The 116,503-nt window shown below is 37.3% G+C and overlaps 1 protein-coding gene, 1 non-coding gene and 1 pseudogene across 2 annotated transcripts; 1 reads left to right on the forward strand and 2 right to left on the reverse strand.

Moving 5' to 3' along the window:
• Positions 1–9,332: 9,332 nt before the first annotated feature.
• TRNAM-CAU (transfer RNA methionine (anticodon CAU)) lies at positions 9,333–9,418 on the forward strand. The gene is given in 2 exon segments: positions 9,333–9,370; positions 9,383–9,418. It is a non-coding gene; the product is annotated as a tRNA-Met (tRNA).
• Positions 9,419–11,484: 2,066 nt separating this feature from the next.
• On the reverse strand, positions 11,485–13,950 carry LOC149840821 (endochitinase EP3 pseudogene; annotated as a pseudogene).
• A 28,191-nt stretch (positions 13,951–42,141) lies between these two features.
• On the reverse strand, positions 42,142–95,550 carry LOC149840822 (BTB/POZ domain-containing protein At5g48800-like). The gene is made up of 4 exons (XM_090004560.1): positions 95,373–95,550; positions 45,235–45,301; positions 43,236–44,411; positions 42,142–42,831 (listed from the first exon to the last, which is right to left on the reverse strand). Exons 1-4 carry the CDS (start codon positions 95,444–95,446, stop codon positions 42,295–42,297), a joined length of 1,854 nt encoding a protein of 617 aa, XP_089860686.1. The 5' UTR covers positions 95,447–95,550; the 3' UTR covers positions 42,142–42,294.
• Between the last annotated feature and the right edge of the window lie 20,953 nt (positions 95,551–116,503).

Below are 116,503 nucleotides of genomic sequence, written 5' to 3' on the forward strand. Positions count from 1 at the left end.
GCCCCAAACACCACGGACAGGCCTGTCGGTGGGATCAAATGGCAACTTACCCCAATTCAGACGGCACCTTCCTTTTTTTTGGTAGAATTACATTGATCAGATGCACAAATTTTTTTTTCATAGGCAAGCTGGGGTTAGGCAGACCCCACCAGTTACATACCATACCATTTGGTTTTGAACTTGCAACGTCCCAACACATGGTGATGTGCACTAACAGCTCCTACCAAACAAGTTGAGCCCCGGTTGGTGTCAGATGCACAATTCTTGTGTAGTAACAAATGGGAAGATTTCAGGATCCAAATATGGACTGGCTGCCTAGTGTTTGGATTCAGATCTACATGCATGATTGAGCCTCTGTCAGACCTATTTGCATTAACTCAAACCCACTTGGGCTGCATCATGCTAGGAGTGTGAATCGATTAGATTACATCATATATCTAATCCTCATCCAGACACATTATATTTGCATATGGTTAGATTAGAACCTAAATGTGTTTTCATTTGGATTCGGACTCTTTTTGGATTCATACCTTGATTTGGGTCAGCATTATCTATTCAACTGAAGTTATGTGGACACTTCACTTAGCATGTGTATCACTCTTAGACACAGACACAACACGATACGTTTCATGGACACGAGATGACACTTCATGGACATAGTCAAACAAGTTTTACAGTCAATATTGCGTCATTAACTTTATCTATTTTTTTATGATCTTATTTTACTAAGTGTATCCCCATGTCCTAATTTTTGAAAATTATCTTATCGTAGCATCGTGTCCCACTCTCGCATTGGAATTCATGTGACATAGCTATACTATATGTATTTGGATTTGGATGAAACCAGTTTTTTTTTATACTTTACGTGTAAAAGTGCACATTTTGAACCTATTTTTACTGGATCTGATTACTCCATCAAAAATTCAAATTTGGTTAAATTTGCTCATCTGATCTATTTTGGATTTAGAACCACACTTACTATTCAAAATTTAGATAGAAGCTTGGTTCAACCGTGATCTCACTATATTCAATTTATTATACATGTGTGAAATAAGCGGGTAAGCTGGAGTCGGGTCGAGTCTGGATGTAGTGAATTGCAACCAGATTGGATATGAATCCTAAAGGTGTGTTTGACATGTTGGACAAACGTTGCCCCGGAGGACCCACCCCTTTCAAAATAAACAGGGAGGGACAAAGCAGTCCATATGATTCAAACACGGGACAACACCTGCATGGGGACTACTTTTGTCTCTGTGCGGGTTTGTCTCACGAATCAAACACAAACTTATTGGATATAGAATTCAACACTGGCAGATACACTTGAGAGATATTTATTTTACTGCCAAGGTAAGAATTAGAAGTAACTGATTCAACTTTTGAAACAAACATGGAGGATTCATATGCAATGCAACATGATGCACCAACCAGGTGAACAATTAGAGATACCCATGAAGGTAGCACCACAAGAAAGGGAAGATAGAGGAAGAACAGGGAACAACGATAGATTGAGCCAAGAGTTGCAACTGGCGGATTTGTTATTATATCTGCTCAAGAATCTGCAGTTGACCACAACCTGACTGATATAAAAGACTCTCGCTAGAGATTTTTAGCTTGCTGCATGCCACTGCTACTTTGAAGATGCTCATCCATGGGTTTGATGCTCTCTCCACTCGAAGGTACTATAAAGGCTCCCTTCTTTTTTTTCACAACTAGTCCAGTACTCTCCATATGGCCATATCCTTTGCAACAGTAGCATTGAACTAAACTCAAGTCAATTCTACCTCCAACTCTGCCATCCACCCTATCACCCGGCTGCTCAGGACTACCATAATGGAATCACCAGATGGACAGGCTCTAACTGACCTCATCTTGGTTTCCTCAGTGATAAGCACAGTAACTGCCTAGGTAACAGAGTGCAAAAAGGCTTGTAAAGCATGACACTATCATGCTCAAGGCAAAGTGTCATAAGGACTCAATCAACATGTATGTCTCTTTATATTGCTTAAATATATCCATGCAGGCTTTGCAGTCATCACACCTCACATTTATTACATTTTTCCAACTTCTTGTAACATTGGCATCCCAAATTTGTTGCACCTCTTAATAGAATTTCTAAGCATATTTACTTGCCTATTGCTCTTGCATGAGTTGATAATGTTTTGTACTTGTTTGAGATATTACCAAGCTTCTTTAGCATCCTGAAATTTGAAAAGATTCAGATTCTTTGTTCGAACTGACCCTAAGACCCATGCCTTCACTCCTGCATTGTTTATTGTTAACTCTATCAATTTGTCATATTCGGCTTCGGTGGCTTTTCCTTTTCTTTTCTTTTTTATCCATCTAAATAGCTACTAACAATCACTACAGTCATAAAGTTGACTAATACCTATAATTCATCCCATCAAGCTTCATGGGGATAAGCTTACTAGATTCCTCCATATAATCAAACGCCCAAACTACAAAGAAAAACCTAACAAACACAAGATAGCAATGAATACTGCCTATCTCACAATCTCTCTAGACATCGATATACCAAAGACTTTAAAATTCACGCCTGTGCAATAGAACCTCAAAAACGTATGTATGTGCAGCTATACTAAGATGCGCATAGTCCAATATGAGTCACACAACAAAATAGAGACCACAGTAGGCTGGAAAATCAAGAAAGCAATCGACCCTCACGAATATAGGTGATGTCCCATATACACCTTCAAAAAATTCAACAAAACACCAAAATATCGCCAAAACAAGTCAAAATATCATTTTTAGGATTGTCCTCAGATAAAAAAAACTAATTCCATCAATTTGGTGCTATCAAAAAACACTTATTTGGTCACAGTAAGTAGAAAACAAAATCTGATCCCAAAATACTTCTTTCAAAAATTTAAAGGAAAATGCACAATAAATCAGTATCTTCACCGATCACTAGGGTGTCAACCGGGGAAAACAACAGCTTCTTTCTTGCTGAAATATGGCTCTGATGCTTTATTAGAGCAAAGGGAGGAGAGAGATATAAGAGAAGATGAAAGAGCCTAAACAAACTCCAAAGAGACGCTTCATTGAACTCAAGCTTTATAGACAATATTATAACAACATAGAAAGGTCGACTACCCTTCTATCTCACTAAAGAGACAAAACCAGTTGGCTATGCACTAACATTGAGAAAATACAAAGATGCTATAAAGCTTAACAATATGTTGTTAGATTGTGCACTTCCTTCTAGCTTTTTTGTAGTAGTTGTTTAGGGCCCTTTGACCTAAACTTGCTCTGTTTCTCCTCCAAATCTAATATATTTGCTGTCAGAGAGACACAAAATTTAGCATGTGTCCCCCCTCACATGATCTAACATGGGACCTGCCATGTCTCCATCATAGCAGAGTCAATGTCATGCCATCGGCCTTTAGTCATATCCATATTTGGTTATATTTTCAGTTAAATTTTCAAAGACTACATTGTTCATCCTTGCCCCATGTTGTCTGTACGGGCCGATACTAATCGTATTGGCAGAAAATCTATACTATATTAACCTGAATCGGTTACTTTTTAATAAATGTAAAAAATGCTTAAATTAATTTTTAATATTATTTTAATAGTTTTAACATGCATGTGTCATGTTCTGATTTGCACCAATTATTTTTTAGCCGATTCAGAACGATTCACTTGGGAATCGATATCGGCCGATTCACCTGAATCGTTAACCATAATGTGAAAACATTGCCCTTGCCTCCATAAAAAAATAAAGTGCTTTGATTTTGGAAGATTTTTAAAACACACCTAATGTATTAGTAATAATTAAAAATACACCTGAAAATGTGCTAGCTGCTTGATCGTTTCATGCTTAACAAAAATGCAGAACAACCAAGATGCCCCATATATAAACCCTCCTTATCCACGTGTTTTTCCCTTTCCCATCGCACCCTCTCTCTCTCTATGCCTCCTCCCTCTTCGCGCTCTCTCCCTCTCATTCCTCATCTGCGTTAGACATAGCTAAGTCGACGAATGTACAATCCTACAAGTATACATACACTTATAAATTGGAGATCGAGCAACTAGTGAGGGAGATGGTCAATGATGGGATCATTCAGGACAACAATACTTTGTATTCTTTTTTTATATTGTTGGTGAAGAAGGATAGATCTTGGCGATTCTACATCGATTATTGAGCCCTTAACCAGATTACGATTAAGGACAAGTACTTGATTCCGATGATCAAAGAGCTGCTAGATGAACTTCATGGGGCGCACTATTTTTTGAAGTTGGGTCTCAGTTCTAACTATCACCAGATTTGTATGACCCTGAATGATGTTTAGAAGAGGATGTTCTAGACTCATGATGACCACTATAAGTTTTTGGTGATGCTTTTTAGTCTCACTAACGCTCCAGCTACGTTTTAGGGCTCCATGATTGACATTTTTTGGTCCTACCGCCGATGGTTCATATTAGTCTTCTTCAATGACATCCTAATCTACGATCATTCTTAGAAGAACCATTTGCATTATTTGTGGTATATCTTAGAGACCTTCGCTAAACATTAGTTGTATACTGAGCAATCCAAGTGCAACTTTGGTTAAACGAGTGTCCACTACTTGGGACACATAATTTCAGGCCAGAAAGTGAAGGTAGACCATGAGAAAAATGAGGCAATAAAAAGTTGGTTGGTGACCCAGTCTCCCAAGAGACTGCAAGGTTTTCTCGGCCTTACCTAGTACTACCGCAAGTTCGTTTAGGGGTGTGCTCAATTCAACCACCCCTTAAATACTCTATTGAAGAAGGGTGCCTCCAGTTGGAGCGAGGAGGCTGCCACTACTTTTGAATCCTTGAAGGATGCCATGACCTAAACACTCGTGTTGGCTATACTGAATTTCTTGAAGACCTTCGTAGTGGAGATTGGCGCATTTAGAGTGAGTATATGGGTTGTTCTCATGCAAGAAGACCATCCCTTAGCCTATTTAAGCAAGGTGATTGCAGAGGATTTTGATGTATGAGAAAGAATTTGTGGTCATCATCTTGACTATGAACAAATGATGCTCATACTTGATTGACAGACACTTTATTGTATGCACAGACCATAAGAGTCTAAAGTACATGCTAGAGTAGAGAGTAAGTACTTTTACCCAACAAAAGTAGATCTCGAACCTTCTCGACTATGACTTTAAGATTCAGTACCCTAAGCGTGCCAGTAATCAAGTGGTAGATGCACTCTCATGACGAGGACACGAAGATGAGTTGTCATGTTTCAGCATGACTACAATGACATTTTCATTCTTTGATGATCTCGAACAAGAACATGAGGTTCATGACTTCCTCTCGCCTATTCGTACGCAAATTTAGAGAGGAGAAGCTTTTTGATTTGCAATATGAGGCAATCTGGTGATGCACCATGAACGAATAGTGGTCCCTCTTAAGTCTGATCTTACATCCCTTCTTATAGAATAGTACCACGTGACTCTGAAAGTAGGACGTGAAGAAGTCTAGTAGACTTACTAATGGTTGAGTAGAGAGTTCATGTGGAAGGGGATGAAGAAGCAAGTTCGACATGTAGTTGGGCGATGTCACTACAAGAAAAATCTTAATTAGCGACGACAATTTACGACGGATTTTTTCTGTCGCAAATTAGCGACGGATTAGCGAGAGAAAACTATTTGTCGCTAACATTCAAAATATATACAGAATTAGCAATGGAAATATCTCCCTCGCTAAATACATCGCTAATTAAAGATGGATTAGCGACAACATTTTTCTGTCGCCAAAACACTACAAAAAAATTCTAATTAGCGAGGGAATTTTTCTGTCCCTAATCTATCACTAATTAGCGATGGATTAGGGACGAGAAAATTCCCTCGCTAATTCCGTCGCTAATTTTCGATTTAAACCGTCTCACCTGAGGCGCGAAATTTTCTCTTCCCCCGTTCGAAAGTTTTTCTCCCTCCATTTTTCCATCCCCCCGTTTGAACTCTGAATTGCGGTCTACTTATCAGAAAGGAAGCATATGTGCATTTCGAGATTTTTTTTGGAACTCTAGCCGTGAAGTTTCTGACGGGAAAAAAAAGGAAGAGAGAAGAAATCAATGGCATCCCAAAACTGCTCAAGCCTTGACACGTGGGCCTTTCGGCCTTCGCTGACCATCGATTCCTGGTTCTCGGAGAAATTCATAAGCTGTGAGACCGACGCCCTCACTCGGGCACTCCAGCTTGAAATCTGCAACTCTGACTCCCTCGCCTCCCTTCCCAAGTCGAACGCCCTCACCACCACGAGTGCCACCAGCTCCGAGACGGACGGCCCCCTCCTCCCTCCCGCCCGCTGGACCATCGTTGCCCCTCTGCCCACTAGACGGATCTCCAATAGGAAGTCCCGAGCGTCGAAGAAGACGCCGACGACGTTCATCAACGCCGACCCCACCAATTTCCGCTAGATGGTCCTCTGGCCATCGACACAGAGCTTGTCGGTCTCCTTTCTGCAGTTGCCCGGGTCCCTTCTCCCGCCGTGTCTGGCTTACTGCGGAAGAGCGTCCCGACGCCGAAATGCGTCGATTCTGTGAAAAAAAAATTGCTCCATGCCGGAGAACGCGCCGACAGAGAGCACTTTTTTTAATTTTTTTTTTAATTTAACGACGGATATTATCCATCACTAATTTAAAATAGCGAAGGACTCGTGATGGATCATGTCCGTCGTTAATCCATTGTAAATTAACGACGAAAATAGCGACAAATAAGTTATGTCACTACTTAGCATCGAAAAATTCACGATGAAAGTTATCCGGTGCTAATCCGTCGCTAAACAGTTTAGCGATGGATTAGCATCGAATTAGCGACGAATTTAGGTCATCGCTAATTCGCAGGTTTCTTGTAGTGTGTGATGTATTCTAGAGAACCAAGTACGAGGTTGCCTCTCATGCGGGGTTGTTGCACCCCCTATATCTGCCAAGCCGTGTATGAGAGGATATCTCGATAGACTCTTTTTCATCCGAGGGGAGTCCGCTATTATGATGGTGGTAGACTTTTTGTCCAAATATGAACACTTCATGACAGGACACCCCTACACTGCCAAGTCCATCCAGAGTTTGTTCAGAAAGTGTTTCGCTTACATGGGATGTCTCGTACCATTGTCAATGATCAAGGCCCCGTACCATTGTCAATGATCGAGATCTCATGTTTATTAGCACTTTTTTGATGAAGTTCATTCGTCTGTTAGAGACAAAGCTAGCCATGAGTACTACCTCTTATCCCTAGACAAATGATTAGATAGAGGTGTTGAACATGTGTTTGGAGGATTACATTTAAGCATTCCTTGATGATCGACCCAAGGCATTGGTGAGCCTTCTACTATGAGCAAAGTGGTCGTACAACATGGCCTACCACTCGGTTATTCAGGAAATCATGTTTCAGGTAGTGTATGGTAGGTCGCCTCCAACCAGTATGTTGGTGGAGCAATGCAAGCGGATGCAATGGAAGCTTTGTTATTGCGTAGAGGTCAACTACTGCAATTGTTATGCCATAATATGGTTGTCGCCCAGGATAGGATGAAGCAGACATATGATCGAAAGAATCGCTCACGACAATTTCAGGTAAGCGACCTTGTGCTTCTTAGATTACCACCTCATCGACAAGGCACTATTGATCATGTACATCAGCACAAGCTGGCACCTTGCTTCTATGGATCTTTTCCTATTTTGGAGAAGGTTGTACCAGTGACTTATCACGTAGACCTTCCTGCGGGAGCTCAGTTACACCATATGTTTCATGTTTCGCACCTTAAGCTCTATAAAGGATAACTTCCAGATATATAGGCTCTCGGCCCTGCCGGATCCGGGAGATGACTCGTAGCCACAGCCATCCTGAGTATTGGAAAAAAGAAGATGGAGAAATGATGGTCTCTTAGTCACTGAAGTGTTTGTTTAATGGGTCAGAAGTGGAGTTGATGAGACGATATGGGAAGTTTTCAACCTTAAGGACAGGGTGAGTTTGAGAGAGACGAATTGTTAAAAATTGCCGCCCAAACCCGTTAAGCGATGATCCGGAATCCAAATCAGCCCAAGAGTGGGACACCCTTTTTTATTGGACTAATTTGCCCCTATGATGAATTATATATACATGTTTTGTTTCTTAATTTATTTTAACGAAGATTATTGAGTTTTTGTTTTCTTTCCAAAAACCATGAGGGAACGTGTTTCTCCCTCTCCCATCTTTTCTTCGTCTTCTTTGCAAGCCGTCAGCCAAGGAGGGAACATCTTTTCTCCCTCCTTTCTTTCATCGGTCTCTCTCACATCCCTACTAATTGGCAAGGGAGAGACGTATCTCCTCGCCGCTCCCTCTCCCTACACCTGTCTCGTTGCCCAAAACTCGCAGAGACTCATCCTATCAAGGGTCGACCTCTAACACATGATTTGTGCGTACATACGGTTTGAATGGGGATTGTCTATCAATAAAATTAAGGGAAAAAAAAAAACATATATTCATAATGGGGAAAACAAGGCAAAATAGTTTATACTTATGCTAATACGGTGACTAGGGGTGTCAACGGGCCTGGTTTACCTAGACTCGACCCGAACCAAACCCAATAGGGTCCAGGTATGGTGATAAATAGGAAGATCCGATTAAGACTCGGGTCCGAACCTGAAGGTCCGATTAATACATGGACCCGGGTATAGTTTGTGAAATTTTTTACCAGACCCAGACCCGACCCGAGTTTTGATTAAGACCCATAAATTTTCAATGTAAAAATGATAAAAAAATATGGTTTTGTCGGGTATGGTCCGGGTTCGGTTAATGTAGTTCTTATCGGGTTTGGGTATGATCTTTCTTATAGTGGACCCAATTAAAATGGAGTCTGGACCTGATTAAAACTTGCTCTGAACCCGATATCATACCTGAAAATCTGGTCCAAGTCTAGTTCCACCTGGTCTGAACCAAACCCGACCCGTCACACCCATAATGATGACTGAGGTGGATCCATGATGACATCCATTTAAAGTGGAATGATATTTTCCCCTTGGTTTGGGAATATTTTGATAAAAATAAATAACAAAACAAAATAAAATAACTTATTAGCAAATCTTGGTTTTAAAAAAATGATGGAATTTGAGAGTTTTTTAAAATATATCATTTTTTATCTAAAAATTAATAATATCACGATGTATTCAACATTTAATGTGGTCATGGAAATATTGCACTTTTCAGAAAAATAGGATGCGATATTTGGCACCATGGGTGGAACTCAAGTGTCAAGTTTCAGTCCCAATCTGCTAAATTTACAAAAACTGTTTGGAAATGCGCGAAAAGGGTAAGCACAAGTAGTTGATATTTAAACATAAACTAGGTTTGATATCACAACATGGGGTGGTGGCGCAGTTGGTTAGCGCGTAGGTCTCATAGCTATACGAGTGATCCTGAGGTCGAGAGTTCGAGCCTCTCTCACCCCAATTCCCTTTTTTTACTTTTTCTTCAAAGGTTTGAGCCTACTCGCCCCCACTTCGATCATTTTGATTTTGAGCCGACCACGCTGACGGAACGAGTTGGACCAATCAAGGCCTTTGATCATGCCGAAAAACTTCACTCTTTTTTAAGCCCATTATCGTGCGAGCCGAACCAAACTGGGCCTCCTATATTCCGAGATTTTTATGCTAGGCTTGATCTACGTCTGATATTGACAAAAAAAAAGAAGAAAACCAAAACAAAAACTTGTGCTAAACTACTATTAATTTTGGGCTAGTAAACAAGCCTAACAAAACAAACATAGGGCTTTTAAGTTGGGCTCATACTTATGGCAAGGCCGAGGTGAGCTTGGGCACATGTCAAACCCGGAGTTAAATGAGCCGAGTTTAAGCTGGCTTGTTAATTTTAAAAAAATATATGAATTTTGAAATTACAAATAATAAAAATTGGACTTCTAAACCAGCTATTGTCAGTATCGGTGTGAATTTTCTTTTTAGTTTGGATCAATGGACCAATGTTGTCAGTATGGTTGTGTATCGGCCTATACATATGGTATCGGCAGAAAATCGATACTCTTCACACCCGAATCAGCTATTTTTAAATAAATATAAAAACTTTAAATGTTTTTTAATATTATTTTATTGGCTTTAACACGTGTCACATTCTGATTGATACATAATAATTTTTAATTATTTTTTGGCCCATTCAGAATGATTCACTTGAGTATCAGTATAGGCCGATACACCTGAATCGTTGGATACCGATACTGACGACATTGAAATGGACCAAGGGACAATACTTTGCCATGGCTTGTAAAAGGGCAACTGGAATAGGGCTGCAAAATGGTTAAATACGGGCCGTTTCATGCATGATCCAAATTTTGTGCGCTTGGTCTGAATTAAAAAGTGAGCCAATGATGTAAGATTGCAACCCTATCCAAACCATATGTGATAATACTGGATCCAACAAAAACATATCCAAAACATATTCCTTGCATGTAAAAAAATGTTATTGGATCGGATTTTGATTGATCTTATCGAATCTGAATCAAAAAGTGATTTGATGAAGACAATCCAAGTACGATCCAAGTGCCTAGTTCTTTTGTTTTTTGGATTATCAAAGGAAAAAACCCTTCATCACCGACTGCACATTGGCTGACCTTCAGTTGGTAAAACACTTCGAAGTGCCCGTGCCTACCAAGGAATACACCTAGCTTTCAGCCTTGTAGCAAGTAGGGGTGGGCATCGGGCCGGCTCAGCCTGATCAATGGCCTGACTCGTTTACTAACGGACCGGGTTTTGGCTGTTGGTTCTTAACAGACTTGGTTTGAAGAGAAGCCCATGGCCCGGCCCATTGGCCCAACGGGGCGAATGTGAAGTGGGCTGGGCTGGCCCAATCTTAAAATGCATAAATGCTTGATTAAATCACATAAACATAAATGCATCCGCTTGTTTTGACCAAGGTAAAGGAAGCTCTCCCACAGTGTGTTTCGATCCTTGGCTGTCCTTTCAGCTGATGTCATCTTGCTAGTTGCTGCTCATACAGGATTTTTTTGGCAATTCAAAAATCAACTCTTAACAAAATACAAAATTTTGTGATTTAAAAAATCATATTTTCTTTGAAAAATTAATCCAAGGATAGATTTTTACTAAATCGACCACACTGAATCCATCTATAGGGTCAAGTCACAACTTGTATCATAAGATTTAAGAGGGGTAGACCCAAGGGGTTGGGGGTAGTTGGATGGGGTCTAGACAGTTTGACGGGCAGTGTAGGTTCAAATCCCATGGGCATCACCCTCCTGCATAAGCCGAAGCTTGGCGATTCCTTGGGGTCGAGTCGGAGTTTTACTGACAGGGCCAGCATGGCTAGGTCCCTGCGCCTGGGACAGTTTCTCCAAGTAAAAAAAAAATTTAAGAGGGTATGAAGATGGGCGATGACATAGAGGATGAGTGAAACCAAACTTACCAGAAAGGCCCTATCCTGTGTTTGTTTATGTGGTACAAATTGTCTAGCTCATCGTTTAGATCATTGAAAACCATTCATCTCAAAATTCATCCACAAGCAACTAGAATACTTGATTTAATTAAGTAGTAGTAATGATCGATACAACTCTCATCTTCTCATCACATATATCCCTGTATAATAGCTTAAGACAGAGAACCTCTTATTATGATATTACGCATTATTATAACTAATCATTATTTATTACGGCTCAATGGTCAGAGCCTATATCATTCTTTCTCTCATTTGAAACAAATTGAGTCAACAGGTGAGATTGTCGCCTGGTGAGACCCCCAGCTTCTGGCAATAGGCCGTGTAGTAGCCCACACGGGCCTGCATGGTTGCAGTGTTCTTGCCATCACATTCTAGTGCACCATTGATGGCTCGGATGGTCGCGCCGAACCCTTGACCATTGACCATGACCCAGTGCACATTGGTCATCCAGAACCATAGGGCTGTTTTGAACGAGATGACCACGTCATTGGCGACCGTCTCCGGTGCGTTAAGCCCATTGAACCCGATGCTGTTTCCGGCTGCCCCGTAATTGTAGTTCCATGACAATTGGAGCGGTCCGCGCCCGTAGTAGCCCTTCCCAGGGACGCATGGATACTGGGTGAAGCTCGGGTCACAGTAGTTCTTTGAAGCTCCATCTATTTCTTCAATGTAGCAGAAATCTGCAAGAGTTGTGGTCCATACCATTTTAAATCAAGATCCACATAGTCTGGATCCTCACCTTTAACCTGACCCGGTAGGATTAGATCCAGACTCAATTTTGTTGGTTAGTTAAATTTAATGGGTCTTGTGTGGAAGGATCCATATACAGCTCATTAGAGCCAGACCAACGGGGGGCGGGGGGGGGGGGGGGGCTCGGCTTGTTTGGTAGGAGATGTTAGTGCACGTCACCTTGTATTAGGACGTTGCAAGTTCAAAACCCAATAGTACATTGTATAACTGGTGGGGGTCTGCTTAACCCCAGCTTGCCTATCAAAGGAAAACGGCCCATTTAGTGCCAGATCTGGCTAGGGTAGGAGTAGTTCCATAGATTGGTCCTGGGTCAGATATAATCAGACCCATTTGTATCACGTTTGAAGAAATGGGGGTTTACATGATTCTTATGCGACCAGTCCACGATAACATGTGGATATAGATTGGATCCAAACAATGTCCATGACTCATTGGGTTGCCTCTGAAGATATTCAAACCCGAGAACCTTTGTTAAAATAGAGTGACCTAATCAGTGTAGCCATTGTATCCAACCCCTACACAAAATCGTTTAAACGGGTCTGAAGCTAGACTTGTTCATGGGTTGACCCCTTCACAGCTCTAATTGTTGTGCCATGGATAGGATGTAGGGTTGCAAATGGGCAATGCGCCAATCTTGATGTTGACATAAGTTGTATATCAAAAATAGGGGCTGCAAAGAGATCGGATACCCTGAATCTGAATTTTGTGTAATAGATCTGAATCTGACTGGATCTGAATACGATACATTATGTAAATGTAAATGTAAATGTGAATCCAGATCCGAAATATGTGTAACTAACACTGGATCTGGTAAAAGTAGACCAAAATCAAGTTTTTACATTAATGTGCAAATGGGTCAGATTAGATCGAATCCAAACGTTGATCTGGCTTAAAACATCGATCCAAATCCAATCCGCATCTAGAAATAATCTAAATGGGTAAATTTGAACCTTTCAGATCTTATTTTTTCCGTATCCAGAAATAAAGTGTGGTTTCGGATCAGAGGTATGAACAAACCTGGTCCATTTATACCCCCAATCAAGAAGAAAAACCACGTCCACACTTGCTGGAACAAGGCGAGCCATACAAACCTGATCCATTTGACCAAGTCTTGAAGTTAAAGGCCAACTGTATCAGCCTTATTGAGGCTGCTTGGGCCGGGCCTAGTCTAGCCTGCTTACCATTGGTTCAACAGCTCAATTTACATAGGAACTAGTCAAAGCATCACTGACTTAGCTCAGTCAAACTGGGCTGCACCAAGCATGGTACCAACATGACTTGATCAACCAAAGTAACGCGGCGCCTCTACTAATAATTAACTTCATCAGCTTAATGTTAAATGCTGCTATAAGTCCAGAAATAAGAAAAGAAACTTACGTCCGGTCTCATGTGTCACATGCGCAAAGAAGGCGGCAATCTCACGCTTAGAGTCATCGGCGCTTCCGGTCGTTCCGAACCCAGGGTATGAACCAAGTGCATTAAGGAAGGCATCACGAGTATAAAAGTTCTTGCCAGCACAGCTAGAGGCAGCCTGGTTAATTATCCCATTAAAGAAGTCTGATGTAACTATACCAGCTACCGAACCGCCACCAGAACTATAACAAGGTCCTTGTCGGCAACCGTCACCGCAATATGGATCGCCGGTGCCACAGTAACCCCATTTACTACAACAGAGGTTTGGAGCACAACCACAATTCTGACCCACAGTGGAGTCCAGCCAGAAACCGGCAAGGATTCCAACCAAGAAGGCCAATGCTAGCGTGTGATGCATGTTTGCTACTAGTTATGAAGCAAGAAATTGAGTGTTGAGAGATGGGAATTGTGCTGATGTCTATTTATAGCCAAGGCATGGCTCATCCAAACTCACCAAAGTCTTCAAGAATCTCTGCCTAATTTTGTCCATTTTATATTGTTGAAATTGACTAGGTTTAAGTTTCAATTCTCTGGTAAAATTTTTTATACATCTCTATTATGCATTTTTGACATGAGTTACCTAAGACTCTGCCGGCTGTTAAAAAGAAAAAAAATGGAAATACATCTCTATTATGCATTTTTTTCACTTACAAGTAAATTTCAGGTGCTAGCTTTAACCCTCAGAGGTTTATTTAGTTCTTTCATCTTTCCTATAACTCCAAACTTTAAACTTGAGTTAGCCCCAAGGGGCTTGGTGCAGTGGAAGGGGCCTTGGCCACTAGACGGGTGGTTAGGGTTTCATTCCCATGAGCATCAGCCCCTTGCATAAACGAGAGCAAGGGATAAGCCCTTGCTAGGCCGAAGTTTGGCGACTTCATGAGAGCAAGGGGTGCAGCAAGAGTTTACACCACCGAGACAATGACCGTAAGTAAAGCAGTAAATAGATATTTATTATTTTATAATAATGTTAACTAAAGGTAAAGAATAGAAGTTATTTGCCTTTACAATAATTTAAGTTTAGAGGTTCAAGTTTAAGAATTATAGGATGGATATTAATTAATAGTAATAATAAGTTGCTTAAAAGTAGCTGCACCTACCTCGTAGAAATAATGGACATAAGCTACATTTTCTTGTACAATGGATGCTGTTTTTTTTTTAGGTAAAGACATGATTTTTTTAAGTCATGAAATTTTGCTACATTGAAGAACTTCAAAACCTATAGGTATGTCACAATTACATGATCCAAAACTTGTTTCTACTAAGAAATATACAAAGATCATATCTATGGGGTCTGATCAACTAAAAAATTGAGAAAATATGAGATTTTATAGTTTTAACTAGGTGGGTGCCCTATCATTACTAATTAATTAAAGAAAATTCTCAAAAAGGCACCTAAAGTTTGGCCATTCATAAAAAAAAAAGGAACCTAAGTCTTGGAAAATTTTAAAAATGCGACTAAAAATTTCATCTTAATTGAAAAAGCCCAAGAGATTACTAACATCAAATTTGCTGTTAAAAGTGATGTAGAATTATTATTTTACCCTCAACATCATATTTTAAAAAATGCACCTAAAAAAAAGGGAAGGGGGCTTTGAAAAGTTAACTAGTAAATTAACTCCAGTGATAAGATGAAAGTTTGTTTTTAATTAACCGTGCAAAAATTTAAGTGCCTTTTTAAAATTTTCCAAAACATAAATGTGTGTTTCATTAGCCAAACTTTATGTGCATTTTTTAAAAAAAATCATTAATTAATGCTAAAATTTTTCTTTTAAGAAAACTTTCTTTTAGAGACCTATCTTCTGCCTAAAATTTTATAAAGAGGCTGCACTTTTCTCATATTTCTGATACAAGGTTTAATTCTTTCTGACAATTGTCAAAGAAGGACTTGATGCGACCTATCATTACCCTTAGCCATTTCTTTCTTTCTCCACTGTCCCATCCTGTGTTTAAAGGGGCAATCATGTGTTTCATAGTATATAAAACAAGAACTTTACAAAACCATAAAAATATTTCCCACAATTTTGTTTGAGGGAGGCTAAACCAAGATCCATATTTGACACTTCTTGGGAAACATTCGATGTGGATTTGGGATTGAGAAAAGTTTGGTAACTGAGATGGAATATCATGCAAAATGCAGTTCGAATAAGAAATTTTTATTTTTGTTTCAGTTAAAAATTCCTGTTTTTTAGTTAGAAAAATCGTGTAAACACCAACGGAGAGGGCCTGGACGTGAACAAGGCGGCCTTGACTGTTGACTCCTGCGAAGTAGTTGAGGAAACGTGAAGATAATGATCTTTGACTGCTAACCTTTAATCTGAAACCGTCCATTGATCTCCACCAGTGAACATCTGCCGTCCAATTTGCAACACCCCATTACATGAGCCAACAATATGTCCATTTTAACACGTCCATTTATGTCTGCTAAGACGTGTCTCTCAATGTGTCTGTGTCACAATGGAATGCTGATGTATGTTTGAAAAGCTGTATCTTCAGACTTGAGTTTGGCTGCAATCCCATTGGTGTTTTATTGAACCTAGATCCTGATATATCACAATCACAAGAAGAATAGATAAGGTGAAAACCCATTTAGCTGCGAAATTAGCATAAACCGACAAGCCCTAACATTGTTTCTTTTGATTATTAGCTAAAGAAATAAGGCAACTGCCAAAGTGACTGGTCAAGTGATGAAAGAAACAAATGAATGAGAAAAAAGACAGACAGATGATCGGTGCAAGTGCCACTAAAATACAATGATCAGGTGCAAATTGAGGAGGTGGGTAAGGGATGACAATAAAAGGTGAAGGAACAGGAGTAGAAAGTATGTGATCCTATTAGGGATGTGTGACCCTTTGATGTAGTTTTTTTTGTCTGATCAATCTGCTAAAAGTTTGTAGGGCATTATGCATGGTTGGTAAACAAGCAGAACGAACCCAACAGGGAATGCCAGTGGATTGAGCCCGTGACTCGGATCCAGTTCGCGTTTAGCTGAGCCAAGCTCGAGCTTGGCTCATCCCTAAATGAGATGAGCCGAAAACGAGCTGGCTCCTGCAAAAATATTTTATGTTACTTATACATGGAATACATATATTATATATATATATATATATATATATATATATATATATATATATATATTAAACATCATAGTTCATATTTTCTGTATATATTTTTTTATGGATTCAGATGTGAGCAACTGTTGAACCCGACATGGTTAGATCAACACCCAGAAGTAAAAAAGATTACTACTGAATTTAAATCCATTGTGCTTAAATAGCTAACCAGATATGCAGGTCACGTGTAATCATATTTCGATGTTGATGTGATTCAAATGCAAAACTCTAAGCCGAGTCTGAATCTATGCTGTATCTCTCAATAAATCCAACTAAATGGATATGGATTCAGTTAAATATCCAATCCAAACCTGAACAGTTGGCATGCTTGGGCAACCGGCCCACGGGCTACCAGGGCGGCTTGACGGGCCTGAGTTATTTATTAATTTTTTAATAATATAAAATTTCAAAAATTAACTATTACATAATAACTTGGATAACTACTACTATTTACCTAATTAGTTGCATGAGAACTTGCAATTTGTTAATTATTACTATTTATCTAATTAGGAATTAGTTGTATGGGGACTTGCTATTCTCTCATTATCCCATAATTTCAATCCAGCACTTATGCATTTTAAGATTGGGTTAGGCCGAATCCAGCACGCTTTACATTGGCCCATTGGGCCAATGGGCCGGGCCAGCCCGATGCCCACCCCTAGTTACTATGATGTCAATGAATACATAAAGTGCCCATGAGGTAATACAAAATATTGCATGAAGGGTCAGCTGAACAGGGCCAACTTCATGAACCCTTTTTTCCGGTTATTCACGCTGTTTGGTCTAATGCCTACTGATGCATTCAAATAATCAAGAAGATTATTTATAATGGGAAAGCCTTTGGTGAAGATGTGCATACAATAGGTATAAGTTGAAACCTATAAGTGAATGTTGCTTTGACCTCGCAAATGCGTTCAGCACAATCAATTTGTTAGGGATTAACATGGATCATGCTTTTTGACAAAAAAAAAATCACAATTTTTTTTATGCATTTATGGCCATCATTTTTTTTATCTTCAGGAAAACTTGCACACACACCAGCTCTCCCTTTGTTTGGTAGGAGCTGTTAGTGCATGCTGTTAGCATAAAATGAATCACGAAAGAGCCACTTACCAGATGTGGCCTTGGACAATCCGAACAACTCTTTAGTAGATGCGGGCGGTTGGTGTTCTCCTTAGCAAATCAATGCCCTCAATGAGCCTAAGCCAGAATGTCGAGAGGTGAGCAGGACCCTTGAACCCAGAGAAAGAGAGACCACACACGAATGTGGTACTCAACAACCATGTATGCTCTCATGGTAGTCCTCATCAAGCTACCATTGATCTCTCCTATTTATAGGGAGATTTGAGAGATGCCCATAATGGATCCATAATGGAAACTAGTGGAGGTCTTTAATAAGCATGAATAGACACTTATGAGACCTTATAACTATCCTGTAACTTCTAAAACCCAAGAGCCACACCCATATATGTCTTTTGATGTGCCCATGTCAATAGGCATATTAAGAATACCTTTATGAATGAATTTGTCTCTTTAATATTGTTATTCTGTTATTCTCTCTACCCAAATTAAAGATACTTTATATAAAATCAACAATACACAAAATCATAGAGAATGAATTTAGTTTCATAAATGTGATCACATATAACTATAATGTGATGTCATACATCAGAAGAAATCAAACAGACCAATCCCCATTACATGTTAAAAATATAATCTTGATGCTAGCCCTTTAGTAAAGAGATTCGCAGTCATTTTCTTCGTATCGATTATATCAATACACACTAAATGATTCTTGATCCTTTCTTTAACAATGAAGTACCTTAAGTCTATGTGTCAACATAAGGTAGAGCTCTTGTTGTTATTCGAGAATGACACAATAACTTCATTATCATATAAGATCTTTAGTAGCCTTTCAATAGAGTTTGTTATACCAAGACCCATATGAAGCTTTTAATTCATATGGTCTGAGATAAAATATTATTTAAATCAATAAGTTAAGTTTCAATGGCTTTCATACATTTTTTCATTGTCCTACAGTGAGAGATGATACCTCAAATATTCTTAGCCACTCGCGATTGCAAAAGCAACAGGCTAAAATTATTTGAGCACTCTCACTTCTCATAAATAGCTTTCTGAGCACTCCCACTTCTCATAGACAACTTTCTCTTTGGTTGTGTTATTCTCTGTATGAGCGAGAGATTAATCGCTCTATACGAGATTCATATCGAAAAGGTAAATGTGCGATCCTTTATTATTCACTTTTTCTAAGATAAGCATAATAGAGTTATTATCGTTTCACTTTAGTAAAAACAATAATACTCTAAACTGCTTTGCCTCTTCAATTCTCAAGGAATTGACTTCGATTAGTGAAACTAGCAGATCATGTAACCAGACATAATTTAGCACTATACCTTTGGGTATGAACATGCTTCATGGACTGATATACATATCTACTATTACACTCTTTGTGAATTTGGAACACAATGACCTACCTCTCGGTAGAATCATTGTTTCATAAAGTCACACAATCTCAATACCGAATTTCAATCTCAACACGGTCTAAGAAACCCTCAATCAACAAAACTGAGATCACTTTGGTGATGACTAGAGTAAGTTGATCAAAATCTTTTACCGCAAGTTCATGTAAAGCATGTCATAACACAAATAAAGTGTATACATTCATAATCTTGTGCTTAAAAAATCATGGATAACTCAAAAAATAACATGAAACACACCTTATATCATGTTAAAGTTACTAAAAAGTAACAAAAATATGCATTTACAAGTCATATTTAAGATTACATTTTAAAACGGCCTAAACGGATCCTTGAAAACCCTAAATCGGTCACAAAAAGCCTTGAACTGGTCACAAAAACCCTGAACTAGTCTAGAAAATCATCGAAACGATAAAAAAAACCTCAAACCGATCATAAGAGGCCCAAATTGGTCTCATAAACTATTGAACTGATTCTAAAAGGACTGAACCGATCCCTAAAATCCTAGAACCAGTCCCAAAATGCATGAATTAGTCTAAGAAACTACTGAACCAGTTTCCAAGATGCTTGAATCAGTTTCAGAATGACTGAATCAGTTCCAAAAACCTTAGAACCGGTCTCAGGAACCCCATAACCGATCCTAGAAGGACCGTATCGATTCTTGGACCGGTTCTATCCTTAATGGGTTAAATAGTCTGGTTCTGGACCAGATCTGGCCCATGGTTACTGACTTGGTCCACTCAGAAACAGTAATGGGTCCTCAATCAGGTCTCAACGGGTTAGGACCAGACTCGATCAACTAGGAACCTCAATGGGTCCGGGTCTCGGACCGGGTTTGACAGGGTCAGATTGAAACCCAATCCACCTGAAACCTATAACAGGTCCAGGTCTTGGACTGGTTTCAACCTAGTCAGACTTAGACCCGATCCACCAGGAGCCCACAATGGGTCTGGGTCTTTGATCGGATCCAACATGGTCGGACTCAGACTTGGTCCACCCGAAACCCACAATGGGTCCAGGTCGTGGGCTGGGTCTGACATGGTCGATCATGGATCCGATCCACCCGAAACCCCTAATGGGTCCCAGACCAGATCCAACCGGATCAAGCACAGACTTGATCCATCGGTCCCTCAAATGGGTATGATCTGGATCAGGTCCCACCATGTCGAGTGCAGACCTGATCCACTCAGACCCACTAATGGGTCATATAATGCTCTTCTAGAAATACAACCTACTGGATATCTCAAATGCCGACAAGGTTTGAACAAAAGTTGCTCAAAATTTAATTGCGAACAACTTTTGTTTCGATGTTGTTACAAAATTTCATGCCGATTCACCAAAAAATGCAAATTAAGGGGCCAAACTGCGCATAGACAAATTTCTGCCAAAATTATGTTGAGCTGTCAGAAAAGATGCCGAAATCTCTCCACACAAATTCGATGATGCTCAAATCACTCAGACAGAATCCTCACATGTCAATAAACTTAGATCCACTGGCAGATTGTAGATCTTCCGTTGAATATGGCTAAAATTTAAGGATATACAGTAAAGATCACCTCAATAGTTCCTGACGGACAGCCAACCGAATGGCTGGCTGAAACGACTATGGCTGGCGGTGGGTCGCTTGTCAATGCTTCTTCCATCTTTGTCTGACATCACAAAACCAAATGGAAGTCTTACAAAGGAGAACAACGTCGACAAAATGTTTTGGCAAGCGTCGCATGAACGTCAGCACACCCACTCCCCGAATATATGTAACAGATGCATTGTGTAGGCTCATAACTTAATGTTAACGTAAACGGGAATGTAAAAAAAAAAACACATACCGATAGTCATCATAGTGGAAATAGACAAAAAGAGCATTGACATGGGTGCTTGGCGTTCTCCTCCGCCAATCAACGCCCTCAATGAGCCCATGCCAGAATGTCGAAAGGTAAGTAGGATCCTTGAATCCAGAGAGAGATCACACACGAATGTGGCACTTAACAACCACGTATGCCCCCATGGTAGTCCTCGTCAAGCTACCATGGATCTCTCCTATTTATAGGAAGATTTGGGAGAGGCGCATAATGGGTCTATAATGTTCACTAATAAAGGTCCCTAATGGGCATAAATTGATATCATATCACCTCCAAACCCCAAGAGCCATACTCATATATGTCCTTTGATGTGCTCATGTCACCTTGTGTTTAGGAAGTTGCAAGTTCAAAACCCAATAGTACCTTGTGTAACCCCAACTTGCCTATAAAAAAAAACTTGCACACACATCAAGGTCTGGCTATTCAAAAGTCTACTCCCTCTAAATGTTCCATGCACCAAATCACTTTAAAAGTGATTTGGGATCCTCACATTTCACAAGGATGAAGCAATGAAAGGTGGAGATGTCAAATCACTTTCTTAAATTGATTTGACAGGTCACCTGAAAGACTACATTCACTGGAAAACACATGCAATAAGATGTTACTCATTTTGGGAGGGTATTGTGTGTTCTTCCCCGAAGACGCAATGTTTGCTACAGTGCGTGTTTGAGGGTGCGAATGAGTGCCACGTATATAAGCACATGGGGCTCATATTCCTGTGTGTGTCGGCATCACTTAGCATCGAAATCTGGTGCGGTTGCAAAGACTTAAGTACCCTTTCTTGCTATTCTTGCCATGAAACGACGGTTCGAGAAAATGACAAAAATATCTTCTATTCAAAAAAGGGAAACGACGGTTCAAAAAAAGGACAAAAATATCCTCCATTCAGAAAGTCGAGGATGATGTTAACTCTTCAAAGTCTAAACAGCAAAACAAACCTGAAATGCTAGCTCTATCTTTCTTTTCCATTTGAACTTTTCGTCGTCATCTTCTTCTTCCTTTTTCGTGAAACACTGTAAAACCCTCCCTCTCTCTCTCTCTAGAGAAGAAATTAAGGGAGGCAAAGATCCGGCGATCTGATGGTGATCGTCGTCCTCTTTCTGCTAGTAGTGGACGAAATGCTGCCCTTGTCCAGCGGGCAACCGACTGCGACGACCCCTCCGCTGCCTTTGAGAGACACCTACAACGAAATCTTTCTCCAGTACACCTACAACAAAGTTTTTAAAGTACAATCCGTCTACCCCTACGTCAGCAATACTTTCGATCAGGGCTATGCCTTCCAGGCTACCCTGACGCTGCTCAACACAGGCGTTCGCACCATCAAGTCTTGGTAGGCATTCGTCGGGTTCTTGCATCGCAAGGTCCTCATCTTGACCTCGTGCATCGTGCTCTCCGACAGGACCCACCTCCTTGCCAACGTCGGGAATGGCACGTTCCTCTCTGACTTCCTCGTCACGAACCTCAAGACTGCCATCAGGATGGTTGACGACTACAGCCTGATCATGCTCAAGAGAGTGGAGTTTAGCATCGCGATTTACAATTTACACACAATAGCAATTTACAAAAATCGCATAGCGAAACAAAAATAAATGGCAAATTGCTATGCGATTTTCGTAAATTGCTATATCGAGTAGCGATTTACGAAAATCGCTTAGCAAAAAAAAATGGTAAATCACTAAATTGATTAACGATTTAAAAAAATTGCGTAGCAAAAAAAAAATTAAAAAATTGCTAAATCAGGTAGTGATTTATGAAAATCAGGTAGCAAAAAAAAAAACAAAAAATTGAGGGAAAAAGTGTTACGAAAACCACGAGCAAGAAACAACTGAAGGAAACAATAAACAAGAACAATCAAACAAAACACTTTATTGCTCTTTTTCGACAGTTACAAGAGGGAAAGAAAAGAAAGAATTTATATAAGGCCCCCAAAAAATTCTTCCGGGGGGCGCAACCCCCCCCCAAGGGGAGCCTCCGACCCCCCCCCCCCCCTTCTGTAAGGGCAAAAACTCTGAATCAGGCTCCACAACTCATCAAGTTGAACCATGCTACAATCAGTGTGCAGATCAATCAGTGCTTGATGGAGCAGTGTAGGATCGTCTGTTGGATGTGCACAGAGGCATAAAGAGAAGGGAGAGAGAGAGAGAGGGTTGATGTTCATGGCCTTCTTCAGAGGGATTCCTTTCTCGGATAATCCTGCAGTGCAGGGACTGGGTCTTAAATAACCATCTCCGGGGTACTTAAATGTTTGCAACCGCTCCTTTTCTAGAATCGCCGTTTTATGGCACCAATGGTGGAAAGGGTACTTAAGTCTTTGCAACCACACTAGACTCTGACGCTAACTGATGCTGACAAACATGGGGATACGAGCCCCATGAGCTCATATACGTGGTGCTCATTGGGACCCCCGAACACACACTATGGCTAACAACCGTCTTCGGGGGGGGGGGGGGGGGGCATATAACCTACTTCGCTCATTTTTACTCTTTAACACCGTATGACCATCCGCACCAATGACTACACTTCAAAATCTATTTCATTTAATCTTTTAAATATAGGCTTGGAACCTCTACCAACAAGTTGAGCCACGTAAGGCAGGGTGGTCGTGGGGACCCGGCCCGAGTTCTATTCTATTTGGCCAGGAGTTCTCGTCATCAAAAAACCAAGGTTATATTGAAACCTCTTAAATAAAAGTTTACCAAGTAGGACTTGAATACTCAGTCTTGGACATCTACTCTGAATGATTCTATTAAACTTTATAATCCATCTTAATTAAGACTAGAAGCATTCTTAGCATCCCTAGGATATCAGAGTGCGGGTGTTCAGCCCTTGGTTTTGAGTACTATGAACCATGGATTTTGGTTGGGCATGTTTTCCCAACCACCCTGTCCAGCTGAAGTAAGACTCCCAAAATGCCCATAACCATGGATTTTTAATCTAAAGTCCTAGATCCACATCCATCTCACTGTAAATCCATAATTTAAACTAAGTTATTTAGATCCATTTTACTAATTTGACTGCACAATGTGTTATAACACATTGTGCAGTCAAAACTCCTACTGAAAATATGACCGTGTGATAATTTCTAAGTGGAGAAGCCCAACTCAAATATTGGAACCAGTTCTCTGAGGCCATCTTATCTTAAATCTCTCAATATCCTGAAAACCCCTTTGCAGAAAACTGGTTCACCTACCCCTTCCCATACTAACCTAGACTGACTTACCTCTTTCAACCTTTCATTTTAGAACCAATTTTTGTTCCAAACCCAGTTCCCAAACCCTTCTAGTGTCCCTCACCATGGCTCAGATAAAAAAAAAATGCCCATGGTTCCAACCCACGATCCAAGTGCTTCATATCTATTTGATCCAAGTTCAACTCAAGCTCAGTTTTTAAGTCTGCGCTCCAAACCCAAATGCAAACTACCTTGAACCAAAACCCGATCATACACTAACCTGAACCTGGTCCAAGAATGACTCCAGCTGAACCTATCCTGAATCTCATCAAGTACTTTGAGATAATCAAGATCACATAGCATTCATCATTTGTTGGTCTTGTTCAGTTTATCTTATTGGGCCCACTTACACCTCAACCTTTTAAAACCCATCAACGTCATGACCCTTCGTCACCCAATGATGAGATTAAGATGGATCCTAACTCATACTTGGCAACCCAATTGAACCCAAGATCATGTCAAACTGGACATATCTAGCTTGGGCTTTTCCATGTACTTGAACAATCAAAGAGTTAATATCAGCTGCCAAGGTTCAGGATATACGTATTTAACAATTCTCATTGTTGGATCCTACAATTGCCAAATTCACTTGATTCATTCTATCCGAATTACTGCAATCAATAGTTGCACCTAATTACTAGTTTGAGGAATTTGAAAGAAAAAAAAAAGCAGATTCAAACTCTAGGAGGGGTCCTTTTCCAACTCATGGACACTAATGCAGATCAAGGTGACAACCTAGCTAGATTAAAGATTCATATCAATATCATAAGATTATTTAAATCTATTTTTGACATTTCAATCTTTTTAGACTTTAATTCGAATGCTTTACATTCAATTTTGATTCATAATTTAAATTAGAGTTTTCTAAGGTTTCACTATTTAGTAATAGAGGGTTAAAGAGAACTTTGAAAGGAGGATGATTGATTGAAGTTTAGTTGTTTCGAGTTTCAACTGAATTTTAAGCTAATCTTGGATTATATATAGACCTTCAACTCGGTGCTAAATAAAGTTATAATTTGAGCAGTGCCATTTTGGTATTATTCCTTGATTGGCTCATATACCAGCTTGATATTAAGAATGCATTTTTACATAGAGAACTAAAAAAAAAGTTTATATAGAATAACATATAAGATTTTATCAAGCAGACATTAGAAAATTTAGTTTGCACGCTAAGAAGATCCATGATTGTAAGGCTTTCAACATGTTATGAGAGATGAAATATTCGTGAAGTTAATCACATATTATGGAGACAAGGAGATTGCCATCACTCTATTATATGTGGATGACACTATCATAAGTGAAAGTTTAAGAGTTTTAATTGATGAGAATCGAGATGAAGGCCTTCCTACATAAGAAACTCAAAATGAAAGATCTATAAGTTTCAAATGTATTATCTTGGTATATAAATTGACAGAGATAAAGGGAGTATGAAACTTACTCAACACAAAAAATGTATTTAATATACTATAGAAGTTTCATTTTAGCAAATGCAACCCCATTGGTACTCCAATAGCAATTACTAGAAAGCTATCTACACATGATGGAGATGAATGCAGAAAACTTAATTATGTAGGAGCATTGATATTGCCTACTTAGTGAATCAGACATCTCATTTTATGCATTGATTTACAAATTTCCATTTTGCATTGAAAAGGACAATGAGATACATCAAGGTCACCATCGCACATGGGAATATATTACAAAATTGAGTTAAAAGATATAAACATAAATTTATTATATGGTTTTTCTGATGCTGATTGAATTGAGCAGGAGATCCTGACTTATGTAGGTCAGCCATTTATTATTTCATTTATATAAAAAATAATTTAATATCATAGAAAAGTAAAAAGCAAAAGCATGTGGCTAGATCAAGCATAAAGGCAGAATAAAGATGGCAGGAATAGTATAAGAGATTTTGCAGATCAATAATCTTTTGCATGATTTGGAAGCTGATGCGAGCCAATCCACTATTTATTATGACAACAAAAGCGTGTTCGCCTTACCTACAAATCCACTACCTTATGATAGATTGAAACATATTCAAATTGATTATAATTTTGTGTATGAAAAAGTAGAAAACAAAAAAGCTAAAATAGTATAAGTAGCAGGCATTTTTACAAAGGGACTCTCCAAGAACAAGTTCATATTTTTGAGAAGCAAGTTATACATGTTGAAACTAGATGCACAACTAGAGGGTGAGTATTAGATTGGACATTATATCATGTCAGGATTATTTTCATAATTTTTCATCATAGGGAGCACCATAATATATGTGCCACCTATCGTCACTTTATTTGTTTTGGTTACCTTATTGCATAGTTTCTTTGGTTTATTTATTTCATGTACATTCTTCATTTCTTTGTATTATACGTACCACTTTGAATGGCTTTGTTGCAATAATTATATTAGTGTTGATTTTTGTTCACCACCTTAATCAGGGCTTCTATTAATAATTAAGCAAGACCGTGCATCCCACACAGTAAGATTAGTAAAACTCCCTCTCTACAAGGCTCTTCCTCCTCCTTCCTCTCTTCTTGAAGAACAACTACTCAGGGGACTCAAAGGTTCCAAAATACCTAGCATGTGCCCACTTGGGCCCAATGGCTAGCCAAAACTGTCCATGCATTTAGCTGGATCAAACAGCTGGCTGCCCAACGTTTAGACATAAATAGTTAGTCATTTGACTAGTTGGTTTAGTTAAAAAGAGGACAAAATTGAGCCTTGACTAGGTTGGTCAAGCTATTAAATGTAAAAGCCAGAAAAACTTTACTTAATGGGGTTAAACACTGTCCCCAAAAGTAAAAAGTCACTGGTCAAAATCAAACCAAACCAACTCAGATCAGCACCAAGCCAGACCAAGACAAACCGAACTGCACTGAGCCGAGTGAAACTGAACCGAGACCAAAATAGAAACTAGAAACTCAAAGTAAATCCAAAATACAAAGTGCAATGTTAAATCGATAAGCCCTCAAGAGACCTTTCCCTCTAAGGTGACTATGATTAGTATGGGACAACAGAATTTTCATAAAAGTCGAGTTTTCCTTTAAAAAACTAATCTTGTAAAACTTGGGCAAAATGTGGCTGATAAAGCTAATAAACTATGTTTAATTGAACAAAGTTTTGAGATGAATAGCAATGCATGATGCCATAAAATTTTGACCACCAATATGGTTAGAAAAAAAACAATTTTTTTAGCCAAACAAATGGTCGAAAAAGTGGTCAAAATGATTTAGAATAAAAAAGACAATAGTACCCAATGTATTTCTAGCTTTAAAAATGGTTGGGGTCCAAAATGGAGAAAAACTTAAATGATAAATAGAAAGAGGGGTTGGTTGAGGTGAGAAAGAGAGAAATCAGTTATATATATATATATATATATATATATATATATATAACATGATCTTACAAACCCAGGAAAGTATCCCCCATTGTAGGCCATTTTTTTTGAAGTTTTATAAACATGCATACATGTCATAATCGGATGATTTAAGAGCTGATACCCACTAAGCAACGACATGTAGATCACATCTATAAGATTAGTTTCATGAAAAACAACCAAAAAGATAAAACAAAGGGAAAAAAAGAGATTTGTATGTAATGGCACGATTACCAAATGCTATCCCATATGTGTGTGTTTTCACATTATATGCAGAGGCACGCGCTGCATGATGAAGTGCTGCTGCCAGTCACCCATCTTGGCTTTTCTCGAGATGGATGTGGTCTTCATCTTGAAAAATGTTGAGATGGGTGGCTTTGAGTGGTGGCAGCGTCACTGCATAAAAAAAATGCCCTATATATATGCTATAATTAATTGTATATACAATCGAGTTAGAACCTCATGATGGGAGTTGTTTTGACTCAATCTAACCTCATATATGTGTTAATCATGCTCGATTTAGTATGAATCAACCCTTGGATCATAGCTTTTATGAGTAAAGAAAAATCAATGTATTCTTAATTTTTGGATCACTTGGAAAAATCTATATAGGCCGGATTGCAGAAAAACAAAATCATCTTCCAACCAACCAAAACATCTAAATTACATCTATGGTGTTAGATGTAAATAAATAAATAACTTACCTTTGCTAAGTTGATTGCACATACAATCAATAGTAGCAAATCTCTTCACACTTACAAATATACATACACACATATATATTATATGTAGGGTTTATCTAACTTTAATCTGATTATGTTTACGTAAGCAACATTAAATTGATTGCATTTTTAAAATTAGTAGGTACTTTTTTGAGGTTAAAAAAGTCAATTTCACTTTTTAATTCAAGTTATTTAAGTACACTGTTACTTTTTCAAGCTAGTGTTTTCTTCTTGTTTCTCTTTAAGACAAAAATTCATTCCACCTGCAAAAGTCATTTCCAAAAATATCATTAGTGTTAAAGGTGTTTTGGTCATTAGAATAAGTTGAAGACCACTAATTGTTGGGTGTAAGAAGAGGAGGTGAGAGAGAATTCAAATAAAGAAAACTTGGGTTGTTTTTTTTTTTGGAAAAGTTTGGACTTGATGATGTGGAATAGTCCCATATTAAAGAGGTTTGAGTTTGTTGTGAGCTTTATAACCTACATGTAAACTCTTACACTTGTTCCTAAGAACAAGAGGATGAGATGACTACCACACACACGCGCTTGCCCACCGGGCCGGGCTCGGGCTCGAGTAGTTTAGGGCCATGTCCAATCAAGACCAAAGTACCTTTTTGCCCAAAATTTCTGTGATTATTTAGATTCATTAATGGGTTATGAGAAATGATAACGAGTCACAACACCTCGTAGTCCGTGTTTATTAACGAGTCTTGTCTCTTCGGATTCCATAATGGTGTTCCCCAAGTTTCGGTGTGCCCTAGGATCAAAACATCTCTTTCACTTAATTTAACCCCATGGATGTGTTAAACATAGTTTGTTTGCTAAGAATCATAATTGCCCTTGTCTTTGAAATAAAATCTTGATATTTTAAGTTGTGAAATTTTGGTGTATTGTGATTCTTATTTTTTGTCCTAAAAAATCCTTATTACACATCACAGTGATATGATCAAAAACATGTTTTTATTAAATAAACCATGTAGATCACATCCATAGGTTTTTTTTTGTACTATCTGATCATTTGATTGGACAATTTAGGGTGGGGGAACATTGGGGGCAAACCATCTCTAGGGCTGTTTTGACTATTTGATCATTTGGTTGGACAATATACGGTGGGAGCACACTAGGACACCAAATCTTGGGGAATAGCATCCAACTTCTCTCTTTATATACACATGCATGTATGTGGAGAGAGAGAGAGAGAGAGATTGCATATGACAATAATCATGTCATTATCTTGTTTCTTCATGCTTCATCCATCATCTGTCCACCTAGAATCAGAATTTTGAAAGCAAAAATATTTCAAGTCATTCCATGGTCATTCAAGCTTCGACTTAGTATCTGTTCAGTGGTCTACCCATTTTTTGTTCTTTCAACATGTACATCGTGGTACTATTCCAATTCTCTTCATAATATACCCATACCGTCATCTTAAAGGGAGCTATTTAATTCTCTTTCATTGGTGTAATCCCTTAGCTTCCTCTACTGTAATTCTTTTGGCATTTTATCTCCGCCTTATTATATACATTTCATCTACATGTACTTTTATTTTTTTGTTGGCCAACATTCAGTATCATCATATAGTGGCTAAATCTTACTATAATTATTTTTTGTGAGCCCATTATCACACAATATGCCATTTTTATCCACACCATCCACTTAGCAGTAATTCTACCAGTGACACGTTCATCAAATTCCACCATCTTGTTGAATGAATACACTTTGTTACAGCACCATCAGGTCTTTTATCTTAACTTTCCTGTTAGCCTTCTCATTAATCACCATATAAATTCAATTTTAGCACATTGCAAATTGTCCTAAATCCTAATCCTTTATGCTTAAAAGCTGTGTTGTAAGTATTGTATTATATTGTATGATACAGTATGATACATATCGTCACTTTTGGGTTTGCTATACGATACACATTCATATCGTGATATATGTGCATCGTACCCATATCGGGTGTACCTACGATACACTTATGTATCATGCCATATCATACGATACAAGGTGTATCGTACGATACACATTCGATGTACTTTAAAAAAGTTGAAAGTTACTTTTTTATTTTGGGTTTTAAATACCTTTTAAGAGTCGACTTCTCCGTTTGTCAAGAGGTCATTAGAAGGCAGCCCACACACCTTGGGAGTTGTGAGAGCGATTTGGGAGCCGATTCATGCATTAGTGAGAGGGCTTTTGCAATTTTCTAAAGTACGAGTGTATTTTCACCATTTTTCCACTTAAGAAAGTAGTTATTTTATTTTTGTTTATGTAATATGAAAGTATGAGTCTTGTGGCATGTTCTTAATTGCAAGATATTTAATTTATTGCATTGTTCTTGTGAGATATGCATGCAATATTATCTATGATTCTATATTAGTTGTTATTTGATAATGACTTATGCAACTCATAGTGTAACGATCGCAACTCATACCCCTTGAAAATACAGTTTTTTTTTAAATGCGGAAAACTTTCTAAAGACCCAGGGTTCTCACAGTTCCAATTCCAATTGGATAGCCAAATACCACAAATGGACTTACATTTATCATCCACAAGAACCAAAGCAACACTATTTATTTATGAATTAAAATTCAACTCAAGAGACAATATTCTACTCAACAGAAAATTAAGTAGCAACTAACTGAAACAAAAAAACTGAAAAAAAATAGCAAAACGAAAAGAAGAGCCACTCTATCCGCAAGTGAAGCTGTAAAAAACCAAGCGTAACTCTCGTGCCCTCACAGAAGCTGTCAAATTCACTGATCACCTGTCCCTTTGAAAAACCAATAAAGTAAGGTATCAAAATCGAAATTCTGAGTATAGCTACTTTTTAGTGAAATATGTGAGATAAAGAGTTAAGATAAAATATCATGTAATAATTTGAGGAAAATGCAAGTATGACAATTTATAGCATTTAAGGAATTTTTCATGCAATAGTTATAAGTGTTAAGCATGAAGGAAAACATTAAAGCAGTAGCATATAGCAAGAACTGAGTAAACAAGACTTTCGGCGTACATTAAAGAGTAAATAACATACACTCACCATCATGTAATGATTAAAGAAATGAGTAAAATATGCATGTTCTAATGCATAGCAGGAAAATGCATGATTTATGTGCAATGCATGAACCCTTTATTATCTTTCATTTAAATTTTCCTTTCCATATGCATGCCCTATTAAATGCATACCATTTAAGTTTCTCTTTTTTATTTCCGTTGCCCGCGGATACACCAAACGGGTAAAATCCCCGAGGTCAAGTTAGGGTCATAGGGTAACTTAACACACAAATTTGTATTTTATTACTGAGTTTCAAACTTAGCCCTCGACCAATATCAGGAAACATCACCATCTATCAGAACATTAGACCTTCACATCTAATGTCGAGGACACCAGAGACACCCCACGTCCACAAGTATCACTTTCTTGGTACCAAAACAATAGCTTTGTCAAAACACACCACCCCCAGGTCAAGTAGTGGACTCTCCTTAAAACCGTGGCCAGGAGAAGAAACCTCAATATCAAGTTTAGGAGACAAAAATAAATCCCACGGAGTTTTTGTAACTTCACAGTCTCCCCAAGAACGGACTTCTAAGATTCCCATTCTACAGATAGGAGATCACAGAACGTATATTACATTGTTCTTAATTATTATCTTTTATTAACAGCCATTTATTGACATTTGTAATACCATATGTATAAGTAAAGGCAAAAGCTTGCATTCACCCCTGTGAGGTCTCTTATGAGACTCCGGCCCGTGAGGAAAACAAGAACAGTATAGTAGAGTGCAGTATCACTAAGTGTGATTCAAGTGATGCAATTAAGTATATAAGAAAAAGCAACCAAGCTCACGGCTCTCCAAGCCGACGATGGTCCACTTAGGCCATCAATGCATCACACGCCAAAACCAAGCATTGTGTCATTTATCATACAAGTCTCATATTCCAAATGCACATGCACACATGTAAAACAAAACCATTCATAAGCATGAAACTGCTTAATTCATATGCATCTTTTCCCTGTGAAATCTTGCATCAACATACATATATCCACGCCAATGCACACTCCCTTGTGTGTGTGTGTGTGCACATAAAAGTACATATTCCCATCAAGTGCGCATGTTCATATTAATTGCAAAAATATCAATAACCTGGCAGGTACATGTCAGCACATAATCACATTCATTTTTGCATAACCACAACAATGCATATTAAGATGAAATTTTTGCATGTCCTAAATTTGCATTTCCTTCTAACAAGAGTATACATTTTCTGCATATGCCTGAGCAGCTGGTCGGGTTTGTTAGTCCCGGATTGGACAACCTATTGGCCGACTAGTCAAAATAGCCCAACCGACTGGGCCTGCCAACCAGTCCAACTGACTAGGGCCAGCTGGAGTTAGGGCTGGTTTTATAGGTTCCGCTACTTCAATTGTCTCTATCTAAAGATGAAACCTGTGTCATGATGATATAGTCTTTCATGTCCCAATTTACCACATCCCTCCAAGTCTTTATTTGGGGTTATTGTGTGTCACAATAACTGAAGATGCACAAAAGCACCTTGTGACATTAGTACCTTCAGGGTTGAAGAGATTATTTTGATCATTATAATCAAGCCTCATCCCAAATTCCCAACTACATGAGGTCAGTATTGTGAGTCATGTTCCTCCATTTCTTCTTGTCTAGAGCTACATTTTTGGCCACCTTATAATCTTTTATATCGCCTCTCACTGCCTCCCTTTAGATCTTCAACAATCTTCCTCTTCTCCTATTTTTTCCAATTGGGCAAAAATGCAGCTTTTTCTCAGAATTAATGCTACGTAAATAAACAGGTGTAACCCCACTGCTCATGTTAAGCAAAACATTTGAGGTCTCTTATTTATCTGATATTATCTTGTATAGCATGGCTATTTGTTTCTTGATGTTATGAAAATTTTTGGCTTTGATTAGCTTCTAACAGATATATTATTGGTGTCAGCCTGCCAATGTTGGTTTCTTTAGAGTGCTACTGATAAGTGGTAACTTCATACAAGTACTTAAGAATTTTTAATACTTTAGCCAACCCAGTCGACCACTCGGCTGGGCTCATTTGGCATCCAGGCTCGGCCTGTCAAGCTAACCAAGCCAACCCAGTCCAGAACAAAAGAATTTTTTTTTTCTATTAAACCATCCAGCCTAGCCGACCCTGTCGGCTGGGTCTGACAGCATATGCACAGGCCCAGTTCAGGCTTGTGTATGCTGTCAAGGAACAAACAACATAAAAAAAAATTATGGTTATCGTTTTTTTTTTATTTTTTTGAAAGGTCACATGCCCAGCCGATCGCTCAGCTGTGCCTACTATCATGGGTATGGCCTGATAGGCCAACCGAACTGGGTTTGGTTGGTCTGTCAGCCATCACCCACACAATCTTAAAGATCATAATTAATTTTTTTCCTTGAAAAACAGTGAAAAAACACAGAAAATATATATATGCAATGGTTGAAATCGTGGATCCCTTATTCCACCATGGTTTTCCATCAAAAAGATGCATGGAATCCATCTTCACACTATTTTTCAACCGTTTCACAAAGAGGTACCCGTACCTTCAGAGAAAAACACGAAAAGGGGTTGTGGAAGAGAGCTTGGCTGAGCACAAGGCCTCCAACCTTCTTCTTCTATCTCTTTCTCTTCTTTCTTATTTCCTTTCTTTTTTTTTCTTTACTTAAAGGTGAGGGAGAGGGGGTCACGTTACCCCTTCTCTAGCCCTCTCTCTTGAGAGAGTTTCCAAAAATTTTGGAAACTCTCTTTCTAAGGCTAGTTTCTAATTTTTTTAAAAATTTCTCCAAATGTTGGCTTTTCCCTTCTAACTTTCCTAAACTCTTTTAGGTAAGCGTAGGGACTCTTTTGTAGAGTCCCACTCAACCCGACAATTAAATTTTGGAATTTTATTTAATTAAATAATCAATTAATTAATTTTTAAAATTTTTATTTAATAAAAATTATTTATAACCTTCAAAAAATAATCAAACTTACCCTAGAGGCTTTATAACTATAATTAACCTCAAAATAACACTTTAAATTGAATTTAAATCTAGGAAAGACATTGGACATGGATTTGGATTCAGGTTTAGATCCAAGATCCAAACCCATACCCATAACGAAAATGGATCCAGATTTGGACCCAAAACATATTTAAGTAGGACCAAATTAGGACCCAAATCAATAAAAATTCGGATCATAGGCCTTGGATCCAGTCTGATCCAATCCCGGATCTGTTTCGACAAACTGCTCCTTTTTTGAAAAATTATGCTTTTTGGGCCAACCAAGACTCGAATTCAAAAAAGTAACATATTATTGCGCTCAAAATTCTGAGACGCATCCAACGATATATTACACGATACCAAATTCTGAATTTTGCCTAAAAATAACCCAAATTTTGCTTGAATTTAAAGCGCTCTACTATGCTTTGGTTGGCTCGCCTCGACCTTGTCGATGAGACCTGGGTCAAGCCTATATTCTAAGACATTAGTCTAAAAATCGAGCCTCAAATAATTTTTCTACCAGACTTAGCCAAATTTCAAAAATCTCATGAATTGACTAAGGACCAAAAATACGCGATCTTACATCCCTACCCCTTTAAAAGAATTTTGGCCTCGAAATTAGAATGCACCGAATAAGTGTGGGTAGCCCAAAATCAAATATAACACGAGCCTAATGATCAGCAAGTAAGATGATACCTTTGATTAGATCAATCTGATCATCCTGCGTGATAGTCGTAACAGCATAAACTCTCCCATTGGTCTTTCGCTGACCTTGCTGTTGTTGAGGCCTCTACTGCTGCTGTGGTGGTTGTTGCTACTGCTGACCTTCCTGAGCCGCTGGCTTGTTCGGACAGAAATGAGCAATGTGCCCTAGCTGCTGACACTGATAACAGACCCCCTTAAATAACGGGCAAAACCTAGTGGATGGTTCTTGCCGCACTTGCGACATACTAACTGAGCCTTTTCTTGTTGTCGCTCCTCATACTGAGATTGTCCTTGCTGACATCCCTCCTGGGTCCGTTGCCTCTTGCCTCTCTGCTCTTTCCCACCTGCGGGTGGGTTCTTCCTCGCACCACCAGTCGAACTACCCCCATTGCTACCCTTCTTCTGCGAGTCACCCCTGAACCTCTCTCATTCCTCGTTTAGGACCGCCACAGTCTCAATTGTGTTCGCCAGTATAGTAGGTCAGCCTCCCAATACTCGTACCTGGAGCCCATCTTTCAGCCCACACTCATACTTCATCGCCATAGTCTTCTCATTTTTAAATAGGTTCGAGCAGCACCTCTCGAGGCTCCAAAATCTAGTGGTGTAGTCCACCAGGCTCATGTTCCTCTGGGTCAGGTTGAGGAACTTCTGTTGCATCTGCACCTCGGCATAAGAGGAAAAATACGTGTCCAGGAACTCCTCTCGGAACACCTCCCATGGAATCACATTCATATCGACGAACTTCACCCTTTGTAGGGTGTCCCATCACTTCTTGGCATCGCCCTTCAGATGGTACGTGCCAAAAGGTGTCTTCCTATCTTCGGGGATAGGTAGGACATCAAATGCTCTATCGATCTCCTTGACCCAGCTCTCGTCTGCCTCTAGGTCGGCCTTGACTGCAAAAGTTGGCGGGTCTAACTTCAAGAACCTTTTGAAGGAAACACCACCCGCGTTCGAAACAACGTCGACAGGAGGGTCACAGGCAGTTGCCTGCGCAGCCTGCACAATCTGTGCCACTTGCAGAGCCTGTGTTGTCTGCGTTGCCTGAGCCATCATGGTCTCGATCAGGGTGTGAATAACTTCCATTATAAAATTTCTCTGCTCCTGCCAATTGGCGGGAGCACCAGTGAAAGACAAAGCACCTCTACGTGAATACAACATCTACTATGCACAAATTTGTCGCATAAAGTTAGACCCTTACTGACCCTACCCCCTTGGGGTTGATCGCGAACAATAATCGTTCATACAATCACACTAAGACTTTTAAATTCACACCGAATGAAAATTTAAACTATGAATGCAATCAATCATACAGAGTTCATATGCTTTAAATAATAATATTTAAATAACCTTATCAATGAAGAAGACTGCTTTGGAGGATGAGGCACGACTTGTTGACGCTTCCGGACATGACTCACATACCAAAAATAAAATTTAACACAAAAATGATGATAAAGATGTAAGTTTAGGTGGTGGCTCTAATACAAAACTTGTAACGACCCCAACTCATACACCTTGAAAATGCGGATTTTTTTTAAATGCGAAAAACTTCCCATTCTACTCTAATTGGATAACCTCACATTTTCAATTCTAATTAGATAACCAAACACTACAAAGGGACTTATATTTATCATCCACAAGAACTAAAACAACTCTCTTTATTTATGAATCAAAATCCAACTTCAGAGACAGTATTCTACTCAATAAAAAATGAAGTAGCAACTAACTGAAACAAAAAAACTGAAATAAATAGCAAAACAAAAAGAAGAGTCACTCTATCCACAAGTGAAGCCGTAAAAAATCAAGCATGACTCTCGTGTAGGGGTGGCAATCGGGTCGGGTTGGCGTGTCAGCATACCTCAACCCGAACCCGACCTGTTTATTAAACGGGTCGGCTGTGGCAAACACGAACCCGACCCGTTTAATAAACGGGTAACCCGACACAACCCACCAACCCATTTAATAAATGGGTTGGGTCGGGTAAACAGGTTTTCAGGTTCGCGGGTCAGGTTGGCGGGTCGGGTTGGCGGGTTGGGAGCCGGGTTGGCGGGTTGGCGGGTCGACCCACCCGCCTAACCCGTTTATTAAACGGGTTGGCGGGTTGGCGGGTTGGCATACCCCCAACCCGAACCCGACCTGTTTAATAAACGGGTTACACGGGTCGACCCGTTTATTAAAAGGGTTGGCTTAAGCCCAACCCGAACCCGCCTAAGAAGCAGGTTGGCGGGTCGGGTCAGAAATTGCCACCCCTACTCTCGTGCCTTCCCAGGAGCTGCCAACTTCACTGATTACTTGTCCTTGTGAAAAACCAATAAAGTAGGGTGACAGAATCGAAATCCTGAGCATAGGTACTTCTTAGTGAAACATGTGAGATAAAGGGTTAAGATAAGATATCATGCAAAAAATTAAGAAAAATATAAGTATGACAATTTATAGTATTTAAGAAATTTTTCATGCAACAGTTATAAGTGCTAAGCATGAAGAAAAACATTAAAGCAGTAGCATATAGCAAGAACTGAGTAAACAAGACTTTCAACATGCATTGGAGAGTAATGATTAAGAGAACGAGTAAAATATGCATGTTCTAATGCGTAGCAGAAAAATACATGATTTATGTGCAATGCATGAACCCTTTTTTATCTTTCATTTAAATTTTCTTTTTCATATGCATGCCTTATTAAATACATACAATTTAAGTTTCTCTTTTTAATTTTCATTGCCCGCGGATACACCAAACGGATAAAATTCTCGAGGTCAAGTTAGGGTCCCAAGATAGCTTAACAAATATTTTGTATTTTATTACTGGGTTCCAAACTTACCCCTCGATCAATATCAAGAAACAACACCATCCATCAGAACATTAGACCTCTACATCTAATGTCAGGGACACCCCACGCTCACAACTGCCACTTTTTTGGTACCAAAACGACAATTGTGTCAAAACAGACCACCCTCAGGTCAAGTGACGGTCTTTTCCTAAAACCCTGGCCAGGAGAATGAACCTCAATATCAAGTTCAGGGGACAAAAATAAATCCCACAGAGTTTTTGTATCCTCACAGTCTCCCCAAAACTGGACCTCTAAGATCCCCATTCTCCAGATGAGAGATCCTAGAACGTATATTACACTATTCTTAATTATTATCTTTTATTAACAACCATTTATTGACATTTGTAATACCAGATGCATAAGTAAAGGCAAAAGCTCGCATCCACCCCTGCGAGGACTCTTATGAGACTCCAGCCCGTGAGAAAAACAAGAACAGTGTGGTAGAGTGCAGTACCACCAAGTGTGAATCAAGTGATGCAATTAAGTATATAAGAAAAAACAACCAAACTCACGGCTCCCCAAGCCGGCGATGGTCCACTTAGGCCATCGATACATCATACGCCGAAACCAAACATTGTGTCATTTATCATACAAGACTCATATTCCAAATGCATGTGCACACATGCAAAATAAAACCCTTCATAAGCATGAAACTGCTTAATTCATATGCATCTTTCTCATGTGAAATCTTGCATCAACATACATATATCCACGCCAATGCACACTCCCTTGAGTGTGTGTGAGCACATGAAAGTACATATTCCCATCAAGTGCTCATGTTCATATTAATTGCAAAAATATCAATAACCTGCCCGGTACATGTCAACACATAATCACATTCATTATTGCATAACCACAACAATGCATATTAAGATGGAATTTTTTCATGTCCTAAATTTGCATTTCCTTCTAACAAGAGTATACATTTTCTACATATGCCTGAGCAGCTCGTCGGGTTTGTTAGCCCTGGATTAGACAGCCTATTGGTCGGCTAGTCAAAACAGCCCAGCCGACTGGGGTCAGCTGGAGTTAGTGCTAGTTTTATAGGTCCCGCTACTTCAATTGTCCTTATCTAAAGATGAAACCTGTGTTGTGATGATATAGTCTTTCATGTCCCAATTTACCACATCCCTTCATGTCTTTATTTGGGGTTATTGTGTGTCACAATAACTGAAGATGCACAAAAGCACCTTGTGACATTAGTACCTTCAGGGTTGAAGAGATTATTTTGATAATTATAATCAAGCCTCATCCCAAATTCCCAACTATATGAGGTTAGTTTTGTGAGTCATGTTTCTCCATTCCTTCTTGTCTAGAGCTACATTTTCGACCACCTTCTAATCTTTTATATCGCCTCTCACTGCCTCCCTTCAGATTTTCAACAATCTTCCTCTTCTCCTAATTTTTCCAATTGAGCCAAAATCAGCTTTTCCTCAGGATTAATGCTATGTAAATAAACAGGTGTAACCCCACTGCTCATGTTAAGCAAAACATTTAAGGTCTCTTATTTATCTGATGTTATTTTGTATAGCATGGCTATTTGTTTCTTGATGTTATGAAAATTTCTGGCTTTGATTAGCTTCTAACAGATATATTATTGGTGTCAGCCTGCCAATGTTGGTTTCTTCAGAGTGCTTCTACTGATAAGTGGTAATTTCATACAAGTTCTTAAGAATTTTTAATACTTCAGCCAACCTAGCCGACCACTCGGCTGGGCTCATTTGGCATCCAGGCTCGGCCTGTCAAGCCAACCGAGCTAGGCTCAACTAGTCTGACAGCCAGCCCAGTCCAGAACAAAAGAAAATTTTCTTTCTATTAAACCATCCATCCCAACCGACCCTATCGGCTGGGTCTGACAACATATGCACAGGCCCAGTTCGGGTCTGTGTATGCTGTCAGGGAACAAACAACATAAAAAAGCTATGGCTATCATTTTTTATTTTTTATTTTTTATTTTTTATTTTTTTGAAAGGTCATATGCCCAACCGATCGCTCGGCTGGGCCTACTGTCATGGGTATGGTCTGATAGGCCAACCGAACCGGGTTTGGTTGGTCTGTCAGCCATCACCCACACAATCTTGAAGATCATAATTAAATTTTTTCCTTGAAAACAATGAAAAAACACATAAAATATATATGCAATGGTCAAAATTGTGGATCCCTTATTCCACCATGGATTTCCATCAAAAAGATGCATGGACTCCATCTTTACCGTATTCCTCAACCGTTTCACAAAGAGGTACCCGTACCTTGAGAGAAAAACACGAAAAGGCGTTGTAGAAGGGAGCTTGGCTGAGCACAAGGCCTCCAACTTTCTTCTTCTATCTCTTTCTCTTCTTTCTTATTTCCCTTCTTTTTTTTTTTCTTTAAAGGTGAGAGAGAGGGGGTCATGTTACCCCTTCTCCAGCCCTCTCTCTTGAGAGAGTTTCCAAAAATTCTGGAAACTCCCTTTCTAAGGCCAGTTTCCAATTTTTTTTAAAATTTCTCCAAATGTTGACTTTTCCCTTCTAACTTTCCTAAACTCTTTTAGGTAAGCATAGAGACTCTTTTGGAGAGTGCCACTCAGCCCAACAATTAAATTTCGGAATTATATTTAATTAAATAATTAAATAATTAAATAATTTTTAAAATTTTTATTTAATAAAAATTATTTATAACCTTCCAAAAATAACCAAACTTACCCTAGAGGCTTTATAACTGTAATTAATCTCAAACTAACACTTTAAATTAAATTTAAAGCTTGGAAAGACATTGGACATGGATTTAGATCCAGATCCAGATCTAAGATCCAAACCCATATCCATAACAAAATGGATCCAGATTTGGACCCAAACCAGATTTAGGTAGGACCAAAAACAATAAAAATTTGGATCATAGACCTTAGATCCAGTCTGATCCAATCTCGGATCTGTTTCGACAAACTGTTTATTTTTTGAAAAATTATGATTTTTAGGCCAATCGGGACTCGAATTCAGAAAAGTATCGTTGCACTCAAAATTCCGAGACACATCCAACGATATATTACACAATACCAAATTTTGAATTTTGCCCAAAAATAACCTGAATTTCGCACAAATTTTGCTTGAATTTAAAGGTCGAATTTAAAGCGCTCTACTACGCTTTGGTTGGCTCACCTCAACCTTGTCGATGAGACCTGGGTCAAGCCCAGATTCTACAGCATTGGTCTAAAAATCGAGCCTCAAACGATTTTTCTACCAGACTTAGCCAAATTTCGAAAATCTCATGAATTGACTATGGACCAAAAATACACGATCTTACACATAGGGATATAAATGCTTCATATGTGATTTTATGGTTGTATTTTGTAAAATTTATCATTGTTTCATGTGATATAATTTTTTAAAAATTTTTGTTAATTTTTTCTGATATCTCTTGATTTTTTATTAAAAAGTTACGATATTTTACAATCTTAATTGGGGAGTGACTGATATGCGTAACAATTTCTGTTTGCATCTTATCTGGTTTAGTTAATAATTAGTATATCATCTACAAATAATCTAACTTAAAAAAAAATTCATGTACAAACACATAGTCAAGTTCGCTAACTTTCGTAAATTAATAAGTTGGTCTAATTATTCAGCTACTAAAAAGTTATACAATAATTGCTCTTTTTTATGAACTGTACTACCAATGGTATTTCAATAAGAAAATCCTAAGTATTTGATTTTTCTGCCGAGAGCCTTCCCTAAAAAAACACGTACATTCATAAATCAACCAGAATATTGTTGTTGGTTTGAATCAGTAAAACTTCCAAGGTATTTAAACCAGAGTTACTGGAAACACCAAAGGCACTGGGGAAGCATGCTTCCCCAAAGTGTGTTTCGGAAGTGCGAAACATCGCACTTTCGAAATGCGCTGGGAAGCACAATTTTTTTGGGAAGCGTGCTTTCCTCTTTTTTTCATTTTTTTCTTTTTTCGCTGCTCCCTTGCTTCTTAGGTTGCTTCCTAGGTCGCTTCTGGTTTGCTTCCTAGGTCGCTTCCGGGATGATTTCTGATTCGCTTCTAAGTCGTCCCATGCTTCCCGCTTCCTAAAATTTTGAAAGTACCTCATTTTTGCTTCCCGTATCGCTTTCCGCTCCCGCTTCCTCCTGGGAACCATGATTTAAACATTTGCCATGAATAGAATTTGGTGACATATAAAGTTGCCCACTGTTTGCAGCAATGATATTCAGGTTAAACAAAGACTATTTATGGAAGATATTTTCATATACTTATACAAGACTAATCACTATCAGGGTAAGCCAGGTTAAGGTCCATCCAGTTCCTGTCAAAGCTTCCAAAAGTCTGGTATACTTGAAGTTTCAAACACAGGCAAGAAAGGAAAAACAAAACTTGATAGAATTAAGATGATGCGTTTGTTCTAATTCTACCAGTGTGCTTAAATTCAGTCTCTTGTGACTTCTTTGAAGGAGAAGTTGATCTTGTGGAGCTACTGTTTCCAAAGAGACTTAATTTGCCAAACTTCCACGATAAAGAGCTTAGAAACTTGTGAGAGCTTGATCTCTCAAGGTCTTGTTTCATGCAAACATGTTCCTTTTCCAAGTCGTTCAGTCGCATCCTCATGCGTGCAAGCTCTAGCTTTAGCTCCCTGTTTTCTCGTCTTAATGATGCATAATTATCACGAGGAGACATGGAAGCACTAAGGGCCCCACTGCTGATTCGCCGGGATTGATACAATATTTTCTGGTCTTCATCTGGGTGAGCAGCATATAAGGCATTCCGGAGTCTTAACTGCTCAAAATAAAGGACTTGAATGACCGATTGCACAGGGAGGCGCTCATTCTGTGCTGCATGGGCACCTGCTTCAGGTGATAACTTTTGGAAATCAATCAGCTTACAGAGCTTCTTGCGTTCCAAGTCTGACAATCCTGGGTGGGCCTGCAGTAGGAAACACATTTTTCTGCTGTGAAAACAATACTTTTAAATTTGAAACTGACCTAAGAAGAAAAATCATGAATTACAGCACAAATATGCACATCTTTAATGGACATTTAAAAGTAAAATAATAAAATAAAAGCCTTCATAGCATGGGCCAGTGTATTTTAGCATGTAGGATACAGGACAATAACCAATATGCATGCCCATGAATAAGACAAATGAAAGAAACAAGACCATTGTTATTTTCTTAGGCCACTTATTTCTGAAACACAACGCAAATTTTACATGTGCATTTGACTAGTCCTAATAGCCTACATTATCCAGGTACCATGATCACTATCTAAGGGCAATTGTTCAGGCAGCTCATGAAGAAAAGGGAAAGGAAAACAGAGTATTTTACTTACTTTAAGATAGATATCAATGGCACGATACAGTCCATCATCGACTAAACGTGTATGTATCGGTAATACCTCAGCAATTTCCATGAACCTTACAAGCTTGAGGTTTGCATCTGGAGCAATCTCTGCAAGATAACTGTCCACTAGCTTTGAGACTTTGAAAACTGCAGCTTGAGAGGGAGAATTTGGCACATCAGATTCACAGACAGAGCTATCATCCAAGTCAACATCACTGTCATCTTGCTGGAAAAAATTTACCAAGATCCTATGCACTGTGTCAACATCAAATAGAGTGTCTCCAGCATGCCTGAACAATGGGATAAGGAGATCATCTAGAGTGGCCATATCCAATTGTGATGCAATCCGTCTCTCAAGGTCAAGTCTGCAAGCAATTGAGCATTCTAATGTAACTGCAGTTCGTAGAAGCCCAAAGAGAAAGCTTATTGGCACAGCTAGTTTCTCCACAGGTAACAGACTTGTGATTGTTTCCACTAATAGTATCTGTTCATATTCAACAGAACCAATGATATCAATTTTTGTTTGGTTACATACACTCCAAACTTTGGTTTTTTTAGTTAATGCTTTCTGAGCATAGTTCACAAGAGATGCACCAATACTTTCAGGATGAAGTCCTCGATATCGCATTGCTGATATAACCTTCTGATATAAGTTAAGGCATAGTACAGAAAGATCTTCAATCCACCAGTCTCCACAATTATTATTAGCCTGTTTGTTTGTATGCAGCCGCCCAGACATGCTATACTCTAATCTTTTGAAGCTAGAAGCTATCTGCTCTGCGCATGCTATAGATGCTATGGCATCTGTGCACCTACTAACAATTCCCAGCTCCTCAGCTAAAGGAAGAAGGCTCTCACATTGTCGCAGAACTTCAACAGACTTCTCAAGGCTCTTGCAAACCACTCCATCCAAGTAAGCTTCAGCACGAGATGCAAGGTTTTCTTTTGCATATGCTTCAGTCATTTCAAGGTACTCGGACACACAACATAGTTGTGCTACATTCAATGGTGTGATCTCAAAGTTGATGCCGTAACAAAATTTTGCTGCCAATTCAAAAGACTCAGCTCCACCTGGTAAGTTCAGCAACTCTAACTTCAAAATATCAGAATCCTTGAGCTCTGCTACTAATTTTCTGATTCTTCCACTTCGAGATACAAGAGGGAACTCCAATTTCCAAAGCAGAAGCAACAGAGAAATAGTAAAATTCCACTAGTTACCAAAAGAGAACCAAGACCCAAAAAAAAGGAGAGAAAGCAAGAAACGAAAAAGGATGGATGTAACTCATTGCCATGCATAATGATATTGGATATGGTGAAATAGGATCCAGCAGTTATAGCCTCAATTCAAATCCACATACATACTTGAGAAAGTAAGTAAACAATATACCATTAAACATAGAACACAGGATCCTGTCAGACTATGGCGAAGATGGAAAATGATTACCATCAAAACCATTATAATGCACTGAATATTTTTTTTGAAAGTATTAAACTTGAGGCAACTTGATTTGATCAATCTTAAACAAGTTAAAGCATATCAATTCAAAATGTCAAAATTTCAATCAAATTTGTTGCCATGGGATTTTCATAAATGTTCTGGTTTTATAAACTTGATTTGCCAATCTTTGCTTTCATATAGATAATGCTTGGAAATTTTGTGCTCAACCATATACATGTTTTTCTATTATTAATTGAATCCAGCTCTGATGTTTATAGTTGAGGTAGTGATCAGTTGAAAGTTTTAGCATTTACTTGTTAGTGTGATTGTACTAAATCCACAGCATGAAAAATTGGTAAATATATTGAACTATGTGTGCTGTGACATGGTCATGAATTGATTTATTTGTGGATTTTTGAATTGTTTCCCTTTATCAAGTTGTGCTTCCTATGGATTTGAAGAAACACAATCAAGCGGTAATTCACAGTTTGTTCAGAAAAAAAAAATACATATCAGTCTAATAATAAGATCTAAAAATCAAGATATTTACCCTGTGCAAGGCAAAGCTTCCGTCGTTTACTTCAACAAGGATATCACTTGGGACATCAGGAAATATCCTGTAAAGCATGTCCAGAAAATAATATTAAACACATAAAATGGAACTGTATAATCACATTCTGTGCCACGTGTAGATTCAGTTGACAAAAGGGAACCAAATTAAAGTACAAAAATAGCTTTGGAAGGTTCCCTCACCAAGTGCAAACAGCCTAAAAATATCAAATACACTGTGGCTAAGACACTAATGGACACAGAAGCTCAATCAAACAGCCAAAACAAGTCTATCCATGTACATCATGCATAAACCTATGTAACACAGACTCTTCTAACAGGGCACCGTACCCACACCCATGCGGGTGCGACACTTGGAAATGGCTTCTTTTGTGTCAAGTGAAGTCAATCACACTGATGTCAATTTCTGTCCAAAAGTAAATTCAGTTAACCGTAACCAAGTCCATTTTTATCTATATTATATATAAATACATAAATGCACACACATACCCGTAGTGTTAACTTAAAACTGTTAATATATATATATATATATATATATATATATCCTCCCCACACCCCTGCACCCAATTTTTTTTAAAGTGCCGCATGCTGCATCCACACTCGCACCTTGTGCATAAACCTTGTGCGGGATGCATACTGTAGCGATTTGGAGAACCATGTGTACTTCTTACATCAGACCCACACACATGAATTCTTCCTTTAAAGCTAATGAAGAAGACTTCGATGGGTGTGCAGTCCTAGCACAAGTTCCCATCAGTACAAAATCCTGACATGCCGACAGGCACCGTGGGCCAGATGCAATGGTCTCATATTCAAAGGAGCTCAAACCTAAATGGATTACGTAAACTCCTCATGGCTTATAATATCCATAAAAAATGCCTGAAATGAGCGATTATAAACAGGCCTAGTTGAGTTGAGGAAATGCTCATATTTCGGTGGGAGCATAATTTTATCTTTGTGATATGTGATGTTGAGGTGCATTCACAAAAGAATTGCTCCTGATGCTTGAGAGCAAGTATCATCCTAAAGCAAATGAGATTGCTCCAAGAGCAACTTGATATATGCTAACATTACTTTATAACTCTCATAAGAGAGGATCACCATTCCTACATAGCAAGCACACAAACCCACATTCCATAAATATACTGAAAAAATGGCCTTTTGAATTATGTCACACTACCCGTTTTTAATTTTGGCTTTTGTATTGTGTATAGAATTGAACAGTATGCAGTTTCCTGGGAACTGCACATCTTTCTGTTTCCTGAACAATTCCCTTGTTGCTTCACTTATTGTAGTTGTGTTTTGGAAATTCTATCATTATTGACCAAGAGTCAGCTTAGTATTTCTTTTATTGTTTAGATAAGTAACTTCTACATGATCAAGAAACTTACAGGCTTGTTTCATGAAGAGGGCACATTGTCATAAACTAAAAAGCATAATATATATATATATATATATATATATATATATATATATATATATATAGAGAGAGAGAGAGAGAGAGAGAGAGAGAGAGAGAGAGAGAGTCAATCATGTGCACCAGAAATATGTGAATCCACTAAGTTTTCCAGGGATTTTTTTTTTTTGAAATTTGGCCATATGGACGTGATCTATATGCTTAGTTATCTGATTACAACACGTAATCAGGTAATTTTAGTGTAACAACCCCAACTCATACCCTTTGAAAATGCGGAATTATTATTTTTTTAAACAGTGCAGAAAACTTCCCAGAGACCCGGGGTCCTCACAGTTCCAATTCCAATTGGATAGCCAAACACCACAAACGAACTTACAACCATCATCCATAAAAACCAAAACAATTTCTTTATTTATGAATAAGAGTAAATTTTCAGAGACAATGTTTTATTCGACTGAAAATAAAGCAACTGAAAAAGCAAGAAGAACTGAAACAAAAGAAAGAGCCACTCTGTCCCCTGCTGAAACTGTCAAGATCCAAGTATGACTCCCATCCATTCCCAGTACCCAGTCCAACCTCACTGCTCATCATTTCCTGTGAAAAACCAATAAAGTAGGGTGTCATAACCGAAATTCTGAGCACAACTACTTCTAAAGAAACCAGGTGAGACAAAGAACATGGGTAAGATCCCGTATAATAATTTGATTGAGTACATATATAACAGTTTGCGGTATCTAAGAAATCATACATGTGACAGGTTTCATATACTCACTAGTAGGGAACAATAAAACAGTAGCATATAGCAAGCATTAAGTAACCAAATCTTTCAACATGCTTTTAGGAAGTAAATTACATACACCCACCATCATATCATGATTTAGAGAACAATTCAATTATGCATGATTTATTGCAGACAGGAAAATGCATGATTTCTTTTCAATGCATGAATCCTTTTATTATCTTACTTTTAAGTTATCTATTTTCTTTCCACATGCATGCCCTATTAAATGCATACAACTTTAGATTCCTCTTTTTAATTACCATTGCCTGCGGATACACCAAACGGGTATAAGCCCCGAGGTTAAGTTAGATTCCATGGTAGCTTAACACATAATTTGTATTTTATTACTGGGTTTCAAACTTATCCCTCGACCGAATCACCTTCGGAACATTAGACCTCTACATCTAATGTCGAGGACACAAGGGACACCTCACGCCTACAAGTGTCACTTCCTTGGTACAAAAAACAACCACAGTTGTGACAAACACACCACCCCCAGGTAAAGTGGCGGACTCTCTCTAAAACCGTAGCTAGGAGAAAGAACCTCAATATCGGGTTCAAGGGACAAAATTTCAGCACACAGAGTTTTTGTATCCTTACAGTCTCCTTAAGACCGGATCTCTAAGATCTCCATTTTCCAGATGGAAGATCTCAGAACATATATTACACTGTTCTTATTTCTTATATTTTTATTAAAGTCAATTCTTTAAGTTTGCAACACCATATGCAAAAGTAAAGTGAACACCCGCCACCTCCTTTGCGGGACTCCAGCTCGTGAGGACAACTAGAACAGTGTAGTAGTGTGCCATACCAACTTATGTGGTTTAAGTGATGCAGTAAAAAACATATGTGAAAAGAAACCAAACCCACGACTCTCCAGGCCGATGATGGTCCATTTAGGCCATCGATGCATCACATAATAACACCAAGTAGTGTTTATTCATAACACTAGGCCAATAGTACCAAAAGCATGTGCACTCATGCAACCATAACCCAACCATATGCATGTCATTTCTCAATCATATGCATCTTCACTATATATGTTGCCTACATCACATACGGGTATTAACCAATGCATATATCTTTTGAGTGTGTGAGTGTACATGTAAAATTTCACATATCCATAAAGCATACATGCTCAAGAAGAAATATCGATAACCGAGGCACACTCAGATTCATGACTACACAACCAATATCATGAAATGCAAAAACAACATTTACATAATTACCGGGCAAAAGTGTAAGCTTTGACATATGCTAGGTTCCAAAAATTTTCCTTTGTTTAGATCATAATTTTGATCATACACAAAATCCATTAAATCTAGACCAGTTTCGGGACCAGCACAACTGATTCATATCAGTCAACATGTAATCATATACTTCACTGATATACCAATACACAACATTTTAAATGAACACATGGACTCCTATTCAAGAATACAATGCCCAAAAGGGAAACAACAAAGGCAAATCACATCTGGAAGTCGTGTATTGGATTTCATATTTATATGTCCTTTCTTCTTGAACAGGTTATATTGAACACTATTAGATATAACTGGCAACTCAAGTTATGATTCAAGAATCCCATACTGCATCCTACAGTTATGGGTTTAAGCTGCACTCAAGAACAAGCTCGTGCCACTTAATAAAACTGTGTGCATAGTCAGCATGTCACAGTATAACAGTGGGTGCCAAACAGGCAGCAAGAGGAAAACAAGTAGTATATCTCTACGTTCTTGACATGCATCCATAACACGAATCCAACCCAGATCCAAAATCATACATTCAATCCAAGAATACACTACCCCCAATGGAAGCAACAAAATTAAATGGAAGTCAGAAATCAAGATTTCCAACAGGAATACAGAAAATTTCATGTGATTAACAGAAACAAGATTGAAATCAACACGTCAGGTCGACTGTATTCAGCTTGAACAACATTTTCTTGTCAAACACAAGATCAGAACATTTGGCAGAGACACAAGAAGAAAAACTCAAAAGATCAACTAACAACAATTTCGACCTTCATGTTATGTTCTACAAATCTACTACTAACAAGGTTACAAAAAAAAACATTCAAGAACCTTCTTAAGCCTATCATGGAATGAAATGAAATGAAAATAGCGACAGGCAAAACTCAGGCCACCTGTGTTTCTCGTTTCCTAACTAGGAAACCCCCAAGTATGGGGTATCCCTATAAGAAACTCGGGACCTCCACGGCGGGGGCCATCCACTACCTCAGCCGACCCCACCCACATCGGCCTGATTTGGGAATTTTACGGGTTAGGGTTAGACCAAAATAACCCCATTGATTCTTGAAAACCAAGAAAGTAGCCATCTAACGGATTTCCGTGGCTTCTCATCTCAAACCCTTACACGGAATCAAACTCCTGTTTGATCCCTCACCAAGATTCAATGAACCATACCTTTTACGGTGATTTTTTCGGTGATCGGAGACAACTGTTGCGCGAGAATGCTGGCTGGTGTCGCTCCTCTCCACTGCCGTGAAGGGGAGTGCTCAAGGGGCCTTCGATGGCCGCAGATAGTCGGAGCTTTGCCAGTGATGGAGCTCCCTTCCGGTGCGCACGAGAGAGAGAGAGAGAGAGAGAGAGAGAGAGAGAGAGAGAGAGAGAGAGAGAGAGAGAGAGAGAGATGAACAGAGGAAGATCAAAAACGTCGAATGAAGGGTGGTTTCCCCTTTTATTCAAGGCGTGATCCCCTTCTCTTCCTTCAGAAGGGTCGGAAGGAGTCGGTTACGCTCTGTGTAACCCCCTCCCTTTCTCTCTTGAACCATGCTGCAAGAATCGTGCCCTAGGCACGATTCTTGTTTATGTTTCCTTTTTACAACATGCACACGGGTCCGGGTCCGAGCCCCGCGACCCGCGACACCGAGTCCATTATTAAAAATGGATCTGGGTCGCCCATGGATAGTGGATCCTCAGTTGGATCCTTGTGGGTCCAACTGTGGGTCCGACCCTTTGTACTAGATTTTTTTTTCTTTTCATCTTATAAATAATATTAATTATTTATTTAATTTAAAATTAATATTATACGTATAATTTAACACCCATTTAGTGGGTTATTTACGGATTCGGGTATCGGGTCCTAGGCCCAAATCCTATCTATTTCTTCCGGTTATTACATTTAGGGCTTGAAAATTAATGGCCTAGAAATTTTGTATATATTTAAGCCTCAAAAAATCATATTTTTCCATTAAAAAACACAGTTGGAGTGTTGATTTTTAGAAAAAAGACCATGCCGAACACATCTGCATGGTCAAATTTGCTTAAATAAATAAATAAAAACAAAAATGCTCCGTTCATATGGAAGCTTTCATATTTGTGGTTCACATGGTTTAGTTTTCCTATACATACATTGTCGTAAGACAAAAGGCATAATATTGTTAAATATATACATATATATATATATTATATAGTACACATATATATGTATACATTTGTTTTTCCTCTTTTGTAAAAGGTCATGCTCTCTAGGGGCATTTTTATACTTTTACATGGTGTAATAGGTCCTGCCCATTAGGGGCAGTTTTGTATTTTTATTTTTTTTGTTTTCTTATTTTTTATTTTTTTGTCCCTTTTCTAGCTGTTGGGACTAGCCCAACTAGCTGTTGGAGTAGCCTAATGGCTAGTTGGTCTAGCCATTGTCGATTAAATGAGATCTCTCTCATGGTGTTGTGTGTGCTTCTCTAGAGCATTTTTGAGATTAATAAAAATATATTTTTTATCTTGTGTGCTAAGCCCATTAGTGGCTTGTGTGCGCTCTTGAGTGTTGATTGTAGTCCTTAGTGGCTTATATGCACTTCTCTTAGTGAATTTGTGTAATGTGCACTTCCTTTCTTAGTTTCATTACATGGTATCAGAGCTGCTATGCTCTTGATTCTATTGGTGGATCGAGCTTCTTTTTGCATAACGTGCCAAAGTTTCAAGTCTTCATCAATTCTCTCTCTTGCTCATCATGGAGGAGTCAATGCTTGTTATGCCCATCAAGTTGAATGGTCCAACTACATCACTTGAGCCTCTACTATGGAGAGAACCACATATTATTCAAAGGCCCTCATCAAGTAATTGAGGGAGAGTGTCCAGAGTCTTAACTCTCATTCACAAAGATGAGAAAATGATCGCCACTCTTGGATTTGAAAGAAGACACATGGAGTTGCGCGGATAGACAATGTCAAAATCTTGGCATAGATTGTGAGTAGTCTAGATGCTTTCATTCTTGATAGTGTGGCCCAATTCAAAGTGGCCAAGGAAGCATGAGAGTTTTTAAAAGACATACAATATGAAGGACATGACTTATTGGTGGAACATTCCCAAGAAGATGATGTCTTTAAAACAAGATGACAAATCCATCTGATACTACTACAACGAGATGACCCTTCTGTGGAGGGAACTTGCCATCTTGATGGTCTAAGGCCCAAATTTGAAGGGGTAAGAATGATGTTACTCCATAAATCCAAAATTATTCTTTCATGAGACTCTTACCGAGTTGAGTATGGAGGAAGAAAAATTGAAGAAGAAAAAAGAAAAAGTTAGTGACACTATTCTTGCTGCCTCCAAACCCAGTGCCACTACCAACGCATATAGGCCTCCACATTTTGGAAGACAAACAATAAAGGATCTAGAAAAATCATTTGCCACTTTTGCAATGAGTCGGGGCACATAAAACCGGCTTGTCCAAAGTTGGAAGAAGGTGACATTGGTTGGAGACTCCTCCAAAACTAGCAACGATGTCAACAAAGGTGGAGAACTTAAAGACATTTTAATTGCACAATTGGTGGCAGCTCTACAACAATACTTAAAGATATCTACCTCCACTTCGGGTGTCGCGGTCTCATCCTCTTCTCATTCGGGTATGTTACCTTGGATCATTGATTTGGGGGCCACTTTTTACATGACACCAAATGACCCCCTACTATCCAATTGTTGCACCAATAAAAAATTTTCTAGTGTTTCTACTGCCGATGATATCTCTTTAAAAATCACAAGTATCGAAAATTCGAAAAATGATTCCAAAAATTGCTTTGTTCCAAAAGTTAGAGTTATTCCTAAATTAAATTTGAACTTACTTTTGGTTTCTTAAATTTTTTATCATGGATATGAAATCTCCTTTTTATCTAAGGTTTGTTTCATACACAATCACCAATCAGGGAAGCTGATTGGGAAAGGCCATGGAAGATGAGATTTATATTACATAGATTTTTTGTATATTCCAAGGAACTCTTTTTGTAACTACGTAGAAGAAAAAAATATTAAAACTTGGCATAGAAGACTAGGTCATTCAAGTGCATTTAAACTTTCTCTTTTTCCTATTTCAAAAAAAAATTGTAACGAGAAAGAATTTGTGTGCAAAGATTGTATATTTGGAAAAATAAAAACTCTTCCTTTTTATTTTAGATCTTATGAAACTAAGAGACCTTTTGAATTGGTGGACTCGGATGTGTGGGGACCCGCTCTGGTCATGTCTAAAGGTGGATTCTCCTATTATATCATGTTTATTGATGATTATATTAGATATACTTGGGTTTATTTTTTAGGAAAAAATAAAAAATATTCTCTTGCTTCATGAAATTTCATAATCTGATTAAAAATCAATTTCAAACTAACATACACATCTTTTGTTCGGATTCGTGAGGTGAGTTTTTATCAAATGAGTTCAAGTGTTATTTAAAGGAAAATGAAATTTTACATCAAAGATCTTGCCCAAGAACTCCACAACAAAATGACCTCCCATAAAGAAAACATATGCGCATTATAGAGACTACTAGAACATTACTTATTTCAAAAAATGTTCCTAAATTTTTTTGGGCGGAAGCCACTTTCACCGCAGTCTATTTAATAAATAGATGCCATCATCCGCTTTGAAAAACATCTCTCCCTTATAAAAGCTTTTTGATATTGAACCAGATTTTAAAAGGCTAAGAGTTTTTGGATGTAAGTGTTTTGTGATTTGTGAAAGATATGATAAATTATCTTCTAAGGCCATTGAATATGTTTTTCTTGGTTATGGGAAACATCAAAAGGGTTATAGATGTTATGACTTAAAAAATGAAAAACTTTATATTTCAAGAAATATAACTTTTCTTAAAGATTAGAATGGTTTTGAAAAGGATATGACAAAAAGATATGGATATTCCTTCTTGTTTCATCCATAGCCTAAGAAAATGAATGAATCATCTAACATTGATGTAGTTTATGTGAATGTTGTTGATGATGATTTCATCACTAATGAACCAAGTAATAATGATAATGATTTTAATGTTGATAATGACTCTCCAAGCATTGTTGGTAATGAAGACTATATTAGCAAGGCCAATGATGCTCAAGAGTTGAAGGCCTATTCCCGGCATAACAAAGAGGAACATCCGTGTGCACTTGATAAATACATACAAAATAAATCCACAAATGAACTTAATCTTAGGAGATCATATCGTATATCCAAGGCTCCTAATAAATTCGTGTCTTATGAGTCATTTTCCCTTAAATATAAAGCTTGTCTATTAGCCATATATGTTTTTTGCACCATCTATATACAAAGAAGCCAAGGACTATTCTCATTGGATAGAAGCTAAGAAGGTTGAGTTAGATGCCGTCCATAGAGCCAAAACTTAAGAAACTGTGAACCTTTCCTTAAGAAAGAAAACCATATGATGTAAATGGGTATTCAAAGTTAAAACCAAGAGTGATGGAACTTTAGAAAAATCTAAAGTTAGGCTAGTGGCCAAGGGGTATGCTCAAGAATATAAGATCGACTATAAAAAAACCTTTGCACCTATAACTAGCATGACCAGTGTTAGGACTCTTATAACGGTAGCCTTAATTAAGAAATAGCCAATTTACCAACTAGATGTCAAAAATGCATTTCTTAATGGGAACCTTAATAAAGAAGTGTGCATGGACCCTCCACCTGAGTTTGACATTGAAAAGGGTAAAGTTCATAAACTTAAAAAAGCTCATTATAGTCTTAAGCTAGCCCTTAAGGCTTGGTATGATCGTTTTAGTAAAGTTATTATTGACAGTGGATTTGTTTCATGTTATACTGATATTGCTCTTTTTATTAGGAATACATGAACCAGTATAATTGTTTTATTATTGTATGTTGATGATATGCTTATCACTGAAAGTGATATAAAGGGTATTGATGGTGTTAAAAGTGTTCTAAAAAAAATTGATGTCTGACCTTAGTTTTCTGAGGTATCTTTTAGGTATCGAGGTTGCGTACTCCTTAAGAGGATATGTACTTTCTCAAATGAAACTGACATATGACATAATTGGTTGATTAAGTCTAACAAATGAAAAGGTAGTGGATACTCTTGAGGTACTAAATAAGAAAATGAGAGCCAATGATGGCACTCCATTAGAGGATCCCACTCCCTATTGTAAACTAATTAGGTCTCTTATATATTTATCCATCACTCGACCCAACATAGCACATGCATTTCACAACTCAAGAAAATTTCAACATGCGCTACCTCAGTCCGCATGACAACTGTTATGAGAATTGTCAGATATTTAAAGGGCACTGTAACTAAAGGGATTTTCTTATCCTCTTATTCATCTCTTGATTTGATTGCTTATACTGATTCAGATTGGAGGGGCAACCCTAATGATCAAATTTTCACTACAGGTTATTGTGTGTTTCTCGACGATTCACTTATATCTTGGAGGTGTAAGAAACAACAAAAGGTGTCACGTTCCACCACAGAAGCCGAGTATCTGACAATGACAACTACTACCATCGAGATTGTTTGGCTAAGAAGTCTATTTAAAGATATGGGTGTCATCATTTCTACTCCATCGAAGATGTGTTGTGACAATAAGAGCACTATCTACATTGCTAGCAATCACACCTTCCATTAGCAGACAAAACCCATAGTGATAGATTGCCACTATGTTCAGGAGGAGTTTCTCCGAGGCACTATTAAACTCCCTTATGTCATATCCAAATATCAAATTGCGGATTTATTTACCAAGGCTTTGTCAGGGCGTCGTTTTCGTTCCTCCAGGGGAGTTGTTATATATATATATATATATACATGTGTGTGTGTGTGTGTGTTCATATATATATTATATAATACATATATATACACATATATGCATATATTTGTTTTTCTTCTTTTGTAATATGTCATGTAATACCCGTGAACTTTATCAGATAAATAAACTTGAAATTTATGTTCTTAAGTTGGTACACAGATATTTTTATTGTTCTATGTGTTTATTCATATTGGATCTTGGACGTCCTGTTTGGATCTTTAATGTTGGATCCCTAATATCCTGTTCGGAACTTCGATTTTCCATTCAGATCTTAGATATCGGATTGCGAACCTTAAATTTGATATTTAATAATAGTTTTTTGGTCAAATGGATTGGATCTCTGGTATTGGATCCTCAATATCATGATCAAATTTGATCCTCGATGTCATATCTGGAGTTGATACGGGATCCAAAAACGTAATTGGTAGGTCTGCAAAGTTTAAATTGAATTTTTAATGAGAAAATTTTATAGTGGGCCTACAATACTTTAGTGGGATTGGTATAGTCTATGAGACGTTCAGATCCACAATATTGCATTTGGATCCTGGACATCGGAGATTTAAATATGACGATGATCCAATTAAAATTTTTATGTTCGGATCCATAATAGCGATCTAGATCCATGTATATTAATTCGGATCCATAGTGTGGAGACAACTTCGGATCCCTAGATCTGGATTTCTTAAAGGGTTTTATGAGCATAACGGATCTTAGATCCATAATAAATTAGTAAAGATCCATGATAATGAATTTGGATCCAAAAGCAATTTAGTTTGGGTTTATATTTGAAAATTTAAATATTAATACATTAAAAATCTAAAAGAAGATCCGGATCTGCAGATGGATCTAGATAGGCCCAAAGGCGTGGACCCAACTATATGTGGGTCACGGGTTCGATCGAACTAAACCCACACCCGTTGGTGCGTTAAAAAGGGAAGCAAAAAAAAAAATACCCGTTAAAAACTAAAACACATTAAAGAAAAAGAACACGTAAACCCTAAAAAGGGTTTACGCTTATAAGGAAGATGAAGTGGGCAGTTGCGTGAATATGTTATTTACGCAGCTAGAGAGTGGGTAACTGACCCACCTCTCCCTCTCCCCACGATCTCTCGCTCTCTTCCCCCACGTCCTCCCCCATTCTGTCCCCTTAACTGACCCTCTCACATTCTTTTTTTAACCCCATCTCCTTCTCCCTCTCGTTATCTCTCTCTCATTTGGAAAAGGAGGCGCACGATTTGGGGAAAGGGCACACGACTTCCCGAAGAGCACGACAACCACAAGGATTCGTGATTTCTGGTAGGGTATTCTGTGATTATTGTTGTGTATTGTGTTTCAAGCCCTGCAACGAGTTGCAACACATCCCAACAAGAAAGAAAAAATGATATTAAAAAAGGGTTTTTTCCCAAATGGTTTGAGGGCCGTGTATTTATGGGGGAGATCTGTGGATCAAACCCTAGCCTATGGATTTAGATACGTGCTTTTAGCATTATATCATCTGTGGAAAAATTTCTATTAGGTATTACCTGCAGTTTTATTTATTTTTATTGTTGTTTATGTATGATTCTTAACAAACACCGATCACTATTTGTGTTCTCAAAAGGAGTTGCACAATCCCCTTAGTATCACGATGTTGTGTTAACTTAATGATAGCAAAGAGAAGTCTACAATTATTCCTTTTGGGGTACTTGTGGGTTTCAAAAAAAATAAAAATTTAATATATTGGAATTACTGTATTTGTGTGGTTTTTTTTAAAGGCAAGCTGGGGTCTGGTAGACCCAACTAGTTATTGTTAAGCGTACCACTGCGCTTTGAACCTGCAATGTCCCACCACAAAGAGACGTGCACTGATAGCTAAAAAATTTGGGTTAAATTTTGGGGCGTTACAGTTATTGTATCAGAGTATGGGAACAATAAATTATAAATCATGGTCGTACAGCAACCCGACAAACGCTATGTGAGTATAATTCATTTTTTTTATTTTATTTTTATTTAGTGGTCATGTTAATTGTATGTTCTTTTAAAGTGCCTATAAGTATAGATATATACATGTAATAATTATAGAAATACTACAATTCATATATAGTAAAAATGTGTGCTGTATTGAAAATTTTACTAGATGTATCACCGAGCGAACTCCAGTGCGAGTACGGCCAATGATTGGCATGAGTAAAGGGGTTTCGTCGTGAAAGCCCTTAATAACCTAGCCCAGGCAGTGAATACCCAACTATGTAACCAGAACGAGTTAGCAACGCCCGTCAACGTGGGTCCTAATATCGGCATAGTTATGAGAAATTTCTCAAGCTGGATCCGCCAACATTTTTCGGGAAGGCTGACCCGGAAATGGCGGAAAGTTGGATCGAAGAAATAGAGCGAGCCTTTCGTGTTCTGCTAGTACCTGATGATAGGCAGACAAACTTCGACACTTATCGCCTGAAGGGCAATGCAAGGAAATGGTGGGATACATCCAAAACAATCAATTTTGTCGGGATGAATCCTATTCCATGAGGAGTCTTTCAGGAGGCATTCCTAGAGTCTTATTTCCCCTAGCATGCTCATGACCGGAAACAACAAGAGTTTCTAGAGTTGACCCAGGGAAGCATGAGCCTGGTAGATTATACTATCAAGTTTTGAAACTTGGAGAGGTATTGCCCTAACTTGTTCGCCAATGACAAAGCAAGAGCGACCAAGTATGTTCGTGGACTTTAGGACAAACTGCGATACCGAGTGATGACCAATCTACCGTCCACATTCCACCAGGCTATAAAAGCAGCTACCACACTGAATGAAGAGTGGGAAAAGTCCAGGAAGGATCAAAGCAGACCTTTTCTTAAGTGTGGAGTTAGCAACCAGGGTGGTTAGAGGCATTAACCACCACCAAAGAAGCAGAAACAACACGAGTGAGATCATTCCCAATGGGGTCAGAATCAAAATCAAGTGTGTCAGAAATGCAACCGATTCCACAACGGGCAACCCTACCCCAGAGATACGGGCGCCTGCCTTTATTGTGGCAAGATGGGCCATTATGCCTATCAGTGTCACAAGAAGACAACAGATATGCAAAAGTGGAATGCCAGAGGAGAGCAACCCCAACAACAATCACCTTCGCCTCAGCAACATCAACAACAACAAAGCGTCCAGAATAGGGTGCGAGGACGTGTTTATGCAACCACTGTTGAGAACCTGAAAAAGAGTAATCTGGTGCAAGGTACGGTGTTTGTTAATGATCACGCTGTACTTGTTCTTTTTTTTATGGTGCCATACTCTTTGATATCCCTAACGGATATAATTCTACTAGGTGTGAACATTGAACCAATAAAGCATGTATTAGACGTATATAACCCTAACAGATATAATTCTATATGTATAAATTATATACCCGATACATAAATATTATTGGATATGAAGAAATTACTGCTAACTTGACCCTACTCGATATGACTAAGTATAAGGACGTAGATATACGGGAAGACCAGACCATGAAAGAAAAGTCGGTGGAAATCGGGAAATGAAGCAGACGAGTGCTGAGATCCAAGACCATCCCTCTCGTCAAGGTTAGATGGCAACATCATAGCACTGACGAAAGCACATGGGAACCTGAGGCCAGTATGAAAGAAAAGTAACCCAGTCTTTTTGAGTAGTCCTCGTATGAGAATTTTGAGGACGAAATTCTTTTTAGGGAGAAAGGATGTAATACCCGTGAACTTTATCAGATAAATAAGCTTGAAATTTATGTTATTAAGTTGGTACAAGGATATTTTTATTGTTCTATGTGTTTATTCATATTGGATCTTGGATGTCCTATTTGGATTTTTAATGTTGGATCCCTAATATCCTGTTAGGAACTTCAATATTCCATTCGAATCTTAGATATCGGATCGCGAACCTTAAATTTGATATTTAATAATATATTTTTGGTCAAATGGATCAGATCTTTGGTATTGGATCCTCAATATCATAATTAAATTTGATCCTCGATGTCATGTCTGGAGTTGATACGAGATCCAAAAACGTAATTGGTAGGTCCGTGAAGTTTAAATTGAATTTTTAATGAGAAAATTTTATAGTGGGCCTATAATACTGTAGTGGGATTGGTATAGTCTATGCGACGTTCGGATCCACAATATTGCATTTGGATCCTGGACATCGGAGATTTAAATATGGCGATAATCCAATTAAAATTTTTATGTTCGGATCCATAATAGCGATCTAGATCCATGTATATTAATTCGGATCCATAGTGTGAAGAAAACTTCGGATCCCTAGACCTGGATTTCTTAAAGGGTTTTATGAGCACAATGGATCTTAGATCCATAATAAATTAGTAAAGATCCATGATAATGAATTTGGATCCAAAAGTAATTTAGTTTGGGTTTATATTTGAAAATTTAAATATTAATACATTAAAAATCTAAAAGAAGATCCGGATCCGCAAATGGATCTGGATAGGCCCAACGGCGTGGACCCAACTATATGTGGGTCTCGGGTTCGATCGAACCAAACCCGCACCCGTTGGTGCGTTAAAAAGGGAAGCACAAAAAAAAAAATACTCGTTAAAAACTAAAACACATTAAAGAAAAAGAACACGTAAACCCTAAAAAGGGTTTACGCTTATAAGGAAGATAAGTGGGCAGCTACGTGAATATGTTATTCACACAACTGGAGAGTGGGTAACCGACCCACCTCTCCCTCTCCCCATGATCTCTCGCCCTCTTCCCCCACGTCCTCCCTCATTCTATCCCCTTAACTGACCCTCTCACATTCTTTTTTTAACCCCATCTCCTTCTCCCTTTCATTATCACTCTTTTGATTTGGAAAATGAGGCACACGATTTGAGAAAAAGGGCACACGACTTCCCGAAGAGCACGACAGCAGCAGGGATTTGCGATTTCAAGTAAGGGTATTCTGTGATTGTTGTTGTATATTGTGTTTCAAGCCCTGCAACGAGTTGCAACACTCTAACGCCCCGAAGTTTTTAACCTTAATTATAGTTCAAATATTGAAATTTCAAGACCATTTTTTTTTATAAGTATAAGTAAATCAGATCTTATAATGCAGAAACGATTTTTAAAAACGGTTAAGACTTTGGACGCGGTTACACTAAAGATAACAATCAAATCAAAATGTACGGAATATACACATTTCAAACCACGTACAATATAAGACTGAAATATAAAGAGTTTTAATTTCATTTCAAATCAGAGTACGAAAACAATACTTGTCTCTACATGATCAAGTACTTAAAATGAAAAGATCATGAATATCAAGATCGCAAGGTAAGAGTGGACCCTCAAAGATGCAGCTCGACCAGCCCTTCGCTCCAACTAGTCATCATATTTTACCTGCATTACCTGTCCCCCATAAAACGGGGTCAGACTCGCTAAAGTCTGGTAAAGCAACCCAAACTCAAACTTAAAGAAAACATATCAAGCATTTAAAGGTAAAGATATATTATTCATCCATCGTCAAGTGATATACAAGAGAACGTCTTATGAGTCATTCATTTCAAGCATTCAAACATAAAGCATTTAAAAATATTTCATCACTTAATATTATATTCAACCTTAACTCACGTAATAAAGCATAATCTATATGCATTCAAGTCATACAAGTCATCGCATATATATATATATATATATATGCATCTAAGACATTCAGATCATTACATCATTTTCATATGCATTCATAATTCTTATAAATAATAAGTCAAATCACATTTGACCATTCCAACGTGAAACACACACACATACCTTATAAGTAATTTAGTTAGATATTCATGATACACATCAATCATGATATATAGGTGTGATATATTTACTCAGACAATCATTTGCAATGAAACTATGTAGGCGTGATGTATCATTCACCTAATAAGTCAAAACTAGTCATTTGTAGGCGTGATGTGTTATTCACCTATACGCTAACATAAGTGTCACAATCATAACCTCATTTCAAGATCTAAAATCAATAAGGATCTGATTATCATATCTGAGTTCAATATATAATCATGCTATAATAGAAAAGACAAATCTATAGATTCATAACTGACTATCTCAATCAACTCAAGATCATCACAATTCAACATAACATTTCATTTATTCATAATAAAGATTTCTAAAATCCACGCAACATCACCTGGTCTGGGAAATGTACAACCTCACAAGGAGTTACCGCCCTAGACGGATAGTCTGCCTGGTCTTGGACAATGCACTTCCTCACAGGAATATACCATCTTTGCGGGCTACCCGCTCTTGGGCAATGCACTTCCTCACAGAGACTTACCGCTCTAGCCGGATTACCTGATCTGGTCATGCACACTCTCACAGAGAATCCTTTGAGAATAGTTCCTCAACGAGTATCATATCCAGTGAAAACTATTGTAATACATGCATCAATACAATTGACCACTCTCAGGGTCGATAGCCATCAACATGGTCATAAACATGTATACAATCAAAGCATCACACCATACATCACTTCATATGGCATTAAAATTATAAAATCACACATTTAACCAATAAGGCTTCATGAACCAAAGTTCACTATTGAACTTAAACATTTATCGCATGCATTCATAATTTCATTTCACGTGGCATTTAAATCATATCACATATAAGCATATTATCTTACGCATCATATCATCACCACAAAGAACATTGCACTTCATAAATTGAACCTTGAAGCATGCATAAACAAAACATGATTTCTATGCATGCATACGTGAACATGCACATTTCATAATACGAAACAACTAAACCTCAACATACATAACTCTTACGTAGTTCGAGATTTGCACACACAATAAAAGTCATATGCATTTTTTTACCACATGAATCGATATATCACCTTAGATATAATTGTGTAAGGGTCGATCAAAATCACATTGACCATCCTACCATACATCATACACATATATTTTTCAAGCAAACAAGATATACAAGTTCAAAACAATTTATAATATTCGCATGCATTCTTCTATACAAGAATAAATGAGTCCATCATATGACAAGACAATATATATAACATTGACAGTATGCATCGAACACGACTTATACATATCTATAGTAATTATATGTGCACCATGTATCAAATTCATACAAACGCACAAAGCAATATAGTATGCGCAAACTAAAGTATGATGGCATACACTGCGTATATATTATACATTCATAAGTGCACGGGCATTCAAACTCACACATAGGTGTACCTGCAACAAACACACTCCATATTCTGCTAACTACAATCATGACAAGCATGATCTTCGAATTACAATCACAAGAGTCCTAGATATCCATAACTAAGTGAAGTGTGTGAGCATAAATATTCAGTGCAACGACACCATGCTTACACAATTAGTGCCTAAACATGCTCTCTACAAGTTCAGTTAAGATATCTTACCTTAATAATGTAAAGAACAATGAATCAAAACTCAAGAGATCGAGGAGTTTCGAAGCCCGCAAAGACCGCTACCCAAGCAATACAATGAACCTTTCTTGTGCGATCACAAATGCCAAAAACTAAAAAAATATCAATTATAACAAGATTAGCCAAAAATAGCAAATTATCCTATAAATCATTACCAAGAGCCAAATAACACACAAATACATTCCAATGATTTACAAACTCCATCAAAAATATATTTAAATATAATATATATATATATAAATAGTGATTTATAGCCCAAAGTAGTTCTATAAATGCAAATTATACCCTGATTGGCTTCAATGAACAAATGAATATGTAATAAATAAATAAATGAAATTCAAAAGCTAGAAACACATTTCTAATTTGGAGATAAAAAAATGAGTTCTTTATTTATTAATAATCCTTAAAAATTACAGGTTTTACAAACACACCCCAACAAGAAAGAAAAATCGATATTAAAAAGGGGTTTTTCCGCAAATGGTTTGAGGGCCGTGTATTTATGGGGGACCCCAACAAGAAAGAAAAATCGATATTAAAAAGGGGTTTTTCCGCAAATGGTTTGAGGGCCGTGTATTTATGGGGGAGATCTGTGGACCGAACCCTAGCCTGTGGATTTAGATACGTGCTTTTAGCATTATATCATCTGTGAAAAAATTTCTATTAGGTATTATTTGCAGTTTTATTTATTTTTATTGTTGTTTATGTATGCTTCTTAACAAACACCGATCACTATTTGTGTTCTCAAAGGAGTTGCACAATCCCCTTAGTATCACGATGTTGTGTTAACTTAATGATACCAAAGAGAAGTTTGCAGCTATTCCTTTTGGGGTTCTCGTGGGCTTCAAAAAAATTTTTTTAATACGTTGGAATTACTACATTTGTGTGTTTTTTTTCTTCTGATAATATGCAAGTCTGTCTGATATGCCTGTCCAACATTGAAAATTTTTTGTAATATGTTCAATATTCTGACATGGGTATTTGGCATTGAATAATATGTTGAAATCCCTACACTGTGTGTATTTTGTTTTTGATAATAACCTGCAATACGTGAAATACTATAAAGAATATGTCTAATATGCAGGTCCAACATTGAACAAAACATTATAATAGGTTTAATATCCTGATATACGTATTTGGCATTGACATCCCTGACCTGCATGTTACATTAGTCATTTTTTTTAGTATGTTTCATAAATAAAATCAGCCTCTGTGTTTTTCAAAAGTGGTGATTTTTCTGTAAATAAAAATCAGGATTTGGGGGCTCATATTAGTAAACTTTCTGTATATAAATAATAAGACGGAAACTATGGGCTGGGTATATGTAGTAGAATTCCTTTTGTGTCAGGTCCCATGGATAAAACCTTGTGTTGCTTATTGCATTTTCTGTAATAGTCTAAATGGAAATCGTGGTAGAACTTTACATATTATCATGGACGTATCCGTGTTAGGTTCAATGACCAAGTGACTATGTATAGGAGATCCATCGATAGAAAATAATTTCTGTTTTAAGATTAACAACTAAAATTATTTATTTGGATAGAAACCTATTCTTGCAATAAGGGCACTAATAGAAATCCAAGTCAATGTGTTTACAATAAGTATGCCCTTCAAGCTGACTGCTGCATATTGTTTTCATAATTTTTTTAATAAACAGATTGTGTTCTTTCTGTACTTTAGGTAATGAAAGGTGTGAAGTTTATTGATGTTTACTATATCTTAATCAAGTTTAGTTAATCTGGAAGTCCATGAGCGTTTTCTACAAGTATCCTACATATTGTGTAATATGCCTATATGTGGCAGCACTCGAGAGGATTCAACACTAGCATCCAGAATTCCAGTGACAACATGAGTACATTGCCATTCTGAATTACCTATTTTCGTGTTCTTTCAACCATAGTCACAAATAAACAATACACTGTGCCAATGATCAAACCCTGGTTATAAACACTTTATTGTAAAGGATTAAGTGTGTCTTACTCCTATGAAGTGGAAGTCCATGATTTTAGTGATAATAAAACTGAGCATGATGAAAAGATTGTGGTTATGAAGCAATACACTTACTTTTTGTGATTAACTTGGAAGTGTAGTCTTACCTACAATTCTCAAAGAATGAACACATAGCCGAGCCTGCAGGTCGGTTGAGGCTGGTACTTGAGTTGCCAAGCCAAAGAATTAAGGGTTTAATATTGGCACCCCGAGTTTATAAAATTATTACATAAATCAATGTAAGCTTAATACTTTCACCTGACTGGTTTAAAGGTACCAGGGCATTCGTGCTTGATGGTTTAAAGGTACCAGAGCACTCTAGGTGGGTCTGTGCAATTAAACAGATAAAGATTTGGTTAACATATCTATTTAAGGTATGAATGATTGTAGATCTACCACTACTGTAGTATGATTAAAATTTTTGGGGAATACTCCAATGTCTTTGAGCTACTGGATTTCAGACTAGGGAAGAAACCCTGATAACACAGAAAATACAAATTAATAAGAGAGCAACCCACTCAGATTTGGGCTTACCTTGGAGAGGGTAGGTAATACACAACTCCGAAGACAAATGTTTTCATGCTTCGAGTGACAATGACTCGATGGTCCCCAGTTCTCGGAGTTAGGGGACCTAGACTACCAAATTTGTCTTAAGCGGTAGCTCCACGTTCTTCTATAGAAGTTAGAGACACATCCTATTGTTTTGGGCCTTTAAGAGGTTCTCTTGGTCATTCAACTGCTTCCTTAGGATTTCAATTTCAGTTACACATTCGGGTTAATAAAATATCAATGCATAATAAACCTCCGAATGTTCTCTTCTGTTACGGTTGCCTTGGCCTGCAAGTATCCGCGGGATAATTCAAGAGAAACATTAAATTTTACTTATTATCAATCAGACAAAATATTGTGAGCTTTGAGCATGAACTTGTTAACTTGTGATTAGATAATTGAGCATGTGATTAAGTATTTAAACCAGTATTTACTTATCTGATTAGATGTTAATTCATGTTATGTTTTTGTGAGTTAGAATAGTGATATGCAATAAATTATTTTATATTACTTGTTTCTTTATGCCATGTTTAGTATCATGCTTCACTGTCTATAATTAAGCAAACATATTGCATACTTCTTACATAGTACATCTGCAAAATCACAGTATTTTCTTATGCAAATTGGTTGTAGTCTAACACAAATTATTTTATTAATTTTCAGGAGAAGAGTAAAAGATCAAGAGCGGTTGTAACGACTCCAACTCACACCCCTTAAAAATGCGGATTTTTTTTAAAAAAAAAAACCATTGCGAAAACCATCCCAGAAACCTGAGGCCTTTACAATTTCACTCTCAATTGGATAACACGACCAGCCACAAGAGAAACTTACACCTACCGTCCAAACCAAACCAATCCTTTACTGAAATACTGATAAATAAGTTTAGAGACAATTGCATAAAAGAACTATTCAGAGTGCAGTCACAACTAAATAAACGAAAAAAAAAACAAAAGTAGAGCCACGATGTCCATCTATGATCTGACTAGCAAGTGTGTGACATCCGTGACTTTCCCAGACGCCAGTCGCTTCACTGATTTTCTGCTTGTGCGAAAAACCATAAAAAGAGGGGGTCAAAAATTTAAAGAATTCTGCGTACAGATCCCTCTAATGAAAATAAGTGAGCATAAAAAACACAGGTACAACTTTATACAATTTTTCAGAGGAATGCAATTTTGACAATTACTTAAACTAATTTAAACATTCATGCAACATTTATTAAGTATACAAGAACCTTAATCAACAACAGGTATTTCAATTTAAGTAAGCAAGGTATCCCACATGCATTAAAATTTAACCATCACCCATCCAACAACATATAACATTTAAGGAAAGAAGTAAATTATGCATGTCCTAATGCATAAAAGGGTTATGCATGATTTGTGTGCAATGTATGAACATTTTATTATCTTTCATTTAAGTTTCTGTTTCCATATGCATGCCCTATTAACTGCACACAATTTAAGTTTCTCTTTTTAATTACCATCGCCCGCGGATACACCAAACGGGTAAAATCCCTGAGGTCAAGTTAGATTTTCAGGGTAGCTTAACACACAATTTGTATTTTATTACTGAGTTTCAACTTAACCCTCGACCGAATCACCTTTGGAACATTAGGCCTCCACATCTAATGTCAGGGACACAAAGGATACTCCACGTCCACAAGTGCCACTTCCTTGGTACCATAAACAACAGCTGTATCAAACACACTACCCCCAAGTAAAATGACGGACTCTCCCTAAAACCGTGGCCAGAAGAAAAAACCTCAATATCGGGTTCAGAGGACAAAAATAAAGCACACAGAGTTTTTGTATCCTCACAGTCTCCCTAAGACCGGACCTCTAAGATTCTCATTCTCCAGATGGGAGATCTTAGTTTATACATTACACTGTTTCTTTTTCGTTATCTTTTATTTAGATGCCAATTATTAAGTTTTGCAATTTAACATGCAAAAGTAAAGGCAAAAGCTCGCATCTACCCCAGCGAGAACCATCACGGGACTCCTGCCCGTAGAAACACATAGAACAATGCAATATAGTGAAATAATAATAAAGGTGATTTTTGCGATGCATTTAAAATACATAAAAGAAGAGCAAACCAAAGCTCAAGGCCCACCAAACCCATGATGGTTCATTTTGAACATCGATGCATCGTATACAAAAATCGTAGCAATACACAATTTATGCAAAGATACCATCATGATTTTAAATGCACATTCATTCATACAAATTTAATAATGTCCATGAGCTACCACATTCATATGCATGTGTTTTCTTTAGAATAACATCACATGCTCATTCATATTTTTTTTTCTAGTGCACATGCACCAAAAATGTTATATAACTGTTCAAACTCGATATTAGTGACATAAGCACATTAAGAATAACTATTTCAAATGATGACAAGAAGATCCGATTTCAGGTTTTTTTCATGCACTGTACACAAAACATCAGAAATTCTTGATAAAACGGTGATTCTAAGTAACATAACAGGTATTAAAAGGAGGACGTGTCTCTTATCTTAGACAAAGTAAAACAAGGGTCACATGAACTGATGAAACAAAAACCAAACAATACCAGCTTAGAATATTCCATTTTGGTAGCAAAAGATCATGCCATCAACATAAATAGATAAATTTAGTCAGCTGCAACCTCCTTTGCTCAGATGCGCACAGGAAACCATACACATGAATGTAGAAACATATCCTTGTAAAGGTTATGCAAAGCACAATTCCTCAATCTTTGATAGAACAGATTGTTATCGAGAACTCGCACAAACAGCAGGTTACTCTCATTCTTTTGGTTTATCTGAACTTGTAATGTTCAGCCAAAAAGGACAAGTATCAGTTTCCACCTAGAGCCTCACATGCTAGCATCCCTAAGGTTCCCCAGCTTCGTTATCAGAAGAAGGAAAGTCATCCCCATGGATGCCAAATTCCATATGAGATAGTAGAGGACTTAACAGTTGGAAACTAAGAGTTACAAATTTGCATAATGAAGAAGAATAACATTACTAGTAAAAATAACAGAGGGCACAAAAAGATTAAAAATGAGGACATATAACAAGCCAAGTAAGACAAGAAACTTCAAGACATACTCAATTGGACCTTTGCTCCCGACAAACTTCTTGCTTCTTCTTTATAATTAATGTAATATATATAGCCACAAAGCAGGTCCATGACGTAACCAAATCCTAACTTGAATTGGGCAATACTAACTTCAGTTCAGCCCCAAAGGCTAAATTTATTTATTTTATTTTTTTTGTAAGGTACTGCCAGCACCCAGCCGACAGTCTGGGTTCTGACCCAATCCAACCGACTGAGTCGGCTGGGCCTGTCAAGGCACAGCAGAGCGCAGGCTGAGCTTGCGCATCCCCTGCCTCTGGCAACCGACCTATGCCTGAGATCACAAATCTTTTATTTTTTTCACATGACCCAGCCGACCCAGTTGGCTGGGTTTTGGCATTCAACCAACCTCACCCAAACATGCAGTCCCCGAAAAATCAGTCATGGGGACGATCCATGGGCCATTCCCCAATTCCATCCAAAGAAAAAAAACATAAGATCGAACCAGAGTTCAATTTCTCATCAAATTTCATAGGGGAGACTCGTACCTCAAAAGAAATCTGACGCTTGGGGAAAAGAAGACCCAAGGGTGCCGACAGCAGGGAACAGGGCTGCCGACTGAGGGTGGCTGCTTGTGAGCGAGGTCCGAGAGGAAAAGAGATGGTGACGGGGAGGTTGCTGCAGCGAGGGGAAAACCGCTCCCACCGACCTCGTCTGCTTTGACGTCGCGAAGGGATTTGAGAGGGAGGCAGAGAGAGAGGGAGAAAGAGATTCGTGATCCCCTATTTAAAGAAGGGGAAGCCCCGAAAAGGAAGGAGGGGATAAGTTTCCCCCCTTTCCCTTCGGCGGCCTCGCACGACCCCGCCCCCTGCTTCCATTGTGTTAGGGTTCCTTCAGAACCCTAACCGCAGCCTTCCCTTCATCTATCGAGCAAACCCTTGCCCTTTTTACTAACTTTTTTTTTTGTTACACAGAGCGCGGCCAGGGTCCGAACCCGGGACTCGGAAACCGACCCCGAGTTGGGTGCGTCTTACCTATTCAATATGGATCCACAAGTTGCATCCAAATGGATCCAACTGTGGATCCTCGGGTTAGATTTATATTTTTGTTTTAAATATTTATTATTATTATTATTATTAGTAGTAGTAGTATAAACGTGGATGATATCATTTATACATGAATACCCCTTTATGGGTCCTAGATCCAAAATATGGATCTCAGGCCCAATTTGCATATTTCAAAATATTTTATTATATAAAAAAATAATGGCGAAAACTTACGGTTTTTACAGCGGTTGCAGGATGATGTGCGGATCAAGATATATGATCTATTGTGTTCTCGAGATGTTATATTTGAATTTGGTTATTGTTAAATGTGTCATTCAGTTATTCCAAACTCTAATATTACGTCTTAAACTTTTATTAAAAATAAAATGAATGTTAGTAGCTTTGATGATTCCTCTGATGTGCCTAAAATGTTTAACCCAGTTAATTTTGAATCTTTCTGCTTTATATATATATATATATATATATATATATATCCTCAAAAATTTGGGTTAAATTTTAGGGGGTTACATGTCATGCCCTTGTTAAATTATATTACCGAAACCTTGAATTCTTATATATTTTATATATATAAAGGATGATACATATACATATATGATATATATGTATATGTATCTATCCACTTATATATATATATATATATATATAATATATATATATATATCCTTATTTTAGCCATAGGGGTAGTTTAGTCATTTTCTCAGTTTTACGCACATTCATTTTCATGAATGTGATTGTATCTTTATTTTTATTTTTTTACTTTTTGCTTTTGTACCAAAAGGTCGTTGGGCCCCTCCAACGGTCACATTTGTAACCGTTGGAGGGGCTCCAACGTCTATGAGTGGAGCCCCTCCAAGGCCCCTTCATGTTGGTTATAAATAGGAGTTCTCCCCTTGTAACTCTTAAGGCTTTGGGTCAAAGCCCAAGTATTTTCAATAAGAGTTTTCTTATTTTTTTTATGCCTTAGTGCATTTGTGAGCCATCGTGGGTTGTGCCTTCGTGCATGAGTGTTCTAAGTGTTCTTATTGCGTTCGTGTGCAGATGCTTTTTGTCAAGAACTTTGGGTCTTGATTATAGTGTCTCTTTTGAAGACACTTTTACATGGTGTCAAAGCCAGGTTTGATGAAGGAAGATCGTGTGTTTTTTCACATTCTTGGGTGCCTCGAAAAATGTGCCTTCAAGTTTTTGGAGATTGGTGTGGATCTGTTCCTTCGTTCAATATTTTAGAAGTCTTCTTCATCAAGTAAGATCTAGATTTCTATTGTGGTATGTATCTTTCTTCACCTTCACTCCTCTCTAATGGGTGAAAAAGACGCACTTCTCCATTGGGTTTAAACTCAATGACTCAAACTATCATGTTTGGGCCAAAAACATGGAAGCCCATATCAAAGGAAAGGGGCTTTGGGGATATGTTCAAGGTTCAATACTGGAACCCGAACCAAAAATTACGATGGTTGAAAAAAGAGAAATAAAAATCCTTGAAGGTGAAGAGAGACAAAATGCTCTTGAAGAATATTCAAAGAAACATGAGGAATGGAAAATGAGAAATTTCAAGATCCTATCTTAGATCTTCTCATCCGTTGAAACTGAAACGAAATAAGGATCTTCCAAAAACGAACTATGATCCGCAAGAGAGTGTCTAAAAAGACATTAAAGCATAACCCTTAAAAAGGGTATAATGGAAAACACAAAAAAAAAATATATTCTTTATTAAAGTGGAAACTCACAATGCTTAATAAGCATTTTCATATGTTTACAAGAGGGGCTGCACCCCTATATATACAAGTGGGAAAAGGGGAGAAGAGGAGAGCTCTTAAGGAGCTCTTGTTGTAGCCGTTGGAATAGTCCAACGGTTAGAAATGTAACCGTTGGACTATTCCAACAGTTACCTTTCTAGTTAAGTTCCAAGTGGAACTTAACTAGATAAGGTATGTCTAGAGTCTAGACACTAAAAAGTGCTAAAATAAAGTAAAGAAAAATACAGAAAATAAGATAAAAATAGACAAATATATATATATATATATATATATATATATATATATATATATATATATTTTACATTTTAAAACTCCCCTCAAACTTATGGTACAATGAGCGAAAGTTTGTCTAAAAGGAAGTGAAACCGGGGAGCAACGAGGCTTTGTAAAGAAACTTGCTAACTGATATTCCAAAGTAACATATGGCAGATCAATTGTCTCATGTAAATATTCTGCTCTGACGTAGTGACAATCCATTTCGATGTGTTTGGTGCGTTCGTGAAATGTTTTGTTGCTTGCAATGTAGATCACACTCTTGTTGTCATAGCACATTCGTGAAGTTTTTGTTGCTTTAGCTCCCATGTCAACAAACAGACGTCGAAGCCAAACAACTTTCATGGTCGTGGTTGCCATGGCTCGGTATTCAGCTTCGGTGGATGATAGAAAGACCTTTTGTTGTTTTTTGCACTTCCATGAGATTAAGGATTCACCTAAGAAGACAGAAAAACCAGTGGTTGAGTGTCTGTTATTGGGATCACTTCCCCAATCAGTATCAGTATATGCGATTAAATCAAGGGAGAAGGAGGAAGACAAGAAAAGTTTCCGTGAAAGAGAGAACTGGATGTATTTGATAATACGCATGATTGCCCCTATATGAACAGAGGTGAGAGCATGTTGAAACAGGCTTGCTGTGTGAACAACATGTGCTATGTCTGGTCTAGTAATGGATAGATAGAAAAGTGCCCCGGCAAGCTGTCTATAAGGAGTAGGAACTTCAAGAAGTTCTCCATCATCAATTTTCATTTCAATATTGACAACTTCTGGAGTGTCTACTTTCTTATCATCGGTAATGTCAGACTTGGAAACAATGTCAAAAGCAAATTTAGTTTGAGATAATAAATATCCTCTAGGAGAATAGCAGACTTCAATGCTTAAAAAATATCTCAATAAGCCTAAATCAGTCATTTCAAAGTGAGATTTAAAAAGTGTTTTGATGTTTTCAACTCTCTGTTTATCGCTTACGGTGATAATCATATCATCCACATAGAGAAGAAGCACAATAATTCCTGCATCAGAATTCTTAATAAACAAAACAGTGTCAGTCAAATAGAATTGAAAACCAATATCAAGCATAACACGACTAAACCTATCATACCAAGCTTTTTGTGCTTGTTTAAGTCCATAAAAGGTTTTTTCTAAATGAAGGGCTTTACCCTTGAGAATACTGAGACCTGGAGGGGCTTCCATGTATACTTCTTTAACTAGCTTTCCATTTAAAAATGCATTTTTGACATCCATTTGAAAGATGAACCATTTATTGATGGAGGCTAAGGCAATTAAGGTTCTGACTGTTGTCATACGAGCAAAAGGGGCAAAGGTTTCTTCATAATCAATGCCATATTCTTGAGCATAACCTTTGGCTACTAATCAGACTTTATATCTTTTAAGAGCATCATCACTCTTGATTTTAACCTTATAAACTCATCAACATCCTATAGGTTTCTTTCCTGGAGGAAGGTCTTGAATAGTTCATGTAGAAGCATTTTCAAGTGCATCTAACTCAACTTTCATGGATTCTATCCATTTGACATCATTTTTTGCTTGAAAGTATGTAGATGGTTCCTCGCATGAGTGAATTAATGCAATAACTGGCCTATATTTAGGTGAGAAGGATTCGTATGACACAAATTTTCCTGGAGGCCTCGAGACTCGGGATGACCGTCTGGTTGAAATGTCAGAATATCTTTCAAGTGCACATGGAAGATTAGGCTCTCGTCGTCTCGAATATTGTATACTAGTGTCGCTATGAACTTCTTCATCATCAACATTATGATCAAGATTAATAATTCCTTGATCATTATCAAAGTTATAGTCAAGATCATATTCATCAAATTTTGATGTCAGATCTAACAAAAAGGAGTACTTAGTGACTTTGGTTTTTCAAAATCAAAGAAGCTGTCTTTTTCTAAAAAGCAAACATTTTTGGATACATATAATCTATCATTCTTGAAGTCAAAACACCTATAACCTTTTTGATTTTCAGCATATCTTAAAAAGGCACAAGAAATCACATAAGGAAAAAGTTTATCATTTTTGTCCGTAAATATAAAACACTTACATCCAAATATTCTCAATCTAGAGTAATATGGAGAAAACGTTCATAAGTTTTTCAATTGGAGTTATATTTTGCAAAGAAGAGGATGACATCCTATTAATCAGATAGGTGACAGTTAAGGCAGTTTCTGCCCAAAAATCTTTCGAGATTTGGTTTGCTATTAATAAAGTCTTAGTGGTTTCCATAATATGATGATGTTTACGTTCTGCCAGCCTATTTTGTTGAGGTGTGTATAGACAAGACCTTTGATGTGTGATGCCATGTAAGTTAAGGTAATTTTTAAAATCTGTAGATAAAAATTCTTCCCCAGAATCTGTGCGAAACATGGTAATATCATTTTGAAATTTGTTTTTAACCATATTATGAAATGTCTGAAAGTATGAAAATACTTCGAACTTATGTTTAAGAAAGTAAACCCATGTATGCCAGAAAAAATCATCGACAAAAATAACGTAATAGGCAAATCCTCCTTTAGAAATTATTGGTGCAGGACCCCAAACATCCGAGTGTACTAATTCAAGTGGTCTTGAAGAGATAAAAGTTCTGTTCTGAAATGGTAATCTTTTCATTTTACCAAGAATACAATCTTTACAAGTAAATGTTTCAGAATTACAAAATTTTCCTAGATTTTGAAAATGTTGGATTTTGGCTATACGTGGATGACCAAGTCTTTTGTGCTACAACTCCAACTCATTTTTCTGAATGTTATAACAAAAAACATTCTTCGGCATTTCCAAAAAATCCATGTAATAGAGTCTTCCCTCTCTATGGCCTTCCCCAATCAGCTTTCCTGACTGACGATCCTGTACCCAGCAACCATGAGAAGAAAAAGAAATATTACACCCATGATCAGATATTTGAGAAACGAATAAAAGATTTAAATTTAATTTGAGAATATATCTAACTTCTGGGATAAAAAAATTCTCAATTTTATGGATTTTTTCAAAATTTCTTATTCCTTCTATTTCAAGAGAAGTTCCATCAACTGTAAAAACTTTTGACACATTTTATTTTTAACACATTTGGATAGACTTTTATGATTTGGAGTCATATGAAAAGAAGCACCAGAGTCAAGAAGCCAAGGGAAGTTACCTGGATCGGAAAAAGATGAAGCAACTGCCCCAGTTGAAGCTTTAGATGAAGAGGAAGCTCCTTTGATGAGAGGTTGGAGAATCTCCATTAGTTGGGCCATGAAAACTGCTGCATCCTGATCTTTGGGCTCCGATCCGGCAATCATAGCTCTCTTCTCTCTGAGCTCCTTGAGCTTGGGACACTGTGGCCTGTAGTGTCTAGGTTCTTGACAATGATAGCAAATAACTTTTTTCTTGTCATAGTCACCACTTTGTCGGTTAAAATGAGGTGGTCTATAAGATCGTACATGATTCCTCGGTCTAGATACAGCTAGAACGGAATCATCTTCAGTCTTTAGAGTATTCTTCTTGATTCTGTTTTCCTCCATAGTTAGTTCTTCTATAGTATCGACAATAGAGGGAACTTTTTTCCCGATGAAGAAGAACTGATTTAGTCGACTCGAATTCCGGTCTTAGACCGTTTACAAATTGGTAAAAATGCTTCATGTCAAGTTGCTTTTGTCGGAGCTCAATATCCTCGGGACAATGCCATTTTGGCTCTAAAATAGCCAATTCACCTCAAAGTTTGGATAATTCATTATAGTATTCTCGTATAGTTTTATCACCTTGGGTCATTGATCTAGCCCTTTCTTAAAGATTGCACACATGTGCAATATCTTTTAGGGGATACATATTTTTGAGATATTTCCATGCCTTATCGGCATGCTCAAACTTGGCAAGACTAAAACATTTCTCTATGTCAACGCTATTGATTACCCATGACATAATTTTAGCATGCGCTATTCTCCATTCTTTCCAACTTTTTTCAAAGTTGGCTAAGGCTTTACTTTTCTCTCATTCGGTTAAAAGAACTTCTTTATCACCTTCCATTTTGGTGAGAACAAGTTTAGGTTCCGAATCAGAACCATCTACTATGCCCCACAACCCTTTTCCCCCTATATGGTGCTTCATTATTGAAGCCCACGTTACATAATTTGTGTCGTTTAGCTTCATGGGTATGATGATGATTTTATCTTGATCATCCATCTTTTACAGAGGTGATAAAATAAGAAAAAAAAAATAAAAAAAGAGAAAGAGAGGATAAAAGAGAGCAAACACGATATTTTGATGCAACGAGCCTTTCTTTTCTCTCCTTCCTTCAAACGAGGCTTTAAAAACCACAACCAAGGTGATAAAACACCTTTGCAAGCTTAGCACAGAAAACAAGGCAAGAAATCTTCATGATGTAGGATGAACCTTGCTTTGATACCATGAAACGAAATGAGGATCTTCCAAAAATGAACTAAGATCTGCAAGAGAGAGTGTCTAAAAAGACATTAAAGCATAACCCTTAAAAAGGGTATAATGGGAAACACAAAAAAGAGAATAAAATATATTCTTTATTGAAGTGGGAACTCACAATGCTTAAGAAGCATTTTCATATGTTCACAAGAGGGGCTGCACCCTTATATATATAAGTGGGAAGAGGGGAGAAGAGGAGAGCTCTTAAGGAGCTCTCCTTGTAGCCGTTGGAATAGTCCAACGGTTAGAAATGTAACCGTTGGACTATTCCAACAGTTACCTTTCTAGTTAAGTTCCAAGTGAAACTTAACTAGATAAGGTATGTCTAGTTCTATTAGAACTAGACACTAAAAAGTGCTAAAATAAAATAAAGAAAAATACAGAAAAATAAGATAAATAGATAAATATATATATATATATATATATATATAATATAAATATTATTATTATATATATATAATATAAATATTATTATATATATATATATTTTACATTTTAACAGAAACCAAGATCAATGCCTACATCATCAAATTCAAGAAAGCCTCTGAAGCTTGGCAATATCTTGAGATGTATACTTCAAGAGACTTGTCTCACAAGTACTATCTTTAAAAGAGGGCCTTGACCCTACAACAAAATGAGATGTCTATTCGAGAATACTTTGCCGAATTATCTTCTATTTGAGATGAGCTTGCCATGCTTGAGCCCAAATGGAGTGGCGAAAATATTGAACTTAGATATAAACAATTAGATGAAGATCGCTTCTTTAACTTCCTAAATGGACTAAGACCCGAATTTGAACAAATTTGATCCTCTCTTCTATCTTCTTTCACGTCTCCTTCCATTGAAGATGTTATTACCAAATTAAGTGAGGAAGAAACCCGTATGGGCATTTGCAAAAATAATCCAAGCATTCTTGCAACCTCCTCTAATCAAGAAGAAAGTGAAGGAGTAAATGCCGTTTCAAGACTGGGTAACAATTTGAGAACTTACAAACCTCCTCATTTTAAAAATCAAAATCAAGAAGGAAATGAGCAAAGTGGAAAAAGAGACTATAGCAAACTAGTTTGCCACATTTATAAAAAGTCGGGGGTACATCAAACCAATTTGCCCAAAGTGGAAGAAGTTGCTAGCCATGACTACCACAACTCAACCGGAAGAATGGCCATCCTCTTCCAATGGAGCACTCTCCCTACAACAAATTGTGGAATCTCTACAACCTTTTCTCAAAGGAGAAATTTTCGGAGTCGCCATAAGACCTCTTGGCTTTTAGATTCGAGTGCATCATTTCATATGACCCCAAGTATTTGTTCTCTTTTCGAATATTCAAAAATTCTTCTACATCCTTTGTCTCAACTGCGGATCGAACATCTCTTGAATTAAAGGAATTGAAAATTTTGAAAAACAAGATTTTTTTTCAAAGATAAGATTCATACCAAAACTTAACTTAAATTTGTTTTCGGTCTCTCAACTCTCAGACCATGGATGTGATATAAAATTCTCATCTAATAAATATTGGATACAGGATCGCCGGTCTGGGAGGTTGATTGGGGAAGGCTCTAGGAGAGGAGATCTATACTATGTCGACTTCCTCCAAATTCCCAAGAATCAATTTTGTAATGTTGTCCAAAATAAAGACATTTATATGTGGCACAAAAGACTTGGACATCTCAATATTGTTAGAATTTCCTATTTACCTTTTGTTAAACATCTTTGTAAAGGTAATTTTACATATAATGAATGCACTCTTGGAAAAATGAAAAGTTTACCTTTCAATCAAAGATCCATGTTTACAACAAAACCTTTTGAAATCATTTATTCCAATGTATGGGGACTGACACCTGTGTTGTCAAAAGGAGGATTTTTATATTATGTGATCTTTGTTGACGATTACACTAGGTATTGTTGGATATATTTTCTTAAGCATAAACATGAAGTTTTTATAACTTTCAAAACTTATCATATGATGATTTTAAACCAATTCAATGGAAAGTTAAAAATTCTTAGAACTGATTCTGGAGGAGAATATCTTTCAAATGAGTTCAAGAGTTATCTTGAAAGTTATGGCATTCTCCATAAAAAATCTTGTCCAAAAACACTCCAACAAAATGGATTAGCCGAACAAAAACATAGATATATTATTGAAACAACTCGAACTCTGCTTATCTTGTAAAACATTCCAAAAAAATTCTGGGCCGAGGCGACTCTCATATCTGTCTATCTCATAAATAGGCTTCCATATAAAAATTTGAATAAAATTTTCCCTTTTGAAAAATTATACACAAAAGAACCTGACTATAGTAGATTAAGAGTTTTTGGATGTAAATGTTTTGTCATTACAGACAAAAATGATAAGCTTTCCCCAAAATCCATCACATGTGCTTTTCTTGGTTATTCTGAAACCCAAAAGGGGTTTCAGTGCTATGATGTTAAAAATGACAAATTGTATGTATCCAGAAATGTGAGTTTTCTGAAAAATGTTAGCGGTTTTGAAAGTCATGAACCTCATGATGAAAATGCGGATTATTCTTTTCTGTTTGAGTTACTATCCAGAAATGATGATACTAGTGATGATGAATCAACTCAGAATGACTCAAGCGATAATAAAACCAAGGAAAATAATATCTTACTATACTCACCTCCTCACCAACATACCGATGAAAGAACATCTAGAGATCCTATCACATATGCCCATAGAGACAAAAACACTTTTAGAAGTGCAATTGAAAGATATGATGAAACTAGTAGGACTATCTCTTCAAATGAGGAGAATCTGCAAAGAACTGAGAGAAATAGGAAAGCTCCCTCTAGATTTATCTCTTATAATTCGTTTTCACCTAAACATAGAGCCTGCCTCAGTGCTATTCACTCATATATAAAACCTAAAATTTTTGAGGAAGCTAGAAAAAGTCCTGAATGGATAGAAACTATGGATAATAAACTTGGAGCCCTAAGAAGCGCTAAGACTTGGGAATTTCAAGATCTTCAGAAAGGGAAGAAAACCATAGGATGTAGATGGGTTTTTAAGGTCAAAACCAAGAGAAATGAATCTCTTGAAAGATACAAAGTTCGTCTAGTAGCCAAGAATACAAAATTGACTATGAAGAAACCTTTGATCCTGTTGCAAGGATCATAACTGTCAGATGTCTCATCACCATAGCATCTATCAAGAAATGAAACATCTATTAAATGGATGTCAAAAATGCCTTTCTCAATGGCGACCTAAATCAAGAAGTATATATGGATGCTCCTTCTGGAATGAAGACTCCTAAAGGAAAACTTTTTCGTCTACGAAAAGCTCTTTATGGTCTTAAACAAGCTCCTAAGGCTTGGTATGATAGATTTAACTCCGTAATGCTAGAAAATGGTTTTTCCTCATGCTTTACTGACACAACTTTGTTTGTCAAGAAATCTAACACGGGAATAGTAATATTACTTTTGTATGTTGATGATATGTTAATAACTGGTAATGATTCTAAAGGAATTAAGAACATAAAATCCATTTTAAAAGATAAATTTGAGATGTCCGATTTAGGATTTTTGACATATTTTTTGGGGATTGAGGTTGCATATTCTCATAGAGGTTACTTCTTATCTCAAACTAAGCTTGCTTCTGAGATTCTTGACAGGTCAGGTATTACAGATGACAAAGTTTGTGAAACTCCTGCTATAGTGAGAACCAAAATGAAAATTGATGATGACACCTCTCTTGAAGATCCCATTCCTTACTGACAACTTGTGGGATCATTAATGTATCTAAGTATTACTAGACTAGACATCTCTCATGCCGTTCATACCGTAAGTCAATTTCAACATGCACCAACATTCGTTCATATGAGTGTAGTTTTGCGGATCATCAGATACATAAATGAAATGAGGATCTTCGAATCACAAACTTAGATTCACAAAGAAAGTGTCAAGAAAGACACGAAATCATAACCCTTAAAAAGGGTATAATAGGAAACAAATAGGAAATAAAAGAATCTTTATTGATATGAAAACACCTAAATGCTTAAGAAGCATTTGGGAATACATTACAAGAGGGGCTGCACCCCTATATATACACTGCAGGGAGAGGGGACTCAATAGAGTCATTGGACACAGTCCAACGACTCTAAATAGAGTCGTTGGACTGTGTCCAATGACTCTATTGTTAGTCAAGTCTGGACTGAGACTTGACTAGCAAAGTCAGTCTAGTTCAAACTAAACTAGACGACTAAAAGAAAAACACAAAATTATAAAAAAAGAAAAAGAAAAAATATTTTATTTATATATATAATAATATAATAATATTATTATATATATTTACAATTTTACATTTTAACACTCCCTCTCAAACTTACGGTACAATGAGCAAAAGTTTGTCTAAGAGAAAGTGAAATCGGGGAGCAACAAGAGGCTTTATAAAGAAGTCTGCTAACTGATATTCTGAAGTAACATATGGAAGATCAATTGTCCCGTGTAGATATTCCTCTCTGATGTAGTGACAATCCATTTTGATATGTTTGGTGCGTTCGTGAAATGTTCGGTTACTGATAATGTAGATCGCACTTTTGTTGTCATAACACATCTGTGAAGCTTTTGTTGTTTCAACTCCCATATCAGCAAGCAGTCGTCGAAGCCAAACTACTTCCATGGTCGTGGTTGCCATGATTCTGTATTCAACTTCGGTGGATGAGAGAGATACCTTCTTCTGCTTTTTACACCTCCACGAAATCAATGATTCACCTAAAAAAACACAAAAACCAGTGGTTGAGTGTTTGTTATTGGGATCTCCTCCCCAATCAACATCAGTATATGCAATTAAATCAAGAGAGGATGAGGAGGATAAGAAAAGTCCTCGTGAAAGGGAGGACTTGATGTATCTGATAATACACATGACTACTCCCATATGAACAGAAGTGGGGGCATGTTGAAATTGACTTGTTGTGTGAACGTGTGCTATATCTGGTCTGGTAATGGATAAATAGGAAAGTGCCCCGATAAGTTGTCTGTAAGGAGTTGGATCTGCAAGGAGTTCTCCATCATTAATCTTCATTTTAACATTTACCACTTTTGGAGTGTCAACTTTCTTATCATCAGTAATACCAGACCTGAAAACAATATCAAAAGCAAATTTACTTTGAGATAATAAATATCCTCTAGGAGATAAGCAACTTCAATGCCTAAAAAATATTTTAACAAAGTCTAAATCAGTCATTTCAAAATGAGATTTAAGAAGTGTTTTGACCGTTTCAACTCCCTGTTTATCGCTTCCGGTGATGATCATATCATCCACATAAAGAAGAAACACAATGATTCATGCATCAGAATTCTTAACAAACAAAACAGTGTCAGTTAAACAGAATTGAAAACCAAAATCGATCATAACACGACTAAACCTATCATACAAAGCTTTTGGTGCTTGTTTAAGACCATAAAGGGCTTTTTCTAAACGAAGGACCTTATCTTTAGGAATACTTAAACCAGGAGGGGGTTTCATGTATACTTCTTCAACTAACTTTCCATTTAGAAAGGCATTTTTGACCCATTTAAAAAATGAACCATTTCTTAATAGAGGCTAAGGCAACTAAGGTTCTAACAGTTGTCATACGAGCAACACAGGAGCAAAAGTTTCTTCATAATCAATGCCATATTCTTGAGCATAACCTTTGACTACTAATCAGGCTTTATATCTTTTGAGAGTATCATCACTCTTGGTTTTAATTTTATAGACCCATCGGCATCCTATAGTTTTTTTTCTTGGAGGAAGATCTTGAATAGTCCATGTAGAAGCCTTTTCTAGTGCATCTAATTTAGCTTTCATGGCTTCTATCCATTTGATAGCATTTCTTGCTTGAAAATATGTGAATGGTTCTTCATATGAGTGAATTAATGCAATAATTGCCCTATACGTAGGTGAGAAGGACTCGTATGACACAAACTTTCCTGGAGGCCTCGAGACTCGAGATGATCGTCTAGTTGGAATGTTAGAATACTTTTCAAGTGCACATAGAGGATTAGACTCTTGTCTCCTGAAATATCGAATACTAGTATCCCTATGAACTTCTTCATCATCAACATTATGATCAAAATCAACAATTCTTCGATTATCATCAAAGTTACAGTCAAGATCATATTCATCAGGTGTTGATGTTAGATCTAACAAAAACGAAAACTCAGTGACTTCCTTTGGTTTTTCAAAATCAAAGAAACACTCCTTTTCAAGAAAGGAAACATTTCTAGACACATATAGTCTGTTATTTTTGAAGTCAAAACATCTATAACCTTTCTGATTTTCAGCATATCCTAGAAAAGCACATAGAATCGCATGAGGGAAAAGTTTATCATTTTTTTCGGTAAATATGAAACATTTGCACCCAAAGATTCTTAGTCTAGAGTAGTCTGGAGAGACTTTCATAAGTTTTTCAATGGGAGTGATATTTTGTAAAGAGGAGGATGACATCCTATTAATGAGATAGGTGAAAGTTAAGGCAGCTTCTGCCCAAAAATATTTTGGGACTTGATTTGCTATTAATAATGTCCTAGTGGTTTCCATAATATGGCGATGTTTTCGTTCAGCCAGCCCATTCTGTTGAGGAGTATAGGGGCAAGATTTTTTATGTGTGATGCCATGTAATTTAAGATAATTTTTAAAATTAGTAGATAAAAACTCTCCTCCTGAATCTGTGCGAAAGATAAAAATATCATTTTAAAACTTGTTTTTCACCATATTATGAAAATTTTGAAAGTGTGTAAATCCACGTATGTCGGAAAAAATCATCGACAAAAATAATATAGTAAGCAAATCCTCCTTTAGAAATTACGGGTGCAGGACCCCAAACACCTGAATGTACTAATTCAAGTGGTCTTGAAGAGAAAAAGGTTTTGTTCTGAAATGATAATCTTTTCATTTTGCCAAGAATACAATCTTTACAATCAAATGATTCAGAGTGACAAAATTTCCCTAGATTTGAAAAATGTTGGATTTTGGCTAAATGTATCCAGACTTGAGCATTTTTTAATGTCAACGCTATTGATAAGCCATGACATTATCTTCGCATGAGATATTCTCCATTCTTTCCATTTCTTTTCGTAAGAGGCAAGAGCCTTGATTTTCTCTTCTTCTGATAGAGGAACCTCTTTATCTCCCTCATTTTTAGTAAGAGATAGCTTATGTTCCGAATCGGAACCATCCACAATCCCCCATAGGCCTTTTCCCTATATATGGTGCTTCATGATTGAAGCCCATGTTACATAGTTCGTATCGCTTAATTTCATAGGCATAATGGTGACTTTATCATTGTCATCCATCGATTACAAAGAGAGAGAAATAGTAGAGATAAAAAAGAAACAAGAAGAGAAATGAGAAAAAAGAAAGAAATACAAAACAACAAGATGTGAAATCTTCCCCAATGAAGTGATATAATACTTCTCTTCAAGTGGCGAACACTTTTGCAAATGGGCATGGAAACCGATGCAGCTTTTCTTCAAGATCTAATACTTCTGCGGCTCTGATACCATGAAATGAAATAAGGATCTTCGAATCACGAACTTAGATTCACAAAGAAAGTGTCTAGAAAGACACTAAATCATAACACTTAAAAAGGGTATAATAGGAAACAAATAGGAAATAAAATAATCTTTATTGATATAAAAGCACCTAAATTCTTAAGAAGCATTTGGGAATACATTACAAGAAGGGCTACACCCCTATATATACACTGTAGGGAGAGGGGACTCAATAGAATAGTTGGACAGAGTCCAACGACTCTATTGCTAGTCAAGTCTGGACTGAGACTTGACTAGCAAAGTCAGTCTAGTTCAAACTGAACTAGACGACTAAAAGAAAAATATAAAATTACAAAAAAAGGAAAAGAAAAAATATTTTATTTATATATATAATAATATAATAATAATATTATTATTATATATATATTTATAATTTTATATTTTAAGAATAAAGGGGTCATTAAATAAGAGAGTATTCTTATCCTCTTCCTTTAAATTGAATTTAATTGCTTATACTGACTTTGATTGGGGAGGTGACCCAAATAACTGTCACTCCACCACTAGCTTTTGTGTGTTTTTAGGAGACTCATTGATATCGTGGAGATGTAAAAAACAACAGAAAGTGTCATTATCTTCTATCGAAGCTGAATATCGAGTCATGACAACGACTACCACAGAAATTATGTGAATTCATCAGCTATTAGAAGATATGGGGATTAATGTAGAAGGGTCCACCAAGCTTTGTTGTGATAACAAGAGTACAATTTATATTGCCAAAAATCACACATTTCATGAGCGCACCAAACACATTGAGATGGACTATCACTATGTTCGTCAAGCATATCTGAAAGGAGTCATTGATCTTTCATATGTAACTTCAGAATATCAGTTGGCAGACTTCTTCACCAAAGCGTTGTGTGCTCCGCGTTTCAACTTTCTTCTTGACAAACTTTCAGTCATCTTGCCTTAAGTTTGAGGGAGGGTGTTAAATTATATTATCGAAACCTTGTAATCTTATATATTTTATATATATAAAGGATGTATATCTATCCACTTATATATATAAAATATATATATTTCCTTATTTTAGCCATAAGGGTAGTTTAGTTATTTCCTCAGTTTTACGCACATTCATTTTCATGAATGTGATTGTATCTTTATTTTTATTTTATTTTCTTTCTTTTTCTTTTTTTACTTTTTGCTTTTGTACCAAAAGGTACCTTGGGGGGGCACTCAAATAGGCATTGGGCCCCTCCTGTGAAAATATCTCAAAAAATGAGATAAAGTGTGCGATAGGCACAACACCACCAATGTGCACAAATGCACAAGAACACTTAGAACAAATGTACACAAAGGTACAATAAAGAAACTCAAATGCACAAAGGCATACAAAATATAAAGAATTTTATTGAGAAGAATGGAGAACAAAAGCTCCAAGAAGTATTGTTCACAAAGGGGGAACTCCCCTATTTATAAGAGGAAAAGGAGCCTTGGAGGGGCTCCACTAGCTGTTGGAGCCCCTCCAACGGTTAGAATTCTAACTGTTGAAGAGGCTCAATAGCTAGTGTTGAGCCCTCCAAGTTGACTTTGAGTCAACAAAAAATAAAGACAAAAAAGTGAAAAGAAAAAAGAAAAATAAGAAAAGTAAAAATACAAAAAGAATTACAGCATATTCATAATTATGAATATGCGCAAAAGGAAGAGAAATGACTAAAATACCCTTGTGGGTTTTACAAGAAAAAAAAAACATATATATTTATATATATATATAAAGATAGATACATATACATATATACATGATGTATATATGTATATGTATCTCTCTTTATATATATATATATGTAAATATTTACATAAAGAGGGATACATTTTAACACCCTCCCTTAAACTTAGGGCACAATGACCGAAAGTTTGCTAAGGAGAAAGTTGAATCATGGAGAGCAAAGCGCCTTGGTGAAAAAATCTGCCAACTGATATTCTGAAGTTACATAAGGAAGATCGATGACTTTTTATAGATATGCCTCTCGGACATAATGGCAGTCCATCTCAATATGCTTTGTCCGCTCATGAAATGTGTGATTCTTAGCAATATAGATTGCACTCTTATTATCACAACATAACTTTGTGGGTTCTTGAATTGGAATCCCCATGTCTTGCAGCAACTGATGAATCCAGACAATCTCCATAGTTGTAGACGCCATGACTCGATATTCTGCTTCGGTGGATGATAGAGACACCTTCTGTTGTTTCTTACATCTCCATGAGATCAGGTATTCAACTAAAAAAATGCAAAAGCATGTAGTGGAGTGACGATTATTTGGGTCACCTCCCCAATCAGAGTCAGTATATGCAATTAATTTTAACTCAGAAGATGAGGAAAGGAAAACTCCCTTGTTTAAAGTTCCCTTTATGTATCTGACAACTCGGAGAACGGCACTCATATGAACGGATGTAGGAGCATGCTGAAATTGGCTTGCAGTATGCACGGCATGAGAGATGTCCGGCCTTGTGATGCTAAGATACATTAGAGATCCCACAAGTTGCCGGTAGGGGGTAGGATCCTCCAAAGGTTTCCCATCATCGATCTTCATTTTTGATCCCACAATTTCAGGGGTCTCACAGAATTTATCATCAGTAATACCTGATCTGTCAAGAATCTCACAGACAAGTTTAGTTTGAGACAAAAAATAGCCTCTATGAGAGTAGGCTACCTCGATACCAAGAAAGTAAGTCAGATACCCCAGGTCTGACATTTCAAATCTTTCTTTTAAAGTGGTTTTAATGATTCTGATGCCCTTTATGTCACTACCTGTTATCAACATATCATCAACATACAACAGTAAAATCACAATTCCTGCATCAGACTTTTTGACGAACAGAGCAGTGTCAGTGTAGCATGAGGAAAAACCATTTTGAACCATCACATCATTAAATCGATCATACCAAGCCTTAGGGGCTTGTTTTAAACCATAAAGCGCTTTTTGCAAACGAAGGACTTTCCCCTTTGGTACGTTCATACCAGGAGGAGCATCCATGTATACTTCTTCATTAAGGTCCCCATTTAGAAATGCATTTTTAACATCCATTTGGTAAATATTCCATTTTTTAATGGATGCAATGGTGATCAAACACCTTACAGTAACCATTCGTGCAACAGGAGCAAAGGTTTCTTCGTAATCGATGTTGTATTCTTGACTATATCCTTTTGCGACAAGACAGGCTTTATATCTTTCGAGAGTGCCATCACTCTTGGTTTTGACTTTAAAAGCCCATCTACATCCTATTGTTTTCTTTCCTTCTGGAAGACATTGAAAAACCCACGTTTTGGCTTTGTTGAGGGCTCTAAGTTCGTTGTCCATGGCATCCCTCCATTCTATCATTTCCTTAGCTTCTTTAAAATTTCTAGATTCTTGATATGAGTGAATGACACTAAGACATGCCCTATGCTTTGGAGAAAAAGACTCATAGAATATAAATCTAGAAGGATTTTTCCTAGATCTTTCAGTTCTTCGAGAGTTGTTGGAAGATTCACTAAGGTCACTATATTTCTCTATTGCACTTCTAAAAGTGCTTTTATCTCTATGTGTATAGGTAATTGGTTCATTTATCATTTCTTCTTCATCATGAATGGTTTGAGGAATACTTTCACTTATATCCTCATTCTCATTTAATTCATCATCGCTAAAAAAATCTTCTTTTCTAGATAATAGTTCAAACAAAAAAGAATAATTGGCATTATCTTCATGAGTTTTGTGTTCTTCAAAACCACTTATGTTTTCTAAAAAGGTTACATTTCTTGAAACATATAGTTTATCATTCTTAATATCATAACACCTAAAACCTTTTTGGGTTTCCGAATATCCTAAAAACGCACAAGGAATAGCTTTGAGAGATAATTTATCATTCTTGTCGGTGAGAACAAAACATTTACAACCAAAAATTCTTAACCTATTGTAATGGGGTTCTTTTTTATACAAGATTTCATATGGAGATATTTGATTCAAGTTTTTGGATGGAAGTCGGTTGATGAGATAAACCGATGAAAGAGCCGCTTCGGCCCAAAATCTTTTTGGAATTTTTTGAGAAATTAGCAAAGTTCTTGTAGTTTCAATTATGTGTCTATGTTTTCGTTCGGCCAACCCATTTTGTTGAGGAGTTTTGGGACAAGACCTTTGATGAACAATCCCATTATTTTCAATATAACTTTTGAAATCATTTGAGAGATATTCTCCCCCAGAATCGGTTCTAAGAATTTGTAATTTACTATTGAATTGATTTTGTATTAACATGTGAAAAACCTTAAAAGTAGAGAAAACCTCATGTTTATGTTTGAGGAAGTATATCCAACTATACCTTGAGAAATCATCCACATAAATAACATAATACGAAAAACCTCCCTTAGACACAACGGGTGCCGGTCCCCAAACATCCGAATGCACAATTTCGAAAGGCTTAGTTGAAAACATAGTTCTTTGTCCAAAAGGTAAGCTTCTCATTTTACCAAGAATACAATCATTACAATTGAAATTGTCTTTACATAAGGTTTTAGCAAAATGTAAATACGAAAGTTTGACAATATTTGGATGCCCAAGGCGTTTATGCCAAACATTTATATCCTTATGTTGGGCAACATTACAAAAAGAGGTTTTTGGAATTTGAAGAAATTCCATGAGATAAAGATCTCCCTTCCTAGAGCCTTCCCCAATCAACTTCCCGAACCGGCGATCCTGTATCCAACATTTATTTGATGAGAATTTGATATCACACCCATGATTCGATAGTTGAGAGACGGAAATCAAATTTAAATTTAGTTTTGGTATAAATCTAACTTTTGGAATAGAAAAACCTTGTCTTTCAAATTCACCAATTCCTTTTATTTCAAGAGAAGCCCCATCCGTGGTGGAGACAAAAGAGGGTGACAAATTTTTTGAGTATTTAGAAAGTGAAAAAACATTTGGAGTCATATGAAAGGATGCACCCGAGTCTAAGAGCCAAAGAGTCTTACCGGGAGGAGAGAAGGTGGTCATGGCGGCTCCGGAAATGGATCCCTTGAGGAGTGGTTGAAGAGCTTCCATGATTTGATTGAGAGACAAAGTAGCATGATTGGAAGTAGAAGGACCTTCCTCCTTGGTTAATTGGAAAGTAGTAGACATAGCCACCATCTTCTTCCATTTAGGGCATACCGGTTTAATGTGACCCGGTTCTTTGCAAAAATGGCATATGATCTTACTATAATCTCTTCTTCCATAATGCCCACCATTTTCTCTTCCTCCTTGATTTTTGTTAAAATGAGGGGGTTTATAGGTTTTAACATTATTCCCCGGTCTTGAGATGGCATAAACACCCTCATCCTCATCTTTAGAGGGAACAACCAACACACTTAGATTGGTTTTATTCATTCCCAATCTAGTTTCTTCTCCACTTAGTTTGGTAAGCACATCTTCCAAAGGAGGGGAAGAGAAAGAAGATAAGAGAGAGGATCTAGTTTGTTCAAACTCGGGTCTAAGCCCATTTAAAAAGTTAAAGAAATGATCATCTTCTAATTGTTTGGCCCTCAATTCAATAGCCTCACCACTCCATTTAGGTTCTTGGAGGGCAAGCTCATCCCAAATAGTGGATAACTCGGCGAAATACTCTCTAACGGACATTTCTCCTTGTTGAAGGGTTAAAGCCTTCTTTTGGAGATAGTATTTATGGGACAAATCTCTTGAAGTATACATTCTTTCAAGATATTCCCATACTTGATATGCCTTTTTGAACTTTAGAATGTTGGCATTAATTTTGGTCTCAACCGAAGAGAAGAACCATGAGAGTATTTTGTAATTTTTCATTTCCCACTCTTCATGCTTCTTATTGTAATCTTCAAAAGCCTTTTCTCTTTCTTCTCCCTCAAGAACCTTGATCTCCCCTCTCTCAAGGGTAGTAATTTTTGGTTCGGGTTCGGAAATAGTTCCTTGAACATATCCCCAAAGACCCTTACCTTTTATATGGGCCTCCATATTCCCGGCCCATACATGATAATTCGTTCCATTCAATTTGAAGCCAAGAGAGAAGTGAGAATCCTTTTCGCCCATTAGAGAGGATACAAAGAGAAATAAATGCGTACCACAATGCGAAATGAGTCCCTTCTTGATGTAGAAAGCTTCTAAAATATAGAATGAAGAGCCGAGTCTTCACTCCAACCACCACAACTTAATGGCATGCTTTACGAGGTACTCCAACGAAGAGAAAAAAAGGACGATCTTCTTTTCCTTTAAGCCTAGCTCTGATACCATGTGAAAATATCTCAAAAAATGAGATAAAGTGTGCGATAGGCACAACACCACCAATGTGCACAAATGCACAAGAACGGTGCACAAGAACACTTAGAACAAATGTACACAAAGGTACAATAAAGAAACTCAAATGCATAAAGGCATACAAAATATAAAGATTTTATTGAGAAGAATGGAGAACAAAAGCTCCAAGAAGTACTGTTTACAAAGGGGGAACTCCCCTATTTATAAGAGGAAAAGGAGCCTTGGAGGGGCTCCACTAGCTGTTGGAGCCCCTCCAACGGTTAGAATTCTAACCGTTGGAGAGGCTCAACAGCTAGTGTTGAGCCCTCCAAGTTGACTTTGAGTCAACAAAAAATAAAGACAAAAAAGTGAAAAGAAAAAAGAAAAAGAAGAAAAGTAAAAATACAAAAAGAATTACAAGATATTCATAATTATGAATATGCGCAAAAGGAAGAGAAATGACTAAAATACCCTTGTGGGTTTTATAAGAAAAAAGAAACATATATATTTATATATATATATATATAAAGATAGATACATATACATATATACATGATGTATATATGTATATGTATCTCTCTTTATATATATATATGTAAATATTTACATAAAGAGAGATACATTTTAACACCTCCAACGATCACATTTGTGACCGTTGAAGGGGCTCCAACATCTATGAGTGGAGCCCCTCCAAGGCCCCTTCATGTTGGTTATAAATAGGGGTTCTTCCCTTGTAACTCTTAAGGCTTTGGGTCAAAGCCCAAGTATTTTCAATAAGAGTTTTCTTATTCTTTTTATGCCTTAGTGCATTTGTGAGCCATCGTAGGTTGTGCCTTCATGCACGAGTGTTCTAAGTGTTCTTATTGTGTTCGTGTGCACATGCTTTTTATCAAGAACTTTGGGTCTTGATTATAGTGTCTCTTTTGAAGACACTTTTACAGCCCTCTAGGGGCATTTTTTGTAATTTTACATGGTGTAATAGGTCCTGTCCATTAGGGGCAGTTTTGTATTTCTTATTTTTTATTTTTTTATACTTTTTGCCACTTTCCTAGTTGTTGAGACTAGCCCAACTAGCCGTTGGGCTAGTCCAACCAGACGTTGGACTAGCCCTTGTCTATTTAAATAGGATCTCGCCCATGGTGTTGTGTGTGCTTCTCTAGAGCATTTTTGAGATTAATAAAAATATATTTTTTATTTTGTGTGCTAAGCCCATTAGTGGCTTTTGTATGCTCTTGAGTGTTGATTGTAGCCCTTAGTGGCTTATGTGCACTTCTCTTAGTGAATTTGCGTATGTGCACTTCCTTTCCTAGTTTCATTACAAATATGTGTGTGTGTGTCTGTGTGTGTCTAAGACACATTTGTATTTTTTGGTGACAAAGCGCTAGCTTAAGGTTGGATGGCAACTAGAAGTGAGCGTTGTTCTAGGGAGTGAGCTTGCATTATTTAATGCACAACCACCATATGAATAAGAGGAGGTGATGAGGGCTCAATCGATGATTTATATGTTTCTTCTTGAGACTTTAGGCAAAATAAGAGAAATAATCTCCACTAATGATGATGAATCTCAATATAGAATTGTAAAATGACCACAGCCCATAAGATTACATTAGGGACAACATCAATGAAACACACAGGAAGATACAGATTGTGATGTCAACTTTGAATAAGATGAACCTCTTTCCAATTTGAATAAACAGAATCGCTCATCCAAACATTAGAAAATCAGAAAATAATGACAAATTTTTTTATTAAAAGAATACGTCTCTAAAGAGGTGCACATAATTAAAAAGATATCCTTTTAAGGATGCATTTGCATTTTCTTAGACTTCGCCCCACGCTTGGGAACTAATGATTGGTTCGTTCTACAAAGATTTTGGATTTGTTCAGAATGATAAAATTATATCCGGTCTCGTTTCTACTTTTCCGGTCATTCTAGATACAATTTTGAAATATTGGATCTTTCATTATTTAAATCGTGTATCTCCTTCACTTGTAGTGATTTATCATTCACTGAATGAGTGAAGAACTGATTTAATCTGACAATCCAATAGCTGCTTCGGCGGCTGCAATAGCGATAACGAAGATCGAGAAAACGTCTCCCTTTAATTGGCGACTATCAAATAAATCAGAAAATGTTACGAGATTCATATTAACAGCATTCAGTATAAGTTCAAGACACATAAGTGCTCTAACCATGTTTCGACTTGTGATCAATCCATAGATACCAATAGAAAATAAATAGGCACTCAAAACAACCTGATAAGAAATGAATTTCTGTGTGTATAAGATCTCCAGAAGAATTATGCTAAGGATCCAAATCCCACTAAAACTGAAGTTTTCTAAAGAGATCAGAAAATATTGACTCATGTTTTTTAATTTTGACTAGTCTAATTGGAACAATGATTAACTAACCAAATTATTCTTGTTCACCAACTTTAAGTGCCCCCACCTAGGTTCCTAAGTCTCTACAAATAGGTTTGATTGTAACATGAAAAGTAGGTGAACACTAAAATTCTAGCTGTTACATAGATAGCAAATATTCATCAATACATCATATTATAATAATTTACTATACCCTTCAAATAACTATACATCACATTGTTATGTAATATACCAGTATAAAACCACTTGTATGGATACTACCAATAATTCCATCTCTATACAGAAACAATATAATAATTCTAATGTTTAACACTACCAAATCAATTTCTAACAGCCCCCTTAAGCTGTACATGGATAGCTTATTTAAATCCTAGTTCCGTATAAAAATATGATTTTTTTTCTCCTGTTTGGAAGTCTATGGAAAGATTATGTATCCCATTCTGAAAAGAATTTTCACATTTTTTCCACTTCCAAACATGCCCATAGAGCATGCATACTATGAACCGCAAAGACAACACATGATCATGTGAACATAAGATACTGAAGTTCTGCAATGCTATATTCGTTTGAGAATTTAAGGATATTGTCCTTCAATTTCCACCAAATATCTTTTAGCACAACTAGGTTCTATCATTGTTTATAAATTATTCATACATGTTTTCTTTCTTTTATACTTTAGTGCATATTTGTGCTGGAAAAATGCCAGTTAACTTGGTCCTCTATCCACTTCTATTTCAAAAAAGTCATCACAATGCTCGATACTCTTTTCATTTGAAGTTAAACATGTCGTTTATTTCTTGGAACTACTTGTAATAACAATGTCATCAACATGCAAGAGAATAAAAGTCACACTAGAATCATCTTTGTTGACATGCAATAAATGTCCACCCGACTTTACAAAAGCCGAACTGCCCTGCCTTGTAGAAACACTAATCAAACCCACAGTATTCATTTGAGACAATAGATTGTTTCACCAATCAACACAACTCTGAACTGTGACATACCTTTATTATAACCTGGTGGCTGGTCTGTGTATACTTTTTCACAAAGATTTTCCTAAAGAACGACAGTTCACATCAAATTGCTCTGGTGGCAGGTCATGTTTGATTACCAGAGACAATAAACATATTTATTCCATTTTAACAATTAGTGTAAATGTCTCATAGTAATAGAGTTCGTCTTGAGTATATCCTTTCCCTACAAGTTTAGCCTTCTCTCATACTTCTGTTGGACTTGTACTTAATCTTATAGACCCATTTTTTCCACTATATTTTTGTTAACAGGTTTATCCACAATCTTCCAAGTTTGATGTCTATGAAGAGTCATCATATTCTTTTTTCATTTCCTCTATTCATCTATGATCCACGTTTCTTGTATTGCAAGTAATTGATTCATTTTTTTTTCTTAACTGCAGCCTTTTCTATAGGTTTGACAATTCCAAAGATAAGGTTTCATAGCTAACAAACCTTACCGGATTCTTCACCTTTCCGGATTGATGAACTGATACACCAATTTCAAGAGTATCTGATTTATATAAGCTTGGACCTATCAGATCCTGAAGGTAATAGATATCTGTGTGTACACCTTCTCATATACCATTAGAGGATTGGACCAGTCGCCAATGCATTAAACTTCTACAATGTTGCTTGCCTTGTCAGCCACCAGTTTTCCAGAGAGCAATCCATGCTTCCATGTAAGATAATTATCAGTAGGCAAGGAAGTAGGAAACTGCAGATCTATGCCTTTTGATGTTCTTGCTACATGAGAAAACTTACATAAGCATTTGACTTGTCAACAAATTAAAATTAAATCCCAACCTAATTGGGGGACATAAATGAAATTGAGAAAACCAAAGATGCAAGTGTATATATTCCCATTTTCAGCAACGAGTACCTCGTTTACCAGATTATGAGGGTTAGATGACTTACCCACATTATCAGAAATGTGATTGGTAGCTCTAAAATCAACAAACTATGATGAACTGCTGGTGGATTACACGTCTAACTTTGTAAAAGAGTGCAGAGTAGCATGTTTGACTATGTTTGCCAGGATCATCAACTGATTTTTCAGTTGCAGAATTTGTGGCTACTTGATTCCTTGGACAATAACCACCAGTACTTGCATTGTTTTTCATAGTACCAACAAATCACTACAATAAACCCACAAATCCTATAACATGCAATCTGCCATATATTGAATGATCAGAATTTATACAGAGTAGCAAGTGATCAACATAATTTTATGGTTGATCACATCCATGACCACTAAAAACTAGTCTTGGTGATCCCCATTGTTCAAGGTTTGATGCATTCAACACTTCACGAACAGCCTTATTATTTGAGTTATTTATGGTCATTAGGATAAGCATAAATTCATATTCCAGTAAGAGGGGATGTTGTTCATCGAAGATAGGTCATTTTTCTCTTGCCACCACCACTGTTGCAGTAGTGTGGAATTCGGTTCCTAATTCAAAACCCAAATTGAATACGACACTGAAGGTCCAACTCATCAAATTAATTTAAAAGAAACTGTGGTTTTGCACAGAAAGTTATCAACTATTGTTTCATCCCTCCCCATGTCACAGAGGCTTCTCTCAAGGTGCATCAAGCATGAGCCTGCCTTACATGTGAATAAGTATTATGCAACTGCTTCCAATATCAAATGCTAAACAATTAGAGTTATTAGCTACCAGTTGCCGACTGATCTTAGATTTCACTTGAGAAGCAACGTGCTGATCTTATCATCTTCTCTAATATGATGAATTCAGGGGATATAATATCAGCACTATGAAGGTGACCTATAAAACCTTGACTTGAAAAAAATGGGCACTTTTGTTCTTTTTAGACAAGATATTTATTAGAATCAAAGTTCTATATCAAATAAGAAAGAATAAAAGAGTCAAGCAAAAGGATTGGAATTAAATATTTTTACCAAAAAAAAAGAAAAAAGAAAACAAGAGATGTACAACGAAAAACCACCTTTAACAAAGATCACCACTCTCATATAAAAGAAAGAACACTAGCAAAGAGCTAGTTGCTTCAACACTGAATAATAATCATAACAAAGTCCAGAGACCCACTTCCATAAAAATTTACAAAAAAAACCATAGCACCCATAAACATCAAATGAGATTATTAAACCCAGAAATAAGGCAAAAAATTTACAGTCATACCATTCATTCCCTCCACACTGGCCGGAAAAGGCCAGCCAAGTAGGGAATTTTGACAGAGATGGATCGTAATCCATTTGCAGTGATAAACAGGGAGACCCAGATTCCTCACAAAGCAAGCAGAGTCAGGATACTGAACTGAGAGTTGGTTGAGACAAATAGTCGAGTAGTTGGTATGCAGGCCAAGGGAGGAGGCCAAGGATGGTGGTGGGTAGTGATGGAAGTAGTGGGTCATGTCTAAGGATATAGCACAAAAGAAGGGAGCAGTATGCGATGATGAATCACAAGGGTCACTACCAAAAGCGGGAGAACAGTGAGCCTTCAAACACCCACCACAAAGACAAGCATCAGCAATTCCCGGGAGTTCACTGTACCACTACAATGACGGGGTGTGAAAAAACATAAAGCAATAGTCGTGGGTGTGAAGTGCAATCAGTTGATTTTGGGAGGAATTACCACAAAATAACCTCGGTGTCTTGGTCATGGACAAACATGATCCTTTCTTAAAAAAAGGGCGAATTTTAATCTCTGACTTAGTGATGTACAAGTTTACCCCTGATTTTCTCGGGAAGTTCATAGGTCTGTCTTTGGCCTAGATCATAGACTCATGTCCTTCCGCTCCAAGAGCAGTTTCCGATGTTTGCATGATATATGGCAAAAAAAAGTCGGTTTTCTCTAATAATATCCCTATTCGGATATAAGAGCTCGTTTGTTTCATACAAATTCTGTGGGAAAGCGCTGTTTTTCTTTTCTTTTTTTTTACCATAATTAAACAAACATCAAATCATCATGGTGAAAAAGTGTTATTTCCGCACAAGTGGGCTTCAGTTTGTCTCACCACCTATTACTTTTTATGTGTAAATCTTTTCATATCTCTTTCCCCTAAGAAAGGCTTTCTCAAGAGAAGTTTGAGCTAGCAAGATTTTTTAAAAATTGTAACCCTTCCCATGAAAGGCCTTCCCTTTCGTGGGAATGAAACAATAAGTGGGTAGGATTGGGTTGGGATGTAAACATTATTAAATCTGACACAACCTGATGTTTCTTCCATGTCATAGACATGTGATTTAGGCCCCTGTGTCTAGGTGATACGTTATGACACGTGAACATGAACTGTGACACGTTCTATATTATTACTTTAATGTCCTCAATAATGTTTTCAATAATAAATATATTTTGATACATCAACATAGCAAAACTATATTTTTATCCATTGAAAAAAAAAACTATGTCCTTAGTCCTAGTTTTGCAAAAAAAATTGTGTGCTTGCTATAATATGAACATGATTCTACTCGGATTCTGATTTGGATGTAAAACTCTAGCAAAATCAGAATCTGATTACTGATCAGATGTTTACTCCATCAAATTTAAATAAACAGATTCATACTCAATTAGATATCTGACCCAAATTCAGACTGATCAATGTTTTAACTTGGCTAGGCCGGTTGGTTTTTTCATGTTGAAGAATGTCAAGAGATCGATACTTGAGATGTAGCAGGCTCTCCTGAACAAGGGGGTGGTTGAGGGGTTTTAACCACTTAGAGATAAGCTATGTGGTAGGGCGTCAATCTCTCTTAGGCCCCACAACCTGAATGGGGAATGTAAAAAGCAAAAATGCTTTTCAACTGCCCTCTGAATGGTGGCAATGGGCATTTCTCAGCTGCATTTTCACTTTTTGAATGTTCTTTTGTGATGTTTGCTATGAGAGAGTCAACCCTTTGTTTTATCAACCATGATTGAAAATCTCAACTTTCCATATAATTGGAATATGGGGAAAAGTGTATTAGAGGAAAGATGGATAAGGATAACCAATATCAAGAGAGACAATTGTGAAGATTAGTATGCAGCTAAGAGTGCTAAGGATGGTAGCCTTATGGATTACCAAAGTGGTAAAAAGGCTCTTATATAAAAAGCTGAGCCCTAAGAGAGTGCGTGAGCGTTGTTTGTGGATGTAGGTTCTTGCTGAATCAAACCACGTTAAAATCCTTGTCTCTTTTAGTGTGTGCGGTGTTCTTCTATGCCATTTATGGTAATAGAGCCATGCTGATGGAGTTCCCTTCATCAAGCTCATCATCATCTTCATTGAGTGCGACCTCAGGCATCTCATAGGGTATGAGTTTAGCTTCTCTCCTGCATCTCATAGGGTATGAGTTTAGCTTCTCTCCTTTTATTTCAGACCCCTAGCAGCCTTCACCATGTTTTGGCCATAAAACTTAATGGTAAAAATTATCCGCTTTGGGAATCTCAGTTTGTTCCCATCCTTATTACCAATGACTTCATGGGGTATGTTGTTGGCAGCAAGCCTGCCCCACCGAAGTTCAGAGAGAAGTCGAGAGAGGGGTCGATTGCTGTGAATCCAGATTATGTTGAATGGCTGAAACGAGATCAGCTTCTCTTAAGCTGGTTGCTATCATCTTTGTCGGAGATTGTTCACAGCCAAGTCATAGGCATGTCATCTTCCTATGCTGTTTGGACTGCACTCAAGCAGTCCTATGCTGCTCATTCACGATCAAGGATCATGCCGTTAAAATCGTAGTTCCAAGATATGAGAAAAGGAATAAAGTCCATTGATGATTTCTTCCAAAGAACTAGGGTTATAGCGCAACTAGCCATTGTCGGGAAACCTGTTCCCAAAGAAGATATGATCATGCAAATACTTAAGGGCCTTCCTAGTGAGTATTTGGCTTTTAAAACATCAATTGAAAATCGTCAAGAACTGATTACTCCAAATCAGTTTCATGGACTCCTCTTGTTCCCAAAGGCTCAATTTAATGATGAAGAAGAGATCAAGACAACAACTTTCTATTGCAACTTGTAATATTATATCAGGTGGGTCAACACGTTTCAAAAGAATGCTGGTTCAAAAGGCCGTCGAAATGCATATTTTGCAATCGATCCTTTTGATATTTACTCAGCTCTCTATGTCATGATAGAACTACAGGCCACTACTGACATCGCTCTCTGAGTTTTTCACCTGGTTCTCTACTTCTTTTGTGACCTCACTGTAACACAAAATAACATATTATTTGTATCAAATCAAAATTAGTCTCATTTATACTTCTACACGTTGTTGTACACAATAATCGTTATAAATAATAATCGTTGCACAATCATTATACATAGTAATCGGTATACATAATCATACCTATAACAATAAATAATTCACAGTAATCACAATTATAGTAAATCATTCACAGTAATCGCTATACATAGTAATAACTATCACAGTAATCGCTATACATAGTAATCACTATCACATTAATCGCTATACATACTAATAACTATTACAATAAATCATGATAGACAAAATCGATTTACGTACCTTGGTCACACTTTTCTCCTCTTCATCCCCTCCCTCCATCCTCTATCTTTCTTCTTTCTTCCTTCGCTCCTTCGGCTCCCTACTCTGCTTTTCGATTTCTTCATTTCTTTCTATTTCCTTCTCTTCCTCCTATTTTTTTCTTTTCCTTTTCTTCTCTTCCTCCTCCTACTTTTTCATTTCCCTTTCCTTTTCTTCATTCTGCTTTTTCCTTTTTCTTTCCTTCTCTTCCTCCTTCTGCTTCTTCCTTTCCCTTTCCTTTTGTTCCTCCTATTTCTCCTTCCTTTGTCTTTCATTCTCTTCCTCGTCCTCCTTCTCCTTCCTTTGTCTTTCCTTCTCTTTCTCATCCTCCTTCTGCTTCTTCCTTCGCCTTTCCTTCTCTTCCTCATCCTGATGATTCTTTTTTTGCCTTTCCTCTTCCATCTTCATCATTTGCCTTTCCTTCTCTTCCTCCTCCTTCTTCTTCAATTGTTTTTCCTTCTCTTCCTCATCCTCCTTATTCTTTCTTTGTATTTTCCTCTCTTCATCCTCATTCTTCCTTTGCCTTTGCTTTTCATTCTCCTCATCCTTCTTCCTTTGTCTTTGCTTTTCATTCTCCTCCTCCTTCTTCATTTGCTTTTCCTTTTATTCATCATCCTTCTTCTTTTTCTTTATATTTAATTTTTTCTCATGCTTCCTTTGCTCTTCAGCCTCAATATCTGATGAATAATCCTCCGCATAATATAATTCCAACGCTTTGTCCCTTTCTTTATCATTCTTAATCTTCATTATATTTTGGTGCCCTTCATAACGCTCATATAGATGGGAATGGCAGATCATTTCGTTAAGTCTCATGAAATCGAATGGCAAGGGATTTCTTATTTGACGAGCTTTAGACATTGCTAACCTACACAACATATAAATTTAACTACATCATTATATGTTACAACCGCCTCCCCATGTCAATAAAGACTACAACTTGCTATTGCAAGAAGAAAGATAGAAAGAACTTAGAATAATGCCTATAGTAAAAAATAATATAATTGTTGCTATGGAGCATGGTGGGTGGCAAAATCGTTTCCCACAAAATAATCCCCACTTCAAGAGTAAAGGGCAAAGAAAATGACCAAAATGTGATCATTGTAGAAAGTTGAGGCACACTAAGAATCACTTCTATCACATTCACGATTTTCCAACAAAGCCAACCAGCTTTACCAATCAACGTGTTGGGACCTCAAATGGGAAAAATCGTTAATCTCAAACTTTTGCGGTGCAAGTTCAATCTGAGGCAACACTTTCGACCAACAGTCTTGCCCCTCAGCTTACTATAGACCAATACAACAAATTTTTATCTCTTATATCAAAAGGTAAGGAACCTATGGTAAACATGACAGGTAATCATTTTGCCAACTTAACTTATTCTTTTTCTAGTGTATGGATTCTTGACTCTGGAGCCAGCAATCATATGTGTTTCTCATTAAACACACTGTCTTCCATCCAACCCCATTATTTACAACCTGTCAGACTTTCAAATGGTACACTTTTTTATGTGACCCATATTGGAAAGGCCATCATTTTTCCAGACATTACACTAGACCATGTCCTTTATGTACCATCCTTTAAATTCAATTTAATATCTATTAGTAAACTTACTGAATCTTTAAATTGTGAGGTTCATTCTTTCCTGCTCATTATGAAATACGATTGGTATGGGTAAAGTGCGCGCAAGACTATACTATCTAGAGATGGAGCCAGATCATACCGCTGCAACCTCCACCGACCAAATGCAATCCTTCAACCTATGGCATTGGCGATTAGGACATCCATCATATCAGCGCCTGAGGCATTTATCTCAACACAATGAGATAATTTCCTCTAACAATTGCCAATACAATATATGCCCATTAGCAAAACAAACTCATTTACCTTTCTCTGATATTGACTCACGTTCTTCTTGTATCTTTGATTTAATTCATGTTGATATTTGGGGAGGATATCTCATTCCTTCTATTACTGGCACACATTATTTTTTCACTATTGTGGATGATTTTTTACGTGCCACTTGGCTATTTTTAATGTGTTTCAAATCTCAAACTAAAGAACTACTTCAGACTTTCATCAATATGATTAAAGTGAAATTTAACTCATAACTTAAATGCATTAGGTTTGATAATGGTTTTGAGTTTTTTTCTCATGATATGTGAAATTTTCTTTTCACCAATAGCATTTTGCAACATTCTTGCATTTCAATGCTTCAACAAAATAGAGTAGTTGAACGCAAACATAGACACCTACTAGAAGTTGCAAGAGCCTTAAGATTTCAAGCAAATTTACCTATCAAATTTTGGGTGAATGCATTCTAATGATAGGTTATTTGATAAATAGATTACTCACTTCAAGATCGGATATAATTTTTTAAAATGTTGTATGAGATGTTGTACCACTTTAAACCAAAATATCAATATTTAAAGGTCTTTGGTTGTTTGTGTTTTGTCCACAATATCAATTACAAACACAAATTTGATGCTCGTGTGAGTAAATATATTTTCATGAGGTATCCTCATGAATAAAAGGGATACAAAGTTTTCGATCTTGAAAAACAAGTAGTCTTTGTGAGTTGAGATGTCATATTTCATGAAAAGGTATTTCCCTTCCATTCACATATTGAGAAAACTCTTAGTGACTATGTCCTACTCTTTCCTATTCTAGATGGTCAAGATTCAAAAACCATCTCGTCCAATCCAATGAACTATACATACCTTGAAATTTCACCCCTTCCAATGGACCCACCAGACCAATACAAGAGATCTACCAGGGCCAAGACCAAACCCGCATACCTAAATGACTATCAATGTTCACAAGCTGCACTTTACGCATACACGCCTGACTCTAAGGTAAAGAAGTTCTCCTTTCCACTTTCACTTTACCTGTCTTTTTCTTAGTTTTCAAAAGAACATATAACTTTCCTAGTTTCTATATCCCCCCACGATGAACCAATGGATTACCAAACTGCCATAAAAGATAAGAAATTGTGTGAGGCCATGAGAGCTGAGGTCAAGGTATTGGAAGAAAATAATACCTTGACCCTTACCATCTTGCCCCCAGGAAAGAAAGTGATTGAAAATAAGTAGGTTTTCAAGATCAAGTACAATTCTGATGGCTCCATTAAAAGATACAACATGCACTTGGTGGCAAAGGGTTACACACAACAAGAAGGTTTGGACTATCATAATATCTTTACCCCAGTTGCCAAACTTGTCACAATGAGGTACTTATTACTAGTTGTAGTCATTTCTAATTGACCCTTGTATCAATTAGACGTCAACAATGCCTTCTTACATGGAGACCTGGAATTAGAAATATATATGAAGCTACCACCCGGATATACCACACAAGAGAAAAACTGGTTTGTAGCCTTAACAAGTCTCTTTATGAACTTAAAGAGGCATCCCGCCAATGGTTTGCCAAATTTTTTCAAGCTCTCAAGCACTCAGATTTCAAGCAATCTTTGGCTGACTATTCCTTATTTTCCTTGATAAAAGAAACCAAACGGATATTCATTCTTGTCTATGTGGATGATGTCATCATTACTGGGAATGATGATTATCTCATATCCAAAGTAAAGGCCTTACTTCATGAGCAATTCTACATTAAAGACCTAGGCAAATTAAAGTATTTTTTGGCAATTCTACAACACAGAATATTCTTGAACCAAAGAAAATATGTTTTGGATCTATTGAAAGATTCAGGGTATCTCAGATCCAAACCTAGTGACATTTTGATGGAGCAACACTTAAAGTTAGCTCATAATGATAAAACATTTAAAGATCCAATCCCATACCGGCGACTTGTGGGAAGGCTCATATATTTGACTATTATATGACCTGACATCATGCACTCTATTCACATTCTTAGCCAGATTATGCAGGAACCTCACCAACCTCACTAGGATGTAGCCATGAAACTGCTCAAATATTTGAAGGAAAACTTCAGAGGAGGAATTATATTGCATGCTAACAACACTATGCACTTTTCTTGCTATGCAGATTCAGATTGGGCTGGTTGTTCTATTACAAGGTGCTCCACCACTGGATATTGCACTTTCTTGAGGGACAATCCTATTTCCTGGAAAACCAAGAAACAAAACACTGTGTCCCGTTCGTCTGCTGAAGCCAAATACAAATCCATGGCTATGGCCACCAATGAAGTCATTTGGTTAAGATATTTACTATGTGACCTTGGTTTTTCTCCTAATGCACCTGCCACTCTATATTGTGACAATCAATCTGCTTTACATATTGTGGCAAATCCCGTCTTTCATGAGTGTACCAAACATATCAAGCTTGATTGACATTTTATCAGAAAAAAACTTCAACAAGGCATCATTACTACTCAATTTGTCCCTAACAAAGATCAACGTGCTAGCATCTTCACCAAGTCACTTGGCCGAGACCAACTTCACTACTTGCTTCCCTAGTTGGGCTTGATTGATCCTCAAGCACCAACTTGAGGGGGAGTGTTAAATGACATCATCGTTATCCTCACAAGATCGATCTCCATGGGCACTTGCTACATTTGTGCATCCATTATCATGTTATCCAATATCCATTATCAATTATCATGCAAGTGGCGATACCCATTATCGGGTTATCTTCACAACAAATTCCAGTTATCGTGCAAGTGGGCAGTTGCTACATTTGTGATGTAGCAACTAACATTATCCCTTGATCATCGAGATAATCTTATCACAAATATGGGATCATCTCTTTCGTCATTGTTGTAACCTTTTCCACTTTTGTAGGAGTTAGTTTAGCCTTGTACCATATACGGAACACGTCTCCTTGGAATAATGAAGTGAATCAATTTTTACACTCTCATTACCGCATCATTATCATCACGTTTCTCTTAACAAAAGTAGCCCTGTATCCTAGTGTTTGGCAAAGTAACTCCATGTAAAGAAGTCTTTAGTGTCCTGCTGTTTGTTTTCTATATGACAAGGTCAGGCAGGAGATTAATACATTGGGAGCACACTATTCTACTATGAACATCTTCAAAACCATGAAGACTGCAATAATGTGCGAATGATCTGAGATCTCATATGTTGTACCTTTTGTCTATGCTATGTGGTGTTCAATGGCTTCTATTTGTCTAGAGTATTCAAGAATTCTCTGTCCTTTGTTTGTGGTACACAGCTATACATTGATACACTTGTATCTCAATTTTGAACAAAAGCCAACATATCAGTTGCATGGTCTGCCAACATATGATAATTATTTCTCCAATCTTTTTCTTTAATTAACTATCATGAATTATATTTGTGGACATAAATGGAGGGTGAAAGCCAAACTTATCTCTAGATTGGGATGAATCATGGTGATTAGCCTGGCTGATTTGACTTCTCTCACTTGTTTCCTCAAGCAAATCTTATCACTAAGTCACATGTGAATTTTCTTAGGGTTCGTTTGTTTCATGCAACTTTCATGGGCACGTGTTGAGATAGCAATCCTTTTTTTTTTCTTTCTCACCATGAATGAAACAAACATAAAATCATCTTGGTAGGAAAGTGTCATGCTGACTCAAGTAGGGTTTAGTTTTTTTCATCACCTATCACTTTTTATGTGTAAATCCCTTCGTACTTTCCTCATATGAAAGCTTTCCAGGATTTTAGAAATTGGTGCCGCTTTCCAAGAAAGGCCTTATTTTTTCATAGGAATTAATGAAACAAATGGACCTATTTGTTTCATGGAAAAAAGTGACTCGATCATTTTTTTCGTATGAAAATAATTATTTCTTACCATGGGTGAAGCAAGCAACCATAGTACCGGTTAATGTGGACCCCACACTTTCAATGGAAATGGACAATTTCTCACAGAAGGCCTTTCATGCCTCTCACCATGGAGAAACTGTTTCTCAATTGAAATGGATGACTGGATCCTGATCGTTCAGGTTAACAATCACTCTAATGGCAAGCTTTGATGCCAAATAGCAAAGGCTAGGGCATTGATCTTTGAAGAACAGTTCAATGCCCTAGATTATCCCACTTATCTGGAAAATTAGGTGCATATAAAGAAACCCGAACGGAAAAAGCTGCAACACTTTTCTTTTACACTGTTTCCATTATTACGTGCCCTTGACCTAGCAAGAGCTAAAGTGGGCTAGGGCCTAGAGTTCAAAGTGGTAGTGGTAGTGGTAGGCCCAGCGTGGTCTTGGATTCTATGATTGGACACATATATAGGGTCCCATTTTATGGGCCCACTCAACAGTCCACATCGTGAAACATGTTTGCAACTTTGACTGATCCGCCTTTTGTCTTTTGTAACTTTCATTATCCACTTTCTGTTACGTGCTATTTTATCTTCTGAATTCATTGCCAAGTCTCATCTTGCTTTGCTAGTGGAAGGGTAAAACCTAGAGATCAAATCTTGATATACATTAATGAAGTTAGGGTTGTGGATTCAGGCAATGTGTTTACAGGGTTTTGTAGTTAGGTCTGCTAAGGTGTTTGATCCTATGTTCATGATAAAACTAGACTGCACTCACCTATTATAGGCTTACTACAGTAGGTGACAAGACATTGTAATTGGACACAAACTCCATGGTTCAATTGGGTGCATCCTGTTTAAGCAAGCTTTGGATTGTATGTTGATTTGCTTAACAATAAAAATCTCGAAGCTTAATTATGATCAACAATGTCTGCCATGGTGAGGTAGTAATTAAAGTCGATCAGATGATCTAGCTTGAATGGCATCAACTTCTTCTGTATGGCTATCCCTCAACTTCACTATCAAAACATGAACTTAGTTTAGACTTGATCTTGATTAGCACATAAGAATATCCATGACCAAGTCAAACTTTGGCCCCATATAACTTGGCTAGAACTTTGAAGTTTGACTAGCTAGAGTTCAGGTCTAGTACTACGGGAGAAACAAGAAAATGAACAAGGAAGCTAATGAAAGACTTTGTGTTTCAATAACTGATTTGGGAACTAGAGAGAGGAGATTATAAGATTTTATCTCCAAAGTAAAGTTTGGATGCCTTCCATATGCGAGATAATTCAGGTGTAGAATAAATATACACGAAAAAGTGATTTCTATGTCAAGGTGTAGGTGAGAAATGTCATGGATTCTTCAATTCCCCTACACTCCCACCAATACAAACAACAGATTAATGGAATATTGGAGATTTGAGTGAGTTCCTCTCATTGCTACCCACTTGACAAAAGCCAAGGCATGTGACACTTGAAGCTTATAGTGAAATAAGTTATTGAGCTGGTTAAGTCTGGCTATAGATTTTAACCTAGCTAAGCACAACTCCAAATTCTCGACTTAAAAGTCTACCTAGATGATGCAAATTGGTTATCAGATTCACAAACAATTAAATTATGCGGATCCTATGAATCTATGCTACCAAAGCAAGATTAATAAAAAACAAGCAATTACTAGTGTATAAAAAAAAAAGTCTCAATCTACCTCGCCAAAAGATCCATATAATGAGTATTTATAGGAAAACACATGAAACCCTAGGTCTATTTCAGATTCGAGATGGATTCAATACATTAAAAAAATATCAAAATCTAAATAAATACAAATAAAACACTAAAATAAACTTAATTAGATCAAATTGAATTTCTTATGAACCCAGATTGCATGCTGCTCTGCTCCTGCATCATTCTCTTATGGTTGGAGAAAGACTCGGCCTGAAGTCTGGTGCACTTTTGTTTCCTTCAGTTTCACTTCACCCGTAGGAAATAGTAATCCATTGCAACTTCTTGCAAATGTTGGTATGCAGTCACTAATAAGATCTGATCCAAAAAATATCTAAGCAAGTGCAAAATGATAATTCAATTATCTAGTTGTTGGTTCTCCAAAGAAACAAGTGGGTCTTCATATGAGATATGGGTCAAAGTAGAAAGATCCATTTTAAGATGCACTTGGATCCTATTAGAATTAATGAGACCCAAATATTCCTTAGCTGGATCTAAATAGTCTTGGATGGTTCCTGAGTCATATGGGTAGGATATATTAGGAAGATGGGTTGAGTTTAAGGTTAATATAGTTTGAATTGATCCAAGTGTGTTTAAAAGGGTATTCAAACTTAAACAGGTAGGCTTAGGTGGATTTTGGCCTATACTCATGTTCACCATAAGGTAGCTTGAGTTGAAAAGATAGGAATATTGGGTTTTGCAAAGAGAAGTGGGTTTTAAAGTTGATTCAATATGTTCATTTTGTAAAAGAAGAGGTGGTGGGAAACCAAACCGGTTCAACGGGGAGAGATGGGTGATTGGGGGCTTTCTGGTAGTTAGGAAAGGTCTGATCAATAAGATCCAACTGAGAGGCTATCGTTGATTGGATATCAATACTTTGATTGGCAAGATGGGGCTCCGGTAACAAACCATGGTTGGCACAAACTAGGGGAGTTTCGCCAGCCACGGAGGGATTCATGGTGGCTTGGTTGTTGGTATTTCAGCTAGATGCCACCAACGGCAGTCTCGCTAGTGTGCTTGACACCCCTTGTCGCTCCTTTATTGGTACATGACCGTCTATGAGGGACTCTGATGACTCGGCCCTCATGAACAGCTTGGTCACCCTCTTTCATTGTGGGTTGAAAAACCACTTGCCATCATTGCTAGTGTTACAAAGATGCCAAAGATGATGTTTGCTGCTTGTTTGATTGCATTCTTGGTGTTGCTCCTCGGGTTGCATGACATAACCCCAGTTTTATCCTGAACTTTAGAGGTTTGCATTTGTTCATTTCTTTGTTGATTTGAACATTGCAGATATTTTGTGAGTATCTATTTCAGTGCAACGCATATTTGTTCGAGCATCTTCACTGTTGAATCACACTCTTCAACCATGTCATCCACGCTGTGAAACCAATCCATGCTCTACAAATTTTACAGCATTATGAGCAAGATCGAGGTCTTACTCTAATACCAATTGTTGCAAATCCATTACTGAATTCACGAAAAAACTGCTAAGTTATGTTACTCTTATGTATCCAAAACAACCAAAAACAAGATTAATGAAAAATAAGCCATTACTAATGCATAAACTTGAAGAAAATAATGAGTCTCAATCCAATAAACCTTTTTGAAAGATTCCTGTAATAGATATTTATAGGAAAACACAAGAAACCTGGGATTAAGATAATCCAATACATAAATTTAATAAACACAAATAAAACCCTAAATTAATCTATATCTAAATTGGTCTCTTATAAACTAGAATTGCAGGCTGCTCCACTCTCGCATAACCGGATCTAACCAAGCACTGACGTAGACAGTTTTTTATCAAGAACATGGTTCAAAAAATAGGCCAACTTTGTTGGCCATGTCATTAATGTTAAGAGAATTAAACAAAATATTGAGTGCTCAAGATATTTAAAAAAAAGCATTGACTTAATACGTTGCAGAAGATAGAGGGACATTAATATTTTCATAATACATGAATGTGCAATCATTCAATCTTTGTCCATTTCCTAAGGATAAACCTTATCATTTAAGACAGCTTGTGTCTACCATGAAAGTGTTTGGCTCCATATGCTGACCCCATAAAAGTGTAGTGAAGTGCAGTGCAATTTTCAACTTTTTCTTTTTTCTAACAAGTGAGCATCCTAAACCCCTTAAATGCACTCATTTTATTGGTTCAATATATCTCTAATGCATGTGAATATGCTGATTTGAGAAAATTTGTTTTCAACTACCAATACATTTATTTTTCTTTTAAGCTAAAGAAAAACAACCATCACCCGCCGCACGTTGACAGGGCTCTAATTGGTAAAACCCTTAAACTATTCCCTGTTTGCTTGAGTGTGCACTAATTTGACCTTCCAGCAATGGACACTGAATAGAGTTTTGAACTGTTATCCGCTCATGAGGGTTGTCGCCCCTAACCAGGAAGGCAGAGGCCTCATGAGCTAAAGTGCATGCTGCTAGTAGACGTGATTTAGAGAAAATTTTTCTTCTTGGGATCTGCCATATGAAGGTTTATCCAAGTTTAAATTCTTTACATGAACACAATAAGGGTTTAACTAGGGGGTGTCAACGGGTCTGGTTTACCTGGACCCGACCAGGACCAAAACCTTATAGGGTCCAGTTATGGTGACGAATAAGAAGACCCGATTAAGTGCCGGGTTTGGACCCAAAGGTCCGATTAATACATGGACCCGGGTATAGTTTGTGAATTTTTATACCAGACCCGGACCTGACCCGAGTTTCGATTAAGACCCATAATTTTTAAATGTAAAAATGATAAATTTTTTTTATTTTATCGGGTATGATCTGGGTCTAGTTCATGTAGTTCTTATCGGGCCCGGGTATGATTTTTCTTAAAGTAGACCCGAATAGACCCGGATTCAGACCCAATACCATACCCAAAAATCTGATCCAAGTCTGGTTTCACCTAGGTCTGAACCAAAACCGACCCTTTGACACCCTAGGTTTAACCAACAGAATTACCCAATTAACACCTAAAACAGTGGTACTTTTGAAGGCCTAAGAGCCACCACTTTGAAACTTCTTTGATAATTTCTATTTGTTGAACACTCCTAAAATTCATATAAAAGGTTTAAAGTGTAGAGAAGCCCTCATATGAAGTTAAAATAACTCAGCCATCTTTTTGACAAGAACCTAATATTTTATGAAATACACAGACTGGGACACGTGGTTCGCTGATGTTGCCATTTTTAGGAAGAAACCGCTAGGACATTTTTTTTTATAGGGAAGATGGGGTTAGGTAGACCCCTACCAGATATCTCTTAAGCCCCATGTGGCAGAGGGATTCGAACCTTGGCCTTCAGCTTGGCACAGGACCCTGCTTACCACATGGGATACTACCTCGGTGGTGAAACCGGTAGGACATGGTAAAAGGAAAGCCTGGCACTTTCTTAATTTTAAGTAAGCTTTTTAGGGCAACCTTGAATAATTGGTGTGTTGCGGTTTCTCCCAGTACTGTCATGCTCTCTGCTGTATGGGAGGCGGTGTTTTCAAAGCACTGTATTAGGATTGAAGTTGGAAGCCCCAACACCATCCAAAAGAGAATATTTTTGACAACTTCATCCTCAACACTACATTTTGACAAAACCATATATTGGCAACACAAGGAAATGGTGTTCTCAATTCAAGGCTGGCAAACAGTCTGACAAGTAATTAGAATTCCATGTTGATGATACTCTTAACTTTATTAGAAAATGATACAGTTTCAGCTTCAGTTTTCATCTCTCTCTCTCTCAATTTAAGCTTCAACCAACTTCACTCACATTAAAATTTATGGATCTTTCGATAATCTTACCTTCTTGGAAAGATCAAAGAACATATACGGGACCACATCACAAGAACCATTTCTAGTGATAAGAGGCCGGGCCAGCCAGCCCACCCGTAGCAAAGACCATGCCAACAATAATGACTTCAAGAGGAAAGAAAAAAAAGTAATATGGGCACTTTTATAACATCCGTTATCATTAGAAAAATCAATGAGAGAGAGAGAGAGAGAGAGAGAGAGAGAGATGTAAAAGTTGTAGCTGACGTGAGTGAAATGCTCTGGTAGTGCTGTCATTTCTTTCTTTATCATTCTTTCACAAAATATCCCTACTCTATTCCCAAAGAAGATGAGCCAGCCCAACAGCACAGTAGATTAATAAATATTTTGCTGTGAAATTATTGGTGTAGCTAATGTGAAAAGCTCTGGTGAAGGGTTTCATCTTCTTTCTTTGCCAATCTGTTCACGCCCAAATATTCCAACTACTCTATAGCCAAGGAAGATCAACCAAATAATTAAGGGAGGTCATCAACTAGCTAGACATATATAGATAAGCTTCCAAGTCCATTGCCTTAGCTATGTGATAAGGACACGTTCAGGGGGAGTATATAATTCTTTTTGAAAGTTAGAACACAAATATGGTATTATTTAAGTGATAAAAATATATATTTGATATCTAATATATAAACTTATATATTAATTAAAAATTTATTGATAAATATTAAATATTATAAAATTAATGTTTCTTTGTGTCAATGTGGCGTGTTGTATCTCCGAGACATGAGACCCTAAATGGTGTCCTTGTGACAGTGCGCAATTGATTTACATTATACATATTACCAAGTATTATCCCTAACCCTAGCACAAAGCAACAAATGTACGAGACCTTGCAAATCATAATCATTAGAAGGAGGTCAAGATCATGAGGTTGCTGCGTCAAGAGTATCACTAAATTACTTGGCTAAAAGTTCAAGGCATTTGGTAGAGAATTTCATTTTTAATATCCATAAACCTGATTTAACATGATTGACTTGGGCTGTTTCATCTTTCCTGAAATAACTAAAGAATGTTGATAACTTCTATCTTCAGTTCATGTTGATAGGTTGATGGCCAGCATGAGCTGCTAGAATCTACACATGCATTTATCTAAGCATATGCGTGCACTCCATAGATTCTTACATAAAATCCGTACACCTCATCTTAATGCTATTGAGAATTTGGAAAACATGCAATAATCAACAAATATTCAAGTGTCCAATGTGTGTAAATCAGCACTTTGTTAATAATCTAAACAGGATATATGGTGAGTAGGGTTATGAACAAGCAGGATCCAAGTTAGATCAGGGCTAAATATCCTAATCTAGTATGCCCTCAAGTAGATTCCTGATTTATAGCATAAAACCTGCGTATGCTTCACCTGTATATGTGGTTGCTGGATGTGGATTCAGATTGGGGAACTGCTTATATCCTATATACCAATGTTGTCAGTATATATCTGTATCGGCCCTGAATCATTTGGCCAACGATTCAGTTGAATGGGCCGATATGGATACTCAAATGAATCGTTCTCTATTGGACAAAAAATAATAAAAAAAACATTACATTTCAATCAGAACGTGACAAGTGTTAAAACCATTAAAATACTTTAAAAATATTAAAAAGTATTACAACTTAAATTTTAGTATTTTTTTACATTTATTTAAAAATAGCCGGCGTATCGATTTTCTGCTGATACGATATGTTGGCCGATACATGCCGATAAGCACCGATACTGACAACATTGCTATATGCAGAACATTCAAACTATGAGGGACCATGGCCGATCCAGGTTGAAGAACCAAGCCAGGTCAGATTATGGTGAGACAATCCACCCCTTAGTCAAATGTAGGTCGGACATGGTACAGATCTGGATCTAGTCTGAACCATATATTGGCTTCCCTAATATGAAGTAGAATAGTATTCCTATTTTATGTTTGGCTTCAAGGATTCAGAGTAATTGGAATCAAATTCCATTCCTCTTTGTGGCTGGAAAGTGGCCAAAGAATTTATGCTATGCAAATTAAAATGAAGAAAAGGGAAAAAAAGGACAAAACATAATTTACCAAAATGAGCATGGATCTATTTGTGTAAGACAAGTAGTGAAGTTTCTTTCTAGGGATGGGCCAGCTTTTTGGATCATGATTAAAGGGAACTTGGGGGCTGGACTGATGCACATAATCCCAGTGGAGATCACTGTGCCCATGTGATATATACATGTTGGTGTAAACATAAAAGCAGTTACTCTGGGTTCAAATTTTGAAGACTTAGTAGAAGATTACTACAAAATTTTAGTACTGCTTTATATGACAAACAAGACCATCATTTTCCGTGGGTCACAAACATAATATTTTTTCAAACAGTTCTAGCCAATGTTATCAGTATCGTATCGGTATAGGTATCGGCCCTGAATCGTTTGCCCCCCAACTGAATCGTTTTGTATAGAAAAAAAAACAATAAAAAATTATTACGTGTTAATCATAATGTGATGCGTTAAAACCATTAAAATAATAACATAATATTAAAAAAATTAATTTTTAGTATTTTTATATTTATTAAAAAATAGCCAATTCAGGGGTGAAGCTATTTTCTGCCAATATGATGTGTATCGGCCAAAACAGGCTGATACACACTGATACTAATAACATTGGTTCTAGCCTTTATTATTCAAAATTAGGAAGCAGATCAGGTCATGCTGAACATGAGCGTTTTTGCTCATGCCGACATCGTGGCCGTCTGTTTTCATTTTGGATGTATGCCACGTGGTTTTGTTGACTTTTGAGCTTTTTAAAATGCAAATCGGATGGCCACGATGTCAGCATGACCAAAAACGCTCATGTTCAGCATGACCTGATATGCTGCCCATCTTTGAAGGGCAAAAAAAAAAAAAATCAATCACAAACTTCCCAAGCTCTTAAACGTTATTTTCCCTATTTCTATGTTGATGGAGTAGTAGTTGCCTTAAGGCAGGTTTGTTTCTTGGTGAAGGGAAAAGCCTTTCATGTGGCAGGAACTGGGACATTGGGAAGGCAAATCATACGAAGGGATTTTCATATGAAAGGTGCTAAAGTTTGTCTTTCATGGGGAGGGAAGTGCCACTGGGTTTTGGTAGTTTGACATGGATGCGCTTGGAGTACCTACTCCTATCTAGCTGAAAATTATGGGCATAAATAGCATCTACTCAAATTTCTCACCCCATAGATATATTCAGCTTAGTCTATCTGCTAAGGATCAGGCTTTAGATATTGTTTTTCATGTAAGAACATGATTTTGAGTCTTGAAATCTTGGTACATCGGGAGGCTGTTGATTTTTAAACCTCACTTGTATGCGTGTTACAATCACATAAGCAAAACAAGTTTTCTACTAAACAATTTATGTAAATCATATATTAAGGTTAATTTGACAAAAAACTAAAAAAAATATGAGAATTTATGGTCTCCAGTAAAAGGGATCAGGCGATTCATCTGAGAGCTTACTGTATGAAAAACAGGTTGCATTAGAAATCAAATCTCTCTCTCTCTCTCTCTCTCTCTCTCTCTCTCTCTCTCTCTCTCTCTCTCTGTCTCTCAAGTTCATGAGAGTGCTTGAAAGGGGAAAAAAGGAAGGAATGAAGAGGCCCACATGCAGCTGGCCAAAAAGTGGGATTATCACTATATGGTAAGTGGATAGTTTATAATGGTGTAATGGTGGAGTCGTTTTCTTAGTGAAGGGCAAAAGACATGGTAAACTAGTGTATGGAGTTGAATTTGTGCGACCAGATAGGAAGGAGTTATGCATTTGTGTATTACTATTTCTTGAAGCTTGATCTCTCCCCTAGATGAACCATATAACCAAGAAAACCCATAGAATTGGATGCTTCATAACTTTGTTTTAATTGACATTCTGGTCATGTGAATTGAGAATGTAACTAAAATTTTGTAGGGGCATTTGCATAATGTTTTCATAAAAAAGAAAGTCTTACTTGCATGACAGGGCAAGTTGCTGACTGGATGAAACTACAGTGAAATCATTTTTAACTTAAGTTATACCTCTTAGAAATCAGTTTTCTTAAGATATTTATTTTTTCAAAAGGTACATCTAGTATGAAAAGAAGTGCTCATTGACATATAAACATTCATTTTTATAGTTTCCCCATATGTTACAATTGAAGTTCTTCTTTGTTTCGTTCTGATGCAAAGGAAAGGCTTTACATGACTGATTTCTGAAATGTATTGCCAGTTCAACCCATGTGAAAGTTTTCTGTACTAAAGCTTTCATAGGGGAGGAGGCATGAATGAAATTAGGTATGAAAAGTGTTGGAGGTGGAAAAAAATGCAGCCTAGTTGTGCCAGCATGACACTTTCCCACCATGATATGATTTGATATTTGTTTCGTTCATGCTGGGAAAGTATTACATCCGGTTGCCAACTCAGCATTCTCACATGTAAGTTTCATTGAAACAAAGGAGAACTCAGGCCTAAGGGTTTTTGTTATCAGAAAGCTGCCTCTTTTCTTGAGAGATAGAAAGAGAGTTTTGGGTGCATTGGGGGTTTGAACTTTGAGAGTTTTGGGTGGGTTTCTGTTTGTCCTTTGCCCATGGATGTAGGCCTGAGTTCCAAACCACGTAATATATCTGATGCCCTCTTCTCTTTTTTTGTTTTTTTGTGTAGTTTGCGTCTTTTTGTTGGTGGTTTGCATAACAAGTTCAAGGAGAGCCAATCCGGATCCAGTACTCGATCGGCCGAGTACCTCGAAATCAACTCAGTGAATCGAATGCCACACATCCCACCCTCACCTCTCACTGGATGTGTGGAGTCTAGTGTTGGATATCCTATTGAGTTCAAGTACAGCATAGTGGTTGGGCTTGGACGTATCCTAGAGACAATGCGACAAACAAGTCTATTACAGTCACCAATATCTGCAACGTTGTAGTGGGGACACCGCTTGTGTTAAAGACTGACATTTGTAATGCAACTCCATGTAGCGGCCTTTAGGTCAGTTTGATCCATTCTAACCACACAAAATTTGAATCAAAGTTTGCAATAAATCCACTGAGAGGGGCAAGCAACCAAAACAATGAAATGACATAGGTCTATCGTAAGTGCTTCTTGTTGCTGCAAATTTGCAAGAAGTATGGTGTGCAAACTTTTTTTTTTTTAAACCCTCACCAAAAAACAAGGCAACTTCATGCACCTGCCTCCTACGAGGTAAACCCCATATGGGGTTCGATCCAGCATCTTCAGACATGCCCAACTGGATTCAATTTGCCCAAGCAGGTTGGATGCCATTCCTTTGCAATGCCCAAGAAAGAATCATAACCTTGAACTCAATATTGCTTTTGTTAGCCTTGTTGATCACAAGCAGGTTGGACGTTATTCTCCATTTGTTTCATTTCCATGTAAGGGTTTTTCATGGGAAATGAGGAAGAGTTTTAGAAACTCCTGCCAGCTCAATCTTCCTAAACTAGCTTTTTCTTTTTCCTTTTTTTAGGGGAGGGATGTACAATGTTTGGATGTATGCTTCAACCATGGTGGGAAAAGGACGAAAATAGATGTCAGCTCAACAATTTTCTATGAAGTGTACATGAAACAAATGGCCTTTGTGGAAGATTCAATGGGCCAACAGAGGGGCGGAGGGTGGGCACATGCCCATCGTAAAATTCTCTTAAGGGGATATGGGTCAAGGTGGGCTTTGCCCACTCTTACCGACGTTTCACAACAGCAGTGCTGAATGGATCAGGGTGGGCACTGGTGCCCGACCCAGTATATCACAAGGGGCGGGAAGTGCCTCCTCGACCCGAGGTCTCCCCTCATTCCCCAATCCCCCCCACCCCGCCTCTCAAGCTCTCCCATGATTTTTCCCTAATTATGCAGTTGCGCCCAAAATCTCTCTCTCTCTCTGGCCCTTTGCCCTCTGCGAGGCTCCACCGCTATGCCCTGCTGAGTAGACTGACCCCACAAGCCTACACACCATGTTCCCGTGTCCCACCTTTGTCACCAACCCCACCAACCCAGCCTATTCTGCCCTCGCCCTCCTTGCTGAGCCTCTGCCCCCACCCACCTATGGACCTATGGTCGGTGGTCCCCTTGGCCCCCACTCTCTCTTTGGCCCTCTACCCTCCCTACGAGGCTGCAACCCCGTACCATAGGCACAGTGGCCCCCTTCGTTCTCTCTCTGAAAATGACATCTCCTTCTTATCGATATGAGCACTTATTCCATCTGATATTTTGGATAAGATTCTGAGATTCATAGCAGAGTCATCATCTCACTTTTGTTTCTTCTTTTTGTGGGTTTTGTAGAGTTTTTGAGTTTTTTGTGACGATCTGTTTCTTTTACTTTATTTATTTAGATTCGACAATGTTATGTATTCATATTTTTGGATTGAACATCTGGGCTAGAAAAAATGTAATGTATTTGTATTCTTGTAATCGTTGGGTTTTAGTTTTTTATTTGTTTAAATGACATGAATTTGACACCCACACCTATCTGACATAGCTAAGGATGTCATGCATTTTTCTTTGTTAATTCTTGATTTTGGTTAGAACTTTTGTTTCATTACTTGTTGGTA

This window comes from Nuphar pumila, chromosome 4 (assembly GCF_984573655.1).
Source record: "Nuphar pumila chromosome 4, dmNupPumi1.hap1.1, whole genome shotgun sequence".
Lineage (NCBI taxonomy): Eukaryota > Viridiplantae > Streptophyta > Magnoliopsida > Nymphaeales > Nymphaeaceae > Nuphar > Nuphar pumila.

Excerpts from the sequence above, each read along its gene's own strand:
- LOC149840822 (XM_090004560.1), bottom strand. The coding sequence starts at position 95,446 with ATGGATTACGATCCATCTCTGTCAAAATTCCCTACTTGGCTGGCCTTT. Across the intron at positions 45,302-95,372 it reads CAGTGTGGAGGGAATGAATG|GATATTTCCTGATGTCCCAA; the intron begins GTATGACTGTAA and ends CATGCTTTACAG. Across the intron at positions 42,832-43,235 it reads CCATTGATATCTATCTTAAA|GCCCACCCAGGATTGTCAGA; the intron begins GTAAGTAAAATA and ends TTCCTACTGCAG.